This window comes from Odontesthes bonariensis, chromosome 2 (assembly GCF_027942865.1).
Source record: "Odontesthes bonariensis isolate fOdoBon6 chromosome 2, fOdoBon6.hap1, whole genome shotgun sequence".
NCBI classification, from domain to species: domain Eukaryota; kingdom Metazoa; phylum Chordata; class Actinopteri; order Atheriniformes; family Atherinopsidae; genus Odontesthes; species Odontesthes bonariensis.
The window spans coordinates 30,098,926-30,243,104 of record NC_134507.1 but is presented as its reverse complement, the minus strand read 5'-3'; the positions used below and the strand labels follow the sequence as shown (position 1 = coordinate 30,243,104).

At 42.6% G+C, this 144,179-nt stretch overlaps 2 protein-coding genes across 3 annotated transcripts; one reads left to right on the top strand and one right to left on the bottom strand.

Annotated features, from left to right (window-relative positions):
* Nucleotides 1-15,201: 15,201 nt before the first annotated feature.
* Nucleotides 15,202-23,912, bottom strand: LOC142397629 (5-hydroxytryptamine receptor 7-like). Its single transcript, XM_075481141.1, has 2 exons — nucleotides 23,176-23,912; nucleotides 15,202-21,167 (listed from the first exon to the last, which is right to left on the bottom strand). The coding sequence occupies exons 1-2, from the start codon at nucleotides 23,760-23,762 to the stop codon at nucleotides 20,270-20,272; spliced, it is 1,485 nt and encodes a 494-aa protein (XP_075337256.1). The 5' UTR covers nucleotides 23,763-23,912; the 3' UTR covers nucleotides 15,202-20,269.
* Nucleotides 23,913-34,477: 10,565 nt separating this feature from the next.
* arfgef3 (ARFGEF family member 3) lies at nucleotides 34,478-134,137 on the top strand. 2 transcript variants are annotated; one of them, XM_075481130.1, is made up of 41 exons: nucleotides 34,478-35,015; nucleotides 39,169-39,220; nucleotides 45,584-45,665; nucleotides 45,743-45,883; nucleotides 46,038-46,106; nucleotides 51,057-51,173; nucleotides 53,833-53,878; nucleotides 55,318-55,402; nucleotides 56,150-56,254; nucleotides 56,499-56,623; nucleotides 57,405-57,652; nucleotides 59,217-59,329; nucleotides 59,434-59,566; nucleotides 61,659-62,248; nucleotides 63,365-63,717; nucleotides 64,715-64,881; nucleotides 64,964-65,129; nucleotides 68,188-68,295; nucleotides 76,929-77,144; nucleotides 78,457-78,567; nucleotides 80,551-80,701; nucleotides 80,798-81,112; nucleotides 88,278-88,411; nucleotides 90,485-90,630; nucleotides 91,995-92,174; nucleotides 92,263-92,404; nucleotides 93,344-93,466; nucleotides 93,783-93,886; nucleotides 93,984-94,128; nucleotides 94,206-94,334; nucleotides 98,727-98,903; nucleotides 101,724-101,838; nucleotides 103,346-103,448; nucleotides 113,923-114,054; nucleotides 114,206-114,336; nucleotides 117,502-117,720; nucleotides 117,808-117,979; nucleotides 118,762-118,863; nucleotides 122,191-122,573; nucleotides 124,049-124,541; nucleotides 126,084-134,137. In XM_075481130.1, exons 1-41 carry the CDS (start codon nucleotides 34,931-34,933, stop codon nucleotides 126,273-126,275), a joined length of 6,900 nt encoding a protein of 2,299 aa, XP_075337245.1. In that variant the 5' UTR covers nucleotides 34,478-34,930; the 3' UTR covers nucleotides 126,276-134,137. The 2 variants fall into 2 exon arrangements, with proteins under 2 accessions (XP_075337245.1, XP_075337235.1); XM_075481120.1 differs by having other exon boundaries at nucleotides 34,479-35,015; nucleotides 122,191-122,579.
* Nucleotides 134,138-144,179: the final 10,042 nt, after the last annotated feature.

The following is a 144,179-nucleotide window of genomic DNA, read 5'->3' as shown; positions in this document are numbered from 1 at the left end:
GTCCCTCTACATTTGGTCTGTGATGAGCTGCTTGTTGCACAAACTCGATGCCCAACGGAGCATTCTCCATCGCGTTGTTTGTTTCTTTCTGACGGCGACAACAACAGTAATATCGTCTCCTTTGACTTCCGGGTCACGACCCCGGGAAAACATCTGGAGCATGCGCAGAACGCAAAGTCTAATTCACCACGGGCTTCAGCGTCTACAAGCAGGTTTAGAGTGACTTTCAACCCAGTTATCTCGGGGTCTTAATCTGATCCAATCCAATTCTTAGTCAGATTAAGATGTCTACATGAACTTAATAACTCAGTCTGATTGTAATTTAGCCAATAATCTGATCCTTTCAGTGCCATGTGACCCCACTAACAGTGACCTGGTTAGGTTTAGGCTCTAAAACCAGGACACTGTCATGGTCAGGTCTCAAACACCAGAGGTCCTCTCTATGTGGGGGTGGGCTGACAGGAAGGTGAAGGTTTGCCAGGGGGCATTCAATTCAATTGATTGATTGATTGATTGATTGATTGATATGTAACTATTTGTACATACAAAAGACAGAAAAATCACATAAAGTGCTAATACATAACAAAACACCGCACATTGTTGGAAAAAGGAATGGGAAGAAGTATAATACTTCTTTAGTTCCCAGACCTTTAACTACTCTTCAGTTTGTGAATATCCTAGCTACAATACACCTATAGAAATATATGCCATATATGCACTTCCTAATTATCTAAATTAATATATAATCTCGAAAATAAATATATTCTACACACATATCCTTGTAAATATAAATGTAAATATAAATATGTATATATATATATATATATATATATATATATATATATAAAACTATCCCCATAAATAAATATATACCATATATTAATTAAATTACAATATAACAATAACCCTTTTCTATTCATATATTAATCCCTCATCGTCCTCCGTTAACATAGTTGCTTGACAATGCTTGACATTAAACTTTTTCAGCCACTTGCTGTGACTGTTTCCCTGCCAAGTATTAAAATTCAAAGCTATTCTTTATTAGGCAGAGAGCTCCTTTTTTTAATTGCCAGAGAAGGTTGTTGGTTTTCTCCCCTCAGATGAAGAGAAAACCATTGATTTGACATTAGAGACCAGTGCCTGCAACCGGCTGACCTCAGTATTTCTGGCTGTGTTTGCATGTCGAACCAAACATTATTTAAATTTGGAGCAAGTGAAGCTTCTTATTGACTCGTTGCCTCTTCTCTCGTTATCAGCCTGAACTAACCAACAGGGAACGGCTCTTTCAGCTTCAAATCGCTCTGCAGTGGTTACATAAGTGGGTGCAAAAGAAAAACAAGGACTCTGCATTTTCATTGGAAATGTTGGGTTCGTTGGTACCTTTATGTTTTTGGGTGCACTATTTCTACATGCTATGGCAAAGGAACTTTTTAGGGACTTGACTACATTTCAAACTCCTAATATCCTTGAAGTTTCTGCTTTCCTTCCGCTGTCATGCACAGCTGCTGGCTGTGGACACGCAGTATTTTGGCATAATGGATTAATCACAGAAGCCGACAGCGGCAGCGCTGACAACACTACAAACTTACAGTACAGCACAATTTATCTGAGCCCTTCTATTTTTAAACATGGGATTGGACTGTATGAATCCGCTACATCCTTCTTATTTCATGAGTTCTCTGTACTCATCACAACACCAACTACTGTCGTGACAGCTGCACGTGATGATGATGAGGAGGAGGGGAACAGGATATGGAAATCAGTCACAGATGGAAACAAGTCACTGTGGTCTCTGAATATGTAGCACAGTTAAAAGCTGGCTAGCGGATGTATGGAAGCTCTAAACAATGAAATATAAAAGAGAATTTCAAGTAGATGTGACTGTATGCACCTACTGAAGCATCTGATGGTGAAAAGGCAGCAGGTGCTCAGATGTTGTGAATGAATGTAATGGAGGAAGGCAGAATCAGAGCCATGGGCGAAAGAAAGTAGATGAAAGCAAACTGCTCTGAACTGACATCAGTGGAGGATTTGTGTAAAATAGTGTATCACTCGTAACCGAGGTCAGAAAGCTGACCTTAGAAAGCAAAGACAGACGATGGCTGCGATTCTTCACCACTTTAAAAGCTTTCATGGCAACTGTAAAAGGACCCATCAGTGCATCAAAGGTTAGATTCATGCCTGTTAACTCTTTTTATGCTGAAGATTTAACACAGAGAAAACATGTTGTACTTCACACTTCACACATATATATGTGAAAGTGGACGAGCATTTGGCTGGATGATGCAATAGAATAGAATAGAAAAATATTTTATTCATCCCCCAATGGGGGAAATTCAAATTAGTCAAGTAGCTCAAACAATTGTAAATATTTACAATGATTGTATATCCACAAAAACAACAATAATAATAATACTAATACAAATACTACTTCTAATAATGATGATAATAATAATAATAAATGACTAAATATATAAATATATAAATAAATAAATAAATAAATACATTTGAGAAGAACATGTCAGCAGTCACTGTTAAAAAGCCTTCTGGCTGTGGGGAGAAAGGACCTCCTGAACCTCTCAGTCCTGCAGCCTCTCACTGCAGCTGCTCCTCTGTCCTGCCAGGATGTTTATTTATTTAAAAAAAAAAATTATTTCATTTTGATTATTTTTATTTAATTTAATTTATTATTATTATTTTTGTGTATTATTTTATTTTATTGATTTTTTTTTAAATATTTATACATTTATTCAATTTTTATTTATTGGAAAGGAAGCAAGCTGCATTTTTTTAATTTTCTCTTTTTAGCGGGGTTATTTGTGAGCAGAGTAAGAGTCTAACAAACACCACTGACATATCATAACCATCTCGGGTTTGCATTGCATTTGTTCCCTATTTACTGAGAATCTCTGGTTGGATCTCTGCTTCCTGTTAAACTCTCTGCTGATCTTTGCACTAACAGCTCATAAATTTAGTTCTTTTTCCTCGCTGATCCAGTCTTCAGGACCTCTCCAGTGTGATAACCATCCAAATAAAGTCAGATATGTTGCTGCCGCCTCCTCTCACACTGACTCATGTCTTTGAGTCATCATATTAACAAGGCTAGTTAGATCGCGTCATAATAATAACACTAAAGATAATGATTCAGTATTTAGTGAATTCAACAGGCTGTTGCTCTCCTGTCTTCTGTCCTCCATTCATTTAAATCCTTTCTCTCCCCTTTTCTTTTTCCCTGCTGGCATCATCTTACTTCCCTTTCTATACCATTTCTCATTTTCCTCAACCAGATCTTTCACCCACTGCTTCTTTGGCTTTCCCTCACTTTCTCCTCCCATCTTAGATGCTGTTTACACATACCCGGGTATTTTGATAAACGCATATTTTCTAACCTTCGTTTGCAAAAATAACTAGGTGCACACAGCCCCGTTTTTTAAAAAAAACATGTCTATATTGATCAGCATAAATACGCTATCAAGAGCTGTTAAATTACGCCAAGCCTGACGGTGGCAGTGTTAGAACAATGAGAATTCCACACAAGCCAATCAGAAGCCTAAATAGAGAACCGCTGACAGGAAGAACTTCCGGATCCTTTTCAAGAAGAAAGTATGGCGCCAGGCTCATGTGTGTGGACTGACAGCGAGACTGAGTTTAATTTTCCCTCCATTCCTCCGGGACAACAACGCCATTTTCAAAATTTTCCCACCACATAGCAGTCTGTCCGGGTTCTATACCAGAATCGCCATCGCTGGCGGTGGTATGACCGGGCTCTGTCTGCCAAAAGAAGCTCCGCAATTGCTGCCCTCCAAGCCCTAATGCGTCTTTGTTGGTCAATACACTATGATACAATATGACTTTATTTTCAAAAGCGCACAAGCGAGTATAGCTCTTAAAAACAGAAATGCTGCTATTACTTGTACCTCCATGCTTGCCAGATAAACAATGGACGTCGGTCTTTTACCGCAGATATTGCCCAAAACTCCATTTTTGTCTCTTTCAACCAGTTTATACACAAACGCTAAACGGAGTTTTTAAAAAATCTCCACTTTTGCCAGAGTTTTTTTTATGCCTCGTTTTCGGAGGAAAAAACTCTGTTTGTGTATAAACGAAAGGCACAAATGAAGGGAAAGGTCTTCGTTTATCAAAATACCCGTGTATGTATAAACAGCACCTTAAGCTCTTTCTCTCTCGTCATTTTTAACTCACCAGGCATCAAATACTCACTTTTTTTACTTTAAACCTCTCACATTTCCTCTCACAACGCCAAACGTTCCAGGGCAAACAAGTGTTAAAGGCCCAGTTTGTCTTCGTCTGTGTAAAAGGACATAGTGTCCACGGTGTTTCGCAGAGAAAAGTATTCCCTCTGTATATTTCCAAGCCTGAATGTGGGAAGGCTGAATCGATACAGCCTCTCAAACACAAAGCCTTGGGCAAGGAAAAAAAGGCATTCAACCACCAAACTGCGTCACGGCGGACATAAATCACAGCAAACTCTGATCAATAAAAACACAAAATCAATATAGCTCTCAATCAGAGCAATGAGTTAAAATGTACTTTTAATGCAACTCTTATTCTGCTGTGAGTGCTTATTACCATCTATTACCTCCCCTGCTGTTCTGGGAGGCAGATGCACAAGCATCCAACTAAAACTGTGCACATGCACAAAGGCTGACGTTTCTGAAGCTGTATGTATTTGTGTGCTTCTCATTTATAAATATCAGTCATCATGAAATCATTGCAGATGTACAAAACCCACACTTATGATTCACCGGGAACAGATGTAGATACTTTTTATATAAAACGTTGTTTCATGCGTTGTGCTATTCTACAAATCTGAGTGAAAATGCAGAACCAATGAGTAGAAAAAGTCCTCTCCTACAGCCAGGTGCTACTCATTAAATAACCTTGAATAACTGATCATAAACGAGTGTGAATACCGCTAAAATGTTCTGTCAGTTTGCTGCTCTGGAGCATTCAGGTGAGTGTTAACACAATGCCAAGGAGGAAAGACATCAGCAATGATCTTAGATGGTTTATGGGCCTACATAGCGCTCCGATGGTCTAATTCAGGGGTCTCAAACTGTTCCGTTAAAGGGCCGGTGTGGCTGCAGGTTTTAGTTCCAACAGAAGCACAGCCGACTGGTTTCATTCAATCAACTTAACTGATTAAGACCTTGGCTTTGTTTGAAACCGCATACTTCTCATACTACTCATACTACTCATAATAAATTTTTGAGTTAGTATGCGAGTTTGAGTAAGCGAGAAGTTCCCGGATGCATACTAGATTTGCCGAAATGTTGGGTATGCATCATGAGGTTACTACTCATACTCAAACTACCCAAGATGCAACGTAACGTGACGTCGCCAATCGTCATTTCCTGTCCAAACGGCTGTTTCAAGCTAGCTACAACGAGGGTAGGTTCATTTCCTGTTTTCAAAACAAAAGCACCAATTGTATCGTAATGGCTTTCCCTGTGATAAAAGGCAACAGGTATTTTATTTTGTGAAAATAACCTGAAGTGCGTTTCTCGCTACGGCTAGCTTTAGAAGCGCCGAATTTGTGGGAACAAAATTGTAAATAGCCGGTATTTTGTCAGATTTTTAACACGTTGGGAATTTAAACGACTACTTTCTCGCCTGAAAATGTTTCAAATATTGCTAAAGTTTACAGAGTTTAGAGCTTAAGAGAAATCAGCTTCAGGCCGGCTGATTTCGGCTCGGGCAGGAGCAAAATGCATTGTGGGTAAACGCTCTGCATACTGTCTGATCGATGAGTATGCAGTATGTAGTATGCAGTATGTAGTATGTGGTTTTGAACACAGCTAAGGTCTTAACCACTTCAGTTGATTGAATGAAACAAGTCAGCTGTGATTCTACAGGGTTGGAACAGAAACCTGCAGCCACACCGGCCCTTTAACGGTTCAGTTTGAGACCCCTGGTCAAAATTGATCACTCAAAGCCCTTTTACATGCATCAATGTTTAGTTTATACAGTGTTACAGTGTAGCTCTTTTACAGTCTTCTCTGATCAACACACCGGGGGCAATGTGGGGTTCAGTTTCTTGTCCAAGGGGAACTTTGGCATTAGAGCCAGGAGGGCCAGACTCTTTTTCCTGACTGGTCCAATAGGAGAAGCAACCATTGGTCCATAAAGGATTGATGAGGATCACAGCAACAAGGTTCCCCGTTTGAATCCAAACTGGGATGTGTTGAGTTTGCATGTTCACCTCGTACACGTGTGGGTTATCCCACCATCCAAAAAGATGCACGTTGGGGTAATTGGTGAGTGTGAGGATGCTTGGTTGTTTGTTTCTCTGTTGGCTCCGTGGTGAGCTGGCGACCTGTCCAGAGTGTAGCTTTACTTTAGCTTTACTTTAGCCCCCCTGTGACCCTGAGCTGGATGAAGCAGGCATAGAGAATGAATGGACAGATGTTCTTTCTCTTCCACGTTACTGTAGGTGGAGGCAAAAGGTGGGGCGCATGCATGAGGTTGCAGAGAGTTGCTGTTTGAACTCCTCAGCAGGTGTAGTTTTTTTGGGGTTTTTTGGCCTTTTGTGCCTTTAATGGATAGGAAAGTTCAGAGAGACAGGAACCAGGGGGCAGAGAGAGGGGGAACAACATGCAGCACAGGGCCGTCCAATGCGGGATTCGAGCCGGGGCCAGCTGCAGCGAGGACTATAGCCTCTTGTAGATGGGGCACCTGCTCAACCACCCCTGTTTTATTATTTATTTTATTATTGTAAAAGTCTGTTGCTCACAGGCTTTTATTTTGTAAAAGTCTGTTGCTGTCTGCTGCGGAACCGGAAAAGAAAGTAATCGGCGGATCCACCAAACATGGAGAAGGGTACGGAACTTTTACTCGGCCATTTTCATTTTAAAGTTCTTCCAGACGGCGGAGTCGACAGAACCAAAGTCATCTGTAAACACTGCCAAGTTGAATTGTCTTCTCAGCGTAGTAGTTCCAGTCTAAAATATCACTTAAAGGCAAAACACACAACTGATAGCAGCAAGTCATTCAAGGAAACAGACAGTGGAGCGAGGCTTCTACATAAAAACTACAGAAAGATGCTGATGTTAAAAGTGTGTTTGCACAACAAATGTTATGGCACTTTCATTCATATGGCAGCACATTTAAAATAAAACTAAATGCTAAAAGCCGCTAAATGCTGAATAGTCCGTCCCGCATAATTGATTCTTGCTGGGGTTGTCACTTTCCCCGCGCCACCCAGATAGCCAAACGAGCGTTACTTGACATTTCAGAACAGCACAGTCGCCGCAGACTGTAGAGCTACAACAGATCCACACACGCGCGCACACACACACACCCCTTGCAGTCGCATCTGACAGGCTGGCTGTTATCAAATATTTGTTGTTGCCATGACAATTGACTCAACGTTCGCAGTGATGATGAACGTCAATTCACGCGCCTCATCACTAGGCACTTCAGTCAGTCAGTTGGCGCGGCATACTTGGCTAGAACTAGTTGTGGATTGTGGTTTGTGGATAAAAAAAACACAGGGGAAAATGGCAGTGTAGATGGTAGTGTGTGTCATTGAATGTTCAAAATATTATTGTTATCATTATTATTGTTATATATTACATCACCAATAACAGAGGAATCTATATCTATATATATATATATATATATATATATATATATATATATATATATATATATATATATATATATATAAATTGATATACCATGTAAGGTAGTATGTGCTAGAAATGGGTAAACCACTAAGAGTCTGGCGGCGGGGCGGCGTCCCCCCTTGTCCCCCATAAACATACCCCTTGTCCCCCCTTGGGCTTATGAGCAAGTGGTCACCCTACACGGGGAACAGATTGCATTATGCTTCCCTTCTCCGTGTGAGCATATTTCAGAGCTCAACTGTTCACAGAGAAACCTGCGACACACATGAGGGATCCATAAAATGTACACCAATCAAGATGTGATGGAAGGAATCAGCTGAGACATGTTTCTGTTTCTGGAGGTGGGTAGAGTAGCCAAACATTGTACTCAAGTAAAAGTACTGTTACTTCAGAATAATATGACTCAAGTAAAAGTAAAAAGTAGTCATCCAAATAATTACTTGAGTAAGAGTAAAAAAGTGCTTGGTGAAAAAACTACTCAAGTACTGAGTGAATGAATTAATCAATTACAAAATATCTTAAATTAAAATAATCCAGGTAAATTCAAGAACTTCAATAAAAAATAAAAGAGACTTAGGAAATGTTTAAAACATATGTAACCCATATGTAACCTAAAAAACAAACATTCACCTATCCATGGGGAAAAAAACGAATTTAGGAAACTAAATGTTTCCTCAAGTTAGATGGTGAGTTTCTGCTGAAATGTGCGTTTGTTTTGGTTGACACAGAAGACACATAATGTAGCTGCTGTTTCTCACTCTTTGTAAGGTAAACATGCTTTCAGTATGAGGCCTCGTCTGCGTCTTCATTTCCCACCGTTGATTCTGACATTTTTCATCTGTTTCTTTGTTTGTTTGCTACGACTGTAAACTGTAAAGCTAACCCGTCCCGCCGCTGAGATTGAGTATGGTCACGTGACCAGACTGCACGGCTACGTCTGATTGGTGGAACACAGTCAGGTGGTAGAGCCTTTGGCGGAAGTCTCTCTCTCTGTCAGAATAAAACATTAAAATGAGGCGTACGCGGGGGGATAAAAATAATGAGGCGTAGAATACCAAAGAGGTAAGAAGAAAAGTAACCAGCTCATTGTAGCCTAATGTAGCGGAGTAAGAGGACAGTTTCTGCTGCACAAATCTACTCAAGTAAAAGTAAAAAGTATAGTGATTTAAAACTACTCCTAGAAGTATAATTTTTTCAAAAACTTACTCAAGTAAATGTAACTCGTTACTACCCACCTCTGATTACAGATCAGCATATTGTTGCTTATATTTATGGCTTTAATGATCTTTAGTTTTCTTAGTGATTCACAGATATAGAAAATAAAAAGGCCCACAATGCAACGGTGAGCACGGCTCTTACATACATGCACGATCGAGCTGTGATGTCAGTTTAATGCGTGAGGGTTTCGTAATTATAGCTCAGGGTTTTCCTAATTGGACCTGAGGCACTAATTACCTTAGAATGCCTTAAAAGCATTGGCTGTTATGTACAATACAGTGAATACTTGATGCTGATCAATGCATAAAATGAAGTCTGGAGTTCTGTTGGGCTGGATTTTTGTCCTAATGAGGGTTCGGTTTGCATTTCTGTGGGGCAGTTTTTGGCTGATCAGCTTCTAAAGTTTGGGTGTAAGATGATCACGTAGTTAACGGCTAACTACCAAAGAAATGACCTGAATACGGATTAGTGAATCTGCTCTGCTCTGTCTTTGTTTTTGCATTAATGAATGTTGGTGCCCCTTTGCACAAAATACACTCGCATATTTTAATGATTTTTTTTTGGTGTGTGTTTTTATAAGGAAAAAAACATATTTACAGAGATTCAAATCATATTGGAGATTTATTTATATGACTGCCCTCAATGTAAAATGTTTTATCTTCAAAAAGATGCCTTTAACAGACTCAAAATTATCAAATAGTTGGCCTTTTTTTTCTGGATTATTTACCAAATGCATAAGAAAAGGTGTCATCATCATGAAATAAATCAAACAAAATCTTTTTTGGTCAAAACATCTGTGTGTAATGTATATTTCATTTCAATAGCGCCAAATCACAACAAATAATAATATAATAAAAGCAAATAATAAGATATAAATGAAAAAATAATAATAAAAGATATTGTCTAATTCAAGCCAATTTCACACACATTCATCGTAGTCCAATCATAATCCAAACAAATGAAAGTCATCACCCTCCAATCTAGTCCTATTCATACAGAGCCACAAAAACAGTTGCGTTGCTATGGAAACCAGCAGACTCCATCAAATCTTCCAAACTTGAGTTGGTCTTGATCCCATGTGTTGCACAATGGCCAGTTGAGTGGCGGCGCAGCACCCAACCACCACCTCCTTCCTCCTGAAGGCGGCTTTGTGTGCTTTGGTGCTGAGATGCTCCCTTCTGTTACTTTTAAGGACAGATGCTGTTATGGGCCACATTGTTATGGTATGAAGAAACAACTTAAATGACGTTTCAGTTTGAGGACTTGTTGAATTAGACAGTGAGTGGACAGAAGGTTGTAATCTCCAACTTGACAGTTAGATGTCAGTAATTGTTGACACATCATTTCCTTTTAACAATCTTTTTTTGGTTTCACTCATCATGTTTGTTTTTGGTTGATAAAATTATTTTCAGGTTTTTTCTAATGAGGATTTTGATGTTTGAACAGTAAGAAATTCAAAAACTTCACTAAGTTCATAAAAATAGTTTAGGCACTTAGTGGCAGAATGAAACACCTTTTGTGTCTTTGGTTTAGCCATGTCTTCTCTGTTTTGGCCTAAATATGGATTTGGTTGGGGACGTTTGGGACTGCTTGGGGCAGAAAGCCGGGTGCTTGGGTGGCAAATAAACTGTTGGACATCTTCCGGCAAAAGCCTGTCCACACGTTGGCGGGGGTGATGGAGATCTTTCATAGTCAGGTTTTGTTTTATCGAGTTCTTTCATAGTCAGGTTTTGTTTTATCAAGTTCTTTCATAGTTAGGTTTTGTTTTGTCAAGTTCTTTCATAGTCAGGTTTTGTTTTATCAAGTTATTTCATAGTTCAGTTTTGTTTTGTCAAGTTCTTTCATAGTCAGCTTTTGTTTTATCAAGTTCTTTCATAGTTAGGTTTTGTTTTGTCAAGTTCTTTCATAGTCAGGTTTTGTTTTATCAAGTTCTTTCATAGGTTTTGTTTTATCAAGTTTTTTCATAGTCAGGTTTTGTTTTGTCAAGTTCTTTCATAGTCAGGTTTTGTTTTATCAAGTTCTTTCATAGTCAGGTTTTGTTTTATCAAGTTCTTTCATGGTTAGGTTTTGTTTTGTCAAGTTCTTTCATAGTTAGGTTTTGTTTTATCGAGTTCTTTCATAAATAGGTTTTGTTTTGTCAAGTTCTTTCATAGTCAGCTTTTGTTTTATCAAGTTCTTTCATAGTTAGGGTTTGTTTTATCAAGTTCTTTCATTGTCGGGTTCTGTTTTGTCAAGTTCCTTCATAGTCAGGTTTTGTTTTATCAAGTTCTTTCATAGTCAGGTTTTGTTTTATCAAGTTCTTTCATAGTTCGGTTTTGTTTTGTCAAGTTATTTCATAGTTAGGTTTTATCAAGTTCTTTCATAGTCAGGTTTTGTTTTGTCAAGTTCTTTCATAGTTAGGATTTGTTTTGTCATGTTCTTTCACAGTCAGGTTTTGTTTTATCAAGTTCTTTCATAGTTAGGTTTTGTTTTGTCAAGTTCTTTCATAGTCAGGTTTTGTTTTATCAAGTTCTTTCATAGTTAGGTTTTGTTTTATCAAGTTCTTTCATGGTTAGGTTTTGTTTTGTCAAGTTCTTTCATAGTTAGGTTTTGTTTTATCGAGTTCTTTCATAAATAGGTTTTGTTTTGTCAAGTTCTTTCATAGTCAGCTTTTGTTTTATCAAGTTCTTTCATAGTTAGGGTTTGTTTTATCAAGTTCTTTCATTGTCGGGTTCTGTTTTGTCAAGTTCCTTCATAGTCAGGTTTTGTTTTATCAAGTTCTTTCATAGTCAGGTTTTGTTTTATCAGGTTATTCCGTAGTCAGGTTTTGTTTTGTCAAGGTCTTTCATAGTTAGGATTTGTTTTGTCAAGTTCTCTCATAGTCAGGATTTGTTTAGTCAAGTTCTTTCATAGTCAGGTTTTTTTTGTCAAGTTATTCCATTGTCAGGTTGTGTTTTGTCAAGTTCTTTCACAGTTAGGTTTTGTTTTGTCAAGTTCTTTCACAGTTAGGTTTTGTTTTGTCAAGTTCTTTCATAGTCAGGTTTTGTTTTATCAAGTTATTCCGTAGTCAGGTTTTGTTTTATCAAGTTCTTTCATAGTTAGGTTTTGTTTTATCAAGTTATTTCATAGTCAGGTTCTGTTTTGTCAAGTTCTTTCATAGTCAGGTTTTGTTTTATCAAGTTCTTTCATAGTCAGGTTTTGTTTTATCAAGTTGTTTCATAGTCAGGTTTTGTTTTATCAAGTTATTCCGTAGTCAGGTTTTGTTTTGTCAAGTTCTTTCATAGTTAGGATTTGTTTTGTCAAGTTCTTCCGTAGTTAGGTTTTGTTTTATCTAGTTCTTTCATGGTCAGGTTCTGTTTTGTCAAGTTATTTCATAGTTAGGTTTTGTTATGTCAAGTTCTTTCATAGTCAGGTTTTGTTATGTCAAGTTCTTTCATAGTCAGGATTTGTTTTGTCAAGTTCTTTCAGTCAGGTTTTGTTTTGTCAAGTTCTTTCATAGTCAGGTTTTGTTTTGTCAAGTTCTTTCATAGTCAGGATTTGTTTTGTCAAGTTCTTTCATAGTCAGGTTTTTTTTGTCAAGTTATTCCATAGTCAGGTTTTTTTTGTCAAGTTATTCCATAGTCATGTTGTGTTTTGTCAAGTTCTTTCATAATTAGGTTTTGTTTTGTCAAGTTCTTTCATAGTCAGGTTTTGTTTTGTCAAGTTCTTTCATAGTCAGGTTTTGTTTTGTCAAGTTCTTTCATAGTCAAGTTTTGTCAAGTTCTTTCATAGTCAGGTTTTGATTTGTCAAGTTCTTTCATAATCAGGTTTTGTTTTGTCGAGTTCTTTCATAGTTGGGTTTTTTGTCAAGTTCGTTCATAGTCAGGTTTTCTTTTGTCAAGTTCTTTCATACTCAGGATTTGTTTTGTCAAGTTCTTTTATAATCAGGTTTTTTTGTCAAGTTATTCCATAGTCAGGTTTTTTTTGTCAAGTTATTCCATAGTCAGGTTGTGTTTTGTCAAGTTCTTTCATAGTCAGCTTTTGTTTTATCAAGTTCTTTCATAGTTCGGTTTTGTTTTGTCAAGTTATTTCATAGTTAGGTTTTATCAAGTTCTTTCATAGTCAGGTTTTGTTTTGTCAAGTTCTTTCATAGTTAGGATTTGTTTTGTCAAGTTCTTTCACAGTCAGCTTTTGTTTTATCAAGTTCTTTCATAGTTAGGTTTTGTTTTGTCAAGTTCTTTCATAGTCAGGTTTTGTTTTATCAAGTTCTTTCATAGTTAGGTTTTGTTTTATCAAGTTCTTTCACAGTTAGGTTTTGTTTTATCAAGTAAGTTCATAGTTAGGTTTTGTTTTATCGAGTTCTTTCATAGTTAGGTTTTGTTTTGTCTAGTTCTTTCATAGTCAGGTTTTGTTTTGTCAAGTTCTTTCATAGTCAGGTTTTGTTTTATCAAGTTCTTTCATAGTTAGGTTTTGTTTTGTCAAGTTTTTTCATAGTCAGGTTTTGTTTTGTCAAGTTCTTTCATAGTCAGGTTTTGTTTTATCAAGTTCTTTCATAGTCAGGTTTTGTTTTATCAAGTTCTTTCATGGTTAGGTTTTGTTTTGTCAAGTTCTTTCATAGTTAGGTTTTGTTTTATCGAGTTCTTTCATAAATAGGTTTTGTTTTGTCAAGTTCTTTCATTGTCAGCTTTTGTTTTATCAAGTTCTTTCATAGTTAGGTTTTTTTTTATCAAGTTATTCCGTAGTCAGGTTTTGTTTTGTCAAGGTCTTTCATAGTCAGGTTTTGTTTTGTCAAGTTCTTCCGTAGTCAGGTTTTGTTTTATCAAGTTCTTTCATAGTCAGGTTTTGTTTTGTCAAGTTTTCTCATAGTCAGGATTTGTTTAGTCAAGTTCTTTCATAGTCAGGTTTTGTTTTGTCAAGTTTTCTCATAGTCATGTTGTGTTTTGTCAAGTTCTTTCATAATTAGGTTTTGTTTTGTCAAGTTCTTTCATAGTCAGGTTTTGTTTTGTCAAGTTCTTTCATAGTCAGGTTTTGTTTTGTCAAGTTCTTTCATAGTCAAGTTTTGTCAAGTTTTTTCATAGTCAAGTTTTGATTTGTCAAGTTCTTTCATAATCAGGTTTTGTTTTGTCGAGTTCTTTCATAGTTAGGTTTTTTGTCAAGTTCTTTCATAGTCAGGTTTTCTTTTGTCAAGTTCTTTCATACTCAGGATTTGTTTTGTCAAGTTCTTTCATAATCAGGTTTTTTTTTTGTCAAGTTATTCCATAGTCAGGTTGTGTTTTGTCAAGTTCTTTCATAGTTAGGTTTTGTTTTGTCAAGTTCTTTCATAATTAGGTTTTGTTTTGTCAAGTTCTTTCATAGTCAGGTTTTGTTTTGTCAAGTTCTTTCATAGTCAAGTTTTGTTTTGTCAAGTTCTTTCATAGTCAAGTTTTGTTTTGTCAAGTTCTTTCAGTTAGGTTTTTTGTCAAGTTCTTTCATAGTTAGGTTTTTGGTTAGGATTTTAAAATATATCAAGCGTTTTCTTTGGAATATGTGCATCCGGGTCCTTCCTTCACCACCTTCATCTTCATCACAGAAGGATCTGGCCATGGGCCTGAACAGACTTGAAGACTAAATACTGAGGAGAGGGACTATTGACTGAAGCTGATGGCAGGGCAAGCTGACTGAGGAAAAACTGGCAGAAACTAAAGACTATCAGGAACATAAAACATGATAAACTAACAGACATTATGTGAATTACCTGGAGCATTCTAGATGATCAGTCACATGAACAATCAGCTGTTTCTGCTTCTAGAGAACAAACACCGGGTGATGTATTCATTTTTATTTTGTTTGTCCCTTTTCCTCAAGGTCTTGCTTCAGGTTAGCATCCATGGCTCATTATTACAGCTATGTGGAACATAGCCTAAATTCTGATGAATTTCCAACGAAAGATGAGACTTACTTTATCTGCTGCAAACCGGGTCATAGCAACAAGCTTCATACTCATTTTCTAGAAGGCAATGTTTCATTAGTTAGTTTTAGATCAGCTTGGATCTCTTTACAGTCTTAACCTTATGGACTTGTGTCACCTTTAACGTGTCTTTGTAGATATTTTACATAAGAAACAATTCTGAAAAACAACATTTAAGCAGTTGTATTTTAGGGTTCCCATGAAATGTTGAAATAGTTCTATTTGTTTTCTCATGTGCATCATCTCCTGTGAGGTCAGAGAGAAAGGTCCCCTTCCGAGCGGGCTGTGATTGGCCAGCTGCAGTGGCCTGATCAGCCATAGCCCACCATCCCACGTCTCCAGTGCATCATTGGACAAAAACAATGTGAAAACAAAGTCCCCCAAGTGCAGGATGAGTCATCCACATTCTTTATTCATTTTCAAGGAAGAGACAAATCTTAAAGGTAATGGAGAACACCTACAGAGGATATATTTTCTGTCTTTGTCGGGTATTGATGTGTCGGTAAAGTAAAACTCAAAACATGTGACTTCACTTACACACTAAATCTGATTTTGTGGAAACGTTAAGCTGCAGGCGGCTTGCTCCGACCTTAAAACAGATAATAGATGGCTGGCTGATGTTTGTGTTTGGTGCTGCGGTCTGTGAAGGTGACCAGTTTGATCAGATACTTTTTATCTGTGTTTTAAGAGCCACTCACCTGGTAAAGCTCAGCTGAAGGCACTTACACTCAATTTCATCCAAAAGGAGCGAGCATTCAGCCACACTGCGGCTGCAGAAAATGAGTGCCATTCAGGGACACTTCCTTTCATTTATCACCGTCTTCCCCAGATATGACACAAACAGTTATTCTTTTTCCTTCTTTGACATTCATGACTGGGATCATTTCCCTCTTGGCTTTCTCAAAAGTAACGACACACGAGTGAGAATATTTCCAGCTTAAAACAACTATTTTCAGTTTGTTTACCACTGTGATCCTTGGAGGTTGTAGACGCTCGTGTTGGATTATTATTACACGTCTCTTATGAATGAACATGCAGCCTGGCCAGTATGGCACTGAGCCCGGAACGAGTGCAGATCAGAGGTTGTGAAGCCCGACTGAGCAGAACCTCTGAACATTTTCCCAGACTGCAGCTGGCCAAACAAAACGCCTGTCAGTACTTATATATATCCTACAATCCAATGTCTGAAACCCTGATACCATGCACTGTAACGAATTGCTGTATATTTACGGTGGATTTACAACAGTATCCGACTGTATTTTACAATAATTGTAAAATACTGATGAATATACATCCCTCACATGTAAATTAATAGTTAAATCAGTCATTTAACAATACCAGTAGATAACTAATTTAACAGCATAAAACAGTATTTGTAATTAATTGATGTCCAAATCCAAAAGACGTTATTATACTGTTAAATAAATTACGGTAGATGCGCTGTGAAATTACTAAAACACAGTTATCCTACCGTCATGTACTGTAATCCAAAAAACAGTATTATACTGTTTGATAAATAACAGTAGTTGCACTGTAAAATAACTACACCTACCATTATTCTACCGTCAAGTACTGTAATCCAAAAAACGGTAATATACTGTTAAAATAAATAACAGTAGTTGGGACGCCAGTATTTTACTGTTATTTTACAGGGAAATTCTTTACTGTGTTCATAAGAGTCTCCAACCAGTGACAAGCACCAGCATCTAATTACTGCAAACTGCAGCATCTCTGATGCTGCCCGACTTAGTGAAGGCTAAATTACAATAAGAATGACTTGAGCAAGGGTAATTCTCCTTGGATATATGGCGGTGAATGAATGGGATCAGAGGCACAAAGCCTGTCATACCCCGGTATGATAGGTGGCGCTGTACCCATTCCAACTATTGCTAATAGAGCCACTTCCTGTTGACCTCTTCACCACCAACAACAACAACAAACTCAGGCATTGGAGAAAGATGGTGAACGCAGAGCAAGATGAAGCTACGTCCCTCTACAGTTGGTCTGTGATGAGCTGCTTGTTGCACAAACTCGATGCCCAACGGAGCATTCTCCATCGCGTTGTTTGTTTCTTTCTGACGGCGACAACAACAGTAATATCGTCTCCTGTGACTTCCGTGTCACGCCCCCGGGAAAACATCTGGAGCATGCGCAGAACGCAAAGTCTAATTCACCACGTGCTTCAGCGTCTACAAGCAGATTTAGAGTGACTTTCAACCCAGTTATCTCAGGGTCTTAATCCAATTCTCCAATTCTTAGTCAGATTAAGGTGTCTACATGCACTTAATAACTCAATTTGATTGTAATTTAGCCAATAATCCGATCCTTTCAGTGCCATGTAACCCCACTGAGTCAGTGTTCTCACTTCCTCAGCAGAGTTCACTCAAACTAACAACCATACGATGCTCCCTTCCACTCAGCTGCTGCATGAAGTTAAGCTGTGATGGTACAACTCCATAACCCTGAAATATTACACTAATAACTTTTACTGCGGTCCAAAAAAGAAAACAAATATTAACTTCTCCTTTTCTGGAAATGTTCTATGTATTCTCAGAAACTGTACGAAGCATTTTCCAGCTTCCCTCGCCTCAACAAAAGAGCTCTTTTGTGTATTTAAATGTCAGCGTTCCAGTTTTCTCACCCATAACTAAACATCTTTCTGCCTCATAGAGGATCAACACTCCAAAAGGCTGCTGTGTCTGCAGTTAGAGTTTAGATATAAACCCACCGACAGCAGAGGAACATGGCTGAATCCCTCCACGCCTGCTTTTATCAGCGTAAAGTGGCCGAGCCTCAGCAAGAACACGGTGATCAGTTAGAGTTCAGCAACATTTGAGCCAAAAGAAGATGAAAGTTGTGATTCTTCGCCCTTAAAACTGTTCCTTTCTAAGTTTTCTGATCAAACTGACACATTTTTAGATTTAAACATTCGATAATTATCAAGACTGCTATTTATCAGTAATATTTAACATTATCATGAACTACTTTTCTTTTTTTTTGTACAGGCATAAAAGAATTCATCATGCAAAAACACCAAAGATGGGCAACTAACATTTTCTTGGCTGCTTTATTATAGCGATGGATTTGGGTTCATGTTACCTTTCAAGGCAGCCGGACACTTACCAGAAGCAACAAGTCGTGATTCTAATTTTAAATTCAGTTTTTTTTAGACACTCACGGAGCAAATGAAAATAACTTAGTTACAGTCAAGTTGTGTCACCGGATAAATAAAAGATCATCAGTAAAGCAGATCATTGGCAAAGCTCAGAATACTCCGATTACTGTGCGTTTCATCCTCTGTTGACACGGCAACAGGACAGTAGCACGTCGTGCTGAATAAAACACGAGTGCATAGTTTTTAGGGCTGGGCGCGTTAACTCGTTATTATCGCTAGTACTCGTTATTATTAACTTGTTAATTATTTAACGCTGATAAATATTTTATCGCGTATTAACGCAGGTTTTATTATTGTAAAAGTCTGTTGAATACATCACATTCACACAGTTACAGCAAACACCACGAAGCATGGAGTAATAAAATAAAGATAAACTAGCAGGTAACATCACCGATACAGGCAGAGATGGGACCAAGTCACACATGTGCAAGTCTCAAGTAAGTCTCAAGTAATTCTTTCTTGGTCAAGTCTCCTTAATTTTGCAATTTTACCTGCAGAATCTGTTCTTAATAAAGTGAAAAGACAAGATATAAGTAACTGTCAGTAAACATCATTGGCCAATGTGTCCAACCTGTTTAAAAAATATGACAATAATTTGGATTTGCATTGTAATTACTGAAAATCAGTCAAATAAAAAAGTAAGGTAACACATAAGGTATGTAGAGAGGGCATGACTGATTGACAGGGTAGGGATCCAATCATGATGCCATTCTCAGCCTGCGCTCCCACCGGGTAATCCATATTATTTTATTAATTTATTTATTAATTTTATATTCAAACTGAAAACATGAACTGAATAACACTCAAGTCATTCAAGTCATCGTGTCTCAAGTCAAGTCAAGTCCCGAGTCTTTAACTTCCAAGTCCGAGTCGAGTCTCAGGTCTTTTATTTTTTGTCAAGTCAAGTCACAAGTCATCAAAACAGCGACTCGAGTCGACTCGAGTCCAAGTCACAGTGACTTGAGTCCCCATCTCTAGTTACAGGTGCTCCTCGGTCTCTGTGTGAAGCTCACGGAGCTAACCGGCGCTACTTCCTGTTTTACTTGTTTCAACATAAAAGCACGTATTTCAAAATAAATTTTAAAAAAAACTCCTGCATTTACAGCCAAGTTGAATTGTCTTCTCAGCGTAGTAGTTCCAGTCTAAAATATCACTTAAAGGCAAAACACACAACTGATAGCAGCAAGCCATTCAAGGAAACAGACAGTGGAGCGAGGCTTCTACATAAAAACTACAGAAAGATGCTGATGTTAAAAGTGAGTTTGCACAACAAATGTTATGGCACTTTCATTCATATGGCAGCACATTTAAAATAAAACTAAATGCTAAAAGCTATACACTACTTTTGAATTCATTTTTGGATTCTGCGTACAAATGGGATTAATCGTGATTAATCAGGGAAATCATGTGATTAATTAGATTAAACATTTTAATCGTTGCCCAGCCCTAATAGTTTTAAAAGAAGACTATGCTGCAACCAAAACACCCCAAAATGATACTGAAGGAAAAGGCGCGGACACGTTCAGAAAGTATTGGACATAACAGTTTTCTCTTCATCTTCGGCTCATGTTCTGCATCTTTACATCTGTTTTTACCCCGAGAGGTTCGGCTTTGTTCGTAAGTGAGCTGCCCAACACATAAAAAACACTGATCAATAAGTAGTTTTTCAGCAAAGATGCCAGCATGACAGGATGGAAGAGGACCACGTTACGCCTCTTTCGGCACAGTGATAACTGACAAATACGCAATAGATATAAACTTACTTCTACATATCAGGTACAACAGGTCAGAACAATGTGCCCAAAATCACAGCAGGTACACTGACACACGCTTATTTTTACTGTAAGTGGTCCGCTTGTAACCAAGCTGTGTGTCGAAGAAAAACATTTAAAAGGATTAAAAAAGAGAATCACCGCCATCACCAGATTGATTTCGGTGTTGTATCATATTGAGACCAACGAGCACCACCAGGAATTCTTTGATTTCGAGTTTTCCTCGGCTGTAGCTCAAAAGAAAAGACGCAGGTCACTGAGCACGAGAATGCACATTGATGCTTACAGCCGAGCACAAAGTCGGCGTGAAGCTGGACCACCTGTGCAACCAACCGTGCATCTGGGGGGCAGCCTGTTCGGCGGCGGCCATCTTTGCAGGGCCAGGCTTCATTGTTCAGACAGTTTGAGTCCATCACCGATCCTCCGTAAAACAGTTCAGCTTCTTAAAACTTCTTAAAGCATCCCGGCAATCATCGCACAGATCTGTCAGCACGGAGGCCTCGTGCCACGCTTTGAGTCCCAGTGAGTGCTTTCCAAGCAGAGCCTGGCTTCACACATCAGCGTCTGGCTTCTCCACCAGTTTCAGAGCCTCGTGCATGCCAGCTGCCGACAGCTTCCGGTTAATGTTCCGGTAGCGGCACCTCAGGAGGTTGCTGTAGGTCGTCCTCAGGTCGCGGTTGAAAAACGCGTAAATGAAGGGATTGATGAGGGAGTTGGCATAGCCCAGCCACAGCAGAGTCCTTTCGAGCCAGAGCGGCACGCAGCTGCACTCCACCCCGCAGACGAACGGTCGGGCGGTGGACACCAAGAAGAATGGCAGCCAGCAGAAGGTGAAGGCCCCGACCACGATGCCCAGCGTGGCCGCGGCCTTCTGCTCCCGTTTGAAGATGGACTGGTTTTTCCGGTGTCGCCGCTGGTGGTGCTCGCCGCTCTTGAGAAAGCGGGAGACGCGGCTGCTGCACTCCTCCTCCACCTCTCGCTGGATTTTCAGCGCCGCCGCCACACAGTCCAAGCTCCCCTCTTCCTCCTCGGCCTCCCGCTTGGCCTCCGTCCCTTCGACACTTCCCGTTTCTCCTGATTCTGACGGCAGCTGAGCGTCGAGCTCTCTCGCCCCGCCATGAGGCACCCCGACACGGGGATCCCTCTCCCTGGGGAAGCCGGTGATGGTGTGCTTGGCGGCGCTGAGCTTGGCTGCTCTGTAGATCCTGTAGTACATGATCAGCATCACTGACATGGGAATGTAGAACGCCACAGCCGTGGAGTAGACGGTGTAGCCAAAGTCCTGGCTGATGAGGCAGACTCTGCCGTCGTTGACGTTTTGCGCCCAGCCGAACAGAGGCGGGAGCGTGATGGAGGCAGAGAGGAGCCACACAGACACGATCATCTTGGCCATGCAGCAGCCGTTCTGGCGAACAGGGTATGTCAGAGGTTTAGTGATGCCCAAATATCTGCAAAGTTTGTTAAAAGAAAAGAAGAAAAAGTTTTAATTCAAAACATTTGAGGGATTTCTAGATATATGTAAGTGACGTTGATCCCGATTGTTAGCGAGGTGCCTTTGAGCAATGAGCTTAAAGGGATAGTTCGCCTCTTTTGACATGAAGCTGTATGACATCCCATATTAGCAACATCATTTATGAACATTTTCTTACCCCCTGCTGCGTCCTGTGAGCCGAGTTCCAGCCTCAATCTGAAGTCAAGTTAACTTTATTGTCAATGCTGCCATATGTGCAGGACATACACAGAATTGAAAACAGTGTTTCCCTCTTATCCCTGGTGCAAAGCAGCAATAAACATTAAATAAAATATAATATATATTTAAAGTAGGAGATTAAAAAAAGAAAAAATATTTAAAAAATATATATACAAGCTAAAAGATATATAAAAACAGCAGTGGCCTCGTTTTGGTGTTGACGAAAGTAGTCCGGCTAGTTGGCTGGGGTTTAAAAAATAAAGCGTTTTGCTTCTCAAAACAATATGTGTTCAAAAGAGTAATACATTTGCATCACAAAATGGTTCTCCAGGAAAAAGTCAGACCTCACAATCACTTGGCCCTTTTTTCTCTCCCTTCATATCACTGCCTGCTGTGTAGACCGTGCAGACCGAAGTGCAGACTGAGCAGTCCCCTGCTTCCGAGCAGCAAACACCGTAACAGGCGCAGCTGTCGGCAGGCGGCAGCAGGCAGTGATACGAAGGGAGAGAAAATAGGGCCAAGCGATTGTGAGGTCTGACTTTTTCCTGGAGAACGATTTTGTGATGCAAATGTATTACTCTTTTGAACACATATTGTTTTGAGAAGCAAAATGCTTTATTTTTTAAACCCCAGCCAACTAGCCGGACTACCTTCGTCAACACCAAAACGAGGCTGGAACTCTGCTCACAGGACGCAGCAGGGGGTAAGAAAATGTTCATAAATGATGTTGCTGATATGGGATGTCATACAGCTTCATGTCAAAAGAGGCGAACTATCCCTTTAACCTGTAGTCCCCATAAGCAGCGCCAAACTTGGTCATTTTATGAATGAAAAGCTCCAGGATGCTGTGGAAGACAGCATGTGATCCTTTGGCTGTTGACTAAAGCCTGAGGCTACAGTTAGATCACATTGCAGTGCAGTCAAAGTACCGTTAACGCGTTTCTGTTCCCACTCACTCACTGAAAGAACCGACCAGCCTGAACCCAATTCCATCCACCTGCCCACAGCAGACATGTGAGTTGTTCCACAGAAGAAAGCAGGAATCAATAATTAGTCTTCAGTTCCATTTTTACCTGGAGATCCTTGAGTCATTTGCAGTTTGTTTCTTCTGAATATTTCAGCCGCTGTCCTGACACTCTTAATTTAAACTGAATTAGAGAGGAATCTGGTGCGCAGTACAAAATAACTGAGAGATTACAGACTGATCAGCATATCGTCACTGCGTCTCTCCAATTTTCAGCTTGTTTTTGAATGAGACTTTGAGCCACAAAGAGCCTTAATCTCACGATCCAAGAGGTCTGAGAAACCGAATCTTTGTGGAATTAAAGATGTTAATGTAACACAAAATGCATCTGCAGCTAATAAAATCCTTACTCTAACACTTTGGATCTGAACTGTGACAGTTCAGAACTGTTTGTATTTTTTTTAAGACAGATATAAGAGCGCTGTTGTCATTTATAGAAAGCTTAACATGTTTTTTGGTTTGTCTTAATAACCATCATGAGACTTTATAATATAGTAGCAAATCTGAAGCTTGAATTTAAAAACTTAATCATATTTTAATGACTGATTTTATCTATTGTATTTAAATCGTGCTTTTTGTTATTTCTACTGTTTTAATGTATCTGTAAAGCACTTTGAATCGCCTTGTTGTTGAATTGTGCTGTACAAATAAACCTGCCTTGCCTAGTATCGTAAAATCGTAATATTGTTGCAATTCAGCCAGCATTTTTCATCTTTTTGAAGCCAAAAAAAGTTCATCTCACCTGTCGATGCTGATTACGCACAGACTCATGATGGACGCCGTGCAGCACATCACATCCATGGCGATGAAAACGTTACAGAAGAACTGTCCGAAGATCCACTGACCACCTATCAGGTCCGTGATGCTCACGAACGGCATCACGGCCAGAGCTACAGATAAGTCCGCCATGGCAAGAGAAACGATCAGGTAGTTGGACGGCTGGCGCAGCTTCTTCACAAAGCACACCGAGATGACCACCAGCAGGTTCCCGCAGATGGTGGACAGCGTGAGCAGAGTGAGGATGCCGCCGATCAGCACCTTCTCCACGCGGCCGTAGCTGAGGATCTGCTCGCCACAGCGCGTCCCGTTCGTCTCCATCACCTGCGGCTGACTGGAGGTGGACGGAGAAGTCGCTGCTGCCGCTGCTGCAGCAGCAGCAGCCTCTGCGGCGCCCTGCGCAATCTTCAGCAGCCTGGGCGCAAATGCGCCAGACATCATTATGTTGGTGGAGCCCCCATGATCTCCGCCACCGACTTTATCCTCTGTCATAAACGAAGTCCTCATGTTGTTACCGCCGAGAGTTGCGTTACTCGCTCCCGCAACAACCATTCTGCTGCCTGCTGGTTCTTTTAATCCATGGACCGGTGGTGACACGGGCGCGCACAAAGGTGCCGGTGTTGGTGTGAAAAATGAGTAATTACTGTCATCCACAGTCACATTCAAGGCAAACTACGCTCACATCTGTCCGCTTCTCCTCATGGAACTTATTCCTCAATCAGAGGCACATTCTATTCGTCATTACGCACGTGGCGCGCCGCGGGCATGTTCCCAAAATACCTGACCTATCAAGTACGATTGTGTTGGGGGTTTTTTGTGGCATTTCTGTGTCATACCTCGCGACTGTCTGACTTTTTGGCCTGGTGTAGAGTTAGAGAGAAACTTTGAACCCAATTGTGCGCATATATCCCAAAAGTTGGCGTGTGACGTCAAAATATGTTTCGCATAGCTCACGGTCGAAAAGCGATTCATAGAAATAATACAGAGGAAACCAAATTCCCTGTGAGTCCACTTAAAACAGATGAAGGATGTGCATGGATGATGGTGCGTTATTGCGCAAAATGAGCAAATGGTTTGAGCGTGTTTGCGGGTCTATGTGCGTGTTTGTTTGCACCCCCCCCCCCCCCCCCTTACACACATAATTTGAGGAACATGCCGTCATATGTTTGGATGACGCGCATTTCAGGAACAACTTTGAGAATTTAGCTTTCCATGGAAAAGACACCAGGTAGTTAGGAGACTTTTAATAAATAAATGTTTCATTTTATTTGTAGGTTGGGCCTTATGTAATACAAGTGAGTTTATTTGAATCACGTTGCTAAAGGTTAAAGGTTCACGCGCAAGAATCACCCACCCAACAAGAAAAGGTCTTCATATCACTCCTGTGAGATTCATGTTGCTGCAGCTGAGAATTTAAACCAAATCTGTCTCAAATGTTGTTTTATTATTATTGTTATTGGGTTTTTTTCTCATTGAGCTTACTTTATACTCAAAGAACACAAACGCAGCACGTGGAACTGATTTTGATGCCAGGGGAAACCATTGGTCTGTACCGCCCCCAAGTGGCCGTAAGCCAGTATTGCATGCTGTAATCCAAGTTTAATTTTCCTTGGCACAAACGGCACCCATACATTGTTTTATTACAACATCCTTATTTCTTTCTATGTTTATGAAAACATGGGCAAACATAAAAGGACATATAATATTTAAGGCAAGAAGAAAGTTTGAATAAATAGAATAACATTTTGAATATATGCAGTGAAACTTGAATATATTGAATGAAACTTTGAATATATGAGTGAAACTTGAATATATTGAATGAAACTTTGAATATATGAGTAAAACTTGAATATATTGAATAAAACTTTAAATATATTGAATGAAACTTTGAATATATGGAATGAATCCTTGAATATATGGAGTGAAACTTGAATATATTGAATGAAACTTTGAATATATTGAATAAAACTTGAATATATGGAATGATTCCTTGAATATATGGAGTGAAACTTGAATATATTGAATGAAATTTTGAATATATTGAATAAAACTTTAAATATATTGAATGAAACTTTGAATATATGGAATGAATCCTTGAAAATATGGAGTGAAACTTGAATATATTGAATGAAACTTTGAATATATTGAATAAAACTTGAATATATGGAATGATTCCTTGAATATATGGAGTGAAACTTGAATATATTGAATGAAACTTTGAATATATTGAATAAAACTTTAAATATATTGAATGAAACTTTGAATATATAGAATAAAACTTTGAATATATGGAATGAATCCTTGAATATATAGAATAAAACTTTGAATATTGCACCATTCTTAGAAGCTTAGCTGTAAATATTTGACACATGGGTCCTGTGTCAGGTGTTTGCTGTATTTTTTCTTCTTTCTTAAGGACATCCCTTTCAGATCCTATTCATCTGCTGTAGATAATTCTTTAGGCCTGACACTTCTTCTTTTGTCCTCAACTTGTCCAGTTTCCTCAAATGTTTTAAGGACACACTGCACACCATGCTGAGATATGCCAAGTTTTCTGCTAACTAGCTTGGGAACGGATGAAGGTACTGCCCAAGTCATCAGGGGTTTTGTCAGGGGTCCATTTTCACTTTGATCCACTAAATGTTATTTCTGTAGAGAGAAAAAAAACACGCTCTAGCTACTCGATGCTGTTTGGCTTGATAAAAAAGAAGCAACACATTTGTGACCTTAGTGGCATTTGTTAGGTTGAGGGAAATCATTTGAAAAACCTATGAGGATTTAAAGTTGTCCATTATTTCAAGAGGAAAATATCAAATTAGAGAAGATGAATAAACAACATTTTTTATATGAGAAATATTTTGTCTCTGCTGTTCCTTTACATGAGTCGCAACCTGTCACATATACACTCGGACCCATTTGGGGACGAATTTAGTCAATATGAAACAATAAAGATTGCAAAGCTTGTCATGCAAACACTCAAAGGCTATTTCTGTTTTACAGAAAGCCTCTAAAATAATAGAAAAATACATTATTCATCCCCCGATGGGGGAAATTCAAATTATTCAAGTAGCTCAAAAAAAAATTATAAATATTTACAATGATTGTATATTAACAACAACAATAATAATACCGATTCTAATAAAAAAATACTACTACTACTACTAATAATAATAATATTAAATGACTAAATAAATAAATTAAAAAAATTAATTACTTTTTTTTTTTAAATTAATCAATCAACTTGAGAAGAACTCAGCAGTCAAATAGTGAGCTTAACTGGCAACGGCTTGTCTTTCCCCAACGAAGTCACATATTAGTGGTACATATGAAAGAGGGCTGCAAAGACACAAACCAGACGATGTCCTTAAACAGGTCAGGCAGCAGCAGATCACATTTATCTTCAGCTTGTGTAGAAAATGCCAAAGGCTGCATACTGAGTCCAGCTGAGGTCAATGTTCTGGCTCATTTGATGTTAAAAATCCTGTTGTGTAAATAATTATAAGCTCTGGGATGAGATGAGATGAGAGGTGATGTGAGAACAATACTGATGTCACATTCTGCATATTATCACTGTTTTGCTGTCTGGAACGATATAAATCTTATAAATTAATTTGACCTGTTCTCTAACGGAAAGCTGACCTCACTGTCTCTTTAAAAATCTCATTAATTTCATAATTAAAGGCATGCTTGGACAGCGACGTGGCTGCTGAAAACCTGCCAGGCCGACATTCACATTCATCCATCTCATCTCTCTGCAGTCCTTATTGTTCCAGCCCTTATTGTTCCAGCACTTACTTTACAGTTTGCCTACCAGCCTCACCTGGGGGTGGATGATGCTGTTGATGCTCCATGAAATCTACAGTAAGTCCAAACCCTCTTCTTGTCTTCTTGACCCCCTCCCTACAATCCTGGTCAAATCCTGCCTTCCCTCTCTGCTCCCCCTCATATCAGCCATCATCCATTCCTCACTGTCCACTGGAATTGTTCCCGCTCTCTTCAAGTCTGCAGCTGTCAGTCCCTTCTTGAAAAAACCTGGTTCAGACCCCAACGATTTCAATAACCTCCGCCCCATTTTTCACCTTCCTTTCATCTCTAAAATCCTGGAAAAAAATGTTGCTTCCCAACTTCACTCCCATCTCACCAAGTACAGCCTTTATGAACAATTCCAGTCTGGTTTCCGTCCATGCCACAGCACAGAAACAGCCCTGACCAACGACCTCCTCATGGCAGCTGACTCCGGTTTCATCTCCATTCTCATCCTCCTCAATCTAAGTGCAGCCTTTGACACCATTTCTCACCCCATCCTCCTCAATAGACTCTCCTCCTTAGGCATCACCAGCACCCCCCTGCACTGGTTTCACTCCTACCGCACAGGCCGCACTCAGTTCATACAGCTCAAGTCCTCCTCTTCTCAGCCCTCCCCTGTCACTTCAGGTGTTCCCCAGGGCTCCGTCCTGGGGCCCCTCCTCTTCATCATCTACCTCCTCCCACTTGGCAATATTTTTCGAAAATTTGGTATACATTTCCACTGCTTCGCGGATGACACCCAGCTCTATCTGTCCAGTAAACCTGACCCCAGTCTCCCTCCCTCCTCCCTCACCCACTGCCTCTCTGAGATTAAATCCTGGTTCACCGCAAACTTCCTTAAACTCAACAGTGATAAAACGGAAAGCCTCGTCACCTCCCGCATAGATTATTGCAACTCACTCCTTTTCGGTGTCCCTCATAAATCCCTTCATAAGCTTCAACTGGTTCAAAACTCTGCAGCCCGCATCATCACCAGTACACCCTCCTTTCACCATATCACCCCCGTCCTCCAGCAGCTTCACTGGCTCCCGGTCAAATTCAGAATTACTTTCAAAACCCTACTTTACACATTCAAGGCCATCCACAACCTCGGCCCCCCATATCTGTCTGATCTCCTCTCCATTGTCATCCCATCTCGCTCCCTCAGGTCATCCTCCTCCCTCCACCTCTCTGTGCCCTCTGCCCGTCTCAGCACCATGGGGAGCAGAGCGACTGAAAGCTCTGCTCCCCAACTCTGGAACTCACTCTCACCAGACATCAGCAACATTGACTCTTTACCCCTCTTCAAATCAAAACTCAAAATCCATCTGTTTCAAACTGCATTCTCCCTCTAGCCTCTTTTTTAACTTATGTTATTTTTTTTTATTGTGTTTTTAATGTGTTGTAAAGTGTCCTTGAGCGTTGAGAAAGGCTCTTTTTTTAAAATTAAATGTATTATTATCAGTGGTGTCAAAAGTACACACATTTGTTACTTAAGTAGAAGTATAGATACTGCAGTTTAAAAACACTCTGGTAAAAGTTGAAGTATCAACTTGACCTCTTTACTCAAGTAAAAGTGAAAAAGTATGTGCTCCAAAACCTACTTAAAGTATAAAAGTATAAAGTAACCTCAAAACACACTCAAAAAGGTAGATGCCACTATATGAATTGCAAGCTTAATTTGAAAACTGATTAGTTCTACATGTGGCCCAAGACAACAATCATAAAACCATTACTGTCAAAGACAAAGTCACTCAAGGAGCATGTTCTTTCTCAAACTTTATTGGAATTCAATTACACGTGAGGTAGTATTCAAGAGGTAGGTTGTGAGGTATTCATGTTCGTCCCATCAAAAAAACAAAAAAAAAAGTCTTACTGCCTGAAAAATTCAAAGAAAAAAGATATACACACGCATGTTCTCCCTTTGTCATAGCTGACAGTCAAGACAAAAACTGAAACGAAAATGAGCTCTTTATCACTACATACAGAGCACCTAAAACGATCTGAAAATGGCACGGAGTAGGAGAGTGCAACAATTTTGCATACACACTAAGATTATGTGAGACGCTTCGCGCAACTTCGCGTTTGCAGTTTGTAGAACAGTTGCTTCTGACGAATGATGATTTCCTTGTTTGTCAGCACAAATTTGACGAATAGCCTAACCGATGAGTGTTTGCATTATATGATTCATCCAATTACACTCGTTCTCACTAGGTGTGGATGGCGCCACTGATCTGTATTGGATGGCGCACATGACGTGAAATACATAAACATTACACTGAAGCCAAGAGTTAAGAAAAAAAAACTGAAGCCAAGAGTAACGAGGCTGTTTGTTTTGAAAATGTAAGAAATAGAAAGTACAGATACTTGTGTGAAAATGTAATGAGTAGAAGTCAGAAGTAGGCAGAAAAATGAGTAATGGAGTAAAGTACAGATACCTAAAAAGTGTACTTAAGTACAGTAAAGAAGTATTTGTACTTCGTTACTTGACACCTCTGATTATTAGTATTATTATTATTTACCTGCTGCAGCGTGCTCACCCGTACCTGGATGGATCGGGTTGCACTTTGAGAATCACATTCTTTGATTTTTCGAGTGCATTCAACACGATCCGGCCGGGTCTACTGAATGACAAACTGCAGGTCATGGGGGTCGACACATACATCATCTCCTGGATTGCCAACTATCTGACAGACCGACCACAGTATGTCCGGCTGGGCGGGGTTCTGTCTGATGTGGTGGTTGCCAGTACAGGAGCTCCTCAGGGGACTGTGCTGTCTCCTTTCTTGTTTACCTTGTACACCACAGACTTTAAAAACAACTCAGAGTCATGCCACTTGCAGAAGTTTTCGGATGACACTGCAGTTGTTGGGTGTATAAGGGATGGACAGGAGGGGGAGTACAGAGCGCTGGTAGAGGATTTTGTGAATTGGTCTGGCAGAAATCACCTGCTTCTGAATGTGGCAAAGACCAGAGAGATGGTCATTGACTTCAGAAGGAGGAGGACGGCTCCAAAGCCTCTGTGCATTCTGGGAAAGGACGTTGCAGTGGTGGAGGACTACAAGTACCTGGGAGTGCACCTAGACAACGGACTGAACTGGAGGACCAACACCGATGCTGTCTACAAGAAGGGGATGAGCCGACTCTATTTTCTGAGGAAGCTGAGATCCTTCGACGTGTGCAGCAAGATGTTGGAGATGTTCTATCAGTCTGTTGTTGCCAGTGCACTGTTCTTCGCTGTGGTCTGCTGGGGGAACAGCATCAGAGCCGGTGACACCAGCAGGCTTAATAAACTTATTAAGAAGGCTGGTTCTGTCATGGGCTGCAAACTGGACTCATTTGAATCTGTGGTGGAGAGGAGGACACTGAACAAACTGTTATCCATCATGGATAACCCCACCCATCCTCTCCACCAGCTGCTGGTTGGACAGCAGAGCTCCTTTTCCAACAGGCACATCCAGCATGAATAAAGTATTTATCTATATCTGTATTGTTCCAGCCCATCTTATGTTCTGGTCCTTCAGCCACCAGCTGTGATTCCTGCTTTCAGTTGGTCTTCTTTTACTGCCCATTTCAGGGATTCTGATAGAAATGGGTAAACAAAATGCAAGCATGTATACATGAGAGATCCATCTGTATTACTGCGGGATCCACCTGATGGGGATCCACCTGTATTACTGGGATCTATCTGTATTACTGGGGATCCATCTGTATTAATGGGGATCCACCTGTATTACTGGGATCCACCTGTATTACTGGGGATCCACCTGTATTACTGGGATCCATCTGTATTACTGGGATCCATCTGTATTACTGGGATCCACCTGTATTACTGGGGATCCATCTGTATTACTGGGATCCATCTGTATTAATGTGGATCCATCTGTATTAATGGGGATCCACCTGTATTACTGGGATCCATCTGTATTACTGGGATCCACCTGTATTACTGGGGATCCACCTGTATTACTGGGATCCATCTGTATTACTGGGATCCACCTGTATTACTGGGATCCATCTGTATTACTGGGATCCACCTGTATTACTGGGGATCCATCTGTATTACTGGGATCCATTTTATTAATGTGGATCCATCTGTATTAATGGGGATCCACCTGTATTAATGGGGATCCATCTGTATTACTGGGGAGATCCACCTGTATTAATGGGGATCCATCTGTATTACTGGGGATCCACCTGTATTAAAGCTGCAGTCTGCAGGATTTGTTGTTGTCATACGTAAAGTCCTACTTTTTGGCATTTTAAGAGTTTACATGATCTATCAGAACGCTTGAAGTTGAAAACGGTGACCTCCGTAGTCGCAAAATGCAAGAAATGCTTATTTTTTAACCGAAAAATAAAAAGTTATTCAACTTCCTGTCCCGCCCCATCAAAACACATGAGAACTCGAGCACGTAGACGTGCACGCCAGATGCGCTTACACGACTCCTCATTCATCAACTCACCTGTCATTTGCGATCATGGAAGACACAGTAAGTAGACAAGCCCGTAATGAAGTTCAATAGTCTAGATAAATAAGCGTGGGGACAAGCCTACCTTGTATCGCGCGTGCACAATCGATGATTGACAGGCAACAGAGCCCAGCTCGTAAACCTGATTGGTTACCTTTTACCGGTCCGGTCTGCAATTTTGTAAACAAACCTGCTGGCTTTGGAGAGACCTAGCGGGACATATAGGGGACCTAGAGAACTCATTTTTTTTTGTATTGGGGTATTTAATGTACTACTTTCAGAATCCCCGGACAGTTCCAGGCATTATGCTTGAAAAAGAGTTACAGACTGCAGCTTTAATGGGGATCCATCTGTATTACTGGGGATCCACCTGTATTAATGGGGATCCATCTGTATTACTGGGATCCACCTGTATTACTGGGATCCACCTGTATTAATGGGGATCCATCTGTATTACTGGGGATCCACCTGTATTACTGGGGATCCATCTGTATTACTGGGGAGATCCACCTGTATTAATGGGGATCCATCTGTATTACTGGGGATCCATCTGTATTAATGGGGATCCACCTGTATTAATGGGGATCCATCTGTATTACTGGGATCCACCTGTATTACTGGGATCCACCTGTATTAATGGGGATCCATCTGTATTACTGGGGATCCACCTGTATTACTGGGGATCCATCTGTATTAATGGGGAGCCACCTGTATTACTGGGGATCCATCTGTATTCCTGGGGATCCATCTGTATTATTGGGATCCACCTGTATTACTGGGATCCATCTGTATTAATGGGGATCCACCTGTATTAATGGGGATCCATCTGTATTACTGGGGATCCATCTGTATTACTGGGATCCACCTGTATTACTGGGATCCATCTGTATTAATGGGGATCCATCTGTATTACTGGGGATCCACCTGTATTAATGGGGATCCATCTGTATTACTGGGGAGATCCACCTGTATTAATGGGGATCCATCTGTATTACTGGGATCCACCTGTATTACTGGGACCCATCTGTATTAATGGGGATCCATCTGCATTACTGGGGATCCACCTGTATTAATGGGGATCCATCTGTATTACTGGGGAGATCCACCTGTATTAATGGGGATCCATCTGTATTACTGGGGATCCACCTGTATTAATGGGGATCCACCTGTATTAACGGGGATCCACCTGTATTTATGGGGATCCATCTGTATTAATGGGGATCCACCTGTATTAATGGGGATCCACCTGTATTAACGGGGATCCACCTGTATTTATGGGGATCCATCTGTATTACTGGGGATCCACCTGTATTAATGGGGATCCACCTGTATTAACGGGGATCCACCTGTATTTATGGGGATCCATCTGTATTAATGGGGATCCACCTGTATTAATGGGGATCCATCTGTATTAATGGGGATCCATCTGTATTACTGGGGATCCATCTGTATTAACGGGGATCCACCTGTATTTATGGGGATCCATCTGTATTAATGGGGATCCACCTGTATTAATGGGGATCCATCTGTATTAATGGGGATCCACCTGTATTACTGGGGATCCATCTGTATTACTGGGGATCCATCTGTATTAATGGGGATCCACCTGTATTAATGGGGATCCATCTGTATTAATGGGGATCCATCTGTATTACTGGGGATCCATCTGTATTAATGGGGATCCACCTGTATTAATGGGGATCCACCTGTATTACTGGGGATCCATCTGTATTAATGGGGATCCATCTGCATTACTGGGGATCCATCTGTATTAATGGGGATCCATCTGTATTACTGGGGATCCATCTGTATTACTGGGGAGATCCACCTGTATTAATGGGGATCCATCTGTATTACTGGGGATCCACCTGTATTAATGGGGATCCACCTGTATTAACGGGGATCCACCTGTATTTATGGGGATCCATCTGTATTAATGGGGATCCACCTGTATTAATGGGGATCCATCTGTATTAATGGGGATCCATCTGTATTACTGGGGATCCATCTGTATTAACGGGGATCCACCTGTATTTATGGGGATCCATCTGTATTAATGGGGATCCACCTGTATTAATGGGGATCCATCTGTATTAATGGGGATCCACCTGTATTAATGGGGATCCATCTATATTAATGGGGATCCACCTGTATTAACGGGGATCCACCTGTATTTATGGGGATCCATCTGTATTACTGGGGATCCACCTGTATTAATGGGGATCCACCTGTATTAACGGGGATCCACCTGTATTTATGGGGATCCATCTGTATTACTGGGGATCCATCTGTATTAATGGGGATCCACCTGTATTAATGGGGATCCATCTGTATTACTGGGGATCCATCTGTATTACTGGGGATCCACCTGTATTAATGGGGATCCACCTGTATTACTGGGGATCCATCTGTATTAATGGGGATCCATCTGTATTAATGGGGATCCATCTGTATTACTGGGGATCCATCTGTATTACTGGGGATCCACCTGTATTACTGGGGATCCATCTGTATTAACGGGGATCCACCTGTATTAATGGGGATCCATCTGTATTACTGGGGATCCATCTGTATTAATGGGGAACCACCTGTATTAATGGGGATCCACCTGTATTACTGGGGATCCATCTGTATTAATGGGGATCCATCTGTATTACTGGGGATCCATCTGTATTAATGGGGATCCATCTGTATTAATGGGGATCCACCTGTATTACTGGGGATCCATCTGTATTAATGGGGATCCATCTGTATTACTGGGGATCCATCTGTATTACTGGGGATCCATCTGTATTTCTGGGGATCCACCTGTATTAATGGGGATCCACCTCCACTAAGTGAGTGCGCGCTCCCGCGTGCAGGGATAACTGCACCTGCCTTCCTGCTCAGGCAGCAGATCCCATTCCAGTGGATCCTGCCGCAGATTGAAGCCTCCCATCCGGGACACGTCACGAACATCAATACCGTGTTGCCAGGTATGACTGAAATCCGCCTTCTGGTGGAAGGCAGTGACCGCGCGGTGCAGAGGCGCGTTCCCGGCAGCTCGCTTTGGGGGATGGAAGGAACCGGGTCTGGTTTCCGTGAGGAGCGCGAGTATCAGCCGAAACGGATCGGAAAGCACGGCAGAGCAGGGGGATAAACGCCCGCCGAGGATGAGCGAATGTCGGTTATTTACTGAAAATATCGACAACAGGAGGATGGGTGGCAGGTTGTGACGGTATTTAGTTGGATGTAAAGCGAGCTCCGCTTTCCCGTTTGTGGTGGTGGGTTTGTGATTCAGGAGCACTTCCTTATCCCAGCCTCAGAGGATCGGCGGAGGGCCTGACATCATTGGCTGCTCGGAATGAATCATCGCCTTCATCGGGGGGGTTCAGGGATGCTGTCAGTGCTCATTTAGAAGAACACAGCCCGGCTGCGCACCTGTTCTTTGTATTTATCCACCGTTCGGTGTCTGCAGCCGGCATGGAGGGAATCCTGCGGAAGCTGCAGAAAGACGCGTCCGGCCACAAGCACAAAGGCATCCGCGATGCCTGCGTCTACGCCTGCGGTGAGTGTGCATCAGCCCCGGGGGGGTGGGGGGGCAGGGATGAGGGTAATCTATGGCCGGGTTTACCTGTCAGTCTGCAGGAAAAGGAGCTGCTGCACTAATCCCAGCCGCCTGCACCTCAGCCAACAACACAGACCCAGAAAGTACCAAATCTTGAGGATAAAACGCTGATTTTTTTTCAGGATTTTAAGATGGCAAACAGAGGAGGTGTTTCCCTTATCCATGAGCTAAGCTTCCTTAGGCAATGCCAGCTGCACCATTTCCTTTCTGACAGCCGGTTTGTTTGTTTTGTGTGACGCAACAGTTCTTAGAATGGCTTCCAGAAAGAAAACGATTTCTGCTTTATTATCCAGCTTTTTAACTTCCCCAGCTGACAGTCGGAATGTGTTTCCATTCGACAAGCCCTGCAGATTCTGCACGGAACTCCTGGGAAACACTTCAGGAAAGTCAGCAGTCCTTTTCAGTTACCTGTGGATGCTTAATGTTGTGGCCGTGCAAACACTGCAGAAAGCATCCTGTTAGGAGGAGCATGTGGAATCAGAAGTGTGTAACAGGTCATTTTTAGAGCATCACAACGGAAACTTTGTGCTGTCATAGGAGAGAAATAACAGCAGAACATCAACAAAGACTCATTTTGCTGAGTCATTAGTGCTCCCTATGGACATACTTCCCAACTGCATATATGCAAACAATTCCCCTTGATCAAATCAAATCAAATTTATTTGTGGCACATTTCATGTACAAAACAGTTCAAAGTGCTTCACATAAAATAAAAGCATTGCAGCAGGGAGTGGAAGAAGCATTAAAAATACATAAAATAATATAAAGAGAAACAATAAAATCATTTAAATTAATTGAAAAACCAGCAACAGTCCAGATAAGTTCAAAGATACCGTGCAGATTTCATGCATAGACACATGAGAAAAGAAATGTTTTTAACCCGGATTTAAAAATGTCTCTCAGATAAACGACTAATTTAATGAACAAAACACAGAAGCAGTGAGTGAGAAACTAAGTGAACCCCTGATCCAGCAGCTGGTAGCAGCAGTGAGTGAGAAACTAAGTGAACCCCTGATCCAGCAGCTGGTAGCAGCAGTGAGTGAGAAACTAAGTGAACCCCTGATCCAGCAGCTGGTAGCAGCAGTGAGTGAGAAACTAAGTGAACCCCTGATCCAGCAGCTGGTAGCAGCAGTGAGAAACTAAGTGAACCCCTGATCCAGCAGCTGGTAGCAGCAGTGAGTGAGAAACTAAATGAACCCCTGATCCAGCAGCTGGTAGCAGCAGTGAGTGAGAAACTAAGTGAACCCCTGATCCAGCAGCTGGTTTCCTGTGGGACGTTCTCAGTCTCTCTCACGGTTCTGGAGGAATCTTGTTCCCACTCTTCTCTCCAGCGCTGCTTCAGCTCATTGAGGTTTGCAGCTTTGGTTTCTGCACAGCTCTCTGAAGGTCCCACCACAGCATCTCAGTCAGGCTGAGGTCTGGACTCTGACTGGACCGTTGCAACACCTTGATTCTTCTCTTCTTCACACATTCTGCTGTAGATCTGCTGCTGTGTTTGGGATCTTTGTCCTGTTGATGAGCCAGTTTCAGCCCAGCTTCAGCTGTCGGACAGACGGCCTCACATCTGACTCTAGAACACTTTGGTATCCAGAGGAGTTCATGGTGGACTCAATGACTGCAAGGTGCCCAGGTCCTGTGGCTGCAGAACCAGCCCAGATCATCAGCCCTCCACCACCGTGCTTGACAGCTGGTGTGAGGTGTTTGTGCTGATGTGCTGTGTTTGGTTTCCTCCAAACGTGCTGCTGTGCATTATGAGCAAACATCTCCACTTTGGTCTGGTCTGTCCAAAGGACGTTGTTCCAGAAGTCTTGTGGTTTGTTCAAATGGAGCTTTGCAAACCTAAGCTGTGCTGCCATGTTCTTTTTAGAGAGAAGAGGCTTTCTCCTGCAGCCCTTCCAAACAAGCCATACCTGTTCTGTCTGTTTCTAACTGTGCTGTCATGACCTTTAACCTTTAACAGGCTAACTGAGGCCCAGAGAGTCTGAGATGTAGCTCGTTTTCTGCTTGTGAATAATTCTTCTCTCTGAAGAATTATGGACTCCAAGTGATAAAGTTGCCACAAAAAGTTGTTCAGAAACATTCAAAATGTGGAAAACATGGTTTCCCCTGACGTCAGTGGAGATGTGATTAGTATTAATAGGCATGATGTGCCGGCCTGACCTTTCGGTGGTTAATGCAACTCAGTGAGAACTAAAGCATGGGTGCCGGTTGTGCTGATGCAGGGAGAATTGTGTGTCTTTACAAACACACACACATTTGCACAGAGTGTAAAAATGCTCAAAGGCTGTACAAGGGCATGTGTGAAGCTTTTTGGACTCGTCCAGAGGGAACTCCAGACCTTGGAAGTTATTCATCCACCTGCCTGTGTGTTGAGTTCTGACAAGAAAGGACAATTCCACACATACTGGAGAGCGTTTCAGTTATGTTTGCTCATTTAAAAACAAACTACTTTGGGATACATGGAGACGAGCCCATAACAGCTTATGACTGCCCACACAGATGAAGTGCACAGATAGGAAAACCATAGAACAAACTCTGCTCTCCACAGAACCACCACACACTAACAGCCTGTACTGAGGGGCACTTCTGTCATATTTCACAGGGCTCGTATTTATAGTTTTTGCTGGGAAAGTTGAAGTGGTTTGTGACTCAATCACTGCATAATTCTTTATCTTAAATTCTATTTGAACCAGAATTTTCCTTCCTGTCCCAACTTTTTCTGACTCAGTGTTGTCACTGAGGTTATTAATCACTCGAATGTATTGTTCATTCATTGTTCACACAGCTCAGATTTGCTCTGGATATATTACTTAATGACGCACACGTTCAAAATTGAATTCTTTAAAGTGTAATATTCACGTTTCTGTCATTCATACTGAAGATTTAAACTTTTAAAGAATTACAAGTTTTCTCTTTTTATTTATTTTTTTGTTCCCCCTAAAACACCAGACGGCAGCACTTTTAATCAGATGCTAAACAAAGTGTAATAATGCATTCTAAGCATTCGATGCTGTCCTGAATTTTCTTTCTTCTGAACCAGAGACTGGCAACCCGCGGCTTAAAGAGCCGCATGCAGCTCCGGGTGGCTTGAGAAAATAAATTAAAAAATATCCAATAAAGTCTATTTTATTTGTGTTAATTCGTTTTTTTTTATTGTAGTTTTAAATTGGAAGATTATTGTGATCTTGAAATATTTTTTAATTTTCTTTCGGCTCGGGCAGGAGCGAAATGCATTGTGGGTAAACGCTCTGCATACTGTCTGATCGATGAGTATGCAGTATGGAAGTATGCAGTTTGTAGTATGTTCGAACACAGCCGATATCTTCATTTTAGATGTGTTTTCTTTTTCGTGGAAACCGGGTCCAAATGGTTCCTCGAGTGTTAAAGGTTGCCGACCCCTGAGCTAGATGTGTTGTATTGGATTGACTTGAGTCTGTGGGCCCTAATCTGCAGCTTTAGTGTTCATGGTGGGAAATAAGGAACTTTTCAGGCGGTGTGAACGCTGTTGGCGTCGGGAAAAGACCCCTCAGAGAACTTATTTCTTAGTTATCTTTGAGTGTTTTCATAAGAGTTGTTGACTTAAGAACACACACAACACCAGCAGCTTGAGGTTTATTAGTTATGCTTTGTGAAATACAAATTTTGACTCATATTCACAGTCTTTTTGTCTCGTCACGGACCTGATTTCTATTGATTCAAGTATTGTGTGGAGCCCATTTTATGCTTCAGAGTTTAATTTGGTTCTACTAGCTGAAGCTTTTGTGTTGAAATGTTAAAATAATCTAATAATAACCACGAAAATAATTTTTTTCGTAGTATGTATTGCAGCTGCACTTGAAATACTTTGTTTTAGCTCCTCCTGAAACGCTTGTTCAGCTGATATCAAGCACAAATCATTGTTTGTTCAGGATGTGCAAACCACAATGATGGTGATGTCATTAAAAGCCCGGGCTACAAACATTGGGTCAACACCTTGAGTCAACACTCTGATGTAAAGGGGTAGTCCCAAAAAACGCAGCATGAGCTCTTTAAGTGAAGTCAAAGGTTCCTAATCACTATCTTTTTTTCTTCTCTTTGCTCCTCTGAACTACAGAAACGCTCGAGTCTCAGAATGGATCAGCCAAGATTTCCCCTTCACAGCTTCGGTAAGTTAAACGATTCGGATCACTCTGACCCTCTGAACGGTCCAGTGTCTCTGCAGAAAAGGTGATGATGTGTTCCTCCTGGAAACCTTTCACAGTAAAGGCCTGAGGATCTGCAGAGCAGTGCAGCTATTTAAACGTTTGAGTCATGAAAGCAGATTTAAAACAAAGCGACCAACAGAAATACCAAACGGATAATTGGTTATATTTGGCTTGTTTGAAATGCTTGAAATAACTTGATGTTGTCTCACAGATGCAAACACTGCACATGATACAAGGAAATAACTGAAATTCAAACTCTTTGTTCCCTGTGACCTGCACAGCTCCACAAAAGCTGCATGATTTGAATATATTCAGATGATCTCATGATTTATTGGTTGATAATGCAAATGTTGCACTTCAGCAGTGTGTTAAGCTACATCCCCGTTTCATGTGACCAGAAAGATGTGAAGAGACGTCAGGAGTGTGCAAGTGCAGCTGCACGGATGCTGTCTTTGAGTTGCTGGAATAGTGGTTGTGTCAGATGATGCTGCGGTTAAAGGGATAGTTCGCCTCTTTTGACATGAAGCTGTATGACATCCCATATTAGCAACATCATTTATGAACATTTTCTTACCCCCTGCTGCGTCCTGTGAGCCGAGTTCCAGCCTCGTTTTGGTGTTTTGAAGAAAGTAGTCCCGGCTAGTTGGCTGGGGCTTATAAAATAAAGCGTTTTGCTTCTCAAAACAATATGCGTTCAAAAGAGTAATACATTTGCATCACAAAATCGTTCTCCAGGAAAAAGTCAGATCTCACAATCGCTTGGCCCTATTTTCTCTCCCTTCGTATCACTGCAAGGCATCTTTATTCATACAGCGCATTTCATACCACAGGCAACTTAATGTGCTTTACATAAAGACATTTAAAAGAACAGCATAAAGCAGCATAAAAACAAGCAATTTAAAGAGAATTAAAAAAATTGAATAAAAATTAAAACACCCAGTTAAAAGCAATCAAAGATGGGAAAAAAGAAAAATATGAAACAATTCAGAGGATTTATAGCATTATGCTTTAAAATGATTTAAAGGAACTCAACCATAAGCACACGGAAAGAGAAATGTTTTTAACCTGGATTTAAAGTGCTTACAGTTGGGGCTGATTTCAGTTCTGCTGGTAGTTTGTTCCAGTTGTGTGCAGCATAACAGCTAAAAGCTGCTTCACCGGGTCCAGTTTGAACTCTGGGCTCCACTATCTGACCTGAGTCAGTAGATCTCAGAGCTCTGCTGAGTTTATACTCTACCAGCAGGTCATTCATGTGTTCTGGACCTAAACCGTTCCGTGATTTGTAGACGAGAAGCAGAACTTTAAAATCTATTCTGTATCTGCCGATGTAAAGACTTGAGAACTGGGGCGATGTGATGTGATCTCTTTGTTCTGGTTAAAACTCGAGCTGCAGCTGTTTGAGACTCTTTTGGGGGAGTCCAGTCAGAATACTGTTACAGTAGTCAAGTCTGTTGGAGATGAAAGCATGAATCAGCTTCTCCTGATCTGTTTGGGAAATGAAACCCTTCATTCTGGAATATGTTCTTCAGTTGATAAAAGGCTGATTTGGTGACTGATTTGATATGATTGTTGAAGGTCAGGTCTGAGTCTATCAGCACGCCGAGGTTCCGGACTTGGTCTTTAGTTTCTAGAGACTCGAGGTGTTTACTGACAGCAAACCTCTTCTCTTTGTGGCCAAACACAATGACCTCAGTTTTTTCTTGATTTAACTGAAGGAAATTTTGGTTCATCCACTTTTTGACTTGCTCTAAGCAGTCGCACAATGACTCTATAGGACTGCAGTCATCTGGAGACAGTGCGAGATATATCTGTGTGTCATCTGCATAGCTGTGGTAGTTGACTTTAGAGTTCTTCAGAACTACCTGCTGTGTAGCCCGTGCAGACTGAAGTGCAGACCGAGCAGTCCCCTGCTTCCGAGCAGCAAACACCGTAACAGGCACGGCTGTCGGCAGGCGGCAGCAGGCAGCGATACGAAGGGAGGGATAATAGCACCAAGCGATTGTGAGGTCTGACTTTTTCCTGGAGAACGATTTTGTGATGCAAATGTATTACTCTTTTGAACGCATATTGTTTTGAGAAGCAAAACGCTTTATTTTTTAAACCCCAGCCAACTAGCCGGACTACCTTCATTAACGCAAAAAACAAGACTGTAACTCTGCTCACAGGACGCAGCAGGGGGTAAGAAAATGTTCATAAATGATGTTGCTGATATGGGATGTCATACAGCTTCATGTCAAAAGAGGTGAACTATCCCTTTAAAATGCAGTCTGGAAATGCTCGACTCACAGTCTTAACGGACAGATTTTCAATCACAATCTCGTGTTTTCAGCTGTCTGACACAACAAAAGGAATCCTACGTGAGGTTTATGGGGAGCTCAGTCGTATCTGTACACAGTTCCACGTCACTGGTTTTACAAGGAGATGCAAACAGCGGCAGCTTTGGAGCGTTTGAGTCTCGTTGAGCGTTGACATGCAGGAGTCATTCTTAACTCAAACCACATTATCTGGGTGTGTTTTTAAGAGCTTGGATTTAGTTTTTCAGTCAACGAGAGCTGACACTTTAAAAGAGGGATTTCCAGCAGGGCTGCTGTTAAGTTTGTTTTTTTGTTGATATATTTTATCTATATTATATATATATACATTGGTATGATTGCTTCCTAAAAGATTAGGAGTGTTTTTATTATTATTATTATTTATTTATTTCAAATTCTTTTCTGAATGTTCTTTTTTTTATGTACTTTTATTATTGATTGTTTTTCTATGTGATCTGGACAACGAGTCTTTAATAAATCTATCTATATATATAATGATAATTGTCATTGACAGAAGAGGGATATTTACCATGAAAGCGTGGTTTTAATTCAGTCTTTTTGATCATTGTAAAGTTTAGACTTCAGTGTTTGTTACTAACCATCGTGGACATTCTCAGTCAGATTTTTGTGTCTCTCCAGTCTGGATGTTCTATTTCCTTCGGCTCAGTTGTTTCTTCCTGCATGCTCATAAATAGATTGAACTGATAGATTGAAAAATTAGGCAGCTACATTGCCTATTTGGGCTCCCTGTGGCCTGTTTAAAACTGTGTAGTTGTGACGGTTCAGCAGCCTGAGAGCACTGAAGCAAAGCGATCAGCAGCAGAGACGGCGACTCAGCCGACCGCAAATAATGGGAAGGAGAGGCCGCGCAAGCGGGAGGAAAGTACAGAACAAGACAAGGAAAGAGTGAATGCATGGCGGGGGGGGGGGGGCTTGGACCTGGACTTGGACAGTTGCTGGGTTACATAACATTAAAGTTTCTTATTTTGCATTTACTGATATGAGTGACTGAAAGGCAGTTTGCTCAGCATTTAGCGCTCAGTACACTGAGCTCAGCTCCGTTTGATGGAAGCAGCTTATTATAGTTTATCACAGTGTTAAAATTGGCTTTATTAAATGCTGTACTTTTCCACGATGGACACGAGACATGACCTTAACTGAGACCTTAAAGGGACACTATGTAATAAATTAAGTCATTTATTAGCTCAAATCAACATATTCATTCATAAGTTAGTCCTCATTGGTGTAAAATGATCTCTGTCAAAAATCTCACTTATCCTCCTGAGTGAAGAATAACTTGTCTGTATCTACATAGAGCCGGCAAGCTCTATGGAGGCTGCCATGTCCTTCCGGTCTATGAAAAACGACAAAGTGCCGAGAGGGACATAAAGCACTTCGAATCGCGATTTCCCCACCATTTCTCCCCCTGTCTATCTTCTTTTTGGCGTTACATTTGGTTTACATTTGTAAACTGTTATTTTGTTGATTTACTAATAAAGTTTAAAAATAAAAAAAAAAAAGCTAAATAGATTTTATCTCGTAAATGATCCCACTAATAATGCATTGATTGTTACCAAACTTCTGCCGTAGTACACATAGGCTCTTAACTCACAAAACGAGGAATTAGAAAGTTTGTAAGTTTACCGGGAGTTTATTTACCGCTGCTAATGCTCCTATTGCTAACGCTGCTAATGCTAATGCTGCGTCGACGTCACTTCCGGTAACTCCCGGAATATGACTAACTGCATTGCTTGCACACCAAAGGAGATGTTATGTCATCTGACATGTTATCTGTCATCTGTATTCATAGTGTTGTTGTATGTGTGTTATGTAATCCTTTGTACTGTGTGTCTTGATTTCTTTTTGTTTGTATGGACCTTGAGTCTGAAGCTATAGCTTCTTGAATCTTGACACATTCCGCTTGCCGTAGTTCAAGAAGTTGCAGCGCACATTTGAAAACGTGAGGCGCTAGAGAGCAAATTCATTCAACTTTGCAAAATAAAATTGCACCACTAGATGGGGGAAGAAATTACATAATGTCCCTTTAACTGATCCGGGAATGGGGAGACAAAACAATTAGCCTGGGAAAGCAGGTGCAAGGTTCACACACACATTATTTGGCTTATTCAGAGAATATGACGAAGCATGTTGAACCTACTCATATCCAATCATATTTGGTCGACAAGGAGTCCAACCTATGTGAAACAATGAGGCATATAAATACAAAATGTTACTGGAAATCAAGGCTCTGTCTGACGGATTTCCTGCGAGAGGTCTGTCATACTGGGTCCAGCGCTGATATACTCCATTTGTTACCACAAATAAAGACTTCATTTAACTTGAGATTACTCCGGCTTGTTCTTGAGCATCCAATGAAAGAATCGATCTAACAATTTGGTGCCGTGACCCGGATTGGAGATTCTGAGGACGGTCAGAAGACAAAGAAAGAGTGAATGCACGGGGAGGGGACTTGGACCTGGACTTGGACAGTTGCTGGGTTACATAACATTAAAGTTTCTTATTTTGCATTTACTGATATGAGTGACTGAAAGGCAGTTTGCTCAGCATTTAGTGCTCAGTACACTGAGCTCCGCTCCGTTTGAAGCAGCTTATTACAGTTTATCACAGAGTATTTAGAAGGCGCCACCAGCCAGAAATGACTGCATTCTGCATTCAGCTCGCACATATATAGCTGATGCAAAGTGGACTAGAAAAAACTGGTTCAAACCCGTGATGATCAGGCTTTTCAGGCAGTGGCACCAAGGTTAGGTAATTCTCCTCCACTGAGCCGTACGGACTCTTTAAAAAGCAGCCGAAGACATTTTTATACAGACCAGCCCTCATTTAACTTCTGCTTTTATTCTTATGACATGCTGCTCTTTTTTTCTTGTGTTTTGTCGTGAAGCACTTTGTGATTTTATTTGTGAAAAGTGCTGTATGAATCAATTCAAACTCCACACGGAGAGGCCACAGCTGGGATTCAAACCAGGGACCCTTCGGCTGAACGGCCACACCACGATGTTGCCCTGAGCTAAAATAAAAAAACAAGATGATTCAAATGTGCAAATACATTCTATCTAGTTTTAGGAATTTTTTTCTGACAATTACTGAAGACATTTGATTAGTTGGTCCCAATCATTTTACCATCAGGACTATTGGGGCGGAGCTAAAGATAAAGGATTCAGTCTCACAGCAGAAGCTCCTCAGAGGGCTTCATTAAATGTGGAGATGGATGCTCCATTCAGCTGTGATTTGATATATCAGAACTTGAACTGTATGCTGTGCTTTCTCATATTCTGCTGATCAGTGTATCAGTGTTCTCCTCAGTTCTCCGGTTTCCTTTTAACTGCTGTGGTTGGAGAAAAGAAATCATCTCCTGCGGACACGTTTAAAGCACCCGTAGAGAAGTTTGTGAACCTAAAAAGAATCTGACCCGGAGCCTGGAGAACTCTGGGCCTGGAGAACTAGGGCCCTGGAGAACTCGGGCCCTGGAGAACTCTGGGCCTGGAGAACTCGGGGGCCTGGAGAACTAGGGCCCTGGAGAACTCGGACCCTGGAGAACTCGGGGGCCTGGAGAACTCAGGGGGCCTGGAGAACTCGGGGGGCCTGGAGAACTCGGGGGGGCCTGGATAACTCGGGGGGCCTGGATAACTCGGGGGGCCTGGAGAACCTGGGGCCTGGAGAAACCGGGGCCTGGAGAACTAGGGGGCCTGGAGAACCCGGGACCTGGAGAAATCAGAGGGCCTGGAGTGTTTGGTGTATGGCTGTACATGTGTTTAGCTTTTATATTTCACAGATGTTATATACAGATGTTATATTTCACAGATGTTTTAATCTTTTTAAAGTTTTCCTGCTGCTCTCTGCTTGTATTTGTATAAATACCTGAATGTGGCAGATTCTGTCACTTGATGGGCTAATGCAAATGGAAGGAAAAACTCCTCTTTCTTGAGAAATGTTGGTGAGCTCTGACGGTTTTGTAATTTGCCAAACTGTCCCACATTTTGCTCCTCAGAGAGCGCTGTCTGCTGCCTTTCCAGATGGCTCTGGAGTCCAAAAACACCAAACTGGGACAGACCGCCCTGGCTGGCATGCAGGTACAGGAAAGAAACAGGAACATTTCTGGCTCCCATCTGAATCAGAAACTGAAGCTCTGTTCCTTCTGTCCACGCAGAAGCTGCTGTGTGACGACAGGTTTGTGAGCGGTGCTGCCGTGGAGGTGGAGGTACCGGACAAGCAGCTGCTCGGACAGATGTTGGAGGCCATCAGAGTCACCCCGGCGCTCCACGAAGACTTGCAGGTGGAAGTTATGAAGGTAAAAGCAAGAGAGTTACAACAATCTGAGCTGATGTGTAGCTTCATTGGGTTACCTTTACTCCAGGCTGACCTATATAAGAGTAAAAACTGTGTGTTTGAGCCGTTAAAACGATGCATTTATCACCGTCTGTGTCCCTCTGCTGTGTGTTCAGGTGCTGCTGTGCATCACTTACTCACCCAACTTTGAGATAAACGGTGGCTCCATCCTGCAGATTGCTCAGGTGAGGCAGCTGGAGAGATTCATGTGTTTAATTTGGGGCTGGGCAATGATTTTTAATCTAATTAATCACATGATTTCCCTGATTAATCACTATTAATCGCATTTGTACGCAAAATCCAAAAATGAATCCAAAGGTAGTGCATAGCTGTTATCATTTAGTTTTATTTTAAATGTGCTGCCATATGAATGAAAGTGCCATAATATTTGTTGTGCAAACACACTTTTAACATCAGCATCTTTCTGTAGTTTTTATGTAGAAGCCTCACTCCACTGTCTGTTTCCTTGAATGACTTGCTGCTATCAGTTGTGTGTTTTGCCTTTAAGTGATATTTTAGACTGGAACTACTACGCTGAGAAGACAATTCAACTTGGCAGTGTTTACAGATGACTTTGGTTCTGTCGACTCCGTCGTCTGGAAGAAATTTAAAATGAAAATGGCCGGGTAAAAGTTCCGTACCCTTCTCCATGTTTGGTGGATCCGCCGATTACTTTCTTTTCCGGTTCCGCAGCAGACAGCAGCAGACTTTTACAAAATAAAAGCCTGTGAGCAACAGACTTTTACAAAATAAAAGCCTGTGAGCAACATATTTTTACAAAACAAAAGCCTGTGAGCAACAGACTTTTACAAAATAAAAGCCTGTGAGCAACAGACCTTTACAATAATAAAAGCCTGTGAGCAACAGACTTTTACAAAATAAAAGCCTGCGAGCAACAGACCTTTACAATAATAAAAGCCTGTGAGCAACATATTTTTACAAAACAAAAGCCTGTGAGCAACAGACTTTTACAAAATAAAAGCCTGTGAGCAACAGACCTTTACAATAATAAAAGCCTGTGAGCAACAGACTTTTACAAAATAAAAGCCTGTGAGCAACAGACTTTTAACTCAAAAGTCCTAAATATCACATTTTATTTCAAGAAATCTTGACAAGCCTATTTTCACTAGTTCCATTGGCAGATTTTTTTCTTATTTCAAGCAAAAACGTCTTGTATTTGTTGTTTTTTACTTATTTTTGGAGGGGCATTTTTTTACAGTGTAACCACATAGGAACCCAGAGTAAGTCATTGTAGGTCGCTGTAGCATCACTTTTCCTGTATGCAGGAGATGTTTGGTACCCATTAACAGGCCATAAAAACCTGGTCGACATGATGTGTTAATGGGCTGCGGACCGCCATCTGTTGTGTGTTTCTGTTGGGTCATAACTCAGAGTGTCTGGAAATGGAGTGCTGGTTGTCACCAGCACTCCATTATCACTAACATCCCCCTGAAACGGTCTGCTTCCTAACGCTCAGGATTTATTCAGTTTGAAACATCGTCAGTTTGAGCATTTTTTTATCAGATCTTTGAAAACATTTTACACTTTGCAACTGTCGACGCTTCTACTCCTTAAACAGAAACTGCTTCTTGGTCTGTTTCTTAAATGTTGTTTCTTTCCTGCAAAGCTGAAGCTTTAAACGTGAATATTGATCAGAAACCTTGGTGTGGAAAAGAGTCTAATGAGCATAAATTAAAAAAAAAAAAAGGGTTTAAATTGGTTTCAGCTGATTGGAAATGCAGTGAAATTCAGTAGCTGCTTTTTTTCTGCTTACATATAACACATGCATGCTGACCCTGAAGTATAAATAACACCAGCAGCACTGGAGAAGGTAAATATTACAGGACTCGCTTGTGATTGGACAGAATCTAAGGCCATCGCAACAGTGATGTCATTTCCTGTTTCTGGTGTGCACAGCTAGCATCAGTCCCTTCAGCTAAGAACATTAATGGAGATTTTTTTAACCACAGCGTCCAGCAACACGATCCTAAAATTGATTTCCGATCGGTAGTTATGGGAAATGCAGAAAAGGGCCATTTCACTATTTTTTTTGTTTGTTTTTTTTGTTTTATCTTTTTTGTTTTATCTCATTGAGACCTTCTGTAATTCCCTCTCAAGTCGAAATCACGAAAACCAAGTTGTTCTTTTGTTACAGGCTTTAATCACACACGGAGCATGATAGTGTGCCGTGAGAACTGTTAGACATACAGACAGAAAAGCAAATAAACCAAATTACTCCCACGTAAAGACATCAAAGGAACAACGCGACTGTTACATGACTCAACAGAACTTCGTCACATTACATCTTTAGTCTTACAAACATAACAGTAACAACATAAATGTACCTCATTGGCCGCTTTCTCTTGCGAGAAAATTAGAAATCTTCAGTCCTTCAGTGCACTATGCACTTTATCCAGTCTTCCTTAATTATTGATGATCTTAGGCAGAGAAATCAGCAAGGTGCCTGCGTGCTAGCTTGGTCCAGAATGTTCCAGGTAGCGACCCTCAAAAGTAACACCCATCAACCTGCGGCAGCAACCTTGATTCCCCCTTAAGACTTGTTCCCCATATCAAACAAACAATTTACATGAAATATATGAAATGATGCTTTTAATATTAAACTACTGTTACTACAAATGTATGTATTCATGGACTCTGTATGTTTTAACCTAATATTTATTATAATCTATTATTTATTTATTTATTCTGACTTCGATGGCAGCTACACCTTCTTAGATCACATTGAGATGAAAACTGCAAGACTGTCAAAGCTGGACGAGATTGTCCCACATATAACATTTTAACACCTTAAAGTAACATTAGATTATTATATATTATTTATATTATCTTAGGTATCTCAGTCCAGATTTGACCAGTTGTAGTTGGTCCAAATCTTTAAAAATACACAAATCTTGGTTTCCAACCCGTTACATATTTTCGGTGCGTTTTGTTCTTCAGGCTCACTGTATGCATGTAGCACACAATAACAGCAGCACTTAGCATCACTGTTTCACTGTTTATGCATCTGTTTATGCATCTTTTCTCCAAAGCGACTTGATTAAAAATGAACAACTGAGAGTAAAATGGATCATGTGTTTGTTTGTTTATAAACTTAATCTCATACAGTATTATCAGGTTTAAAGATACTAACTTTATCACACTCATGATTAGACTGAATGGTGGCTTTTAAACTATAATGTAGACCATTCACTGTTACAGTGAATAATTCTTCATTTCAGAAGGCAGCACGAGGCTTTTCTTTACTCTTTTTGCCTCCGGACATGAATGCATAGTCACTGCAGCTTTAAAGTCCCACAGTGGAGGATGTATTGATTTTCTTTTTGCCCCTATTGATTAGGCTCAGGTGGTAAAACATCCTGTAGGCTGCTGAGACATTAAATCTGAATAGAAATCGCTGATTTGGTCGTTGTTCAGCCTCCACAGGAGAGTGCAGCCGGTTGTCAACCACAGACAGTTCGTTAAATAAATCATGACGTGGACGTTTCATTGTTAAACATTCTTTATGCCCCCTTCTTCTGAGGGTTTGTGATGATAAACTGTGTTTTACAGATTTAATCGAGCCAAACATTATTCCAGGATCTTTGGGATTTGTCATTTTGCGACATTTGCAAATGTCAAACTGCTCATTTTAGGAATGAAATAATCCAATTTAGACTCTCTGTTATGATCAGCTGCAGGCCGAGCAACGTCCACAGTTATTGTGATCTCGGTAAATCAGAATAGGAGCAGTGCTGTCTCCAAACAGTTTCCTCACAAGTTGTGTTGATTCACACCAAGCGAAGCTCCTCTAATCTCCAAACTAAACTGAACTATCCCATCCCATCCCAAACTGTAATCTCCCAACAGATAACTTACCCAAAAGTGGTGTTTGTTTAGTGTGCTGCTCAGTTTTCTGCCAGGCTTTGTTCACTGACTCTTTGGACTTTTGGAACTGGCGGTGAGTGATAACAGTAGGGATGGGAATCGAGAACCGGCTCCCAGTCGTTGGATTCCGTGGAACCGTTAATCCGCCTGCCCAACGATCCCGTTTATAGGTTCTGCTAACGTCTGACGCATCTGTGCGATGACGTCATGTGCACACTCCGTATTTTGGCTCAGAATGTTTCCAACATGGCAGAAGCGCAGAAGCGCTCCAAAGTTTGGTTATATTTCACCACAAAGGACAAAACTAGGGCAGAGCTTTGATCACATCAGAGGGGAAAATACCTCCAACATGCTGAAACATTTGACCACACAGCATGCAGCTACTTTGCACGAATGTAAAGTCTTTGACACGCTGCTAAGCAATGGCGGGGGAGCTTGTAGCCCAGCGTCTTCCGTCTCAAAAGTCCCAGATAACGTAAAACTTCCAGGTCCTGTTGATTGTAATAATGTTAGCGACATGCTAGGCAGGCTCAGAGGCGGGCAGGCTCAGAGGCGGGCAGGCTCAGAGGCGGGCAGGCTCAGAGGCGGGCAGGCTCAGAAGGCAGGCAGGCTCAGAGGCAGGCAGGCTCAGAGGCAGGCAGGCTCAGAGGCAGGCAGGCTCAGAGGCAGGCAGGCTCAGAGGCAGGCAGGCTCAGAGGCAGGCAGGCTCAGAGGCAGGCGGCGCAGAGGCAGGGGGCGCAGAGGCAGGCGGCGCGGAGGCAGGCGAAAATAGATCAAATGTTGGTGCATACTTGAAATTAAAGTGTTACTGCAACAAACGCCATTTGTACTACATATAACGGGAGGAGATTCGGTAATGGAACCGGAATTGTTAAATTCTTATCATCCCTAGATAACAGTGTGGTGAAGCACACAAACTAAAAAGCTTGTGATATCCTAAAGAAACGAGAAGCATCAGCACATGTTTGATAAAAGTGTCCACTGGAAAGCATGTGTTATATGTGTGTGTGTGTTCAGTTACTGACTGTCCGACCTTCCAAAGATCCATATTGTGCTCACTGTGACCTTCTAATCTGACAGGAAGATGTTTGACAGGCTGACATTACATCCCTGTGCTCCCTGACGCTCCTCAATGTGGTTACCGTAGCAACCTGTGACGCCATGGAAACTTGTAAATCTCCTTGACAGCGTGCGTCTGTGATGCTAACTTGAGACTGTGCGTCACGGCTTTTCTGTTTTTCTGTGTGCAGGTGTGCATCGAGACCTACGTGTCCAGCTGCCACCACCGCAGCATCAACACAGCCGTGCGAGCCACCCTGAGCCAGATACTGGGAGACCTGACGCTGCAGCTGCGGCACAGACAGGAGGTCAGATGGGCATAAACCGACACGCACATGCATATGCTGCACATCGCCACACATTTAAACCAAGTGCACATGGAGGCTCTGATGCTGTACATGTGCAGAGAAATAAACTACCGTATTTTCCGCACTATAAGGCGCACTTAAAAGCCTTTCATTTTCTCAAAAAACGAAAGTGCGCCTTATAATCCGAAGCGCTTTATAAATGGATTCATTCTGGTTGTGTTTACTGACCTCGAAGCGATTTTTTTTATTTATTTTTTTTTTTTGTGGTACACGGCGCTCTGTCAAAATTTTTTAGTACAACTTTGGTAAACTACAAAGCCGCACCGCTTGCAGCATTACGGACCGTAGTCACGAGCGTATTACAGTGTGTGCGTATAAGGACCCGCAAATGGCACCTGTCAAGAGACTTCAAACTAAAGGCTATCAGTCACTCAGTAGAACATGGGAATAGAGCAGCTGCGAGAGAATTCAACATTAATGAACCAATGGTACGGAAGTGGAGGAAGACCACACAGAGTTTCCGCAGGAACAAAGCGAGATCGACACAGTTGGAAGGACAAAATTGAACGGAGAGCAGCGGGTAGAAGCGTCTCTACAGTCTCTATTTGACTGAAGGCAACAGCGTTAGCACGGGACATGAATATCAGTGACTTTCGAGGCGGTCCTTCTTGGTGCTTTCGTTTTATGAAAAGGCAAGGCAAGGCAACTTTATTTATAGAGCACAATTCGTACACAAGGTAATTCAAAGTGCTTTACAGCTACATAAAATCACAAGAAGGCAATAAAATCATTAAAAAGAAATAAAAAATAAAAAATACATTAAAAATAATCATTAATTAATTCATTTAAAAGTGAAGAGTGCAGATAAAATACTTTCAGGCAATACTAAGGTAAAAGACGTAATCTTTCTATCCACACACGAACTACCATCTCACAGCAACTGCCAAAAGCTTTCCGAGCGTACTGCAAAAACAAGATCACTGGCTGTGTTCGAAACTGCATACTACATACTTCATACTGCATACTGCATACTACATACTACATACTGCATACTGCATACTACATACTGCATACTGCATACTGCATACTACATACTACATACTGCATACTCATCGATCAGACAGTATGCAGAGCGTTTACCCACAATGCATTTCGCTCCTGCCCGAGCCGAAATCAGCCGGCCTGAAGCTGATTTCCCTTAAGCTCTAAACTCTGTAAACTTTAGCAACATTTGAAACATTTTCAGGCGAGAAAGTAGTCGTTTAGATCCCCAACGTGTTGAAAACCTGACAAAATACCGGCTATTTACAATTTTGTTCCCACGATTTTGGCGCTACTAAAGCTAGCCGCAGTGAGCAACCCACTTCCGGTTATTCTCACAAAATAAAATACCCGTTGCCTTTTATCATAGGGAAAGCCATTACGATACAATTGGTGCCTTTGTTTTGAAAACAGGAAGTGAACCTACCCTTGTTGTAGCTAGCTTGAAACTGCCGTTTTGACAGGAAATGACGATCGGCGACGTCACGTTACGTTGCATTTTGGGTAGTTTGAGTATGAGTAGTAACCTCATGATGCATACCCAACATTTTGGAGTATCTAGTATGCATCTGGGAAATATAGTCAGTATGAGTAGTAGGAGTAGTATGCAGTTTCGAACACAGCCACTGAAAAGAAGATCCGGCCAGAGCACATCACCAACATGGACGAGGTTCCCCTCACCTTTGATATCCCCGTGAACCGCACCGTGGAGAAAACAGGGACCAGAACGGTGTCTATACGCACCACAGGGAACGAGAAGTCATCCTTCACGGTAGTTCTCGGTTGCCAGGCTAATGGCCAGAAACTTCCACCCATGGTCATTTTTAAGAGGAAGACTTTGCAAAAAGAAATGTTTCCGGCCGGCGTCATCATCAAAGCTAACCCGAAGGGCTGGATGGACGAGGAAAAGTTGAGTGAGTGGCTGAGTGTGCTTTATATATGAAAAAAGATCGAAAATAGACCAATCATTGACAGTACGCTCTATAGTACGGAAAATACGGTACAGCCTCTTTCAGTTTTTAAGGGTTTACTTACCCTAACCAAACACAGGATATCAGCACAAACACCTCACACCAGCTGTCAAGCACGGTGGTGGAGGGCTGATGATCGGGGCTGGTTCTGCAGCCACAGGACCTGGGCACCTTGCAGCCATTGAGTCCACCATGAACTCCTCTGGATACCAAAGTATTCTAGAGTCAGATGTGAGGCTGAAACTGGCTCATCAACAGGACAATGATCCCAAACACAGCAGCAGATCTACAGCAGAATGTGTGAAGAAGAGAAGAATCAAGGTGTTGCAACGGTCCAGTCAAGAGTCCAGAGCTCAGCCTGACTGAGATGCTGTGGTGGGACCTTGAGAGAGCTGTGCAGAAACCAAAGCTGCAAACCTCAATGAGCTGAAGCAGCGCTGGAGAGAAGAGTGGGAACGTAAAACCTTAGAATTTAAATTGGGTGTTTTTCCTTTAGTCTGTTTCAGTCGAACATCCAACCAATTTAGCAGTTTTTCTGATATGTATATCAACAAGTAGTTGCTGATATCCTAATTTGTTGTTGATTAAAAACAACCTAAAAGTCACACACATAGTAAATAAGCTTCCTCTTGTTTGTGCGTCCTCAGGGTGCCGAAGGAGACGAGGTGACGGCGCCACCTCTGCAGAGAAGAGGTACTTCACTATCAGCGCTTTCTCTCCCCTCATAAACATACAGACTGCGTGAACTGTTATAGAAGACTGTGCTTTATATCATCTTATCTAAAGTAATATGTTTAGCATGAGAATTCTCACAGAAAGAGTTAAAGGTCAGTATATTTCTGTCCCTCGGGGATTGTGATAAATCAGTTGTTTGAACAGTCTTAGACACGTTCCCAGAAAGCAAGTGCAAGGAAGTGGACACATTTTGCTTGTGTGTACGCCTGAGGCAGACAAAGCACGGCTGGGAGTGGTGGGCACTTACAGCTGAGCCCTGCAAGCTGTTACACCACCATTCAAAGGCTTAGTTCTTTTGACTTCTTTTGAACTCTCTTTTGGCGCCACCTGCAGGATGAACTCGACACTTTTTCCCTCAAAAGAAGTGAAGATCTGTGACTTCTGCAACTTTCTTATTAGGGAAGGACCCTGAAACTGCAAGGACCCTATTGTATCTGTTCTTTCTTCTTATTATTCTTTGCAAAAGGTGCTCGAAAACTTTGCGAGGACCTCCTGCCAGTCGACGACATGAAAGAATCTAAACTTTATATTTTTGGGAGTCCCTCATTGACTCTGTAGCACCCCCTGCAATGCTTCAAAATGGTCACTTGGCCAGGTAGCTCTTAAGACATGGGGGGAAAGAATCATGGAGAAACTTTTCCAAACTCTGAACGGCGTGGCCGTGGCCAGGCGGTGAAAATCATGTTATTGCGTTTGTGATTTGAAATTCTTATCATCATCGCAAGGTCATGAAACTTGGCACACACGTCCACCCTGACGACCTTGTACGTATGTAAAGGGTATCATGTGTGGGCGGAGCAAAATGGCTCAGTGGCGCCCCCTAAAATTCTTACAAATGGTCCCCGCATTGGGGTTAGTTTCACGTGGGACGACGAAATTCGGTACTCTTATTCATCATGCACAGACGCACAAAAAAGTCTCTTGCCGCCATGGTCCCACGACCACAGGAAGGCGGCCATTTTGGATGGAAAGTGAGTTTTGGTGTCGTTTTTGCCCGATTCCACGTCTTGCATAAGATACAACTCGTCCTACAGATTTAATGCTACAGGCTTCAAACTTGGCCAGGTTACTCTTAAGACATGGGGGGGTTATTCATGGAGAAACCTTTGTGTGTGGAGGACAAACGGTTTGACATCTGTTATAAATCCCCTGCAGTCATTGATCTGTTAAGGTGCACAGTTACAGCGAGGCTGATGCTTTATGGTAGTTTCACGCTGACAAACAGTGAATTTAGATGCTTCTGCAGGCAGAGAGACTGAGCACCTCACAATGAGGTAGAGGTTCAGAATGAGAACGAGGTGAGAGACGTACACGGAGAATTAATGAGTTTTTTATCACTTCATGTACTGAATAAAGTGGCTGTCGCGGATTAACCTATTTAGGGTGTGTGTTTGCAGATATTTCTCCGACCAGCCAGGCTCTCTGTGAGGATGCGGTGACAGTTCTCACAGTTTTCTGTGAAAAACTGGAGTCGGTGGACAGGTAACACTTCACCGATGGAACATTGTGTCTCTGACTGATAAGCATTTTCTATTTTTAGCCTCCTTAAGGAATTTCAATTAACTTTTTCACTTTAACGGACACAGGAAGGTTACAGAACTGGCTTTGTGCTTTATATAAATGCAAAGAAAAGACAACCACGAGCAGAGATGTGTTAACGGACTCATTAAAGAACCCTTCTCCTACTTTTTAAGCTTTACCCTTTCTTTCATTGTATTGTATCGCTTTTTCTTCATGTAAAAGGCTTTAAACCATAACCAAATAAGTCACTCTTTCACATAAATGCTCCTCTTAAACTGCCTAGTGCTGCAGTGTTGTACGGTATGTGGAAAAGTTGACCCACAAGTCATTGAAATGAGCAGAGTTTGGGTTCATCGGTATGTTTCCTTCACACATGGCTCATGCGTTACGTGGAGCTGATGCAGGAAGATGATTCCATCACACTTTTCATCCATCCAGCTGTCAAAAAGCTGTGGTTCAGTGCATTTAAACTGCCCTTTAAATGCCTTTAAAAGCTCTACTTTTGTTAAGATTTACTCTAAACAGCCCATAACTAGTGCTATATAAAGGCAGTAAAAGCTTCTCCAGAAGAAAGCAGCTTAGAAACAGGTGAAACTGCACCTTTAAACCTCCTCACAGTTTATCAGAAGATGTTTAAGTTCTGCTTAATGTCAGACAAAGGCTGCTGTGATGCTAAAAGCGTTCCTGGTTCATGGATTTGACTTTCAGTGACAACCAGCTCCTGCAGCTGCTCTACCTGGAGTGCATCCTGTCCATGCTCAGCAGCTGCCCTCCCACAATGCACCTGTCCAGAGGATTCACAGACCTCGTGTGGTGAGACTTCTCAATCTGTCTGTAAATCCAATTATTAAGCCTTCTTTTTTAGGTTGAGAAGAGTTAAAGAACAAATTAACTCTTATGTGGGGTTTTAGTCGGTTCACACAGACAAAAATATAAAAAAATTATCGTTCGATTGTTATTTTGTTTTGAGAATAACAATGCTAATTATGTCAGTTTATGCAGTCTACTGTTTACGAATGTGTTTACAACTGGAATCCTTCTCTTTTTCTCCTTCCAGGAAGCAGCTGTGTCCATCCCTGGTTGCCATCATGGGGAATCCCGTCAATGATAAAACGATCACCTCTCACCACAGCTACACGGGGGCGCCAGACCGAGATCGACTCTCAGACAGACTCAGTCAGGGTAAGTGGGTTTACGGATGTGTCCCGGTGTTTGTGACCTTGTTTAGATCTGGTCCAGCCAGATGTCTCTCTGCTGTCCCAGGAGTCTTCTTTCTTCTTTTCTTCTTACCGAGGGGAGTTAATGACAGGCTGGTCATACATGTCGATCTTTTATTGTATTGTTTTGAGCTTGTATTCTTTATTAATAAGATTTTATTCAATATTAGTATTACTAAGGGCCTGAGCATTTATTCTGTTTTTGAGCAACTGTTTCCAATACAAATGTATTGAATTCCTCTATTTAAATCTTTAAATGTTGTTTTCTCAAAATCATTTTTTTGTATTTTTCCAGTATCATTATCTCAGCCTATGGAGCACCTACTAACACCAAACTTTCCAGTTATACACTTAGCAGTATTCTGAAGATATTTACAGAAGGATTTGTTGATAAATCATTCCTGGCCTGATCTATGTGACATTATAATAAAAAAATGCTAAAATCGATGTTTTTTAGGCTATGGACAGTATATTTTGATTTCCTAGGAAATTAAAGCAGATATCCTGAAATTTTCTTTTCATTTTGTGTGTGAAAAAAATGAAAAAAGAATTTTGCACCTGGCTTTATCATATGTTCAGATCAATCTTCCGGAAATATATGCAAATGTGCGCATATTTAATGAGATAATGCATAATTAAACATACACATTTCTAAAACCTGTAATACCTTTTTGTTTCATACTTCTACAAGTAATCAACTGAGGAAGTTTCATGGTTTCAAGTTCCACATGTCTCTGCTCTCCCAGGAGTCGGCCAGGAGGGGGACCCTTCGGGCGGGGGGGTGTCCGTTCAGGGCAGAGGGTCCGGCTGCTCCTCCAGCGCTCCGGCCCGCATCGCGCCCGTCGTGAGGACGGTTTGTTACATCGCGGCGGAGCTGGTGCGTCTGGTGAGCTGCGTGGAGTCGATGAAACCGGTGTTGCAGTCGCTCTACCACAGGATCCTGCTGTACCCGCCCCCCCAGCACCGAACAGAGGCCATTCGCATCATGAAGGAGGTGGGAGGAGGAGCCTTCTGTTTGTTTTCACCGTCTTTTAATCTGTCATAACCAGAGGTGGGTAGGAACCAGTTACATTTACTTCAGTGAAAAAATTATACTTCTAGGAGTAGTTTTAAATCACTATACCCAGGAAACTAAGTGGGATGAGAAACCGCAAGGAACAGATGACATAGATCCACAGAGTGAGAGCAACATACAAAGATCTGGTCAGGAACGAAGGAAAACTGGGAGAATCTATACCGGAGGAGTGATTAACAACAGGTTTAACAGACAAAAGGATAACCAGCACGTAGAAAACACAAAAAGCCGTTGAACGAGATCTTTTTTAACCTACTTTTTGTCTTTATTTTGAGTTCTGGACTATATCTTGTATAATACATTCTACAAGAAGTTTTCCCTTCGTGTCTATATCTCAAATGCCATGAGTCTACATTGTTCTTCTTTGCACAGATTTGCCACAGAACTCCTCAGCTGTAATTGCTGCAGACCCCCTCCCTCTGTCCTTTATTTTGGCTGGAAACAGGACTGGCTTCAAACATACAGGCACCCCAGACCAACTCAATAAATGTGCTGCCGCATTTATCAAAGGAGTTCATGTCCTACAAGCCCATTAAAAATATATGTAGCACTTTCTCACCCTATAGCTACAAGTTCTATAGGGACGCCTCATTTTAATGTTTTATTCTGACAGAGAGAGAGACTTCCGCCAAAGGCTCTACCACCTGACTGTGTTCCACCAATCAGACGTAGCCGTGCAGTCTGGTCACGTGACCATACTCAATCTCAGCGGCGGGACGGGTTAGCTTTACAGTTTACAGTCGTAGCAAACAAACAAAGAAACAGATGAAAAATGTCAGAATCAACGGTGGGAAATGAAGACGCAGACGAGGCCTCATACTGAAAGCATGTTTACCTTACAAAGAGTGAGAAACAGCAGCTACATTATGTGTCTTCTGTGTCAACCAAAACAAACGCACATTTCAGCAGAAACTCAACATCTAACTTGAGGAAACATGTAGCGCTAAGTTTCCTAAACTCGTTTTTTCCCCCATGGATAGGTGAATGTTTGTTTTTTAGGTTACATATGGGTTACATATGTTTTAAACATTTCCTAAGTCTCTTTTATTTTTTATTGAAGTTCTTGAATTTACCTGGATTATTTTAATTTAAGATATTTTGTAATGAATTAATTCATTTTAATTTCTTTTATCAATTGGATGAACTCTAATTAGCCTAAAGATGATTATTTAGTATTTTTGTCTGTCTGATTGAATGCTTGTGTTAACAAATAAATCAGACGTTACTCAACAGTTACTCAGTACTTGAGTAGTTTTTTCACCAAGCACTTTTTTACTCTTACTCAAGTAATTATTTGGATGACTACTTTTTACTTTTACTTGAGTCATATTATTCTGAAGTTACAGTACTTTAACCTGAGTACAATTTTTGGCTACTCTACCCACCTCTGGTCATAGCTGATTGGTATTCGGCAAAGTTAAGGTGATAAAAGTTATACAACATGTCAGCATTCATGTAATTTAAACATCTGTGTCGGTGTTAGATTCTGTGCAGTCCACAGCGGCTGTATGATCTGGCCGGACCTTGTGTAGCTGAACCTGAAACCAGGAAACGCTCCTTCTCAAAGAGGAAGTCCCACCTGGACCTGCTGAAGCTGTCAGTAACTCCTCTTTCTTTCTTTTGCTGTTTCAGTAGAAATGAAGTTAAGCAGCCATAAAGGGGAATAAAGCACATTTGTTTGTTTCTGCTTCTTGTGGCAGAGTGATGGACGGGATGACAGAGGCTTGTATGAAGGGAGGCATCGAGGCGTGTTACTCCTCTGTTTCCTGCGCCTGTGCTCTTCTCAGTGCGCTCGATGAACTGTCGCAAGGCCGCAGCATCCAACCCGAGCAGGTACACGGAAACCGCAAACGCACAGCAAGCTGCCCACTGTCTGAGCGGTTTTAGTATCAGCAAAGCTTGCAAAGGGAACACAACAGATGCAGTGAGGAGAGGTTACAACCCCTCACTGCTGCTGAACCTTGGTGTTTTTCCACCACATGGTATCGTAGGGTTCAGTTGGTCTGCATGCAGTCATCCTCTACCTTCATATCTCTCTGTCTTCTGGAACCTTTGATTTGACAAAGTCTGGGTTTTCCTCTCCTGCCAGGGGTGGAGCCAAGGAGGGGGCAGGGGAGTCCAGTTCACAGAGCTTTACATTAGAGACTGCTCCTGATCTCATTTGATCAAAGGTTACATAGACTCGGGCTGTGTTCGAAACCGCATATGCGTCATAGGATGGTAAATTCCTCTTCTGCACCGCTCGTTCTTCCTTTGATTGATGGCTTTTGTAGTTTCAATCGTTTAAATCGAACATGTTTCTTGGGATTTTTATGAATACTTCCCTTTTTTCTGGTGATTAAAACTCAAAATCTGTTCAAAAAGTGTTGAGTCACAGGCTGTGTTCCAAACCGCATACTACATACTTCCATACTGCATACTCATCGATCAGACAGTTTGCAGAGGGTTTACCCACAATGCATTTTGCTCCTGCCCGAGCCGAAATCAGCCGGCCTGAAGCTGATTTCGCTTAAGCTCTAAACTCTGTAAACTTTAGCAACATTTGAAACATTTTCAGGCGAGAAAGTAGTCGTTTAGATCCCCAACGTGTTGGAAATCTGACAAGATTCAAACGGGGAACCTTGTTGCTGTGATCCTCATCACTCCTTTATGGACCAATGGTTGCTTCTCCTATTGGACCAGTCAGGAAAAAGAGTCTGGCCCTCCTGGCTCTAATGCCAAAGTTCCCCTTGGACAAGAAACTGAACCCCACATTGCCCCCGGTGTGTTGATCAGAGAGGACTGTAAAAGAGCTACACTGTAACACTGTATAAACTAAACATTGATGCATGTAAAAGGGCTTTGAGTGATCAATTTTGACCAGGGGTCTCAAACTGAACCGTTAAAGGGCCGGTGTGGCTGCAGGTTTCTGTTCCAACCCTGTAGAATCACAGCTGACTTGTTTCATTCAATCAACTGAAGTGGTTAAGACCTTAGCTGTGTTCAAAACCACATACTACATACTGCATACTACATACTGCATACTTCCATACTGCATACTGATCGATCAGACAGTATGCAGAGCGTTTACCCACAATGCATTTCGCTCCTGCCCGAGCTGAAATCAGCCGGCCTCAAGCTGATTTCTCTTAAGCTCTAAACTCTGTAAACTTTAGCAATATTTTAAACATTTTCAGGCGAGAAAGTAGTCGTTTAGATCCCTAACGTGTTGAAAATCTGACAAAATACCGGCTATTTACAATTCTTTTCCCACGAATTCGGCGCTACTAAAACTAGCCGCAGTGAGCAACGCACTTCAGGTTATTTTCACAAAATAAAATACCCGTTGCCTTTTATCATATGGGCTGTGTTCGAAACCGCATACTTCTCCTACTACTCCTACTACTCAAACTGACTTTATTTTCCGGATGCATACTAGATTCGCCGAAATGTTGGGTATGTATCATGAGGTTACTACTCATAATCAAACTACCCAAGATGCAACGTAACTTGACGTCGCCGATCGTCATTTCCTGTCAAAACGGCAGTTTCAAGCTAGCTACAACGAGGGTAGGTTCACTTCCTGTTTTCAAAACAAAAGCACCAATTGTACCCTCGTTGTAGCTAGCTTGAAACTGCTGTTTTGACAGGAAATGACGATCGGCGACGTCACGTTGCATCTTGGGTAGTTTGAGTAGGAACCTCATGATGCATACCCAACATTTCGGAGAATCTAGTATGCATCCGGGAACTTCTTGCTTACTAAAACTTGCATACCAACTCAAAAAGTTAGTATGAGAAGTAGGAGAAGTATGCGGTTTCGAACACAGCCACAGCATTTAATCTATGCTGGGAAAGACTTTTAGGTGAAACGTTTCAGGGAGTTTTATTTGAAAGAACAGACTAAAAGTGAAAAGCTGCGAGAATGATGAGTTTCATGTTGCAGGCTCGGCTTCTTCTCAGACGACTGGACGACCTGAAAGATGGAACGGAGTCTACTCGTGAGTCCATGGAGATCAACGAGGCCGACTTCAGGTGGCAGAGACAAATCCTGTCCTCGGAGCAGCCGCAGTGGGACCCCAGCTCTTCTTCCTCCAACATGGCGACTGCCGGAGCCACCGAGCGCAGCCCTGACATCAGCATCAGCATCACCACGGAGACGGGCCAGACCACTTTGGACCTGGAGATGGGGGACCTCGGCCTGGGTCAGGGTCACACCACCCCTGAGGAGTGCGGTGAGGATGCTCGCCTTCCCTCGCCGACATCCGTCGGCGTCCCGGAGGGAACCAAACGCGAGGCAGGCGGAGGGCCGGATCAGGGAGGCGGGAGGGCGGAGGGCAGAGGGAGGACGGTGGAGGTCGAGGGACGAGGAGGGAAAGAAAGAGCTGTTGGAGAAAGAGGAGGCGTAGTTCCTCCTGACGTGGTGCAGAGGAGTCACGCGCTCGTCTACCCCGACATCACCAACTTTCTGTCTGTGGAGTCCAGGACGAGGTCGCACCACGGCGGAGGGTCACGGTACAGCGAGAGCAACTTCAGGTACAGCCGACAAAGTCGGATTTTGTTTGAGAGATGCAATTTCATATATAAAAAAAAGACTAATGCCTGATTCTGCACTACGGAATTCCAGAGCGGCCTTGGTACATATAAACCTTTTTTTGATGGTTTTCTCGAGATAACGAGTTAATTTAACAAGTTAGTTCACCGATGGTTTTCGATGCCACTTTTTCTCCCCAGTCCGGCTGCCGACAGCCGCGCCTGTTACGGTGTTTGCTGCTCGGAAGCAGGGGACTGCTCGGTCTGCACTTCGGTCTGCACGGTTTACACAGCAGGCAGTGATACGAAGGGAGAGAAAATAGGGCCAAGAGATTGTGAGGTCTGACTTTTTCTGGAAAACGATTTTGTGATGCAAATGTATTTCTCTTTTGAACGCATGTTGTTTTGGGAAGCAAAACGCTTTATTTTTTAAACCCCAGCCAACTAGCCGGACTACTTTTGTCAATGCCAAAACGTGGCTGGAACTCGGCTCACAGGACGCAGCAGGGGGTAAGAAAATGTTCATAAATAATATTGCTAGTATGGGATGTCATACAGCTTCATGTCAAAAGAGGCAAACTATCCCTTTAAATGACACGGGCTGATATGAAAGTTATCTCTACAAGACAAACAAATTGCAGTTTCAGCTGTTAGACCTCGACAGAAGTAAAAATCTGATGCGTTGATATGTCGGGTTCTCCAAAATCTGACATTTTCAGCTTGAGCCCGTTCTTGGAAAGGCTTTAAGAACACTGAGAAACTGATCATGAGCGTTCAAGAAAAGAGAGTTATCTCGTGATCTCAAAAACCATTGGTAAATTAACTTGTTATCTCGAGAAAACGATCAGAAAAAAGTTTATACGTACTACGTCCGCTCTGGGCTTCCATACTGCACTGAATTTGAGTATGATAAGATTTTTTTCGAATTCAAGTTGAGCTCATTTGGTTTATGGGTAGTTCCTGCCAAGACCACTGGGGCTGATTAATCAGAGCCCCTTCTGGGAGGTTCGTCCTCTCAGTAAAAACGCCTGTAATCAAGCAGCAGCCCACCAGCTGTGCCGTCACAAATTAAAGAATGATGATGAGGTTAATGGGTAATGACTCCACTCTGTCCACCAGCATGGAGGAGCAGGACCTGTCTCGGACAGAGTTCGACTCGTGTGATCAGTACTCCATGGCTGCAGAGAAGGACTCGGGCCGCTCCGACGTGTCCGACATCGGCTCCGACAACGTTTCCCTGGCCGATGAGGAGCAGCAGACACCTCGCGACTGCCCGGGCCACCGCTCCCTGCGCACCGCCGCCCTGTCCCTCAAGCTTCTGCGCAACCAGGAGGCTGACCAGCAGAGCGCCAGGCTGTTCGTTCAGTCTCTGGCCGCCCTGCTACCCCGGCTGCTGGGCCTGGCCGCCGCCGCCGAGGTGGACCTGTCGCTGCAGAACTTCTCCTCCACCTTCTGCTCCGGACTGCAGGCCGGTAAGACGGGGAGGAGGAGGGCAGGGCAGGTGTTCTGTGTGTTTGTTTGCTGAGAGTCTTTCCTGACATTTTTTGCATCCTTTCTCCCCTTTTTCCTTACTCTCTATTTCCTCTTTTTTTTTTTTAACCCTCATACCTGATTTAAAACACAACTTAATTTCTGAAAAGGGACATTTTTGCAGAAAAACTAAAAAGCTGTAAAAACTGATGTTGTAGCTCATCAATGACATATCCCAGACCTAATAATCTCCCATAGAACATTTCACTTTGCATTGCATATATTGAAAATACAGCAGTTTTTGTGTGTGTGTTTTTTTAACAGAAATTGGTGTTTACCTCACATACACTGATATTTAAAGGGTTAATTTTTTGAAAATAATTGAAAACTTGGTGGTTATGATCAGAACCGAAGTGGAAGAAAAGATTTATGAAGAAAAAAAAGTGGAAAAAAAATATTAACATATGGTATTTTGGTGATCATTTTAGAAGGGGACAAAAACGTCCCTTTTTAGAAATTAAGGAGTTTTTTTTTTTTTAAATCAGGCATAACAAAAAAAATTAAAAATCAATGTTGTTGCTAATCATTGACATATCCCAGACCATAATTATCCCTACTCAATATTTCCACTTTGCATTCCATATTTTGAAAATACTGGCACCTAAAGGCTTAAAATTTGGGCTAAAAAGTTGGCATCTAAAGGGTTAATTTTTTGAAAATAATTGAAAACTTGGTAGTTATGATCGGAACTGAAGTGGAATAAAAGATTTATGGGAAAAAATATTAATATGATGTTTTTAGGTCGTTTTAAAAGGGGACAAAAATGTCCCTTTTCAGAAATTAAGGAGTTTTTTTTCTACACAATGAAAAATTGCATTGTATATGATGTGTGTTTGAAATTGGAAAAAATAGTAGTAATATTAGAGTAGAAAGTACACCCCAAGTGGAGAAAAATGTCCCCTATCAGGGATTAGGGTTAATGAGATCTCTTCTGCTCAGGTGGGATTCGCTCTCCAGGCTTCGAATCGGGCGACTCTCTGAGCTGCCAGTCTCTGATGAACGCAGACGGCCTCTACCTGGTGTCGTACTACGCCCTGCTGCTCAACCTCAAACTCTGCTGCTGCGACTACTACAGGCGGCGAGCGCTCACCCCCGTCCTCAGTCTGGTGAGGCCCTGTGGCGAAGCCCGATCCTTCCAGAGTCCTACTGTGGTAACGTTTTCTGATGGTTTCTGTTCTCGCTGTGCAGAAGGGGTTTGTGCATCTGATCCAAAGCAGCGGCGTCCTCGTGGTTCTGTCTCAGGCCTGGATCGAGGAGCTTTATCACCAGATTTTAGAGCGCAACCTGCTGGCTGAGGCGGGGTACTGGGGGCCCCCGGAGGACCGCACACTGCCGCTCATCACCATGCTGACAGGTGCACCATTAGATCCACTGTGGCAGGGATAATGTTTCCTGTTGGGGAAAGTGTTTCCTGCAGGGGAAAGTGTTTCCTGCTGGGAAAGTGTTTCCTGCTGGGAAAGTGTTTCCTGCTGGGAAAGTGTTTCCTGCAGGGGAAAGTGTTTCCTGTTGGGGAAATGTTTCCTGCTGGAAAAGTGTTTCCTGCTGGGAAAGTGTTTCCTGCTGGGGAAATGTTTCCTGCAGGGGAAAGTGTTTCCTGTTGGGGAAGTGTTTCCTGCTGGGAAAATGTTTCCTGCTGGGAAAATGTTTCCTGCAGGGGAAAGTGTTTCCTGCTGGGGAAATGTTTCCTGCTGGGGAAATGTTTCCTGCTGGGAAAGTGTTTCCTGTTGGGGAAATGTTTCCTGCTGGGGAAATGTTTCCTGCAGGGGAAAGTGTTTCCTGCTGGGAAAATGTTTCCTGCAGGGGAAAGTGTTTCCTGCTGGGAAAATGTTTCCTGCTGGGAAAGTGTTTCCTGCTGGGAAAGTGTTTCCTGCTGGGGAAATGTTTCCTGCAGGGGAAAGTGTTTCCTGCTGGGAAAATGTTTCCTGCTGGGAAAGTGTTTCCTGCTGGGAAAATGTTTCCTGCTGGGGAAATGTTTCCTGCAGGGGAAAGTGTTTCCTGCAGGGGAAAGTGTTTCCTGTTGGGGAAATGTTTCCTGCTGGGGAAATGTTTCCTGCTGGGAAAGTGTTTCCTGCTGGGAAAATGTTTCCTGCTGGGAAAATGTTTCCTGCAGGGGAAAGTGTTTCCTGCTGGGAAAATGTTTCCTGCTGGGAAAATGTTTCCTGCTAGGGAAATGTTTCCTGCTGGGAAAATGTTTCCTGCTGGGAAAGTGTTTCCTGCTGGGAAAATGTTTCCTGCTGGGAAAGTGTTTCCTGCTGGGAAAATGTTTCCTGCTGGGAAAGTGTTTCCTGCTGGGAAAATGTTTCCTGCTGGGAAAGTGTTTCCTGCTGGGGAAATGTTTCCTGCTGGCAAAGTGTTTCCTGCTGGGGAAATGTTTCCTGCTGGGAAAATATTTCCTGCAGGGGAAAGTGTTTCCTGCTGGGAAAATGTTTCCTGCTGGGGAAATGTTTCCTGCTGGGAAAGTGTTTCCTGCTGGGAAAGTCTTTCCTGCTGGGAAAATGTTTCCTGCTGGGAAAGTGTTTCCTGCTGGGAAAGTGTTTCCTGCTGGGAAAGTGTTTCCTGCTGGGGAAATGTTTCCTGCTGGGAAAGTGTTTCCTGCTGGGAAAGTGTTTCCTGCTGGGAAAGTGTTTCCTGCTGGGAAAGTGTTTCCTGCTGGGGAAAGTGTTTCCTGCTGGGGAAATGTTTCCTGCTGGCAAAGTGTTTCCTGCTGGGGAAATGTTTCCTGTTGGGGAAATGCTTCCTGCAGGGGAAAGTGTTTCCTGCTGGGGAAATGTTTCCTGTTGGGGAAATGTTTCCTGTTGGGGAAATGTTTCCTGCTGGGAAAGTGTTTCCTGCTGGGGAAATGTTTCCTGTTGGGGAAATGCTTCCTGCAGGGGAAAGTGTTTCCTGCTGGGGAAATGTTTCCTGTTGGGGAAATGTTTCCTGTTGGGGAAATGTTTCCTGTTGGGGAAATGGTTCCTGCTGGGAAATGTTTCCTGTAGGGGAAATGTTTCCTGTTGGGGAAATGGTTCCTGCTGGGAAATGTTTCCTGCTGGGAAATGTTTCCTGTAGGGGAAATGTTTCCTGTTGGGGAAATGTTTCCTGTTGGGGAAATGGTTCCTGCTGGGAAATGTTTCCTGCTGGGAAATGTTTCCTGCTGGGGAAATGTTTCCTGCTGGGGAAATGGTTCCTGCAGGGGAAAGTGTTTCCTGCTGGGAAAATGTTTCCTGCTGGGGAAATGTTTCCTGCTGGGAAAGTGTTTCCTGCTGGGAAAGTGTTTCCTGCTGGGAAAATGTTTCCTGCTGGGAAAGTGTTTCCTGCTGGGAAAGTGTTTCCTGCTGGGAAAGTGTTTCCTGCTGGGAAAGTGTTTCCTGCTGGGGAAATGTTTCCTGCTGGGAAAGTGTTTCCTGCTGGGAAAGTGTTTCCTGCTGGGAAAGTGTTTCCTGCTGGGAAAGTGTTTCCTGCTGGGAAAATGTTTCCTGCTGGGGAAAGTGTTTCCTGCTGGGGAAATGTTTCCTGCTGGCAAAGTGTTTCCTGCTGGGGAAATGTTTCCTGTTGGGGAAATGCTTCCTGCAGGGGAAAGTGTTTCCTGCTGGGGAAATGTTTCCTGTTGGGGAAATGTTTCCTGTTGGGGAAATGTTTCCTGCTGGGAAAGTGTTTCCTGCTGGGGAAATGTTTCCTGTTGGGGAAATGCTTCCTGCAGGGGAAAGTGTTTCCTGCTGGGGAAATGTTTCCTGTTGGGGAAATGTTTCCTGTTGGGGAAATGGTTCCTGCTGGGAAATGTTTCCTGTTGGGGAAATGTTTCCTGTTGGGGAAATGGTTCCTGCTGGGAAATGTTTCCTGTAGGGGAAATGTTTCCTGTTGGGGAAATGGTTCCTGCTGGGAAATGTTTCCTGCTGGGAAATGTTTCCTGTAGGGGAAATGTTTCCTGTTGGGGAAATGTTTCCTGTAGGGGAAATGGTTCCTGCTGGGAAATGTTTCCTGCTGGGAAATGTTTCCTGTAGGGGAAATGTTTCCTGTTGGGGAAATGTTTCCTGTTGGGGAAATGGTTCCTGCTGGGAAATGTTTCCTGCTGGGAAATGTTTCCTGCTGGGGAAATGTTTCCTGCTGGGGAAATGGTTCCTGCTGGGGAAATGTTTCCTGCTGGGAAAATTTTTCCTGCTGCAATTCCTCACAATAAGTTCCACTTTGTTTCATTATGGTCTGAATGATATTTAATGACTAATAGTTTCAGAATGACATCATTCTTCCCCTCCATTGCCTTTCCTTTTCCACTCCTCTTCTTCTCCTCTTCATCTCCTCTTCACCTCCTCTTTCTCTCTTCTTCTTCTCCTCTCCCTCTCCTTTTCCACCCCTCTTCCTCTGCTCTTTCTCTCCTCTTCCACCCCTGTTCCTCTCCTCTTCCTCTCCTCTTTCCTCTCCTCTCCTCCTCTCAGATATTGACGGCCTGGGCAGCAGCGCAATTGGCGGTCAGCTGATCAGGAGGCCATCCAGCCAGTTGTCACTCAGCTGTGACAAGACTAGCAGTGATGCTATGATGGCAGGTTTGTAACTTTAAAGGGATAGTTCGCCTCTTTTGACATGAAGCTGTATGACATCCCATACTAGCAATATCATTTATGAACATCTTCTTACCCCCTGCTGCGTCCTGTGAGCAGAGTTCCAGCCTCGTTTTGGCGTTGATGAAGGTAGTCCGGCTAGTTGGCTGGGGTTTAAAAAATAAAGCGTTTTGCTTCTCAAAACAATATGTGTTCTGACTCCTGTCAGTGACTGGGAAAGTTAAGTTTCCCCCTGGTGGTGATTTTCGGTTATTGCTGCATTGATTACCGGCTGCTTCCAGTGTTCATGCATAAGCTACAAGTGCTCCACCACAGAGAGTTGGTTGTCTGAGCCTTGGAGTGGAACCAACATTTTACAAATAAAAATATAACAGAAGATTCAGTAAAGCAACCTCAGTTAAACTACTGGTCTCTCATTTTGTTCGCTATCTGTCAGCCAGGACAGAATAGTAAAATGTTGACCACTCAGCGGGGAAAGGCAACTGAACAGCTGTGAACAGCACGCAGAAGCATAGCAAGATGAGTGACCAAGAAGAACGTCGGTCTCAGCTGGAGACGAGGTCTCGAGTCTCAGCTTCCCACAAATCATCCAGAGCTTCAACCCGGACATCAGTCAGCGCCGCTGCAACAAGGGCTAGAGCTAAGGCAGAAGCAGCAAAAATTAAGGTATCCTTTGCAGAAAAGGAGGCAGCCATGATGAAAGAAAAGGCTTCAATAGAAGCAAGTCTTCATGTGTTAAAACAAGAGAAAGAAGCTACTGCAGCATCTAAAGAGGCAGCAATATTCGAAGAAGCAGCAGCAGCAGTCAACTATGTGGAAGAATCCGCTCTTCGTGAGTTACAGGATTTAGCTCTTGAAGATCCAATAAAACGCACCAAAGACTATGTAGAAACGCAGCCATTTGATAAACATGCTCCACAGGAGTTTCAAGTTGCTATGTCACTTCCACCAATCTTACATCATAAATCAGTGATGACCCGACCCTCTAGTAAGGCACAAGATTCACTGTATGAGTCATTTAAGGATGAAGACGAGCACAAACCCATTGCTGGTGAAGGCTACACACCTCCCCCTGTCCCGAGGGTATTTTTCCCAAAGCAAGAGTATTCACCTGTGACTCCTGACCCCCAAAATAAATCACCTACGGTTACATTTCAAGCTCCTCATCTGGCACAGAGTAATAAATACTCACCTTCAACTCCTCAAACAACAGATTTAGCTCAGTATCTTATGAGAAAAGAGATGGTGAGCTCTGGACTCCTTGCCTTTGATGATTGCCCAGAAAATTACTGGGCATGGAAAGTGTCTTTCCTAGCAGCTACAAGGGAACTGAACCTATCTGATCAGGAAGAGCTCAACCTTCTGGTCAAATGGCTGGGGCCCGAATCATCAGCTCAAGCCAAGCGGATAAGGTCAGTACATGTTAATAAGCCTAGAGCAGGTGTCTTCATGGTATGGGAGCGTTTGGAGGAAACATACGGAAGCCCGGAGGTGATTGAAAGTGCTCTCCTAGAAAAACTAGATACTTTCCCAGCTATCTCAAACAAAGACACACACAAACTCAGGGAATTAGGTGACTTGTTAAAAGAGCTGGAAGCCGCAAAGGCTGAAGGATTCTTGCCTGGACTCATGTTTCTAGATACGGCAAGAGGTGTGAACCCAATAGTCGAAAAGCTTCCTTTCACCATGCGGGAACGCTGGATCACACAGGGATCCAAGTATAAGAAAGATTATCAAGTCCCTTTCCCACCATTCAGCTTTTTTGTCAGCTTTGTATGTTCCCAGGCTAAAACCCGCAACGACCCCAGTTTTGCATTTAACATCTCCTCTACTCCCAGCCAACACAAGTTAGGAAAAGTACCAAAATACTTTCCAAAATCAACTGTGACAGTAAGGAAAACTGAAGTCGCTGCAGCAATCAGTGTGCCGCAGGTTAACACAGCCATCAGGAAAGAAGAACCGGACAAGCAATGTCCTATACATAATAAACCTCACCCGCTATCAAAATGCCGTGGGTTCCGAGGAAAGCATCTTGATGAGAGGAAGACCTACTTAAAGGAGAATTCAATCTGTTTTCGATGTTGTGCCAGCACCAAGCATATGGCTAAAGATTGCAGGACCACGCTTAAATGCATAGAGTGTGAAAGTGAAAAACATATCTCAGCGTTGCATCCTGGTCCAGCTCCATGGTCGTTTGGTGGGCAGGCTGAACACTCACCTGAGGACAAGCAAAGCGGGGAGAATGAAGACCTTGTACCTCCTATGGTCACCTCCAAATGCACCAAGATATGTGGCGGCGCCCCCAAGCCAAGATCCTGTTCAAAAATCTGCTTGGTTAAGGTTTCCCACGCTGACCATCCAAGTAAGTCTCACAGAGTGTACGCAGTACTAGATGACCAAAGCAACCGGTCTTTAGTAAAATCAGAGTTCTTCAGTCTATTGGACATTAACAGCAGTGCATCCCCCTACACTCTGAAGACATGCTCCGGCACAATGGAGACTGCAGGGAGGAAAGCGAGTAACATCGTAGTGGAGTCACTTGACGGGAAAACCAAGGTGACACTTCCCACCTTGTTGGAGTGTAACTATCTGCCTGATGACAGATCTGAGATCCCAACTCCTGAGTGCACCCAATATTTTCCTCACCTCAGACCAGTGGCTGATAAGATCCCTCCAATTGACACTAGTGCTCCCATCCTGCTGCTGCTAGGCAGGGATATTTTGAGCTTGCACAAGGTACGTGAACAGCGTAATGGGCCTCACAACTCGCCATATGCCCAGCGTCTTGACCTTGGCTGGGTCATAGTTGGGGAGTTATGCTTAGGTGGCGCTCACAAGACAGAGGTAGTCAACGCCTACAAGACGCATGTCCTCCAAAATGGACGCTCCTCTTTCCTTAAGCCATGCACCAATAGCATCCATATAAAGGAGAAGCTTAAAGGTCCAACCCAGTGCAGTCTTCAAACAGCATCTCACACTGAGCAAATATCTCAGGAGACATGTAAAGATGGTCTGGGGGAAAGTGTGTTTCAGAAAACACCTGAAGATGACAAACCAGCCATGTCAGTGGATGACAACAATTTTCTGAGGATAATGGAAAAGGAGGTGCATATGGACAATGAAAACCACTGGGTGGCACCGCTACCTTTTCGTACACCTCGAAAGCCCCTTCTAAATAACAGAGAACAGGCCTCCCAGAGACTCGCCTCTCTCCAGCGCTCATTCAGGAAAAAACCTGAGATGAAAGAGCACTTCTTTGACTTCATGCAGAAGGTCATTGACAACCACCAGGCAGAGCAAGCTCCTCAACTAGAGCCGGGGAAGGAATGTTGGTATTTGCCGACTTTTGGGGTTTACCATCCCCAGAAACCTGGAAAAATAAGAGTCGTTTTTGATTCCAGCGCTGAGTACAAGGGAACGTCATTGAATGATATGCTTCTCAGTGGACCCAACCTCAACAACACGCTAATTGGTGTTCTACTAAGATTCAGAAGGGAGCAAATAGCTGTCACAGCCGATGTAGAACAGATGTTCTATGGGTTCAAGGTCAGAGAGGACCACCGAAATTTCCTTCGGTTTCTGTGGTACAAAGATAATGATCCAGACAAGGAGATCGTTGATTACTGGATGACTGTGCACGTGTTCGGGAACAGCCCATCCCCAGCTGTAGCAACATATGGGCTGAGGAAAGCTGCAGAACAGGGAGAGACTGAACATGGTACAGACGCAAGGCATTTCATCTTCAGGAATTTTTATGTCGACGATGGACTCGCCTCAGTGGCCAAGGAGGTTGAAGCTATCAATCTTCTGCAGCGAACCAAGGCTCTGCTAGCTGAATCTAACTTAAGACTTCACAAGATAGCTTCCAATAGCTCAAAGGTCATGGAGGCTTTTCCTATGGAAGAACGATCAAGTGACTTTAAGGATCTAGATTTGGGAGCAGACCCCTTGCCCCTCCAGAGAAGTTTGGGTTTAAGCTGGGAACTCCAGACAGACAGTTTCACCTTCAGAGTGGCAAGAGATGTTAAACCATTTACTCGAAGAGGCATGCTGTCCACAGTAAATAGTCTTTATGATCCCCTTGGATTCGCTTCCCCCATCACAGTGCAAGGCAAAGCATTGGTGAGAGACGTTTCTTCAGAGCAGTATGAGTGGGACACGCCTCTCCCACCAGAGAAAGAGACACAGTGGAAAGCATGGACCAACTCCTTAATTGAGCTAGAACAGGTTTGCATTCAGAGAGCATACATTCCAGTCTCTATGTCATGTTCTAAATGGACAGAACTATGTGTTTTTGCAGATGCTTCGACCATGGCTATAGCTGCTGTAGCCTTCCTGCGTGTCTTGGATTCAGAGGGAAAATGGCATGTAGGGTTTGTGATGGGAAAGTCAAAGCTAGCTCCTTACCCCATGCACACTGTACCTCGCCTGGAGTTGTGCGCAGCAGTCTTGGCAGTCGAGCTGGCAGAAGTGATCCAATCTGAAATAGATATTGAGCTGCAAGCAGTCAAGTTCTTCACAGATAGTCGCATCGTGCTGGGCTACATCCACAACAGTTCACGAAGGTTTTATACCTATGTAGCCAACCGAGTAGCTCGTATTCGAAGCTCTACTGAACCAAAACAGTGGCAGTATGTGTTGACTGACCAAAACCCTGCAGACCAGGGAACCAGGCCAATTTCAGCAGCTTACCTGTCCTCATCCAGTTGGTTGCTTGGTCCCCCTTTTCTCAGGCAGTTAAACCAAGGTCAAGATGATGAAGCAGAACCATTTGAGCTTGTAAACCCAGACAAAGACAAAGACGTTCGGGCCCAAGTCACCTCTCTTTTAACCAAGGTCACAGATCATTCTCTTGGATCCACAAGATTTGAACGCTTCTCTACTTGGAAGAGTCTAGTAAGAGGTGTGGCATTTCTCATTCATGTAGTCAAGTCATTCTCAAGAGAGGCTAAGACTGAAAGTTGTAAGGGATGGCATCAATGCAATCAGCTGCTCACCACAGAGCGTTCTCAAGCGAAGATGGATATCTTCAAGGCTGTGCAGGAGGATGTGTATAAAGAGGAGCTGAAATGCTTAACTCAAGGTACCAAAGTGCGCTGCCAAAGTCCCCTTGCGAAGCTGGATCCCTTCATTGACAAGAGCGGATTGATTAGAGTTGGAGGTCGGATAAACAGGGCAGATTTGGAAGACCAAGAGAAACATCCACTCATCCTGCCAGCTGGCCATCATGTAACCACTCTCGTGGTCCGACACTATCATGATAAAGTAGCCCACCAAGGTCGCCACTTCACAGAGGGTGCATTGCGCACCGCTGGTGTCTGGATAGTAGGAGGGAGGAGGCTTGTCTCTGGTATCATATTCAAATGTGTCATCTGTAAGAAGTTAAGAGGCAAGAGAGAAGTTCAAAAGATGTCTGATCTGCCGGCTGACCGGCTGGAAATGGACCCGCCTTTTACTCATGTCGGGCTAGACGTTTTCGGTCCATGGAGTGTCAACACTCGACGGACACGAGGTGGAGCTGCTGAGAGCAAGAGGTGGGCGGTCATTTTTGCTTGTTTAAGTACAAGAGCTGTGCACCTTGAAGTTATTGAAACCATGTCAACCTCGAGTTTCATCAACGCCTTGAGGCGCTTTCTATCCATACGTGGACCTGTCAAACACCTAAGGTCAGACAGAGGAACAAATTTCATCGGTGCTTGCAGAGAACTTAAGGTTAACACAGACGATTCTGAGATCAAGAACTACCTGCAAGAGCAGGGATGTACATGGACCTTTAATGCTCCCCATTCCTCACACATGGGAGGAGCTTGGGAGAGACTTATAGGAGTGGCAAGACGCATCCTGGATGGACTGCTAGTAAAGGATGGTGCTACCAGACTGTCTCATGAAGTGCTATCAACCTTGATGGCCGAGGTTATGGCCATTATGAACGCTCGACCACTGGTTCCAGTCTCATATGATGCAGAGATACCTGAAATGCTCTCACCTGCCACCCTGCTCACCCAGAAGGCGAGTATTACTCCTGCACCTCTAGGAGACTTTGAATTGGACCATCTGTGCAAGGTGCAATGGCGCCAGGTCCAGAGCTTGGCAGACTCCTTCTGGAAAAGGTGGAGATTGGAGTACCTGGCAACACTTCAACCACGGAGGAAATGGACCTCAGAGAAGCCTGACCTCCAGGAAGGGGACATTGTTTTGATAAAGGACGTTCAAGCGAAACGCAACGAGTGGCCTCTTGGACGGATAGTTAAGGCCATTGCCAGCTCAGACTGCAAAGTCCGTAAGGTCGTAGTGAAGATTCTTAGGCTGCGGCTACACGGAAACGTTTTTCACTGTAAACGATACTTTTTCTTATCGTTTCGCTGTCGCGGCCACACGGAGCCGGCGTTCCCACTACCCCAAAACGATAGTTTTTGAAAACGGGTTCCAGAGTGGGAAAGTTTGAAAACGGCCTCGTTTCGTTTCCATTGTTACAGCTAAAACGTTTTTGCGTCAGTCACACGTTGACGCTGTGAGCCAATTTTAACACTTCTCTATTGTCTCACAGCGTGGCGTGACACAGTGGCGTGTGAACTGCATCGTTTCATCGTTTTCGTCTGGACCAGCAGCGCGTTTCCGTGTGGTCGCAAGAATTTTCGAACCCGTTTTCAAAAAAAACCTCGTTTCGTTTTCGTGTAGCCGTAGCCTTAGTCAAGGGGTAATTAAAGAGTATCTTAGACCCATCAGTGATGTTGTTTTACTTATGCCGCAGAAGAAAGAGTAAACAGTGGTATAACAATTGTATACCAAGCGGGGAGTGTTCTGACTCCTGTCAGTGACTGGGAAAGTTAAGTTTCCCCCTGGTGGTGATTTTCGGTTATTGCTGCATTGATTACCGGCTGCTTCCAGTGTTCATGCATAAGCTACAAGTGCTCCACCACAGAGAGTTGGTTGTCTGAGCCTTGGAGTGGAACCAACATTTTACAAATAAAAATATAACAGAAGATTCAGTAAAGCAACCTCAGTTAAACTACTGGTCTCTCATTTTGTTCGCTATCTGTCAGCCAGGACAGAATAATATGCGTTCAAAAGAGTAATACATTTGCATCACAAAATCGTTCTCCAGGAAAAAGTCAGACCTCACAATCGCTTGGCCCTATTTTCTCTCCCTTCGTATCACTGCCTGCTGTGCAGACCAAGCAGACCGAGGAGCAGACCGAGCAGCAAACACCATAACAGGCGCGGCTGTCGGCAGGCGGCAGCACGCAGTGATACGAAGGGAGAGAAAATAGGGCCAAACGATTGTGAGGTCCGACATTTTCTGGATGAACGATTTCTTCAAAACCATGACGGAGACATTACAATGATCAGTTGGTTGATATATTAAAAGATTCGAACAGCAACTTGCATCACGAGTTAATATCAGAAATGTTGTTTCGCTTGGAAAGGAAACATGTTCACATGTGGATGTCCACGTTAACTGATTAACTCATCAAATAATAATTAAATTAGATTTTAATTGTTTCCTTAGTTTGCTTCTAACTGGTTTAAATGGATCAACTTGTGCCATTCGTTCACACGATTCCCTTTTAAGGCGAGACACTACAGGTGAACAGGATAATATTTTAAAATAATAGATATCACCATGAAACTTCCTCAGTTGATTACTTATACAAGTATGAAAAAAAAGTAATACAGGTTTTAGAAATTTGTATGTTTAATTATGCATTATCTCATTAAATATGCGCACATTTGCATATATTTCCGGAAGATGGATCTGAACATATGATAAAGCCAGGTGCAAAATTACAGAGGGATATCAGGCTATCTGCTTTCATTTTCTAGGAAATCAAAATCTACTGTCCATAGCCTAAAAAACATCAATTTCCGCCATATTTTTTTTATTATAATGTCACATAAATCAGGCCAGGAATGATTTATCAACAAATCCTTCTGTAAATATCTTCAGAATACTGCTAAGTGTATAACTGGAAAGTTTGGTGTCAGTAGGTGCTCCACAGGCTGAGATATTGATACTGGAAAAATACAAAGAACTGATTTTGAGAAAACAGCATTTAAAGATTTAAATAGGGGAACTCAATCCCCCTAAACAAAATGTAATAAAATAAAAATTTTAATTTATGTTTTCAACGTTTTCTTTATAGCAGGTTGAAAGAACACGTATTGAAGGACTAGAGTGTCACAAAATCTCAAAATTGACCACTGCATTTTTGCCTGCCGTGTCTCGCCTTAAAGAGAAACTCATCTTCCAGATAATGCGACCGTAATGTCCCTAAAAGGATGAAAGCGCGTGAAAATGAAAACTGACGGCGGTTGAATTAGCGAGTCTGACTGGGCGTCCGTGCACAGAGAAGGAAACAAAGACGACAGGAATGACAGATAAAAGGGCAGATGTGCACACGCATGATGTCATGGGAAGAATGAGTCAGCATCCACCTGCGCAAGGATCAGGGGTTGGCTGCTGTTGCCGTGGCAACTGCTGCTGACTCAGCCTTGATGACATCGTTTTTCAATAACACAGTTTGACTTTCATACCTAAAGATGAAAGAAAACAAAGCCGTGATAGTTTGTGCTGCTTTATTTCAAAGTGTCTGTTTTTTCTCCGTTTTGTCATCCAGGCGCCGTGTTCGCTCGCTTCATCCTCACCGGCGTGTGGAAGAACCTGATCGACGTGCTGTCCATGCCGCTGACGGGTCGCATGGCGGGCAGCTCCAAGGGCCTGGCCTTCATGCTGGGAGCCGAAGGCCTCAAAGTGCAGAGTCAGCGGGAGAGAGACGCCATCTGCCTGAGTTTGGACGGCCTGCGCAAAGCCGCCGCGCTCAGCTGCGCCCTGGGTGGGTCAGACGGGTTTTACGTGTCTCTGCCGTCACCCGTTAATCAGCTGATGTTGATGTTTTTATGGGTTATTTTAATTTCTACCTTTTCTAGGTTTAAAGGTTAGAAAGCATCATTGTTCATGTGTCTGTAAACCAGTGAAATCATGAAAAAAGCTGCAATCCATCAGGAGTTAAAGGTTTTTTAGGATCTTTGATGCGTAGCTAGTGTCTGATGTCTCCTCTCCTCTGATTGGTCCTCGTCGGGTTTGTTTAATAAAAGGATCATTTAAATTATTGTCAGTAAAAGACTGTTCAGTCAAGCTGGACTTCCTTTCATTTCACATACAAACAGGAAGTTTCTTTGACTGTTGATTCCTTTTCCAATATCACCAACATATTTCTGATACTTTTCCTGTTACCATTTAACCAATCGAACCGTTATTACTAGGGCTGGGCGAGTTAACTCGTTATTATCGCGTTAACTCGTTAGTTATTTAACGCTGATAAATATTTTATCACACGTTAACGCAGGTTTTTTTTTTTTTAATATAATTTTTGGGGGTTTTTGTGCCTTTAATGGATAGGAAAGTTCAGATAGACAGGAAGCAGGGGGCAGAGAGAGGGGGAACAACACGCACCACAGGGCCGTCTGATGAGGGACTCGAACCGGGGCCAGCTGCAGCGAGGACTATAGCCTCTGTACATGGGGCGCCTGTTCAACCCACTATGCCACGGACCACCCCTATTTATTATTTATTTTATTATTGTAAAAGTCTGTTGCTGTCTGCTGTGGAACCGGAAAAGAAAGTAATCGGCGGATCCACCAAACATGGAGAAGGGTACGGAACTTTTACTCGGCCATTTTCATTTTAAAGTTCTTCCAGACGGCGGAGTCGACGGAACCAAAGTCATCTGTAAACACTGCCAAGTTGAATTGTCTTCTCACTGTAGTAGTTCCAGTCTAAAATATCACTTAAAGGCAAAACACACAACTGATAGCAGCAAGCAGGGCTGGACTGGTGTTTTTGCGTACAAATGCGATTAATCGTGATTAATCAGGGAAATCATGTGATTAATCACGATTAAACATTTTAATCGTTGCCCAGCCCTCGTTATTACAGCTCTTACTTCTATTGTTACTCCATACTGTAACAATCACTGACTGGAATATTTTATACAGCCTAAACTGTCTTTGTGGACATTTGGGACAATTTAATTGAATTTCTGCTGACAGTTTGCACTCAGAAGTTTGGATGAGAAGCGAGACTAAGAGATGGAAAATGAATGAAACTCAAAGCGTGTGCACACTGTGTGCTTCTGTGTTTGTCAGGTGTGGCCGCCAACTGTGCATCAGCTCTAGCCCAGATGGCTGCTGCTTCCTGTGTGCAGGAAGAGAAGGACGAGAAGGAGGCGGCAGAGATGGGAGACGCCATCACACAAGGTGCCGAGTCACAAACGCAGTTTTCAGCTTTGCACAAACGTTCATCGCCTGAAACAAAGAGAAGGATATATTTCATAGCTTAGGAACAATATAGATATGTCTCAGTTGTGCTCTGTGATTCTCTGCAAAGATGTTGACTAAGAAATGGATCAACGCTGACATCTAGTGGCAACTTTAGGAAACTACAAGCACATCTAAAGAAAAATCTTCTGTATTTGTTGAGAAGCAAAGTCGATTCTTACAAATATCTCACAATTTCTGTAATCTACCATTGCAGAAAAACTATAAAGCTGTAAAAACTGATGTTGTAGCTCATCAATGACATATCCCAGACCTAATAATCCCCCACAGAATATTTCACTTTGCATTGCATACATTGAAAATACAGCAGTTTTTGTGTGTGTGTTTTTTAACTGAAATTGGTGTTTACCTCCTATACACTAGTAGCCTGGCTGCCAGCCGAACTTAACCCCGCCCATAAAAGTTTTGGTCGGGAAGTTCGGTCTGGCTCTGCTCAGTTGGGAAATCATGAACCCAAAACTCTATCCAGCGGTATCAGACTCACATTCTGACTAGAATCGTGAGTATGACGTAGTCAGGCTAATACACTAGTATTTAAAGGGTTAATTTTTTGACAATAATTGAAAATTTGGTGGTTATGATCAGAATTAAAGTGGAAGAAAAGATTTATTTAAAAAAAAAAAAAAAAATTTAATATTAACGTATGGTATTTTGGGGATCATTTTAGAAGGGGACAAAAATGTCCCTTTTCAGAAATTAAGGAGTTTTTTTTCTACACAATGAAAAATTGCATTGTATATGATGTGTGTTTGAAATTTGAAAAAATAGTCAAAAATGCACAACTGGACCAAATATGATGAGTATCACTATTTCCATGGTGAAATTGGAGGAGAAAGTTTACCCCAAGTGGACAAAAATGTCCCCTATCAGGGATTAGGGTTAAACAGAAAGTTATGATGAACACACTTATTTAATTTGCATAACTGTCACTGCTCCAACAAGTTAACAAAAGCCATCTTTAATTCAGTCTGTGTGCAAATAATCCCACCGTTTCTGTAAATGATGAAGCCTGATCTGAACTGATGGTTGTTATACAAGCAGCACATATGGACCCAATCAGCCACATGGTGGCACTGTAACCATTTTGTTTTAGTGGCTACTAGTTCTGCTGTATTCACTCACAAAGAAACCTTCTGGACCTCTGAGACAAACCTTGTCAGGCCTTTAGTCTATGTATCACATTATTCTGTCTGGAAACTGATGGACCAAAACCTCTTGAGCCCAACATAAAGTGGGCTGCAGACACCTCGAATACATACGACAGATCTGTGGGACAGGATTTGACTAAATAACATACTCTGGGTACGAGAGCGAACCAAAATAAAGCGTAGAACGGTGATTGGTGCATTCAGGCAAGGCTTTTATTTAGTTTGAATTACTTGTCGACTGCTAGAACTCAACTCAACTCAACTTTATTTATAAAGCCCTTTAAAACAGCCGTGGCTGAAACAAAGTGCTGTGCATGAATAACAGCACAAAGTATAAGGCATAAAACACAAGAACAATATTAAAACAATAAAAACAATAACAGAAACAGAGTCTCATGCTGGGTTAAAAGCCAGGGAATAAAAATGGGTTTTAAGACCAGTTTTAAAAATGGACAGTGAAGGGGAACTTCATACAGACTTGACATTTGCCAGCATCACTCAAAATGTAGCGTAAACATAATAATGTGGTTTTAAATTGGCTTCATGGTGACATGAATCAGGTCAGTTATAGTTTCCAAGGCCACATCCCACCACAAAACTTTACAGGTTTTTTTGCTCGGAGCATTCAACAAGAAAGTATCCGAGATAATTAGGTAAATGAGCTAATTTGCTTTGTTATCCGGTTATTATCTAATAAGAGTCCAGTGGTTTGTGGCAGCATTGTGACCAAGACTTCCTTTGTGTTTGCATCCAGTGAAGCAGCGCGTTGAGCAGCGCCTGGAGCAGATGGGCCGTCCTCAGGGGGTCCGTCTCCACACGGCTCATGTGCTGTGTATGGACGCCATCCTGAATGTCGGGCTGGAAATGGGCAGCCACAACCATGACTGCTGGCCGCACGTCTTCAGGTACACAAACACATTTGTACGACAAAGATTTGAAGCTGAAACGCTGTGAAAAACGCACTGAAACTCGGTCCATCGTGCACACTTTTGCTCCCTCAGGGTGACCGAGTACATCAGCTCGCTGGAGCACAGCCACTTCAGCGACGGCTCGTCGCAGCCGTCCTCCCTGACCACCATCACTCAGCAGAGCCAGCAGATGGCCGGCGTGGACCTGGGGCTGGAGCTGAGCTGCGAGCCCAGCCCGGAGGCGGCCGAGCTGGGCCTGAGCCAGCCGGTCATCCAGCCGCTGTCCATCCAGGAGCTGCTGAGGGAGGGCAGCAGGGGAGGCCGAGGCCTGGACCTGAAGAGCGGCAGCCTGATGACCGGGACCAACGCCGCCAAGGCCGTGTGCACGCTGTCCACGCAGGCGGACAGGTAGGACCTCACAACCGCCCAAACAGACACAAATTAAAGACTTTAGTTCAGTGTTTATTAGGGCTGGGCAACGATTAAAATGTTTAATCGAATTAATCGCATGATTTCCCTGATTAATCACGATTAATCGCATTTGTACGCAAAATCCAAAAATGAATCCAAAAGTAGTGTATAGCTTTTAGCATTTAGTTTTATTTTAAATGTGCTGCCATATGAATGAAAGTGCCATAACATTTGTTGTGCAAACACACTTTTAACATCAGCATCTTTCTGTAGTTTTTATGTAGAAGCCTCGCTCCACTGTCTGTTTCCTTGAATGACTTGCTGCTATCAGTTGTGTGTTTTGCATTTAAGTGATATTTTAGACTGGAACTACTACGGTGAGAAGACAATTCAACTTGGCAGTGTTTACAGATGACTTTGGGTCTGTCGACTCCGCCGTCTGGAAGAACTTTAAAATGAAAATGACCGGGCATACCTGGCCTGATGATTCAGATTCAGATTCACTTTATTTCGTCACTTTGATGCACTGTGGGTACATACTATGTGAAAAACTTTGCGCTTGGAAGCTCCGATATACTAAAAACAAATAAAACATGTTAAAAACAACCTAAAACAATAAATAAATAAACATAGGCAAGCATATCAGTTTTCACTGTTGTTTAAAAGTCTGACAGCCTGTGGGGAAAAAAACTGTTCCTCAGTGTGCTGGTGCGCGTTGAGAGGATCTTGTATCCCTTCACCCTTTTGGATTTTAGCGGGAGAAAAAAGGTTTTTATGGGGGTGGGTGGGGTCTTTAATAATCCTCAGGGATTTGTTCAGGCAGCGCTGGGCGTAGAGGTCCTCCAGACTGGGCAGCTCACACCCGGTGATGTTCTTGGCAGTGCGAACAACCCTCCTCAACGCCTTGCGGTTTCTGTCCGTACAGCTGCCGTACCAGGATGTGAAGCTGCCTGTCAAGAGGCTCACTACTGTGCCTCTGTAGAAGTCCCTGATGGTGTTGGGGCTCAGGCCGAATTGCTTCAGGCGCCTGAGTCCATACAGGCGCTGTTGGGCCTTTCTGACAACTGCGGTCACATGGCAGTCCCAAGTCAGGTCCTTCTCAATGTTTACACCAAGGTATTTGAAGGTGTCCACCCTCTCCACCTCTGAGCCATTGATGGTGACTGGTTGTAGCTCCTCCTTCTTTTTCCTGTAGTCCACCACGATCTCTTTGGTCTTGCTGACATTCAGAGAGAGGTGATTGGCCATACACCACTGCTCCAAGATGGTCACCTCATCCCTGTAGGCCGACTCATCGCCGCCAGAAATCAGACCCACCACTTTCATAATGCTTCTCATAGTGTTAAAAATGTTTGTGTCTCCTGGTGCACATTGATCGTTTAAGGCAGTGATTCCCAACAAGGGGTTAGGGGGTACGTATACCACCAGAGGTACGCAAGCACACTGCAGGGGGTATGTGGAAAAATTAACAAATGTGTGCAGCACAGTCACATGGAGCATGAGTGAAGGGGTACTCATGGTATGACAAAAAGGCTTAAGGGGTACGCACGTCAAAAGCAGTTGGGAAACAGGCTTTTACAAAGTAAAAGCCTGTGAGCAACAGACTTTAACAAAATAAAAGCCTGTGAGCAGCAGACTTTTACAAAATAAAAGCCTGTGAGCAGCAGACTTTTACAAAATAAGAGCCTGTGAGCAACAGACTTTTACAATAATAAAATAAATAATGAAACAGGGGTGGTCCGTGGCGTAGTGGGTTAAGCAGGCGCCCCATGTACTGCAGCTGGCCCGGGTTCCTGTCTCACATTGGACAGCCCTGTGCTGCGTGTTGTTCCCCCTCTCTCTGCCCCCTGCTTCCTGTCTCTCTGAACTTTCCCAACCATTAACGGCACAAAAGCCCCCAAAAATTATATATATATATGTGTATATGTGTATATGTGTATATATATATATATATATATATATATATATATATATATATATATATATATATATATATATATATATATATAAAAGAAAATAATAATAAAAAAAAAACACCTGCGTTAATGCGCGATAAAATATTTATTGGCGTTAAATAACTAACAACCCTAGTGTTTATACATTTCAGCCCCATTTTAAATGTATGGCGTCAAAGTCCATGTTGCATTATTAAAAAGAACAACTTGTTTTCTGCATTAAGACTTTATTTACCATGAAATTAATCTGCCTCGTGCTTTATAATGGCTTAAATGAATGACATAATTTAAATTATTATTCAGGGATCTGGGTGTTTGCTCATTTAATCCGTACGTTGGGAGCAGAACACAAATCGGCACCAGCTGTACCCACTCGTATCTGGAGGTGGGTAGAGCAGCCAAAAATTGTACTCAAGTAAAAGTAAAAAGTAGTCATCCAAATAATTACTTGAGTAAGAGTAAAAAAGTGCTTGGTGAAAAAACTACTCAAGTACTGAGTAACTGTTGAGTAACGTCTGATTTATTTGTTAACTCAAGCATTCAATCAGACAGACAATATACTAAATAATCATCTTTAGGCAAATTAGAGTTCATCCAATTGATAAAATAAATTAAAATTCATTAATTAATTAATTACAAAAAAGCTTAAATTAAAATAATCCAGGTAAATTCAAGTAACTTCAATAAAAAATAAAAGAGACTCAGGAAATGTTTAAAACATGTGTAACCCATATGTAACCTAAAAAACAAACATTCACCTATCCATGGAGGAAAAAAACTAATTTAGGAAACTTACCGCTACATGTTTCCTCAAGTTAGATGTTGAGTTTCTGCTGAAATGTGCGTTTGTTTTGGTTGACACAGAAGACACATAATGTGGCTGCTGTTTCTCACTCTTTGTAAGGTAAACATGCTTTCAGTATGAGGCCTCGTCTGCGTCTTCATTTCCCACCGTTGATTCTGACATTTTTCATCTGTTTCTTTGTTTGTTTGCTACGACTGTAAACTGTAAAGCTAACCCGTCCCGCCGCTGAGATTGAGTATGGTCACGTGACCAGACTGCACGGCTACGTCTGATTGGTGAAACACAGTCAGGTGGTAGAGCCTTTGGCGGAAGTCTCTCTCTCTGTCAGAATAAAACATTAAAATGAGGCGTACGCGGGGGGATAAAAATAATGAGGCGTACAATACCAAAGAGGTAAGAAGAAAAGTAACCAGCTCATTGTAGCCTAATGTAGCGGAGTAAGAGGACAGTTTCTGCTGCACAAATCTACTCAAGTAAAAGTAAAAAGTATTGAGATTTAAAACTACTCCTAGAAGTATAATGTTTTCAAAAACATACTCAAGTAAATGTAACTCGTTACTACCCACCTCTGATCATATCTGGAGGTTCAGTGAACAGTTTACTCCTTTTCAAGTCTTTTTTTCTCCCTGGGAACAGGCCTGAGGAACAGGATAAAACATGCTCTGCACCACAGTAAGACTTGCAGTCTTAAGCCCAATTCGCACGGGATAAGTATTACCTATGGACCCCCGTAATTCGGAATAATTGCGGAGAATGTCTGAGTTCTTAGTCCTGTGCGAATGCGCCATGTCGTCACATCCTTTTAAAGAGAGAAACAATTAGGTGTAAAATAGAAAATGACACTTAAGTTTCGTTGTGCAATCCTTTTTTTAAACTATACTTTACATTCAGGTAAAATATCCTGAGCAAAACATTTGGTGAACAGTACTTTACATTAAGGTCAAAAATGAATAAATCTTCTGTTCTGTTATACTGTACAATACGTTTTAGTAATACTTATCATTCAGGTAAACAAACAAAAAAGTCTTCTGCGTTTGTATACAATAATTTTGGAGCAGAATGCTTTATATTCAAGAAAACTCCTCCCATGTTAGATGAATATTACAGGGATTTCTTGTCCCGTCCGAATTGGTCATTTCTTCTCCCTGGCGTCGTCTGGTTAACCAACATTACCATACGTCCCCCCATTGAACTAGTCCCGTCCGAATAGGGCTTTACAAGTGGAATCTCAGGGTTGCAGCTGCACCAGCCTGCAGCTTATGAGCACAGAGATACACCTGATCACACTTTGGCATTAACATCTTTCTCGGTGGTCAGAGATCCTCATGCATCTTTGCAGCTGGCTTACTTATGGTTGGATCTCAGTTACATGCTCTATTTGCAAATAAACACCACAAACATCCTTTCTTCAGTATATTGTCACAGATTACTGTTCCATCTTTTAAAAGCAGTCGACAGCTGAGCTACGTGGTCTCTGGAATAAATCCTGTTGTAAACATTTTGGATGTTTTGATTTCGAAATATTGCTAGTGTTGTTAGCTTTTTATTGGCATCCCGCCTGGAATTATAGGAGCTTTGGTGATGTGCTCACAGTCCTCAATCCTCCGTCGTGGTGGTAAATCGTGTTGAGGCCTGTTGAAAGGTGAGCTCCAGGACCGACGGGAAGCTCGGCCGCTCGTATGACCCGTTCTGATCAGACTGCGAAACTAATTTGATTAAAAACCATCCTGAAGCTCCTCGTGATCGGATCTGAGAGTGTCCTCAATCTGTTCTGAGTGCGTTCTCTGCTGTCGTCCGGTGGTCAGATCATTCAGGACACACACAGGTCACACGTGCACACAGGTGCACGAGCAACGCCACAAAAACACACATTCAATCAGAACCATTCTCTTAAAGGGATAGTTCGCCTCTTTTGACATGAAGCTGTGTGACATCCCATATCAGCAACATCATTTATGAACATTTTCTTACCCCCTGCTGCGTCCTGTGAGCCGAGTTCCAGCCGAGTTTTGGTGTTGATGAAGGTAGTCCGGCTAGTTGGCTGGGGTTTAAAAAATAAAGCGTTTTGCTTGTCAAAACAATATGCGTTGAAAAGAGTAATACATTTGCATCACAAAATTGTTCTCCAGGAAAAAGTCAGACCTCACAATCGCTTGGCCCTATTTTCTCTCCCTTCGTATCACTGCCTGCTGCTGACAGCCGCGCCTGTTACGGTGTTTGCTGCTCGGAAGCAGGGGACTGCTCGGTCTACACTTCGGTCTGCACGGTCTACACAGCAGGCAGTGATGCGAAGGGAGAGAAAATAGGGCCAAGCGATTGTGAGGTCTGACTTTTTCCTGGAGAACGATTTTGTGATGCAAATGTATTACTCTTTTGAACGCATATTGTTTTGACAAGCAAAACGCTTTATTTTTTAAACCCCAGCCAACTAGCCGGACTACCTTCATCAACACCAAAACGAGGCTGGAACTCGGCTCACAGGACGCAGCAGGGGGTAAGAAAATGTTCATAAATGATGTTGCTGATATGGGATGTCATACAGCTTCATGTCAAAAGAGGCGAACTATCCCTTTAACAGAGAACCCACAGACTGAAGGTTAATTAGCTGCTTTCACCGTCTTCATTTAGCTCAAATAATGAAATGTGCCGTGTCATCAGGGGGACATTTTTTTAAATTAAAGTGAAGGAATGGGTGGCGACAGGACATGAATTTAGCTTCAACATTTTACCGTCTTAAAATAAATAGATTTACAGAATGAATCTAAATTTCTTTCAATTTCTATGAGGGAACCTCCCAAAGGGATTAATAAAGTCATCTATCTATCTATCTATCTAAAAACAGACTGCAAAATGTAAGATTTTACATGGTGGGATTGTGTGAAGTGTTATTGCACAGTGTGAGAATGTAAACAGAAATATAATAAGTTAAATCCAGTTTTTAATTCATACTCCTGAACACTCCTTTAATAAATGCCCAGCATGACAGCCACTGCTAATGAATTTATCTTCAACATCTGGCGCTCCGTGGGAGCTGCTGATGGTGCAGATTTAAAGGCACAAGATGGCAGCAACAGGGCCGAGCTACCTGCTCATCATTACCTCCGACTTTAATGACTTATTTTGTGTCCAGACTCCCAAAATAAATGTAGAAAACGAGGTCAGTTAGCGTCGGACGTCACATGCACGCACGCGGATGTGTTTGCATGTGCGTGCGCAGCTGAAGTGAGTAGATGGCTTTTGTGCGTGCTTATTTTCCGAGGATCATCTCTTACGTAACCAGCTGTCTGGGCTGCTGCTGTTTGAGGGAATAGAATAAAATTCTGTCTGATCTTTTGGAGCAGATGGACGGAACACATTTACAAGCTGAAAGTGCTGCTGAAACATAGTAAACACAACACAAGGCTCTCCCCAAAGAGTCTGCTCTGATTTTACCTTTACGTCACTTTACTTTGCTGTGAAAATGTATGATTTATGAATAGGGCTGGAAGAGTTAACTCGTTATTATTGCGTTAACTCTTTAATTATTTAACGCCGATAAATATTTTATCACACATTAACGCAGGTTGTTTTTTGTTTTTTTTAAACAAACAATTTTTTGGGGGGGGGGGCTTTTGTGCCTTTTAATGGATAGGAAAATTCAGAGAGAGGGGGAACAACATGCAGCACGTCCAATGCGGTACTCGAACCGGGGCCAGCTGCAGCGAGGACTATAGCCTCTTGTACATGGGGCGCCTGCTCAACCCACTACGCCACGGACCACCCCTGTTTTATTTTTTATTTTATTATTGTAAAAGTCTGTTGTTCGCAGGCTTTTATTTTGTAAAAGTCTGCTGCTGTCTGCTGTGGAACTGGAAAAGAAAGTAATCGGCGGATCCACCAAACATGGAGCAGGGTACGGAACTTTTACTCGGCCATTTTCATTTTAAAGTTCTTCCAGACGGCGGAGTCGACAGAACCAAAGTCATCTGTAAACACTGCCAAGTTGAATTGTCTTATCAGCGTAGTAGTTCCAGTCTAAAATATCACTTAAAGGCAAAACACACAACTGATAGCAGCAAGTTATTCAAGGAAACAGACAGTGGAGCGAGGCTTCTACATAAAAACTACAGAAAGATGCTGATGTTAAAAGTGTGTTTGCACAACAAATGTTATGGCACTTTCATTCATATGGCAGCACATTTAAAATAAAACTAAATGCTAAAGGCTATACACTACTTTTGGATTCATTTTTGAATTTTGCGTACAAATGCGATTAATCGTGATTAATCAGGGAAATCATGTGATTAATTAGATTAAAAATCATTGCCCAGCCCTATTTATGATCTTACAGGGTCATAAAACAAGAACATTTCCATGTGGTTACACTGAAATATCATAATAAGTGTGATAATGTGTGTTTCAGGTTGTTTGAAGAAGCAGCTACCAAGCTGAACCTGGTTGGTATGATTGGGTTCCTGCAGCAGTTGAGAAAAGCTTCTCAGTCTCAGCTGTTTGACTCTGTAACAGAAACCGGAGACTATTCCCTGGCGATGCCTGGTAAACACACACAAACACACACAGATGTGCACACGGCAGCGTTTCCATCCCTTCAGAGAGAGTTGCATTGATGTGCATTTACCATCCAAAAGCATCTGGAACCTCGACTTAAACCATAACCTTTCATCTTTAACATAATTGGGAACGTTTTTTGTCCCCAAATGCAGATGGGTAAAAGCTTCCCTCAGCATGAGTAATACTGGCACTAACACACATCAGACTAACACACAGGCTTCAAAGCTTAGGCTTCAATAAGTAGAAAACTTGTTGATTCCAAAAGAGTTGGCACGCCTTCCCGAGCAGGAAAAACCACCAAACCTGCTGCAGTAAAGTTTTTATTCATCCAAAAATAGGTTTATTGCCCCACTTTGAACCCTACTGAGCACATTCTGTATGTCAGATGGAAGTATGGACTTAATATGTGGACAAAAGGGGTTAAAGTTGCTACTTTAAAGGTGATAGAGAATGGTTGAATGGGGCATTAATCCTTGTTCTGTGATGTGATATGTAGCCCAAAAAAAATTGGTTGGGTCTGTAATGGCTCAGAACCTCCCTAAAAGGCTCTCTGAAACAGCTAAGTTACTATGCTGGGTTTAGAATGCTTCGTTTGCCCTCATTGGCGTCGTTTCAGAGCTTATCTGGCAACCTCATTATGAAATGCAGGTAGGTGTTGGCGCTCTTCGGTTGCCGATGCTTGATTGGCTGCCCTTGCTCTCACTGAAAACAGAGCTATAGAGTAATACACTGACTGAAAAGAAAGCTCATCAGAATCAGAATTCTTTTTAATTGCCATTGTTAGTGAACAGTGTTCACTAACTAGGAATTTGCTGCGGCGTAAGGTGCAAACATGTAACATAGGATATAATAATAAAAAATAAAGAATAAAAATATATGAATATAACATGTACAAGGTGTGTACAACAATACACAGTATCCAATATACAGAGCAACAACAGTGCAATTTTAATGATGGTAAAGTGACTGGGCAGGTTATGAGGTGATTATGAAGTGTTCATAAGTCCAACTGCAAGGGGGAAAAACTGTTTTTGTGACGGGAGGTTCTGGTCCGAATGGACTGAAGCCTCCTGCCCGAGGGGAGTGGTGCAAATAGAGAAGGGTCAGCTGTGATCCGACCTGCTCGCCCCATAGTCCTGGAGACGTGCAGGTCACGGATAGATGGGAGGCTGCAGCCGATCACCTTCTCAGCGGAGCGCACAGCTCGCTGCAGTCTGTCTGTCCCTGTCGGAACTGACACTGTACTGAGCATTAAATTCCAATTGAAGCCTGCTCGGAATCGTGGAAGCTTTGTGAAACTGTACTCCGTGAAATGCGCAGCGCAAAGGAAAAGTCGGCGGTTGTATGTACTGGGGATGCTGTTAAAAATAAATAAAAGCCATTGATCGCGAACATTGCTTTCCGGGATCGTAGTCCGCTTTCAGAGCCTTGGAAGGCTCACCTGTTCCTGTTTCTTGCCGAAGGGGCGTGTCTGAAATGGGGTGGCTGTGGATTTGGGTGTGGGGGGGGGGTTGCTGAAAAAGTGACGTCACTTTTTTACAAAAACGGATTGGGGGATATTCTGGGGGATATTCAAAAAAGGGGAGTACTTGTAACAGAGGTTCTGACACTTGCTGGCACTTCGTGTGTACTCCCCACAGCGGACACCAAAACACCAAAAACGTGAAAAAGACGATTTTGATTCTCTATCCCCTTTAAGTTCTAACTACAGACTTTAGTGTGACCTCATCCCACTAAAATCAACTCTTTTGTTCTGATTGAGTGAATCAAACGGAACCATTGTAGGATTTTAACACGTCTCGCTTACAAATACTTCATCTAGTGCAGCACAATGTTAAAAATATCATGATTATTTAATCAATGGAATACTTTTCCCATCTGCCTGGTCTGATAACTGATAATTATCTCTTTGTGAAAGAAGTCTGGCTTTTAATTTAATCCCAATTTTTCCCAAAACTTCCAAATCTGAAACCTCTCTCTGGATACCTAATTAACTTAACAGAAAAACCAGTGAAACTGTGATATGTGAACCTCCTGATCTTCCGTGTGCGTCTGCAGGAGAAGCCAAGTCGACGCTGGAACGCCGCAGCGCTCTGCATCTCTTCCGCCTCGGCGAGGCCATGCTGCGAATCGTCCGGAACAGGAACCGACCGCTGCTGCACATGATGAGGGCCTGGAGCGTGGTGGCGCCGCACCTGGTCGAGGTGGGAAACTGTGAACTTAGAAGTCTGATGTGTGTGATGTGGTGACTCCTGCATTTAAAAGGATAGTTCGCCTCTTTTGACATGAAGCTGTATGACATCCCATATTAGCAACATCATTTATGAACATTTTCTTACCCCCTGCTGCGTCCTGTGAGCAGAGTTCCAGCCTCGTTTTGGTGTTGATGAAAGTAGTCCGGCTAGTTGGCTGGGGTTTAAAAAATAAAGCGTTTTGCTTCTCAAAACAATATGCGTTCAAAAGAGTAATACATTTGCATCACAAAATCGTTCTCCAGGAAAAGTCAGACCTCACAATCTCTTGGCCCTATTTTCTCTCCCTTCGTATCACTGCCTGCTGCCGCCTGCCGACAGCCGTACCTGTTATGGTGTTTGCTGCTCGGAAGCAGGGGACTGCTGGGTCTGCACTTCGGTCTGCACAGCAGGCAGTACTCATCAGTACTACATACTACATACTGCATACTCATCGATCAGACAGTATGCAGAGCATTTAGCCACAATGCATTTCGCTCCTGCCCGAGCCGAAATCAGCCGGCCTGAAGCTGATTTCGCTTAAGCTCTAAACTCTGTAAACTTTAGCAACATTTGAGACATTTTCAGGCGAGAAAGTAGTCGTTTAGATCCCCAACGTGTTGAAAACCTGCCAAAATACCGGCTATTTACAATTTTGTTCCCACGAATTCGGCGCTACTAAAGCTAGCCGCAGTGAGCAACGCACTTCTGGTTATTTTCACAAAATAAAATACCCGTTGCCTTTTATCATAGGGAAAGCCATTACGATACAATTGGTGCTTTTGTTTTGAAAACAGGAAGTGAACCTACCCTCGTTGTAGCTAGCTTGAAACTGCCGTTTTGACAGGAAATGACGATCGGCGACGTCACGTTACGTTGCATCTTGGGTAGTTTGAGTATGAGTAGTAACCTCATGATGCATACCCAATTTCGGAGAATCTAGTATGCATCCGGGAACTTCTCGCTTACTCAAACTCACAGTATGCGAGAATTGGGAGTAGTAGGAGTATGCGGTTTCGAACACAGCCTATGATTTGACATGAATCGTCGCTGATTGGACCGGTGGTCCGACCTTTGACCCGGAAGGACAACACAGCCAGACAAACAGAAACAAACGAACACTTTATGCACTTTATAACGTTTTTACTCACTAATTTATCACTGTTTTCTATAATGTGACCCCCTGGCATCATATTATATGAATGTTCTGTGTTTTCACTAATTATAATGTTAGACTTTTCAATAAAGTTTACTTAAAAAAAAAATAAAAAATCAATACTTGACACTTGAGACTTTCAGGGCTTTGTTATTTCATCACAAATGCTCGTCCTTCTCAGGCTGCGTGTCATAAAGAGCGTCACGTATCCCAGAAGGCCGTTTCCTTCATCCACGACGTTCTGACGGAGGTGCTGACGAGCTGGGCGGAGCTTCCACACTTCCATTTTAACGAGGCTCTCTTCAGGCCTTTCGAGCACATCATGCAGCTGGAACTCTGCGACGAGGACGTTCAGGACCAGGTGCAGTTAAATGTGTTCCCAAACGATGAAATATCCCGCATTTCAACATCGTTTGACTGTGTGAACCAACCACCTTTCCACCCTGCAGGTGGTGACGTCTATAGGCGAGCTGGTGGAGATGTGTTCCCCTCAGATTCTGTCAGGGTGGAGGCCTCTGTTCAGTGCTCTGAGGACCGTGCACGGCAGCAAATCTGACACTAAAGACTACCTGCTGGGAGAATACTCTATGGGTAACCATGACAAGCTCTAGATCAGTGATACTCACTATTTTTCTAAAATGCATTTTCAAATATGCATTTCCACATATAAAACAAAAAAAAGAAACAACACAGCCAATACATTTTCAATTCAGACCGCATTTACCTTAATACTGGGATGAGCAGAAGCTGGCATGCATGTCCTTGACTTTCTTCATGTTGTATTTGTAGTTTGTTGTTGTAATCATAGTGAGACATTCAGGATGAGCATGGTTTTTGTGCTGGTTTTTGTGCTGGTTTTTGCCCTTTTTTAATTAAAAACCGATCCATTCTGCCTGCATCTCGCGGGGGCTAAAGGAGCTATTGTGCACTGCGGTCAAGTGTGACGGTGGTTTAAGCGGGCTGTGTTGCCAGGTTTAACAGAGCCCCCTTTAGGAAACACCATTAAGCTTTAAGATTAGATTAGATTCAACTTTATTGTCAAAGAGCAAGTACAGGTACAAGCCAATGAAATGCAGTTAGCATCCAACCAGAAGTGCAAAGGTGTGCATTTAATATATACAGAATAGATAATATGTACATAATATACACAGAATATATACAGACTAAATATATACACTATATATACTATGTAAATAAGTAACTGAAGATAAATAAATTAGATAATTAAATATAAATAGTGCATAGACAATGCAAACAGAGTGATTAATAAGTAATTAATACTTAGTAAAAAATACTTAATACTACAAAAACGCAAACTTAATAAAAATACTTAATACTGTGCAGTATTTGCTGTGTGTTATTTGTTACCATATTGTTATAAGCAACTATGCGAGTGCGAGCAGCCGATTAAAGCTTGGGGAGGCGCACTATGAGTATCTCTGGTGTAGAATGTGCATTCTTTTTGCACTCTCCTTCATTCTTTGCATGATTAACGCCTTCCCTCCTCCTCTTCATCATTTTTCCATGCAGGGAAGTCCCAGGCTCCAGTGTTTGACGTCTTCGAGGCTTTCATCAACACGGACAACATCCAAGTTTTTGCCAACGCCGCCACTGACTACATCATGTGCCTGATGAAGTTTGTCAAAGGCTTGGGTCCGTTCTTCCACTTTGATAAATTACATTTCTGAGCCCTGGCGGATTTATTTTCCTGGAATCTGAATCTAATGCTGTGGAATTAGATGCTGATGATAGGCGTGCACAGTGTGTGTGTGTGTGTGTGTGTTTGCGTCACATCCTTAAAATTCTTCAGAAAAACATCTATCGTCCATCAGTTTGATTTGATAGATTTGTCTTCATGTAGCACTTAAAAATGTGCAGGGATTATCTTTAAAACTGGTTGGTTTTTAATATTTTTCTCCAATTCTTCTTTCCTAAACGTTTTTTTTTTTCTGTGATTGTTTGCGTGTAGGTGAGATGGACTACAAAGAGATCGGAGACTGCGTTCATGTGTGTGCGTACAGCTCCACCGACCTCTGCCTGCCTGCTCTCGACTACCTGCGCAAATGTTCGCAGGTGGGAGCTTCCCTTCCCGCCGTTCGGATCTTTTTCTTCCTCGCGGCCGGTTCTTCCCGTGACTTAAACGAAGTCGTGTTCTTGTTTGATTTGACAGCTGCTGGCAAAGATCTACAAGATGCAGTCCAAGCCGGTGTTCTTGGGGGCTCGGCTCGCCAGCCTGCCGATGAGATCGCAGGAGCGCTCGATCAGCAGCGAGGACGGGATGGACTGCGTTCTTCAGGAGTTCGATGACGACACCGGTAAAGACGAGTCGCGCTGTTCCGTTCGTCTCTCTTTTACTTCTCTTGCATTAACCCTGCTCTGCTGTGTTCTGTAGGCTTGATCCAGGTGTGGATTTTGTTACTGGAGCAGCTCACGGCGGCGGTGTCAAACTGCCCCCGACAGCACCAGCCTCCAACCCTGGAGCTGCTCTTCACTCTGCTCAGAGAGGTCACCGCTGTACCAGGTGATGCACAAACATCTGCACCCAACTGGGTCTGCACTCACTGGGAGAACACAAGTTAACCAAATAAGTCACACAATCTTAATTCTTGATCTTGTCTGTTGAAGAGACGTGCTGCCTCTGGGTCAAACTACCACAGCTATGCAGATGACACACAGATATATATTCAATTCAATTCAGTTTTATTTATATAGCGCCAAATACAGCAAATGTCATCTCAAGGCACTTAAATAATAAAGTCCAATTCAAGCCAATTGGAATTCAATTCATTGTAATCATAATTATTTTCAAAATAATCCAATTCATTCATATAGAGCCAATTCAAAAACAATTTCCTCGCTAAGGAAACCAACAGATTGCACCGAAACTTGTCTTCGGTCCAATCTCCCGTCCTGAGCGTGCCTGAGGCGACTGTGGAGAGAAACGACTCCCTTTGAACAGGAAGAAACCTCTGGCAGAACCAGAACCAGGAAGGGTGGCCATCTGCCTCCACCAGCTGGGGTTTGAGAAGACAGAAAAGAGGGAAAACAAGGGAAAAAGAGAGTAAAGTGAGGAAAGGTGTGACAGATGAGGCCCCCCAGCAGGCTGGGCCTATAGCAGCTTAACTATGGGATGTTTCAGGATCACCTGAGCCATCCCTAACTATAAGCTTCATCAAAAAGAAAAGTTTTAAGCCTCATCTTAAAAGTGGAAAGGGTGTCTGCTTCCCGGACATTTACTGGCAGCTTATTCCACAAGAGAGGGGCCTGATAACTGAAGGCTCTGCCTCCCAAACTGGCAGCTGGTTCCACAGAGAGGGGCCTGATAACTGAAGGCTCTGCCCCCCAAACTGGCAGCTGGTTCCACAGAGAGGGGCCTGATAACTGAAGGCTCTGCCTCCCAAACTGGCAGCTGGTTCCACAGAGAGGGGCCTGATAACTGAAGGCTCTGCCTCCCAAACTGGCAGCTGGTTCCACAGAGAGGGGCCTGATAACTGAAGGCTCTGCCCCCCAAACTGGCAGCTGGTTCCACAGAGAGGGGCCTGATACCTGAAGGCTCTGCCCCCCAAACTGGCAGCTGGTTCCACAGAGAGGGCCCTGATAACTGAAGGCTCTGCCTCCCAAACTGGCAGCTGGTTCCACAGAGAGGGACCTGATAACTGAAGGCTCTGCCTCCCAAACTGGCAGCTGGTTACACAGAGAGGGGCCTGATAACTGGAGGCTCTGCCTCCCAAACTGGCAGCTGGTTCCACAGAGAGGGGCCTGATAACTGAAGGCTCTGCCTCCCAAACTGGCAGCTGGTTCCACAGAGAGGGGCCTGATAACTGAAGGCTCTGCCTCCCAAACTGGCAGCTGGTTCCACAGAGAGGGACCTGATAACTGAAGGCTCTGCCTCCCAAACTGGCAGCTGGTTCCACAGAGAGGGACCTGATAACTGAAGGCTCTGCCTCCCAAACTGGCAGCTGGTTCCACAGAGAGGGGCCTGATAACTGAAGGCTCTGCCTCCCAAACTGGCAGCTGGTTCCACAGAGAGGGGCCTGATAACTGGAGGCTCTGCCTCCCAAACTGGCAGCTGGTTCCACAGAGAGGGGCCTGATGACTGAAGGATCTGCCTCCCAAACTGGCAGCTGGTTCCACAGAGAGGGACCTGATAACTGAAGGCTCTGCCTCCCAAACTGGCAGCTGGTTACACAGAGAGGGGCCTGATAACTGGAGGCTCTGCCTCCCAAACTGGCAGCTGGTTCCACAGAGAGGGGCCTGATAACTGAAGGCTCTGCCTCCCAAACTGGCAGCTGGTTCCACAGAGAGGGGCCTGATAACTGAAGGCTCTGCCTCCCAAACTGGCAGCTGGTTCCACAGAGAGGGACCTGATAACTGAAGGCTCTGCCTCCCAAACTGGCAGCTGGTTCCACAGAGAGGGACCTGATAACTGAAGGCTCTGCCTCCCAAACTGGCAGCTGGTTCCACAGAGAGGGGCCTGATAACTGAAGGCTCTGCCTCCCAAACTGGCAGCTGGTTCCACAGAGAGGGGCCTGATAACTGGAGGCTCTGCCTCCCAAACTGGCAGCTGGTTCCACACAGAGGGGCCTGATAACTGGAGGCTCTGCCTCCCAAACTGGCAGCTGGTTCCACACAGAAGGGCCTGATAACTTTATAAACTCTGGGAACATCAAGTAAACCTGCAGTTTGGGAGCGAAGTGCTCTGTTAGGAAAATATCTTATAATGAGATCTTTAAGATATGATGGAGCTCGGTCATTAATAAGAGCTTTAAATGTGAGGTTTATATATCTTGCACTGTCTCCAGATGACTGCAGTCCTATAGATATTATTATATAAATAGATATATTGTGCGACTGCTTAGAGCAAGTCAAAAAGTGGATGAACCAAAATTTCCTTCAGTTAAACAAAGAAAAAACTGAGGTCATTGTGTTTGGCAACAAAGAGAAGAGGTTTGCTGTCAGTAAACACCTTGAGTCATTGTCTACGTCTATAGACGTCAATTGCGTTTTTTAACGGAGCGGGTTGGGGGACAATCTAGCGGAGTTCGTCACTAAATCTTAGGCTTGTAAACACTAAACAGAGAATATACTGGCAAAATTACCCGCTAGGTGGCAGCAGTGCCACTTTGCACAAAAAAAAAAAAAAGAGCTCGTTTTCTCCATTTTTTTTTTTGGGTCAAACAGCTGTTTTTTGGTGAAACCAACCTATGTTCTACTGTCTATTACTAAAGGACTGAAAATGGTAGAAACAAACTTTTTTTTCCTGATCAAAGAAGAGAGTCTACTCTTTCTTTTGGTAATTTTGGTGTGTACATAGTCATAAGACACACTTTTCTGTGGGTCTTGGAAAATCAGTCAAAATACTGAAAAACACTTGGCAGTATGGGTGTCTCTGAACTGAAAATGGCTGGCAGCCAATGAGTTAAATTGAGCCAAAATCATGTAGAAATGTATTTTCTGAGTTATAATTTAATTGGATGTTGTCTCCACATGTGTTCTGTGCATCTGGAATGCATTTATTGACAGCTTACCCAACCCACTGAGGATTTGAGGAAAATTGTAATTTTCCAACATTTTCTATCAAAAAATGAAGGGTACATACACTAAAATGGCCACAATTTTTTTTCGCCATGTTTCCGGCAGAGCAGACCCTGTGATTATTGCTTCTTAGGGTCAAAGTGAACATAAAAACCACAAATAAAAAGTATGGTAGACCATGTCAGGTTCAACCTATTTTATTGAGCTTTTGAGATTTTGGCTCCCTGACTAAGCAGAGCTCTGAGATCTACTGACTCAGGTCAGATAGTGGAGCCCAGAGTTCAAACTGGACCCGGTGAAGCAGCTTTTATTCTGTTATGCTGCACACAACTGGAACAAACTACCAGCAGAACTGAAATCAGCCCCAACTGTAAGCACTTTAAATCCAGGTTAAAAACATTTCTCTTTCGGTGTGCTTATGGTTGAGTTCCTTTAAATCATTTTAAAGCATAATGCTATAAATCCTCTGAATTGTTTCATATTTTTCTTTTTCCCCTCTTTGATTGCTTTTAACTGTGTGTTTTAATTTTTATTACATTTTTTTATTCTCTTTAAATTGCTTGTTTTTTTGCTGCTTTATGCTGTTCTTATGCTGGTCTTTATGTAAAGCACATTGAGTTGCCGGTGGTATGAAATGCGCTGTATGAATAAAGATGCCTTGAAGTTGAAGTTGAAGCCTCCCTGAAACCAGCCGACTCATGCTGGTGGCTGATCCTCCTTCAATGAAGCTCTTTAAAGCTGCAGTCTGCAAGATTTGTTGTTGTCATACGTAAAGTCCTACTTTTTGGCATTTTAAGAGTTTACATGATCTATCAGAACGCTTGAAGTTGAAAACGGTGACCTCCGTAGTCGCAAAATGCAAGAAATGCTTATTTTTTAACCGAAAAATAAAAAGTTATTCAACTTCCTGTCCCGCCCCTTCAAAACACACGAGAACTCGTGCACGTAGACGTGCACGCCAGATGCGCCTACACGACTCCTCATTCATCAACTCACCTGTCATTTGCGATCATGGAAGACACAGTAAGTAGACTAGCCCGTAATGAAGTCAATAGTCCAGATAAATAAGCGTGGGGACGAGCCTACCTTGGATCGCGCGTGCACAATCGGTGATTGACAGGCAGCAGAGCCCAGCTCGTAAACCTGATTGGTTACCTTTTACCGGTCCGGTCTGCAATTTTGTAAACAAACCTGCTGGCTTTGGAGGGACCTAGCGGGACATATAGGGGACCTAGAGAACTCATTTTTTTTGTATTGGGGTATTTAATGTACTACTTTCAGAATCCCCGGACAGTTCCAGGCATTATGCTTGAAAAAGAGTTGCAGACTGCAGCTTTGAATGAACGCTCACGGTCTAACTCTGTCCTCCCCCCTTCAGGTCCAGGGTTCGCCATCTTCTGCGTCATCCAGCTGCTGCTTCCTGTGATGTCACTGTGGCTGCAGCGTAGCCACGGTGACCACTCTTACTGGGACGTGGCCGCTGCAAACTTCAAACACGCCATCGGCCTGTCCTGCGAGCTGGTGGTGGAGCACGTCAACAGCTTCATCCACTCGGGTGAGACGCAGGGTCACGTGTCTACTTTAGAGATGTTGGGGTTCGGTTTCTCACGACTTTCCAGCTGATGTCAGAGCTTTGGTTTCTCCGTCTCTGATTGCTGTGATGCAGAGGACTCAGTGTCTTTAATCCAAACAGACGTTCACCAGACAACTTGTCACTGTGATGAGAAACACCAAAAAAACGCTGTGTCCGTGTGGCTCAGCCTTCAGAAACTCCCAAATCACCTGAAATCAGTCTTTTGATCACATTGTTGATTAAAAGTAGGGCTGGGCGAGTTAACTCGTTATTATTGCGTTAACTCATTAATTATTTAACACCGATAAATATTTTATCGCGCATTTTAGCGCAGGTTTTTTTTATTTATTTTATTATTGTAAAAGTCTGTCACTCACAGGCTTTTATTTTGGAAAAGTCTGTTGCTGTCTGCTGTGGAACCGGAAAAGAAAGTAATCGGCGGATCCACCAAACATGGAGAAGGGTACGGAACTTTTACTCGGCCATTTTCATTTTAAAGTTCTTCCAGACGGCGGAGTCGACAGAACCAAAGTCATCTGTAAACACTGCCAAGTTGAATTGTCTTCTCAGCGTAGTAGTTCCAGTCTAAAATATCACTTAAAGGCAAAACACACAACTGATAGCAGCAAGTCATTCAAGGAAACAGACAGTGGAGCGAGGCTTCTACATAAAAACTACAGAAAGATGCTGATGTTAAAAGTGTGTTTGCACAACAAATGTTATGGCACTTTCATTCATATGGCAGCACATTTAAAATAAAACTAAATGCTAAAAGCTATACACTACTTTTGGATTCATTTTTGGATTTTGCGTCCAAATGCGATTAATCGTGATTAATCAGGGAAATCATGTGATTAATCAGATTGAAAATTTTAATCGTTGCCCAGCCCTAGTTAAAGGGGAACTCCGGGGCATTTGAAGCGCGTTTCCATTGCTAGAGGTTGTCAAATACTGACAGTAGGACACAGACTGGTGCAAATCTGCGCTCCCTGTGCGGCGATTGCGCTGTTCGCACAGCCTGTCATGCGAGGCTAATGCGTGGTGGCCAACGGGCAAGTGCTAAACCTTCCACGTAAAACAACAACTTGCACACTGCAGAAACGTCACACCACTTTATAAACCATCCGACAATAAAGTCACAAGCCTTACCATCAAAACCATATGCATGGTTCTCACATTACTGGCATGGGGACGTTACAAAACAACTTTATAAATAGCATGTAACTCACCGGTTAGTTGTACGCTCGCGCATGTGAAAGCCCAAAAGAGTCAATGGACGATAATCCCATATACAAAACAATTATATTCTCTAGAAAAACTGCGTTCAAGTATTTAAAACATTACAACAATACATGCCCAGTAATATTGTTATTAAATTAAATTAAATACAATAAAATAACAGTCTTTCCATTGTGCAACTGTTTGGGGTCGTGGCTGCAACCATGAGGCTGTAATAACTTTATTAGCAATCAAGAGAAGTGTTCGTAATAAATCTGTGTCATCATTTTCCTCAAGACCATCTGGTAGTACCCCTAGAATAAAATATGGTGGTTCTAGTGGTAAGTCTATTAATAAGCATTTCTTTATTTCTTTTTTGTACATTTTGCCAGTAACCTGAGAGAATCGGGCAATCCCAAAAAATATGTGTATGGTCCCCCACCATACCACATCCCCTCCAACACCGCCCTGAGGTATTGCTCCATTTTGATATCATTTGTGGCGTCCTGAAGTACCTCATTCTAATCTTCCATCCAAACTCTCTCCAGTTGGGACAGCTGGTTCATTTATGTCCACGTTTGCAAGATTTTTCCCATTGTTCATCAGAAACTATGACGTTCATTTCTAATTCCCATTTTTCTTTAATGTCCATACTATTATCTTTCAAACCTTCTTGCAGTATACTATAGATATGTGATATGAACTTGGTCTTTATTGTGCCTTGAATAGTAGCAATAAAGAAATGTTCTAATTTAGATGCTGGGTTACAAAGGCTTTCCCATTCTTGGTGTTTGTGTAAGTAATGTCGTATGTGTAGATATCTGAAGAAATCATGTTGTGGCAAATCAAATTTGTTTCTTAAATCTTCAAATATTTTTACAGTGTGTCCCTCAAACAGCTGATCCAAAATAACTAAACCTGCCTTCTCCCATCTTTTAAAGCACCCATCAAGACCCGCTGGCACAAAGTCCACATTACTGGCAATCCTTACAGCCCTGGATATGGTCATAGGAAGATGTAATTTTTTCCTCACAATAGACCATATTCTTCTTTTCTTTTTAATCCATATATTATCTATCTTCTCCTTCCCCCACTGATTCTGACTTAAGAGTGAAATTGAATCTAATGAACCATTAGGACAGTCACCTTGTTCCATGTCTACCCATATTGTGTCAGAAAACAAATTGTTTTGAATCATATTTCACATGAAACAAGCTTTTTTTTTTTTTTTCATTTGAAGAGGTTTTTAAGCTAATTTCAAGATCACTTTTAAGTCAAAAGTCCTAAATATCACATCTTATTTCAAGAAATCGTGACAAGCCGATTTTCACTAGTTCCATTGGCAGATTTTTTTTGCTTATTTCAAGCAAAAATGTCTTGTATTTGTTGTTTTTTTACTTATTTTTGGAGGGGCATTTTTTCCAGTTCACACTGTCTACAACGAAATGCAAATCAAATAATCTTTTATACCTCCGTTTCACTTTGTGTAATGAGTCCAAAGTGAAATGGAGCGTGACTGACGGCTCGTTGTTCCACTGCCCTCCTCTTTAGTCAGATTGAATTGTGGCCTGTTTGTGTTTGCAGACATTGGTTACGAGTCGCTCATCAACCTGATGTTGAAGGATCTCTTCAAGCTGCTGGTGGCCTGTGTGTCTGAGCCTGCAGAGACCATCTCCAGAGTGGGCTGTTCCTGCATCAGGTGACAGCTCGTTTCTCAGTTATCTGAGACGCGTTTTATGTTCAGAAGTCTCTCCCCCTCTGTTATTGAGTTCAATGTTTTTTTTCTCTTAAAAAGTGTTTGACTTTTATCCTTAAAAGTTTTTAAATGATAGCTTAAAATCACTTTGTTTCTAGGGTTGTAATAAGAATGGAAGCCCTCAACCCTAACCCAAACATATTTGCTGTCATTTAGCTTCTGAATTGGTTTTATTTAGCGTCAGACAAACTTTGACAGGCGGATCGGTGCGACGTCTGCAGTGATGCGGGCTATGCACCGGTGAAGAATAGGCCGTGGTGAAGAATAGGGCTGAGCAATTTTACCGATACTGCGATATATATGTCGAGATGTTGATATTTCCCAATAAAGTATCGATTTTTCAGCCGCGAATATCGTTTTTTTTTTAAATTTTTTAATTTATTTCTTTATTTTTTTTAAATAATTTTTATTTTATTTATTTTTACTTTTATTTTTAATGCAAACTTTATTGAAAAGTCAGACGTTCCATTGAGTGAAAACACAGAACATTAATATGATACAATACAATGCCAGGAGGTCACATTATACAAAACAGTGAGAAATTCGTTCATATAAATGTTGTACAAAGTGCACAGCTCTCACGTTTGGGACTTGTTCGTTTGTTTCTGTTTGTCTGGTGGTGTTTTCCTTCCGGTTCAAAGGTCGGACCATCAGTCCAATCAGCGACGATTCATGTCAATTCACACTGTTAGAAGAATTTGTGAGCTAATAAAGAGAAGTTGGCGTTAGAGAAAGTTGGATGCTGTACGCAGCAGAACTCTTGCTGCAGGATTTTGCATCAGCTGGAAGCTTTTCAGAGAGTTGCCCCATGATAAGGAATAATGTTTCTAATTTTACATATAAAGTTTTCATGAGCCATAACCTTGTTTCCTAGTTAACTCCTGAAGGCTTTTACCGAAGCAGTTGTTCCCATCCCAGATATTGGGCAAGATTTATAGCCAATCTTCTTCCGTTAGTTATATCTGATGTTGCCTGATGCCAATGATTAAGGTGAATTTAACGTATATGTGTTTCATATTGAAATGTGACACAGCTGATGTGATTTATCATGGTCCAAAGTAGGAGAAACTATTCATGCAGACGGTGGCACTGGGTGACGGTCCTGATCCACCATCACGGGCACTCAGCAGAGAGCCAAACTTGGACTAATCTCCTCCTGAAAATAGTCCCAAACAAATGCATGATTGCAGTGCGAGAACTGATGAAAATCTAGGATCAGTCATTTCTTAAATTGGCTTAAATAAATGTTCTCAGAGGGGGAAAAAAGTCAGCGTGGCCAGAAACCTTTAAGAGATGATGGATTTACTGTCTCTGTGGGATTTGTTGACAATAACACGAATAATAAGCATTAAAGCTACAACAGATCTATGTTTTAGGAATATTATAGACAACATTTAGTTTTTCCTCCCTCTGTCTTATGTAACGTCTTGCTTTTGTTTTGCTTGTGAAGGTATGTGCTGGTCACGGTGGGTCCAGTGTTCACAGAGGAGATGTGGAGGTTGGCCTGCTGTGCTCTGCAGGATGCTTTCTCTGCCACCTTAGAGCCTGTGAAGGTAAACAAACACGCAAATAATAAGAGCATTGTGTCGATCTAAAACTGGATAAATGCAGTCGCATAGAGACACACTCACTCATTGCATCAAGCCGTATAATCCGTCTGCACTCTGGAGCTGCTGGTGGGGACAGAAGTAATCTGAAAGCCTTTGCTGTTAATACTATCACCGAGCTGACATCCCACATTAAGCTTTAGGACCACAGTCAGCCTCAGCAGCCGTTTGTCAGGTTTTCTGCTCCATCTCTGTTTAACACTCTGAAGTATTAAAGCTTTTGTTCTTTTCAAGCAGTTTTATTACAAGCTGAAGGACACAATTATTCACAAGTTGACGTGATTTCCGGAGGTCTTAATGAAATGTTTGACGGACTTTGGTCAAAATAACACAGAAAGACGGTACAACAGCTCCTTTATCCCCCCAAAATAAATATAAGCCTGTATTCACTGTGGTGTGCGGGGACCTACTGACTGCACTCCATCCCTCTTTAACCCCTGAAGCACATATTTACCACATGTTATGCTGGAAAATAGGCTAATAGGCTAAATCAGGGCTATTCAAATGGCCACATGCGGCCCAGAAGCAATACCCGAGTGGCCCAACCTGTGGTTCAGCCAGAGAAAAACCATGAAAAACACAAAATGAGCTCAAAATTCCTACAGTAGATCAGAAAGTGAATGCAACACTCCAGTAGCCTAGCAACACACAACCAACCCACAAGTTACTGATAGAACCGTGTTAGCAGCTCAACTCCAACTGAAAAAGTACGTCTCTGAATGAAAACCGTCGTTTTAACCCTGCCTGGGCGAAAAGATACCGTTTTATTTTACCACCAACTCCAAACGCCAAACCTGTGTGTTTACTTTGCAATGACTTACTGTTGCGGTACTTAAAGATCCACTTCCATCGTTATTTCATTTACAAATATACATATTACTGTGGTCACCACTATGATTGAGTGCATTGTGCATCGTTTCTGTCAAAAATATCGTCCTTGTCTCCTTGTTTCAAGCTGTTTTGTGTGAGCTAGAATTGGCCTGTGTGGCAAACGACTGGCTTTTCCGGTTTTCCTCATGAATATCCGCGATGTGACAATAAGGCACATCTGATTGGTTTCTAAAAAAAAAAAACGTCACGGTGCACACCCCCTAGACCCCAGCTGAGCTGTGCCACTGCCAGCCCGCAGCGCGCTATGTTTGAACTGTGCCCGGAGTTTCTTGCTGCACTGCAACGATTGGCAATCATTGCTGTGAATTTGTGAAAGTTGGCGGATAAAATCATGTCTTCATGTCTTCATGTATTCGCACCGCCTTACTCGTGCGAGTATTGCCGCGGGTGTAAGTTGAATTTACTCGCCTTATTCGCGCGAGTAAAAAACGAGCGAATAGCTCAGGGGGCTGTCCATTTCATTCTCTCATCAACCATGGCTGATATAAGTACCATCGCGTCCTTGTACCTGCTGTGGCAGTCCGAGATTCGTCTGAAACGCACACGCCGTCGTGTCTGGGTTAGTGACATCATCCGGTGGTGCATTCAGCTCGGAGAATTTCACCGCCTTCTCCAGGAGTTGCGTCTGGATGACGGCCGCTTCCAGCGGCATTTCAGGCTCACCAGGACCCAGTTTGATGACCTGCTCGGGAGGATCGGTGCCGTGATCTCTCGGCAGGACACCAACTACAGGCGCTCCGCAGCTGAAAACGTGATTTCAGGTTTATTTTTTTATTTTATTTATTTTATTTAGTCAGGGACCATGTGCAAAGTACATTAATTACAAAGTAAAGAGATGACCTGCACCAGATTGTAGTTTAGAAGCTAATTTCCATCTGCAGTCCCATCTGCATGTCACAGACACGACTCCATTTCAGCTGCGGAGCGCCTGTCCATCAGATTAGCTGTGGCCATGCCAGACAAGGCTATGGGCGAGGCTTACGACCGAGTGACGAATCAAAGTTACGCCTTCTCTCACGCACTCATTTGTCTGTGTCTCTAAGTGGGTTGACCCTTCAATGACCAGTGCAGCCCAAGTAGATCGAATTACACTTTGGCGCGGCGCATACTCATATGACTTGTTGTGACCTACCACATTTTAAAATGAGTGACACAAAAGTGGTTTCCAGCGAAAGTTGGAAACCAACTTTCGTGGTTTTTTACTCCTTTAAGGAGGATAAAACCACCTGGAAAAACACCCAACTTTCCGTGCAAACTTTCCCGAAGGATCTCAAATGAGGACCTCAAAAGTGCAAAGTTGAAGTGTTTAATTGAATGAATGAATGAATGAATGAATGAATGAATGAATTTATTTGACTATTATTTTGTAAAACATGGTACAGCAACTGAACCATACATTAAAAGAAATAAATAGTCAGGGATAACACAAAAAAGCCCTAAGGCTTATTTCCATTGTGGTCCCTGCGTCATACAACAGTAGTCGTACAACTCAAAGAGCCACAGCTGCTTTCCTTTGAGTTTCATGGATTCATGATTGTGGTCGTGGATGAAGTGATAAGTGAGAACACAGTTAAAACGAGTGTAACATCTATTAAAAATGCCCCTGTCAGACACTTCAAACATTCTCACGGTTGAAATCCTTTCTAAAGATGTGTTTGAAACTCTGTGGACTCACCTACTGCTATAGACACGACATCAGCTCTTTTCAGATCTTCCAACAGACAGAGGTGATACTGCACAATTGTGCATATATGTCCGTTTTTTTGGACGGTAAAGTCTTCAGAGAGGAATTGCTCGGTTTACTGCCATTAGACGGGCGCACAACTGGCGAGGTAGTCTTTCAGAAGATGTGTTTATTTCATTTCAAAAGGGAAAACTTTTGTTTTAATGTCTGGGTTATTTCAGGAGTCAGAGTACTGAAACTACCTCAGTTCATTTAAAAGTTTTGAAATGTGTTTTGCAAAAATACGAAGAGGGGAAATGATGAATAAACATCACGTTATTTCATTATATTTGTGTTGGTTTGAAATTTGTCATTACCTCCTCCTTACTGACCGCTCAAAATGTCAGGCCCAGCTTTGATTTGAAGCTTCTGATGGTGATTGTGGTGTACAACAGGGTTCTGTCCTTGGACAACTCTAAACTCTACGGATGTCCAAACTTACTTTCCTGTTCAACCACAAAGGAGTTCACGATTTATTGTCAGGAAGTTTGTCCACGGAGCACTTTTCAAGGTCTTGGTTTTAAAAATCTGGCTGAATTTGTAATTGAATAGCCCTGGGCTCGATGATACAAAGCAAATAGGTAATTTTATGTAAGTTTCAAGCCATTTTTTGCCAGAGAAAGGTGCTTCGTGGACACACTTCCTGACAATAAATCGTGAACTCCTTTGTGGTTGAACAGGAAGGTAAGTTTGGACATATGTAGACTTTAAAAAAAAAAAGATTCGGGTGGTGTCCAAGGACAGAACCCTGTTGTACACCACAATCACCATCAGAACCTTCACATTAAAGATTTCTCTGCCTGTTCTCATGCTCTACGGCACATGCGTCAAACTCAAGGCCGAGAGCGAGAGCTTAAAAGGTCAGATTGTCTAAAAATAAATAATTCAAATACGTGCAGTGACCAAAAACTACATTTCCCACAATGCATGCCGATTATGTTACGCGCGAAGTAACGGTATCCCGCCACAAGACTGCAATGTTTCCAAATGGATGCGATTTTCCCAACAAGTGGAATTGAGAAATACAAATAATGATCCCAAAATGTCCAGGTAGAGAAAAATTGATGCAGATGCCCTTCCATCTGCATCAATTTTTCTGTTTCAAGAAAGATCGGAAGGCGAATTCATGTTTGTGCTTCAAGGTTTCTTGTCTTTTGTGTTCTGAGGCGGTGGTCAAAGAGTACGATCTACGTCCGCATTCTGAGACCAAACACGGAGCTCAGTGTGCCGACATCAGGCATGAAGAAAAACAACAAACTGCCCAAGAATTAAAAGGCAAACTGCGATCGCAGCAGAATGTGCCGCTAAAAGCCACAACCGAAAACAACGTGGCAGTAAAAGCTAGCTTTGTTTGATATTTTAAGTTTGGAACAAAGTAAATGTCATAACTTGTGTTTGATGTTATTTTTCTTTATTCACTTGGATAGTTTGATGGTTGATTGATGGAGTTGATGTGGGTTTCATAACCTGACAAATTAAAATGATTTATGAAATAATAACAGAGCTACAAGCAAACATATTTTTTTTGTTACATCTATGTAAATATATATGTAATATTTGTAACTTGAATAAGTAATAAATTCAGAGTTATTTAACATTAAGGAGTAGTTACATTTATAAGTTACATCTGGCCCTTTGAGGGCAACGATTATGCTGATGTGGCCCTCGGTGAAAGTGAGTTTGACACCCCTGGGCTACGTGCTGTTCTGTCTGTTTTCAATGGGAGAGGTGTGAAGGATGCACCTGGTAAACTCGCTGCCACCCAAAAAAGTGTTTGGAATGAGAACAGACTGGATTTAAATGAACTGCATTCTGCTATCTAATTAAAATTGAATTGAATAAAATTGAGTTTCTACACAGTAAACGATGCTTACGGTCGGACAGGTTGAAAATCACACATAACTGAGAGTGTTTGTGCACATGCTGCATGATTAAATCCCAGGCCGGGCAGCTTTATGAGGACTTGTTGTTAATTTGTTGATGACAGCACCTGCTGTGGTTCGGTAGATTTAAAGAGTTCAGCCTCAGCGTGACTCCAACCCCCTGCTGTTCCATTTCAGCCCCGCAGATCCCAGCTTCCACCGCTGGCTGTGCTCAGTACAGGTGACTCTGTCAGGCGTTTAAATTCGGTGTGCGGCCGCGGCTCTGAGGCAGCTGCTTGCTTTACTGCAGCTAAGCAGCTTTACAGCTCAGAGCTGCTGTGTGTGTGTGCTTCAGAAAGAGAAATGATGATGAAGATAATGATGCCGCAGCCATTCACAGATTTCCTTTGCTCGTCTCCAGGATTCCCAACAGACCGCATGAATACACTTTGTTTTTCTGGGTTACATTCGTAACGTTCTTAGCAAAGAGTTAAAGGGAAAAACAAAACTATGAAGTGAATTGATACGAAAATCGGGATCAAGGGCGATTTTAAAAAAGAAAAAGCCTTGATTGATGCAAAATCTGGTTTAACTCTGCAGTGCATTGGGAGTTTTTAGAGCTTAAGTCGAATATCTCAAATAGCTTACATACTCAAAACATGCTTAACGGGGCAGAGCACCAGAACTTTTATATAACATATTTTCTGACTGTATTGTAGAGCTCAGCGTCACCAAACAAGTCGAACATCAAATAGTTTCCACGGGACTTTGGACCGTTTGTGAAACAGCTCTTCAGTGGCTGAAAGTAACTTATCAAGTACAATTTTCATCATATTTTCAGGTACATTTTAGACGACTTTTACTATATTATTTAAGGTAATATTCAAATCAAAATCAAAGTCAAATTTATTTGTAGCACATTTCCTGTACAAAACAGTTCAAAGTGCTTCACATAAATAAAAGCATTGCAGTAGGGAGTGGAAGAAGCATTAAAAATAAAAGAATATAAAGAGAAACAAATAAAATAATTAAAATTAATTTAAAAACAAGCAACAGTCCAGATAAGTTCAAAGATATCGTGCAGATTTCATGCAGAAAATAAATGCTTTTAACCTGGATTTAAAAATGTCTACAGCCGACACGTATATTTACTTGACATGTTTAGGTACTAGTTGCTGTTACCTGTTAACAGCTTCAACTAAAGGTGATATTTCAGTCCAAGTTCTGTCCTCATGATGTCCAAAATCTCTACAAACTTTTCATATTTGTTTTCCCAATAATCAGCACATTCAGTGTATAAAACTGTCCATAAAGTAGTTTAAACCTGCTCTGGAATCAGCAGCTTTAACAGCTGTTTACAGACCTAACCAGAACTATTACTTTAATACGTTAATTATGTTTATCTGCTAATACTTATGTGCATAAGTCTGAAGCCACAATGCATTTCCTTATAAATCTCCAGGAAATGGGAAACGGGTGCAAACACTAACGGAAATTAATACAGAATATAAGACAAAAACGGATTTTGTTCAGTTCTAAGCAGCTTCAAAACAGGTAGACCGAGCACATGGTTTTATGAAGCAGAGGTAGAGGTCAGGAGGTTGTTTTATTTCTGGTAAGTGAACAGATCGGATAAGAAGTCTAATCACTGTTACCTGGTTGTTGTTGTACATGTTTAACCTAATTTCATGTCAGCAAAGCTATATGAAACACAACCTCTGAGTAAAAATTATTTAACATTCTTTAGCTTTTATTCATCTAGTTCATACAGTTTGTCCAAAGGTCTTCATCCAGCCCTCATTTCTTTATATTTCTCCATTAAAATAATGTTGAGCTCCGGGCTCTGGGGAGGATTCATCCCTCCATCAGACCTGCTGCCACTGATTTTCAGTCCACTTCTTGTGTCCTTTGGCACAGCTCAGCCTTTTCTCCCTGTTTCCCTTCCTTAAGAACGGCTTCTTGACAGCCACCCTTCCATGGAGCCCAGTTCTGATGAGGCTTGGGCCAACAGCAGATGGATCAGCTGAAGGTCCAGATGCATCTCTCAGCTCCTGTGTCAGGTCTTTGCTGGATTTTTTCCTCTTTCTTAAGGACATCACTTTCAGATCCTGTTCATCTGCTGTAGATAGTTCTTTAGGCCTGACACTTCTTCTTTTGTCCTCCACTTGTCCAGTTTCCTCAAATGTTTTAAGGACACACTGCACAGCATGCTGAGATATGCCAAGTTTTCAGCTGACAGCTCTTTGGGAATCACCTTGTTGCTGCAGAAATCCTGTTTTCTGTCTGTCAGACTGTGTTATCTTTGCTGTTTTTCACAGATGCAGCTAAAGAAATGGGAACAAATGATGTGTCTCTGTGACAGGCTGCTGGGAACAAAGTGCCCAAAGATCCAGTTTAAAATGGCTTCTTTGCTAAGTTGTCTGTTCTGTGTGGACACAACACTGGTTCATCCCTTGAGTTAGGAGCCTTTTTCCTGCCTGAATGGTTCATAGCTCAGAGTTAAGTGGTTTAATAAAGAAAAAACACATTCCACTGAAAATGATCAGGTACAAGGACCAGACTGAAACCAAGTGAAAAGTGTCCAAGAAAAACTCTGAAAGAGCTTCAGAAAGCCTGAAGAACTATTGCTCAAGAACACTTTAAAAGAGTACAAGAAAATCTGGCTGCTTGGAAGAAAATAACTGGGTAATAATAAATGTGGGTGGTTTTATTTACTTTTGCACAGAACTTTTTTGGTACTTGGCATCGTTTTGTGCTTTATGTGAGACTTGTTATTAGTATTTAGTATTAGTAACATTGAAAATTTAAGTTTTAAATAGAGCGGATGTAATTAATCTATCATTTCTGGGTTTTAAGAAGGAGGGAATCTAAATAAGTATTGATACTTATTGAGTAGGTTGTTTACCAGAACTGGTAGATCAGCCAGATGCTGGAGTTATAGATTCATGTGTTCCACATCTACACCATAAAACTTTTAAAATCTCCTCCTTTTTTTTGTGTGTTTATGTGTTAAATTTTTAACTGCATAATAGATGTCCTTCTAACAAAGTGTTGACAGGCGCTGAAATAATGAAAGTGTTTACACGTGGACAGGAAACATATTTGTAAAAAGGTGCGCAGGTCCCTGCAGGTCCTTCACATGCAGCCTAAATCCCTAACATGTAGCTTATGCTTTTAAATGCACCAACATGTGACATTTGACTGGGTTTATGGAAAAGCTGCTTTTGTTCGTCACCCCACACATTGAGGTCACATGTGATGCAAGAGAACCACCATACTTTATAATGCTTGGATTATATCATTGGAAACGTAGATATTCATCAGTCCACCACACATGCAGTAGTTACCTTAAATTCACCACTTAAAGGGATAGTTCGCCTCTTTTGACATGAAGCTGTATGACATCCCATATCAGCAACATCATTTATGAACATTTTCTTTCCCCCTGCTGCGTCCTGTGAGCCGAGTTCCAGCCGAGTTTTGGTGTTGACGAAGGTAGTCCGGCTAGTTGGCTGGGGTTTAAAAAAATAAAGCGTTTTGCTTCTTAAAACAATATGCGTTCAAAAGAGTAATACATTTGCGTCACAAAATCGTTCTTCAGGAAAAAGTCAGACCTCACAATCTCTTGGCCCTATTTTCTCTCCCTTCGTATCACTGCCTGCTGTGTAGACCGTGCAGACCGAAGTGCCGACCGAGCAGTCCCCTGCTTTCGAGCAGGAAACATCGTAACAGGCGCGGCTGCCATATTGCTAATATGGGATATCATACAGCTTCGTGCTTCAACTATCCCTTTAAGACTCCTCTAAACATCTAAACAATTCTGCTCTAGTTATTTTGCACATTTATCTCATAAACCAACACGTTTATGTTCACCTTCAAAATGTTTGCCAGTGTGTGACGGCAGAGCAGCAGAACCCTGTGTTTTACACCTTTACACATTGTCAGCTGCTGCCTTGCAAACATGAGACAACATGTCATGGCGTTTTGCTTCCTCTTGGGCAGAAGTTGCGTTAGACCTTTTGGTTGTCCGTCATTTAGACTGACAGGGTCGTAAAAATCCTGTCGTAATCTATTTTTACCCGCTTTCATTTTAAAAATGATATAAATTCTGGGAAGAAGTGAAACCGTGTATTGAGGAAATATTAGAGATACAGTTACGTTTAGAACCAAAACTTTTTTCACTGGGTATCTATCCAACTAGATTCAAGATTTCAAGAGGGTTTATTGTCATTCCAGCCATAAACACAGTATACAGTGCAATGAAATAACGTTTCTCGAGAAGTTTTTCAGTGCAACAATAAAGAACAGCTGGGACAACAGAGGTGATCAGATCAGTCTCTGAGCGTTGAGGAGTCGTATGGCCTGGGGGAAGAAGCTGTTTTGTAGTCTGGTGGTGACAGACCGTATGCTGCGGTACCTTCTGCCAGATGGGAGGGGTGAGAAAAGTCTATGTGAAGGGTTTAAGAATCCTGGTTGACTTGCGGATGCAGCGTGTGGTGTAGATGTCTGAGACGGAGGGGAAAGTGGCTCCAATGATCTTTTCAGCCGTCCTCACCACACGCTGAAGGTTTTTGCGGTCCAGTTGGGTGCAGTTACCGAACCAGGCGGTGATGCAGCTACCCAGGAGGCTCTCTATGGTCCCTCTGTAGAAGGTGGTGAGAATGGTGGGAGGGAGGTGGGCTCTCTTCAGCCTTCTCAGGAAGTTGAGACGCTGCTGAGCTCCAACTGTATCATAAGAAAGAAACATCGCTTATTTTTAGACGTCGGCCTGCTGTTGGCCAAAGGAGTCATTGCAATGGCTCGGAAAGAGGTGGATAGACCAAGGATAAGTAAATGGCTTTCAGAGTTAACAACGACTCTACAACACCGTACGCATTCAGGGGGAGGCAACCCATGTTTGATAGCATCTGGGGCCCCCTTAGAAACTTTCTTGCAAATAAAGGCTGTGTTCAAAACCGCATAATACATACTGCATACTTCCATAGTACATACTCATCGATCAGACAGTATGCAGAGCGTTTACCCACAATGCATTTCGCTCCTACCCGAGCCGAAATCAGCCGGCCTGAAGCTGATTTCACTTAAGCTCTAAACTCTGTAAACTTTAGTAACATTTGAAACATTTTCAGGCGAGAAAGTAGTCGTTTAGATCCCCAACGTGTTGAAAACCTGACAAAATACCGGCTATTTACAATTTTGTTCTGACAAATTCGGCGCTACTAAAACTAGCCGCAGTGAGCAACACACTTCCGGTTATTTTCACAAAATAAAATACCCGTTGCCTTTTTATAGGGAAAGCCATTACGATACAATTGGTGCTTTTGTTTTGAAAACAGGAAGTGAACCTACCCTCGTTGTAGCTAGCTTGAAACTGCCATTTTGACATGAAATGACGATCGGCGACGTCACGTTACGTTGCATCTTGGGTAGTTTGAGTATGAGTAGTAACCTCATGATGCATACCCAACATTTCGGAGAATCTAGTATGCATCCGGGAACTTCTCGCTTACTCAAACTCGCAGACTAACTCAAAAAGTTAGTAGGAGAAGTAGGAGAAGTATGCGGTTTCGAACACAGTCAAAGACTTGTCTGGTTTGGTGGAAACTCCCGGGGATGACCCATAAGTAGCAGTCTGCAGTCCAAATGTTAACTGTGTGCTGTTGAATGACCACTTTCTAATTTATGTGTAGTACTTATTCCCATCTTCTATTACTTACTTTTGTACTATTTGTATTATTATTTTATGGTGTATTTAACTCCTTTTTTTCCTCCTTTAGTTATTTTTATTTACTTATCTTTGTTGTTGTTTGCTGTTATGTCTTGTTCTGTATGGCTTGGGGCAGGAGTTTTGAGTCCCAGTGGGTATACTTGTGTGTTATTATGTTTGGAAATAAAAGGTTATCCCTGATCATCGGCATCTGTTTTGTTGAAACTCTTTTTGTAGAATCTTCTCGCATGCTTCCATAGTGGTTCGGACAGCTTCTCCGGAGATGCCTGTGAGGTGAAGGTGGCGGCGCCATCTCACTCGCCATCGGCCGAAGCAGAATACTGGAGGATCAAAGCTATGGCTCAGCAGGTCAGTCCGAGAGTTTCTGACACAACTTCACCTACTTTTAAGCTGCCTGGAGAGAAGAAGAAGTCGGGCCTACGTGATCAAGCTGTGGTCAACTAAGATCGAATGTTATTACACAGTAATAACACAGTAACGTGTCCTCTTTTGGTCCCAGGTCTTCATGTTGGACACCCAATGCTCTCCAAAGACGCCCAACAACAAGGATGGCTTTGAACACGCTCAGTCCTGCGTGCTCATCATCGAAATGCCGTCCGACCAGCAGTCCAACGGACACACACAGAAAAGGTGGACAGTAAACACACTCTTTGGTGTCCGAGTGATAACAATCAGTGGGGTCACATGGCACTGAAAGGATCAGATTATTGGCTAAAATACAATAAGACTGAGCTGAGTAAGGGTAATTCTCCTTGGATATATGGCGGTGAATGAATGGGATCAGAGGCACAAAGCGTGTCATACCCCGGTATGATAGGTGGCGCTGTACCCATTCCAACTATTGCTAATAGAGCCACTTCCTGTTGACCTCTTCACCACCAACAACAACAACAAACTCAGGCATTGGAGAAAGATGGAGAACGCAGAGCAAGATGAAGCTACGTCCCTCTACATTTGGTCTGTGATGAGCTGCTTGTTGCACAAACTCGATGCCCAACGGAGCATTCTCCATCGCGTTGTTTGTTTCTTTCTGACGGCGACAACAACAGTAATATCGTCTCCTTTGACTTCCGGGTCACGACCCCGGGAAAACATCTGGAGCATGCGCAGAACGCAAAGTCTAATTCACCACGTGCTTCAGCGTCTACAAGCAGGTTTAGAGTGACTTTCAACCCAGTTATCTCGGGGTCTTAATCCGATCCGATCCAATTCTTAGTCAGATTAAGGTGTCTACATGAACTTAATAACTCAGTCTGATTATAATTTAGCCAATAATCCGATCCTTTCAGTGCCATGTGACCCCACTGAGTTACTTAACTAAAACTGCTCTGCTCCTGACTAAACTCGTCTCTGATCACATGAATGTTCTCCTTTTGGTTTAAGCCAGAGATGGGACCAAGTCACACATGTGCAAGTCTCAAGTCTTAGCTTTCAAGTCCCAAGTATTTTTTTTCTTGGTCAAGTCAAGTCATCTTATTATTGCAATTTTACCCGCAGAATCTGATCTTAATAAAGTGAAAAGACAAGATATAAGTAACTGTCAGTAAACATCATTGGCCAATGTGTCCAACCTGTCCACCCCGTATCATATCAAGCTAACATTAGCTAACTACAGACTAGGCTAACAGGATAATATTAGCTCATTTGAGCGAAGAGGGTCAGCGTTGGTAAATATCTTGAGACTTGGGCTCTTACAATCACTGACCGAGTTGGTAACCTCGGAGTGTTGATAGACTCAGATCTGACTTTCAGCAGCCACATCAAAGCGGTCACCAAGGCAGCTTTTTACTAGCCTGGCTCTCACGCAGACCCTTCGTGCTTCGTGCATCTTCGTTACACTTCGTGAGCTCGCACTAGGGTCTGGGCTCGCCTTGTTGAGCCCGAAGTCTTCGGTTACCCCATAACCGGGCCAATCATAATCGTGGGGCGGGGTGTTAACAGGTATGACGTAGCATCCGGCGCGACAACGAACACAGTCAAACACAGCCATTGCCGGACGATTAGCTGCTGCTAGCTCCTGCTTTGCTCGCTGCTGTTGTGTTTTGTTTATTTTCCACCACAGACTGAAAGACTGGTCGCGCTCCAACGCGTCACGTCCGCTTTCGATATGATTGGTCGAAGTAGTACGTGACACACACATTGAATTCTCCAATCAGGTTCGAGAGGTTTTTGAATACAATCCCCGCCTACTCACAGCAGAGAACAGCTAGGCAACCGACAAAATTCCAGATGGATGAGAAACATCCATCTGCGTGAGAACCAGGTTAGCTTTTTACCACCTCAGAAACATCAACAGAATTAAAGGTTTCCTCTCCCAAACAGACCAGGAGAAACTCATCCATGCATTCATCTCCAGTAGACTCCATCACTGTAATGCTCTTTTAACTGGACTTCCCAAAAAGAGCATTAAACATTTGCAGCTCATCCAGAACGCTGCTGCTGGAGTTTTAACCCGGACTAAGAGATCTGAACACATCACAGCAGCTTTAAAATCTTTACTCTGGCTTCCAGTCAGTCATAGAATAGATTTTAAAAGCCTGCTGATGGTTTACATCTGTGATCTGTTCAGAGAATATAAAGCCAGCAGAGCTCTTAGATCCAAGGACTCAGGTCAGCTGGTCCAGTCCAGAGTCCAGACTAAACATGGAGAAGCAGCATTTAGCTGTTCTGCTGCAAACAAGTGGAACAAACTGCCAGTGGAGATTAAACTTTCACCAAATGGAGACATTTTTAAATCCAGGTTAAAAGCATTTCTTTTCTCATGCGTCTATGCATGAAATCTGCACGATATCTTTGAATTTATCTGGACTGTTGCTTGTTTTTACTCATTTAAATTATTTTATTTGTTTCTCTTTATATTCTTTTATGTATTTTAAATGCTTCTTCCACTCCTTGCTGCAATGCTTTTATTTTATGTGAAGCACTTTGAACTGTTTGTACATGAAATGTGCTATATAAATAAATTTGATTTGATTTGATTTGATTTGACAAACACTTACTGGTCAGAATGGATCTTCAAATGACGAACAAAGTTCGAAGTTATGCTAGATGCTTAACACTCAAGTCATTCAAGTCATCGTGTCTCAAGTCAAGTCAAGTGCCGAGTCTTTAACTTCCAAGTCCGAGTCGAGTCTCAAGTCTTTTGTTTTTTGTCAAGTCAAGTCACAAGTCATCAAAACAGCGACTCGAGTCGACTCGAGTCCAAGTCACAGTGACTTGAGTCCCCATCTCTGGTTTAAGCTGAGTCACGGTATCTTTTTTTAAGGTGTGAACAGTTAATATTTCTTAGTTCAATAAATGTTTCACATTTGTAAGACTGTACAAAAGACTTCAAGGCAGTGACAGTCATTCCAGGAACAGATTATACCTGCCATTAACTCTCTGCTTGTCTTTCTGCTGCTGTGTGACAGGAAAATTGGGTAAGGCTGTTTTTTTATGACAGATGTTCATATGCAGCATCCATCTGTATGATGTCGTAATCTCACTTCTTCCTCCACCAGATATTAAACACATAGCGTGATAAATTAGTTGTGTGGCCAAATGTTTGGAGTCCTGGAATCTACACAATGATTATCAGCTCCAGATGAAAGTCGTATTAGTTAAAATTTAAGGATCCAGAGCCACAGTTTTGAGTTTTTTTGCTCATTTTTGGAGCAAGAAATCGACAACAATAAGGTTTTGTTGTTACTAACTGCTTTATTTGTTTAACATGATGAATTCTAGATGTTTTTCACTGACACCGAAGGCTGTTTCTGACTCTTCATACTGAATGAATGTCGTCTGACCACTGTTCAGGATCCCGTTCCGGACCATCGTGGTGAGCCTGCTGTCCCACCAGGTTCTGCTCCAGAACCTCTACGACATTCTGCTGGAGGAGTTCGTCAAGCAGCCTGAAGGCAACGAGAAGGTCACGCCGGTGACCTCCGACCCCAGCAGAGCCGCAGCCAGCTTCCTGCGCTACATATCTATGACCAATTTGGCCATAATTCTGGATCTGCTGCTGGACTCTTACAGGTGGCTGCAACAAGGAGGCGCTGTTTGGATCTATGCTCGGGCTGCTTTTCAGTAATCACCAGTTTTCATCTGCGTTCATCTGTGTAGGACGGCGCGGGACTTCGACACTCGGCCTGGTCTGAAATACCTGCTGATGAAGGTGTCGGGCGTTTGTGGAGCGGCAAATCTTTACCGTCAGTCAGCCATGAGCTTCAACCTGTACTTCCAGGCCTTGTTGTGTGCAACGCTAAGCCAGGCTGAGAGCATGACCGCACAGCAGGTGGGAACCCATCAACAAAACGTCTGTGATGTTCGTTTAAAGTGATGTGGCTCTACTGAAAGAACGTTTCAGCATGAGCTTTCCTAATCCTGGAGCCTCGAGTAGAAATCGCTTAGAAAAGGTTACATGCAGTGTTTTCAATTTGTAAATCACAAGGTGCCGGAACGTAAAGCACATATGACAGCATAGGGATGACGAGACGGGCACTGGTCCCTGAACGCATACAGAAAACGGTGCTGAAAAAAACCTAAAAATGCCCACTGACAATGCTGTGGCACTTACAAGCATTAAAGGGATAGTTCGCTTCTTTTGACATGAAGCTGTATGACATCCCATAGTAGCAATATCATTTATGAACATTTTCTTACCCCCTTGCTGCGTCCTGTGAGCCGAGTTTCAGCCTCGTTTTGGTGTTGATGAAGGTAGTCCGGCTAGTTGGCTGGGGCTTAAAAAATAAAGCGTTTTGCTTCTCAAAACAATATGCGTTCAAAAGAGTAAGACATTTGCATCACAAAATCGTTCTCCAGGAAAAAGTCAGACCTCACAATCGCTTGGCCCTATTTTCTCTCCCTTCGTATCACTGCCTGCTGTGTAGACCGTGCAGACCGAAGTGCAGACCGAGCAGTCCCCTGCTTCCGAGCAGCAAACACCGTAACAGGCGCGGCTGTCAGCAGGCAGGCAGTCTGACTTTTTCCTGGTGATCACATTAACATCTTAATGTCGCCTAACAAGTCTTTGTGCTGAAAGCTCTGTTTCACGTTTCAACCCTTCGTGGTGCTCAGGTGAAGAGGATCCTGTTTGAGGAAGAGGAAGGGAGCTCTGACTCCTCCCACCCTGGCTCGGCCTCCTCAGAGGACGAAGACATCTTTGAAGAAACGGCCCAGGTGACACAGATAGAATATCCTGTGAAATCACATTTTTTTTTTCCATCTTAAAATCTTCAAAACAGGAAATATCAGCTAAAAGCTGCTAAAAAATAATCCAGGGCTGTGTTCGAAACCGCATACTACATACTTCCATACTGCATACTCATCGATCAGACAGTGTGCAGAGCATTTACCCATAATGCATTTCGCTCCTGCCCGAGCCGAAATCAGCCGGCCTGAAGTTGATTTCACTTAAGCTCTAAACTCTGTAAACTTTAGCAACATTTGAAACTTTTTCAGGCGAGAAAGTAGTCGTTTAGATCCCCAACGTGTTGAAAACCTGACAAAATACCGGCTATTTACAATTTTGATAGCCGCAGTGAGCAACGCACTTCCGGTTATTTTCACAAAATAAAATACCCGTTGCCTTTTATCATAGGGAAAGCCATTACGATACAATTGGTGCTTTTGTTTTGAAAACAGGAAGTGAACCTACCCTCGTTGTAGCTAGCTTGAAACTGCCATTTTGACATGAAATGACGATCGGCGACATCACGTTACGTTGCATCTTGGGTAGTTTGAGTATGAGTAGTAACCTCAACTACAACATTTCGGAGAATCTAGTATGCATCCGGGAACTTCTCGCATACTAACTCAGAAAGTTAGTCGGAGTAGTATGCAGTTTCGAACACAGCCTATTCAATTCAATTCAATTCATTTTTATTTATATAGCGCCAAATACAACAAATGTCATCTCAAGGCACTTAGATAGTAAGTCCAATTCAAGCCAATTGGAATTCAATTAATTAATAATAATCATAATTCATAAAATAATCCAATTCGTTCATATAGAGCCAATTCAAAAACAATTTCCTAGCTAAGAAAACCAACAGATTGCACTAAAAACTTTTTGTTTTTCGGTCCAATCTCCCGGCCTGAGCGTGCCTGAGGCGACTGTGGAGAGAAACGACTCCCTTTTAACAGGAAGAAACCTCTGGCAGAACCAGACTCAGGAAGGGTGGCCATCCGCCTCGACCAGCTGGGGTTTGAGAAGACAGAAAGGGGGGGGGGGGCGCAGAGGCGGCGGCGGCACTGTAACACCATTCAAAGGATATCTGTTGGAACAGGAAAACACGAGTTAATGACCACAATAATATCATATATACATAAAGAGAGTAAAGTGAGGAAAGGTGTGACAGATGAGGCCCCCCAGCAGTCTAGGCCTATAGCAGCTTAACTATGGGATGTTTCAGGATTACCTGAGCCATCCCTATTCAAGGTAAACACAAGAAACTTGTGCTAACGAAAAAATAAATAATAAAATAAAGGACCAGACTCAGTGAGTAATTCCCTATACTCCCTATATAGATCTGCTCCTCACACCACAACAACCATATTTTTACAGCCACAAGCTACCTCAGCCTCTCACCAACTGCACACCAGTCACAGCGGGGTGGGGATGCAAACCCTGGTTCGGGTAGGGGGAGAAATAAAAGAGGTAAGATAAGCGGGAATGGGATTCAAACCCTGGTTCGGGTAGGGGGTAATGAAAGTATAGAGGGTGCCAGAGGTGGAGGCAGAACAAGACACACTAGCAGATACACTATCAGATTCAACAGACCTAACTATAAGCTTTATAAAAAAGGAAAGTTTTAAGCCTGGTCTTAAAAGTGGAAAGGGTGTCTGCTTCCCGGACATTTACTGGCAGCTTATTCCACAATAGAGGGGCCTGATAACTGAAGGCTCTGCCTCCCATTCTACTTTTAGAAACTCTGGGAACCTCAAGTAAACCTGCAGTTTGGGAACGAAGTGCTCTGTTAGGAAAATATCTTACAATGAGATCTTTAAGATATGATGGAGCTCGGTCATTAAGAGCTTTATATGTAAGGAGAAGAATCTTAAATTCTATTCTGAATTTAACAGGGAGCCAATGAAGAGAAGCTAAAACTGGAGAAATATGATCTCTCCTGTTAGTTCTCATCAAAACTCTGGCTGCAGCATTTTGGATCAACTGAAGGCTTTTCAGAGAATATGTGGGACAGCCCAATAATAAAGAATTACAGTAGTCCAATCTTGAAGTAACAAATGCATGGAATAGTTTTTCTGCATCACTCTGAGACAAGATGTTCCTGATTTTAACAATATTACGAAGGTGAAAGAAGGCAGTCCTAGAAACCTGTTTTATATGCGAGTCAAATGATAAGTTCTGGTCAAAAATAACTCCAAGGTTCCTCACTGTAGAACTAGAAGCCAAGGAAATACCATCTAGAGTAACTATATAGCTAGACAATTTCTCCCTGAAACGCTCAGGTCCAAAGATAACGACTTCAGTTTTGTCTGAATTTAGAAGCAGACAGTTTTGAGTCATCCAGGTCTTTATGTCTTTAAGACATGCTTGTAGTCTGACCAACCTATTGGGTTCATCTGGTTTTATAGATAAGTACAGCTGAGTATCATCAGCATAGCAATGGAAATTTATGCCATGCTGTCTAATAATGTTACCTAATGGAAGCATGTATAAAGCGAAAAGAATCGGTCCAAGCACAGAACCCTGGGGTACTCCATGACTTACTCTGGTGTGTGAGGAAGATTCTTCATTTACAAGAACAAACTGAAATCTATCAGATAAATATGACTTAAACCAGCCTAATGCAGTTCCTTTAATCCCAATAACATGTTCAAGTCTGTGTAATAAGATACTGTGATCGACCGTATCAAATGCAGCACTGAGATCCAACAGGACAAGCACAGACACAAGTCCGCTATCAGAGGCTAAGAGGAGATCATTGGTAACTTTCAGCAGTGCAGTTTCTGTGCTATGATGCACTCTGAATCCTGACTGAAACTCTTCAAACAGATTATTTCTGTGTAAGTGATCACAAAGCTGAGCTGCAACTATTTTTTCAAGAACTTTAGACATAAAAGGGAGATTGGATATAGGTCTATAATGAGCCAACACTTCTGAATCAAGAGTAGGTTTTTTAAGTAAAGGTTTAATTACAGCAACCTTAAAAGTCTGAGGTACATATCCTGTCAACAAAGACAGATTGATCAAATCCAATATGGAAGTGTCAATGTTCCTGGAAGCCTATGTTTCTGTCTTAAATGAACAGAGGAATGCAGTTATTTATGGATGTGATGTCAGGGCTTTTGATCGATTTAAAAAACAAACAAATGGTCTCCCTAGATCTGTCACCCTGCTTCTCTTTGATTTGATGAGTAATTTCCCCTCCTGTCTGTCCCGGTTGTGTTCACGCGCATTTCTTTAGACGTTATCCTGAACTTTTCACCCCTATAATCTAACAGAGAGGTAAAATCTAGTTGATTCTGTCTCTCCTCCGGCAGGTCAGCCCTCCTCGTGGCCGGGAGAAGCGCCATCAGTGGCGAACTCCCGTACCGTCGCTCAGCGTGCAGCCGCTGGGCAGCGCCGACTGGGCCTGGCTGGTCAAACGCCTCTACAAGGTGTGCGTGGATCTGTGCAACAGCTACATCCAGATGCACCGGGACCTGGAGAGCACGCTGGAGGAGACGTCGCTGCTGAGGGGGGGGGCAGGGACAGGAGGAGATCACGTCTTCTTCCTGCCTCTCTTCCCATCTGAGACTTCCACTCCCACGTCAGCAGGTGGACTCTCAGCGAGGGGGACGCCCTCAGAGGAAGGCGGGTGCAGGAGTCAGGCGGCGGACCTGAGCGCAGCATCACCAGGAGACCCGTCCACGCCAAGTCCAAGGTTCAGGTCCGACTTCAGTCCAAGTTTCTGCGCACGTTGTCCTGATTCAATTCAATTCAGTTTTAATTATGTAGCGCCAAATACGACAAATGTCATCTCAAGGCACTTAAATAATAAAGTCCAATTCAAGCCAATTGGAATTCAATTCATTGTAATGATAATTATTTTCAAAATAATCCAATTCATTCATATAGAGCCAATTCAAAAACAATTTCCTAGCTAAAGAAACCAAAAGATTGCACCGAAACTCCCTGATGAAACTCCCTGAACTCCATCCAATCTCTCGTACTGAGCGTGCCTGAAGCGACTGTGGAGAGACTCCCTTATAATAGGAAGAAACCTCTGGCAGAACCAAAACCAGGAAGGGTGGCCATCCGCCTCCACCAGCTGGGGTTTGAGAAGACAGAAAAGAGGGGAAAAAACACTGTAACACCATTCAAAGGATACCTGTTGGAACAGGGAAACACGAGTTAATGACCACAATAATGTCACATGTACATAATATCATTTGAGAAATTAAACGGGGGAAAAAGAGAGCAAAGTGAGGAAAGGTGTGACAGATGAGGCCCCAGCAGTCTAAGCCTATAGCAGCTTAACTATGGGATGTTTCAGGATCACCTGAGCCATCCCTAACTATAAGCTTTATCAAAAAGGAAAGTTTTAAGCCTGGTCTTAAAAGTGGAAAGGGTGTCTGCTTCCCGGACATTTACTGGCAGCTGGTTCCACAAGAGAGGGGCCTGATAACTGAAGGCTCTGCCTCCCTAACTGGCAGCTGGTTCCACAGAGAGGGGCCTGATGACTGAAGACTCTGCCTCCCAAACTGGCAGCTGGTTCCACAGAGAGGGGCCTGATAACTGAAGGCTCTGCCTCCCATTCTACTTTTAGAAACTTTAGGAACCTCAAGTAAACCTGCAGTTTGGGAGCAAAGTGCTCTGTTAGGAAAATATCTTTTTCTGCATCACTCTGAGACAGGATGTTCCTGATTTTAACAATATTACGAAGATGAAAGAAAGCAGTCCTAGAATCCTGTTTTATATGCGAGTCAAATGATAAACTCTGGTCAAAAATAACTCCAAGGTTCCTCACTGTAGAACTAGAAGCCAAGGAAATACCATCTAGAGTAACTATATAGCAAGACAATTTCTCCCTATAGCGCTCAGGTCCAAAGGTAACGACTTCAGTTTTGTCTGAATTCAGAAGCAGACAGTTCTGAGTCATCCAAGACATGCTTGTAGTCTGACCAACCATCATCTGGTTTTATAGATAAGTACAACTGAGTATCATCAGCATAGCAGTGAATTTATGCCATGCTGTCTAATAATGTTACCTAATGGAAGCATGTATAAAGTGAAAAGAATTGGTCCAAGCACAGAACCCTGAGGAACTCCATGACTGATTTTAACAATATTACGAAGGTGCGGTCCTAGAAACCTGTTTTACATGCCTGGTAAAGTCGGGTGTTGTGTTTGTTGCAGCTTCACGGGCAGTCTGCCGCACCACTTCAGGACCGGAGGGGAGAGGCGGGGCTCCAACATTGCAGGAAGCTCTGTGGGAGCGGCTCCCAGCGGCACCGGGCTGGGTAAGAGGAAGGAATGGTGGGAGAGCGCCGGCAACAAGCTGTACACCATCGCCACAGACAAAACCATCAGCAAGTTCATGATGGAGTACAAACGCAGGAAACAGCAGCAGCAGCCGCAGCAGAGCCACGTCAACCTGTTCATGAAGGAGCAGGGCCGGGCGGCGGCAGCAGGAGGAGGTAACGGAGGGGGCAACGGAGCAGAGAGGAGGGCCCCGGTGGAGCTGCAGAGGCCCCTCCAGAGGCCCCAGCAGCTGGTGGACCAGCAGGTTCCTCTACGGCACTCAGTCAGTGCAGGGCCGGAGGTGCTGAGGCAGGAGAAACGGCCACGTTCAGGATCCACCATCAGCTCCCACAGCGTCTCCCTGAGAGACTCCGAGGCTCAGATACAGGTGCGGACATGAGAGAGTGATTAGAGCAACAAAATCCATGTTTTTACTCAACCTGGGTACCATCAAAGTGTAGAAAAGTGAGGGAAAAAGGTGAGAGTATGATGGATATTTATGTTTTCATGTCATTAATTCTGTTTTGCCAAGAGATTAAAAATCCAAAACCCTAAAAGTCAAATACCATCTTTAGGGACCAAGCAGTGAAACTGTCCTATTGTATCTGTAGGAGTTCTTTCTTCTTCTTATTCTTTGCAAAAGGTGCTCGAAAACTCATAAAATTTTGCGAGCGCCACCTGCCAGTCGACGACATGAAAGAATCTAAACTTTATATTTTTGGCAGTCGCTCATTGACTCTGTAGCGCCCCCTATAATACTTAAAAATGGTCCCCGCATTGGGGTTAGTTTCGTGTGGGATGACAAAATTCAGTACACTCATTCATCATGCCCAGACGCTAAAAAAGTCTCTTGCCGCCATGGTCCCACGTCCACAGGAAGGCGGCCATTTTGGATGGAAGGTGCGTTTTTGTGCCATTTTTGCCCGATTCCACGCCTTGTATATGATCGAACTCGTCCTACAGATTTAATGCTACAGACTTCAAACTTGGCCAGGTTACTCTGAAGACATGGCGGGAAAAAGTCATGGGGAAACTTTTTCAAACTCTGAACGGTGTGGGCGTGGCCAGGCGGTGAAAATCGTGTGATGGCGTTTGTGATTTGAAAGCCTTATCATCATCACAAGGTCATGAAACTTGGCACACATGTCCACCCTGACGACCTCGTACGTATGTAAAGGGTATCGTGTGTGGGTGGAGCAAAATGGCTCAGTGGCGCCCCCTAAAAATTTTCAAAAACCCCTCCGCATTGGGGTTATTATGTACTCGTACATACGCAGAGGGTATCGTGCGTTTGCCCCGACCTGCGCACATCTCGGTCCCGCTCAAGGCTGCTTGCAGCTTTAATTTTTCTCTATACTCCTGGGATATATTCCTTTCCCTGGTTGAGATCCGGACTGTTTGCTGGCCGAGTCATTGAGCTCAAGTGTCTTTGCACTCCCTGGCTGCTTCACGGCTGAGTAGTTTAGTGTCATGTCAGTGATTTATTCAGCTATCTATGATTTAAGATACATTTCTGATTGTTTTCTAGATAAAACGGCTTAATAAACATCACAGAATAGTGGTTGCATGATTTTTTTTACCAGGGGTTATACTTAAAAGATGGTAATAGCTGCTCTGATGTCACCTGTTTGTTTGCCAAAAACATAAAAACAACAAATATACATAAAGTTAGCTACCTATTGTCCATTGGACACATGTCACTATAAACGGGACCACAGTTTAATAGACGGAAGAAGGATTAAAAAACTGATTTTTCGCTCCTTTAAAGACTAAAGCCAGATATTACACTTTGCTTTGGTTACAAACATGTTATTTAGCCTGAGAAAAGACTCCACATTCAGATAAAAGTTCCACTTTGGGTCTCTGTGATGTCTGCTTGTTTGGTTCTGATTGAGTCTGCATCTTAACACTGTCTCCCTTCCCCCTGCAGGCCTGGACCAACATGGTCCTGACCCTCCTCAACCAGGTCCTCCTACTGTCGGACTCGTCCTTCCTGGCGCTGCAGCCGGCGCTCTACCCCTGCCTCAGTCAGCTGTCCTGCCACGTGACCGATGCCCGCGTCCGCCAGGCGCTGCGCGAGTGGCTGGGCCGGGTCGGCAGACTCTATGACATCATTGTGTGACGCGGCCGACGGGGAAATGCTAAAAACTGGACGGGGGATGCAGACTGTTGGTCAGTGAGGGATGCAAACATGAGTTTTTATTCATCGCCATGATGAGACCACACTGACGGACTCCAGGCCTCATCGGGGCGGAAACATTTGTTGTTGTTTAGGGATTAAAAGTAAAGAATCCTTTAAAGAACGGACGGTTGCACATGTGCCATTTCAGATTTAAAAGCGTCTACTCGTAGACCCTAAAACATGAAAGCTGGCAGCAGAATCGCTCTTAGCTTAACATAATCGTGACTAATGTGGAGCGTAGATGTTCGGTGAATCCCTGGTGTTTCAGTGCCGCTTCAAAGCATTCTTTGGTGTAGTTTCTTCGTGCCGACAGGTGTCAGGAAGGCAAATTAAATGTTTCATCTCTTTAAACGCCGCTCATGCTTTAGTTTTATGTGCGTCAGCTCACTTTGTGCATGTGCCTTCATGCGCTTGCAGAGCACGAGCTGTAGGCAGAGACCTCCGTAGTACCAAAAGGGGTTGAACAGGAGCTCCACAGGGTGCCTTTTGGGGAAAGTTTGACTTATTTAACGTCCAGAACAGAAAGAACCGAGTGTCTCTGAGTCTCTGCAAATCTCTGACAAATCAGTTCTAAGAAATCATCCAAACAGCAAAGTCTTAGAGATCACAGGTCAAACTGTCCCGTTCAAAATGAGGTCACTGGCTTTAAAGCTGAAAATAGAGAACATTTGGTGTCTTTTATTACTTCAGAATAAGAGTGAGGCATCAAATCCAGAGGAGATATATCTGCATTTTATCCAGTTTGTGTATGAATGTCTGTTTGTTTGCCGTAGATGTTCAGAATTCAGCTTTAAATACCCCTCAGCCTCATTTCCCATTCACTGTAACACCAAATACAACATGTGATGTCCAATGCCTGGTTACTCTTTCTACTGATTTATGGATGTACTTGTATCATGTAAATTATTTAATAATTTAAATGAATGTGTTTTTATTGAGAAGGTTATTTGCAACCTGTGTGAAATATAAGAGTTTAATATCTCTGCTGCTGCTGCTGATGCTGATGCTTCATCAACGGTGATAATGTTCCCAACAGAGAGCGGAAACCTCTTCAGATCTGTCCAATAAGCTTTGATTACTCACTAAATGTCTTATTTTAGAATGAAACCAAATGCAGGTACAGGTGTCAGTCTTTCTAAAGTCACAATGCAACAATGTCCCAACAACAGAACCTTTACCTGCTAAGTTATCCTATTCAGCCCTGAAATGTAATCAAGTCTTTGTTTACTCGTGTTTGACCTTTTTAACAAGGCTCGAACTCAACAGATCTTTACTTTAGGCTCCGCCTCCCTGCGGTAGGTAATGATGTAAGACCAGAAAACAAGCAGAAAATTATTGCTTTCGATGGCTTAATGGTTCCGTAACTGGTTTGTGGATTTACACAAACTGTTTGCTGTCTCAAGAACAATCAATAAAAAAATTTGGATGTCTCGTCTATAGCTGACCAAACTGTGTCCATGTGAAAAACCGAATCTGAATATGTGGTAGATGGATTACAGCGAATGTCACTGATTACACTGCTTAACTTTTAAATGTCCTGATAACCAGAAGTGATCTTGTTTGAACATCTTAGAAGCAAAGCTTGTGTAAGAAGTCAGTAAGTCGTTTAATCTCCATACGAACTGACCATAATATTGAGGAGAATCTCTTTTTATTGGCTGAAATCTGTAGTCTTTTGCCTCTGCTGTCACCTGCATGTCGACACAAAACGATGTCTGGGTTTCATCGCAGTGTAACAACACTGTGGGAGTAACTTTATGAACCATCCTGAGCCGAAGCTGCTCTGACCTCCATTCTTTACAAACGTTACAAATTATGAGCGACAGCAGAGCGTCGGAGGATGACCTCAACAGCTTGGACCATAACGGGGGCAGGAGGGCCGAGCAGGGAGAACGGAGCTTCTGATGCTTCTAAGGAGCTTTACTCACCCACTTCATCAGCTGAGGGTTAGTCCCTTTCATTTGTACTCAATGCTCCATTTCCTGCTTTCTCTGCCTCTCTGACAGCGTGACTCAGACTAGTTGACACGCAGCACCAAACCACTGTAAGCTGGTATAAAGTTGGTCAGGGTGTTTTAAAACCTTGAGTTGCTGTTTCCACATCTTCAAAAGAAAAAAAAAATATATGGATCAAACTGCCATTAAAATAAAAAATGATGCCAAAGAGTGAATTTAAAAAACATTGTATTTAATTTTTAATCATGATTTCTCCTCCTAGTGATTTAAAAGATTGTTAGTTCTGTGGACCCTTGTTACCACAGCAACAAACCACATGTTAGCTGTGTATTTCCTATTTAATCTAGGAAATCTAGTTCCTGAAACTCTGGCTCACTCGTAGCCATAGGAACAGTCCTTTAACTCTTAATGTCCTCTCTCTGGTTGTTTGGGTTCCTGCTAACAGATCTCTGCTCTCATTGGCTCACTCGTAGCCATAGGAACAGTCCTTTAACTCTTAATGTCCTCTCTCTGGTTGTTTGGGTTCCTGCTAACAGATCTCTGCTCTCATTGGCTCACTCGTAGCCATAGCAACAGTCCTTTAACTCTTAATGTCCTCTCTTTGGTTGTTTGGGTTCCTGCTAACAGATCTCTGCTCTCATTGGCTTACTCGTAGCCATAGGAGCAGTCCTTTAACTATTAATGTCCTCTCTCTGGTTGTTTGAGTTCCTGCTAACAGATCTCTGCTCTCATTGGCTCACTCGTAGCCATAGGAGCAGTCCTTTAACTCTTAATGTCCTCTCTCTGGTTGTTTGGGTTCCTGCTAACAGATCTCTGCTCTCATTGGCTCACTCGTAGCCATAGGAACAGTCCTTTAACTCTTAATGTCCTCTCTTTGGTTGTTTGGGTTCCTGCTTACAGATCTCTGCTCTCATTGGCTCACTCGTAGCCATAGTAACAGTCCTTTTACTCTTAATGTCCTCTCTCTGGTTGTTTGGGTTCCTGCTTACAGATCTCTGATCTCATTGGCTCACTCGTAGCCACAGCAACAGTCCTTTAACTATTAATGTCCTCTCTCTGGTTGTTTGGGTTCCTGATTACAGATCTCTGCTCTCATTGGCTCACTCGTAGCCACAGCAACAGTCCTTTAACTCTTAATGTCCTCTCTTTGGTTGTTTGGGTTCCTGCTTACAGATCTCTGCTCTCATTGGCTCACTCGTAGCCACAGCAACAGTCCTTTAACTCTTAATGTCCTCTCTTTGGTTGTTTGGGTTCCTGCTAACAGATCTCTGCTCTCATTGGCTCACTCGTAGCCACAGCAACAGTCCTTTAACTCTTAATGTCCTCTCTTTGGTTGTTTGGGTTCCTGCTAACAGATCTCTGCTCTCATTGGCTCATCTGCTGATTGATGCACACAGTTCAGGTTTTGGTTGAAAGAGGAAAAAGATGGGGGGAGGACAGAGTGAATATAGGGAAACGTAACAACTGCCTTGGTGACAATGGGGAGAAAAAAAACTTTGTTTTAAGAGGATGAAATCTCCAACAGAACCAGACTGAAGGAGGACGGGCACCTGGCTCGGTTGGGTTATGGTAGGGGACAGCAAGAAGGAGACAACAACACAAACTCTGAACGTTATTAGATAGTTTTAAGCTGAACCCAAACTGGGAGCTAGTTCCACAGCAGAGGAACTTAATATCCAAACATTCTTCCTCCCATTCCACTTAAGGCTCTATTAACCTGCTGCCTGAGAGCAAAAGTACCCCCATTTGAATCCGTCAGACTGTCGGTATAGTTTATCTAACTTCCCCAATGTGTCCATGACGGTTACCAACAAAAGCAAAGGGAAATCTTCTTCATTCAACATAAGGATCCTGCTTTTTCAAGAGCCAACAGATTCTTCTTCCAATTTACCACAGACTGACGCTCATCAAGAGCATCAGTTTTCAATGCAGTGGATACTCCCTCCCCATCATTTTTGGACCTCCTCTACAGTTCCTTCTGGCGCAGTAGCTGATGCAGAGGAGAGGAAATATCATTGCCTCCATGTGAGAAGGTCACGAGGGTCACCAACTGCCCAGGAATAGACAGATATTTGAGACCAGCCGTGGGTTTGCTGCTTTTTCTTCTTTTAGTTTAACAAATTTCTCCCTCGTACTACTTTGTTATGCATTGAAAGTACTGGGAAAGCTTTGGAAACGTCATGGTTAGGTACGAAACGGTTCATAAGATACAATTTATCGTGGGAAGCTTCCACATCCGAAAACAATGCTTTAGAGGAATCTTGGGAGTTGTTAATGGATGCAGCGCGCTGCTGAATACTGAGAACAGTTAGCCGGGACACGTGGCAGCCAGTGTCCTACAATCCTACAGGGTCCTACAATCCTACAGGGTCCTACTATCCTGCAGTGTCCTGCAATCCTACAGGGTTCTACAATCATGCAGTGTCCTACAATCCTACAGGGTCCTACAATCCTACAGTGTCCTGCAATCCTGCAGCGTCCTACAATCCTGCAGCGTCCTACAATCCTACAGGGCTCTACAATCCTGCAGTGTCCTGCAATCCTGCAGCGTCCTACAATCCTGCAGCGTCCTACAATCCTGCAGCGTCCTACTATCCTGCAGCGTCCTACAATCCTGCAGCGTCCTACAATCCTACAGGGTCCTACAATCCTGCAGTGTCCTACAATCCTGCAGTGTCCTGCAATCCTGCATTGTCCTACAATCCTGCAGTGTCCTACAATCCTGCAGTGTCCTACAATCCTGCAGCGTCCTACAATCCTACAGGGTCCTACAATCCTGCAGTGTCCTACAATCCTGCAGTGGCCTGCAATCCTGCAGCGTCCTACAACCTTGCAGTGTCCTACAATCCTACAGGGTCTTACAATCCTGCAGTGTCCTGCAATCCTGCAGTGTCATACAATCCTACAGGGTCCTACAATCCTGCAGTGTCCTGCAATCCTGCAGCGTCCTAAAACCTTGCAGTGTCCTGCAATCATGCAGCGTCCTACAATCCTGCAGCGTCCTACAATCCTGCAGCGTCCTACAATCCTGCAGCGTCCTACAATCCTGCAACGTCCTACAATCCTGCAGTGTCCTACAATCCTGCAGCGTCCTACATTTACAACAAAACATGTGAACACTGAACACAGCTGAACTTTATCAGCATTCATTTGCCCGGCGAGTCTCTCAGTCCCCTGAACCGATGTCATAGGGTGCACATTCTTGCCCTAATCCCCTGCAGGAAATCCGTCTCACAGGGTTACTTGTTTCCACTTTTGTTCCCGTTAAGTAGAAATTTCAGACTTTCTGATTAGTGACGGAGGGCATTAGCATGTCTCGCCACTCTGTCCTGCCGCTGTTGACTTTACTGCCCCTCCCAGTGTCCCTGACCTGTCCTCGTTCAACCCATTTGTGGACAGATGTTGTCGGCCATCACTGTGATCAGCAGTGACAAAGGATTTAGTTGGTGTTAAGTCCATGACGGCGTTTCCATCTAACACAGGAAAAAGCATCAGTCGGCTAATATGTCAGGTTAATGGCAGCCTTTTCAGCCAGTTAATAACTTCCTCTTCTGCCTTTTCATTCACTAATTCGCTCTGATCGTGTTGGTGGTTTCCCTCTTTCAGTTTGTCCACACTTTATAGTATTCGGGGATATTTCTTATGTTCAAACATAACCTTTTGCAGCTGTGACACCACGAAACTTAACTGCACTTCCCATTAAGAAAGTTTGGAAGTTGAATGTTGTAATTGCGGCGTGTTGAAGATAAAGAACTCCATCTGCCCTCTAAGCAGATCTGATGCCACTTCTGACATCGAGCTTAAAATCTGCCCATTGTCACGTGTTCCATTACTTTGTTGGATTTTAGGCAGATCAGAGTTTTTCCTGGGAATTCTAATCAAAATTCTACCCATAGATGCAAAACTCATCTACAGTTAGTTGACTAAATTACTGGGATTTTGGAAAAGGCTGTGACCTGGGACCTGGAGAGCTTTATATATACGTAGAGATCAGACAGATTGAGGATGTATACGTGTAAACCTGTGCAGACCCATGTTCGATGGGTGCTTTGGCAGTTTGGTAATTGGCTCTGTTTGCAGGGAGGCCGTCTGTCTCGCTGTGCGTCTGAGAGCGAGGGAGTTTAAAGCAAAGCAGCTTTTACTGCGTTGACCTGTTGACTGACGTGGACAGAAACTACATACATGACCCAGACATCTGACACAGTTTCTGAAGAGGAAGGTTACGGGATCATAGGTGTCGTAAGAGGAACGTGAGGAAATAATTTCAGTCCGCTGGACGGAAATGAAACAGCTGGAATGTTCTTTACAGAAACACTTCACCTGCAACACTGGAACAGTGAATGAATTCCTTTTAGTTACAGATTACAAAGCATCTCTGAGAATTCAGGGTGGAGATGGTGTCCAGAAAGCTGCAGTTCGTTTACCCCAAACATCGTGTTGCTCTCAGAGCTTTAGGTTTTAGCAGCACTGATCTCTGAAATCCACATAAACAGTCAGATCCTGCCAAAAGTTATCAGCCATCACAAGCTGTCCAGAACGGTTTGGGAGATCCCCCAAAGAAAAGTTATTTAGCTGTCATCCCTGATCCAAAACTGTGCGATGAAGTCATCCGTTGTCAGACGCAGAAGTGCCTTAAAGTGTCGCACCACAACCAGTTGGCTAGAAAAACATCACCAGCTCCTTTTCTCTTGAAATGCTACGTTTTTATGCTAGATTCACTGCTTCTGATCACTGTGCCAGGGCTCCTTCCGAAAACATTTAATGTATTTTATGGATATCTGTCTTCAAAAACACAACCATTTCCAAATCTATTAAGAATCTCCTGCTCCACCCTCAAGTAGGGACACCTCCGACTATGGGAAAAACCTCCGAGGCGATGGCCGAATGCTGATCTCAAGGCTTCGTGATGGCGGTTCACATTATTTAGAGCGTACGGTTTAAGCATATTAACTCTGCACCTTTGGATAATTTACAGTTGCACTCATCAAAAAGCAGTATAGGCAAATAACTAATGAGTAAAAGTGTTTTTAAGCTTGCTTGAGGTTGTTTTTGCATATTTGGAAGGAGACTCGATGCAAATCAGGGGGAATGGAAATAACCTTTAGATGGAAAACATTAGAATGGTGAGAATAAAATGTGAGTATTCCCAGATATGATTCAATATCCAAGATACTAAAGTCATTCCTGAAGAGGAGCTCTCTCCATCTCCCCACAGTTGACGAAATCAGTTTGTTGATGAGCACATTGTCCTCTTTGTCTTGGAAGAGCTTCAGAACAGCAACAGAGTAAAACATGTGACAAACCATGTCTGGAACACAAAGATTCTTCATCGTTCTAACAGATGAAAAGCTGTTTATTATAAATAATATGTAGCTATTTGTTATAGATGGATTGGGCTTATAATTTGGAAAACTGCACGAAATTTACTGCTACTTTAAGTGCTATATTAAATGCACTGATTTCTGCCCAAATCTTCTGTTTTGCTTCTGTTTGCTCTAAAGAAAAATGTGTCGTCGGACATTATTTATATTTCTCGACAACGGCACGAATACACTTTCCATTCGATACAAAAAGGAAACCGTTGTGTGAGATTGTTTCGATTAGAATGGCTGAAAAAATGCGGTTTGATAAGCAGAAGCTTCCTGAAGTCTTTGGACTCACGTTGGCTGTTTGCTTCCTTCGCTGACCTTTGGCTGCCGGATCCAACAGAAGCAGCTCAGCTAATGTTGTGACTGTGATCTTTTTAAAAGTGCGTTTGTTTCTGCTTTTGATACATTTCCTCCGGATGTTTCTAAGCCTGCCTTTGGTCTCCCGAGCTCAGTCGTGTAACTGCTGAATGTTTCAAAGCGCTTCGCCAGCAGGCCTGTCTGCTCTGTGTGCTTCACAATAAAAGCATTTTGGTCTCCAATGTCTGTTCTGTTTTACATTCACGACAAATCTGTTCAAACTGCGACTGAAAATGCATCGAGGCCGAGACTGCGGGAGCTTCTGCACGGATTAATCAAACCACACCCACGGTATTAATTAGAGAGTGTTGACTGGATTTTGTTGCCACTGGTCTCAATCAGGCCAGCTGTTTTTCTAGTCTTTGTGCTAAGCTACAGTACAGCTACATTCAGACGCTTCATAATCTTTTTCTGAGTTATAAATTTCACAAAATGTCTACATATTCCATTATGGTGCCATGAGGGTGAATGTACATGCTGCTGTTTTTGCTTTTCTTTATTTATCTGATGATACGACCCATCTTCTTCCACATCCTCAGGGTAACTGTCAGAGATGGGACCAAGTCACACATGTGCAAGTCTCAAGTAAGTCCCAAGTCTTAGCTTTCAAGTCTCAAGTAAGTCTCAAGTCTTAGCTTTCAAGTCTCAAGTAAGTCTCAAGTCTTAGCTTTCAAATCTCAAGTTAGTCCCAAGTCTTAGCTTTCAAGACTCAAGTAGGTCTCAAGTCTTAGCTTTCAAGTCTCAAGTAAGTCCAAAGTCTTAGTTTTCAAATCTCAAGTAAGTCTCAAGTCTTAGCTTTCGTCTCAAGTAAGTCTCAAGTCTTAGCTTTCAAGTCTCAAGTAAGTCCCAAGTCTTAGCTTTCAAGTCTCAAGTAAGTCCCAAGTCTTAACTTTCAAGTCTCAAGTAAGTCCCAAGTCTTAGCTTTCAAATCTCAAGTTAGTCCCAAGTCTTGGCTTTCAAGTCTCAAGTCAAGTCCCGAGTCTTTAACTTCCAAGTCCGAATTGAGTCTCTAGTCTTTTGTTTTTTGTCAAGTCAAGTCACAAGTTATCAAAACAGCGACTCGAGTCCCCATCTCTGGTAACTGTTTGCTCTCAGCTCACAGAATGGTCTTTACTCAGTTTACAGTAGTGATACTCACTATTTTTTTTCACAAGAGCCACATTGGCAGTAAAATCAAGGGAAGAGCCACTTTTACCACAACATACTAAAGTCCCCTTTAGCAAATATGCATTTCTACATATAAAACATCCCACAAAAAAAAAGAAACAACACAGCCAATACATTTTCAATTCAGACCACATTTACCTTAATACTGGGATGAGCAGAAGCTGGCATGCATGTCCTTGACTTTCTTCATGTTGTATTTGTAGTTTGTTGTTGTAATCATAGTGAGACATTCAGGATGAGCATGGTTTTTGTGCTGCTTTTTGTGCTGGTTTTTGCCCTTTTTTAATTAAAAACCGATCCATTGTGCCTGCATCTCACTACCCGACGTTTGCCTGCTCGTCCCCTCTGTGGTGTCTTCATGCTGATTTTAGTTTGGTTTTTGTGCTGATTTTTGCCCTTTTTTAATCAAAAACCGGCTAAAGGAGCTAGCGTGCACTGCAGTCAGGTGTGACGGTGGTTTAAGCGGGCTGTGTTGCCAGGTTTAACAGAGCCCCCTTTAGGAAACACCATTAAGCCTTAAAGCAATACAATGTAACTTCTCAAAAAGCCCATTATGGAGCTCCCCCTACAGGCTTGGAGGTAATGTACGGTTACACTGTCGTAAATACAACACCCTTTCGCTTTCACGTTTCACGTTTGTTGACGAACCGGCGAGGAGAGAGGGGTCTATTTTTTTTTTGCGGTAGGTGTGCCAGAAAGCAAGTCGAAGTACTTCCGCTCAGCTCCCGGGCCGGTCCAGCAAAGTTACATAGCTCAGTTATTCCAACTCAGACCCCCGAAGGGCATAGGAGACAGGCCAATCGTAATATTAAAGGGGCACTAGGTAGCATTTTCACTTAAAATTATAGCCTTCAGGAGTTTACCAAAGGTTAAACAAGTCAATGGTAAGCGAATGAAGCCTGTCTTGCTCCCAACAGGGGTCTGTATGCTGAAAATCCCATATGTAACTTCGGCAGGAGCGACCCGCTTCTGAAGTGTCGTGATGCGCGAGAAGAGTCGTTTGTGTTTACGGCACTTAGCTAGGTACTGTATGCTAGCTGTAGTAGTAGGCTATGTGTTCGCTTGCGTTGAAGAGCCAACACCAAGCGTTTCATATTCTGCCTTTCACAGACTGAATATGAAACGTTCGATGTTGGCACTTCCCATCTTTGTGACATTTCTCCAAGCGTGATCTTGTTCATCTACCATAGTGATCTGCGTTTTAGATCGTGAAGAGACAGGTGATGACGGTGCTCTAATTCCTCCTGAGTTCGAGACGTGGCCTCGCTTCAGAAATACACGGACTGACCTGATTATAATAAGAATAGCGTTTTGATCCGAACAAGAATTGTTATCTACAAATGAAAATTGATTCATTTGTGATTGTAATCGGAATAGTGTAGAGCTAGTCTGCGTTTATTGCGGCGTGTATGTTGGTAGTGCCTGCGCGCATCTCTGTCTAAGATGTAACTTTTGTAAGTGTCTGCTAATACAAAGGAATCACTCCACGAATACACCATGATGAGGGAAGAATCCCATTCAAGATCAGCAACAGTCCATCCATACATCCATTATCTTCCGCTTGTCCGGGGGTCGGGTCGCGGGGACAGCAGCCTGAGCAGAGAAACCTAGACGAGCTGTCCCCGGCCACTTCCTCCAGCAACAGTATTATAGCATATTATCTTGAGTTCTCTCTTCAGAAAATCTCTGATTATAGTATCTTACGTGGGCAGTCTACACTTGTGAATCAGATGACCTAACTGCACTGACTAAATAACACAACGGCAGCATTCGCCACGATGTTTAGTTAGTGGGTGTGTACAGGTGGGCATTTTTACGACAGTGTAGAATTTCAGTTTGACCAATAGAGATCGCTATACTGCCGCTAAACTACCTTGTATCCCTTTAAAACTCATTCTAGCTGCACAATTTTTTTCAAGCTATTATTTTAAGGTAGAAATGTTACATAGTATTACTTTAATTAATACTTAACAAAAATACTTAATACTACAAAAACACAAACTTAATACATATCCTTAATACTGTGCAGTATTCGCTGTATGTTATTTGAAAAAAATGTATTGTTATTGTTACCATATTGTTAGAAGCTACTATGCGAGTGCGAGCCACCAATTAAAGCTTGAGGAGCCGCGCAATGAATATCTCTGGTTCACAGTATCTGATGCCAAACATCTGAAACTGAGTGTCTTTCAGTGGACGTTGACACATATTTGCTGTTTGCAGGAGTTAATCTGTGATGCACGTGAGTTGATGCCCCCCCCACACACATTTCCAGCTGCTGATCCCTCCCAGCAGCTGTAAATCCTCCCATCAGGACCAGTGGCCCGTCTCCCCTCTGCTGCCCTCATTCCTCCCTCCCTCCCCCCCTTCGGTCATTATTTCAGGCTGATCACTTGGGCGCCGCAGTCAGTCCCTCGGAGCTATCAGCGGACGCCTGCTCCTCCTCGTCTCTTTGTCCAACCTCGACTCCTCTGAGCGTTTGTGGCCCCCCGTGGCCCCTGGCTCCAGCTGGCTTTCAGACCCTCCTCTTATCCACAATGCGGTCGCTTTTGGAGAGCAGCTGGATGAAGTTTGGACCGGCCGGCCGGGATTCTCTGGACTGGTCCACGGTTCCCACGGCTCTGCCCTCCACCGACAGACAGGCGATGGTTAGTCCTTTTTTTTCACATTTCACACGTTATCTGTTCTGTTGCTTTTTGTTTGAATTCATTTAGAAAATCAGTAAATATTCAAATAAACCTCTTGAAGTCGCTTGAAGTTTCCAGAAAAATTTTCAGGTTAAATTATGAGATGAGTTTGTACAACAAAGTAACTAAAGATGATCTGCAGAAGTGTACATGTTAAGCTTTAAGCTTTGAGTTATCGTACGAAGTGAAAGATTGTTTGTTGTTGTAGGAAACTGAGCAAATTGAAATGACATTTCCTCTTTTTCTAAAAGCCAAATAATTAGACTTTTCTTCTTTTTTATGCATCACTTTCACAGACGTAAAGCACTGAAAGCGGATTTACTTTTTTTCCTGTAGGAAAAGGACACTTTAAACTCGTAACTCTTAAAACAAAACGCCATCTTTACTGTAATGTCAGATATTTATGTGAGTTTTTCTGATGCAGTTGAATTTTCCACAGTAATAACCGCCCCGTCGCACTTCTGAACGGAAACATTATGCATGTAATTTAGTTTTTATAAGCATCTTTATCCGATCATTACTTTGCATTAAGAGCTTTATCCAGGTTTTAGGTTAATGAAGACTATAAATGAACACATCTGCAGTGTTTTCTGTGACTGAGCTCATTCTAAGCCTCAGAGGTTTAAAGGTCCAGACTGACTCTTGCAGATGTTTGAGTGACGGCACATCCTGCTGGTCAGAGGGTGTTTAGAGACCCCTTTACCACCAAACACTGTTTCTCCGCTTCATTTTACGGAGCTACAACATAGTTTATCTCTCAGTTTTTATATGATATATATATAAAAAAGATGAAAATAAATGTTGATTCATGTAAATTCTGGGTTATTGTTTTGTCTTCCTTAAATTGTATCTTTAAAAGACTAAAACCATCATTATATTTGAGCCTTGTATGGACTGATATGATATGTGACTAATCTCACCATATGTTCGATTAAACTCATCGTATGTATGTTTAAACATGAGAAAGTGTTTTTTTTTTTTCATCATCATAAGAAAACCAGTGGAATGTTTCTCAAAGCATAAACTCACTGTTTTGTATTGGACTCGCAGGGCCAGAGTTCAGGCGAGGCCATCAGCGCCGGATCCTACATCGCCATAGCAACCGCCTCCTTCCTCCTGATCTTCTTCAGCGTGCTCGGCTTCATAATCTGCCGACGCCGGCGCGGCTTCAGCGTGGACGGCAAGCTGGATTTGGCCAACGTGATCGCCCTGGAGGACCTGCAGGATCCGGAGAGGAACTGCGAGCTGCTGTCGTCCCTCCGACGCAACAGGGGCCAGAGCCAGATTTCCAGCTGCAGCTCTGAGCAGGACGCCACGGACGGCGTGTTCCTCATGGTGTACCTGCCCTCGCCGTACGAACAGACCCTCACTAGGATCGCCAGAGCCGCCAGCACAACAAGCAGCTCGAAGGACGTGGAGCTGCTGCCGCCGAGTCCCGGACCGGAGACCGGCAGCAGGGAGCAAGAAGAGGGGACTGGAAGGGGCGAGAAGGCCGAGATGGAGGAGGAGAGTCGGGGTTGAAAAACAAGAGAGAAGGCAGTGGATTTGACTACACAACAACCTGAATCTTTACGGAAACCAAAAACAGGAAAAAGCACAACTTTAAGAGGAAGATCATCTGGATCCAGAACTCAGTGTCTTTAAAAACTCTGCAAACTTCTGCCTCTGCAGGCGAGCAGCTACCCGTAAGGCTATGTTACAACGGCAGTCCACAGCAACACTTCCACTGAAAAGGCTGTAGAATCAGAAGCTCTACAGTGTGCATCGTTCTTCAAACACCACCTGCACGGACTCGCTCCTTCACTTTGTAAAAAATGTAAATCTGAATGTGTTTTTTACATCTGTGTTGTCGGTATTACGGCTGTAGCGTAGCTTCGTGGTGTTATTTCCCCGTTATGACCTCAAACACGTGTGAGCTTCCCTTTGCAGTGACTGGACAAGCTTCGTTTTATAAAACTGTATTTATTTTCAATGTGTAACATTGGCTGTAAACACAATAAAGGTGACGTGTTCTGAGTCGGCTTCCTGAAGTGGTTTTTGCTGCATCGTCATTTAGTAGTGAAGAATCGAGTCTGCAATCGAGTCTGTTTGTGTCCTGATGTGTAATAAAAACTTAGGCGAACACGCCAGTAAAACCCGCGGGTCACAGCGGCTTTGCTAATCTCACAGTTTATCCTTCTGACGTTAAATCCTGGGTGGCCCAACATTTCCTAGAAGTCATTCGAGAACATTTTTTAGTGCAGTTGGTTTTAATCTTTGCATTTAGCATCAGGTCTCCTTCTGTCGTCTCCCAAAACTCCAGCCGGACTTATTGCAGGGACAAAAAAGGCATGAACACATGAGCCCAGTGTTTTTGTGTTTTTCTCCCTGATTGATTTTGTATTAATTTTAAAGTCTTAAATCTGACCTTCAAAGCCTTATATGGTCCCAAAATATCTGGCCCCATCTCATTACTGACCTGGTGCGCTCAGCAGATACTGAACTGCTACATGGTCCCAGATGACAAATTGTTACATAGACTTTTCCATGAGTGCCCCCATCTTAAAGGGATAGTTCGCCTCTTTTGACATGAAGCTGTATGACATCCCATATTAGTAATATCATTTATGAACATTTTCTTACCCCCTGCTGCGTCCTGTGAGCCGAGTTCCAGCCTCGTTTTTATAGACCGTGCAGACCGAAGTGCAGACCAAGCAGTAAATACGTAACGGGCGCGGCTGTCGGCAGCAGGCAAGGATATGAAGGGAGAGAAAATAGGGCCAAGCGATTGTGAGGTTGTGAACGATTTTGTGATGCAAATGTTTTACTCTTTTGAACGCATATTGTTTTGAGAAGCAAAACACTTTATTTTTGGCTCACAGGACGCAGCAGGGGGTAAGAAAATGTTCATAAATGATGTTGCTAATATGGGATGTCACACAGCTTCATGTCAAAAGAGGCAAACTATCCCTTTAAGGGACTCTTTTCCCACTGAAATCCCAACTTCACATCCCTCCTCAAAACTCTTCTCTTTGAGAAAAAACTTTAGCAATGTCTCGTACATTTCTGACACGTTTTTATCTGCCTCTAACTCACCGGACTCCATCTTGTAGAGCACTTTGTAACATAAGGTACGATACAAATGACTTATTCCATCCTCATCTTGTTCTTCTGCTGATCACACAGTCGTATACACCCAAAACTTGATGGATTGTCAGTCGGTACCGGTAATACTCTCCAGATATCATCATTTTAAATGCAGATCCAGACTCATCTCCATCCCCACCAGTGCCTCCATCCTAAAACATTACATAGCCGCCATTTTTCTCTTGTAAATCATACATACACAGATTTGGTTCGACAGCAGACCTTTATGCAAACTTCATATTCAGTTTACTCCTCATAAATAGTCAGATTTACTCCTTCGGTACCTCTTACATTCATTTATTGACGCATCATAATTCCCACATCAGTATGGCAGACACCACCATTCAGGCTTTTTTTCACTATTTGCTGCACAACTTCTCTCTTTGTTCCAACTGACTTAGGTCAGATGACATACTTGGGCAGTGAGTTGTTTTCACTCTTTCCTTCTTTGGAAACAAATACAAGTTGGACGGTGTGCTGAGGATTGTCGTCATGTTTGAGCAATCCTGTTCTAAGGTTCCTTTAGCTTTGGTCCAAAATAAGTTTTTCCTTCGCTGTGTCTGGTCTGTTAAAGAAGCTCAAATGCAAGCCTCATGTGTCGTGTCTGAGGATATTCTCCAACAGTTTAATGCTTTCATATGTCCACACTAATACAGCAGCCTTCACCCTAACCTAGATTCAACCCTTATTCACCCACTCACATGTTCACTCAGTTCTTGAGATGATGATCTTAAAACAACACGGTATAGTGCTCATAAATGAACAAATACCAACATCGCAGCAGTCTAATGCCAAACTTAACGGTTCCAAATGACAGTCTATATATTTTATTTCCCTCTCATTCTTATTGCTTCTTGTTGGTTTGTGTGTGTGACAGAGATTGGGACTCGAGTCACTGTGACTTGGACTCGAGTCGACTCGAGTCGCTGTTTTGATAACTTTTGACTTGACAAAACATAAAAGACTTGAGACTCGACTCGGACTTGGAAGTTAAAGACTCGGGACTTGACTTGAGACACGATGACTTGAATGACTTGAGTGTCATTCAGTTCATGTTTTCAGTTTGAACATAAAATTAATAAATTGATTAATAAAATAATATCGATTAACAAGGTAGGAGCGCAGGCTGAGAAGGGCGTCATGATTGTGTAGCGTTACCGGGTATTTATATACGTATTAAATATAAGGATTTATGAGATGTTCTTACAGTCTCAAATAAACCTTACCTCGAATTCAGGGCACCACCTACCTAGGTTTTAACTTAATTTAAGTCACAGTCAGGTAGGAAAACTGTTCGAAATCTTACGATCCTGGTATGTTAAATTAATCTTTCAATTAATAATCAATTAATATTCAGTCTCATATCTCGCTACTTTCGTGAAGTTCTCGTTTGGTTGGACAGACATTACGTAAAGAAAGCATACGACACAATCTGTGATTATAACATATATATATAGATATATGAGCTGTTTATTACAATGATATGATCTTAGACATGAACCTTTAAACAAACAGGAGATGCATGGAATATGGGTGATTATATAAAACACTTAGTGAATATAAAATAAAATATGGGAATGGAGAGTTACTGGATTTATTCAAATAGTTTGGGTTGGCTGACTATTTTGAAGCTAAATACTGACATTTCGGATTAATTTATCATTCTGTGAAAGCCTCGAGACATCCATCAAACCCACTTTAAGGTGAAAACGGGTCGGTCTTACTGTGCTGAAGTTCTGTTTAGTCGGTTCGGAACACGGCAGCGGCCACGCGGGGTCCGAGGGGATTTCTCTTCCGCTCTCTGGGCCTTCCTGGCTGTGGTGGCTGACTTTAGCGGACTTCTCAGTTGCTTCTTTCACCGGGAAACCGAAACGATGGTGCCAAGGACTGTGGTTAGCTGATCGAATCTTCTGGGTGTCAGTGGGTCCGTTGCTTCTCTGATGAAGTGAACTTAAGTTCACAGAAGATTAATAAAAGGTTGCTTGGAGTTGGCTTTCTTGGTAGGAAAAGATGATGATGGCGTGAAACAGCGGAGGTTAGGACGTGCGACGTAGAAGGACGTGGATGGCGAGGGACGAACAAAAACACGTAAAACGTGCATCTTCAGAGTATTTCAATCTGTTTCTTTGTTCGGGTCTTCCTCGTTTTCCTTGGGTCCTTCTTTGGTCATGGAGGGCTTCATCCTCTCGTCTTTCCTTGGGTCCTGCTTCTGCACGGCTCATACTCTCATCTTTCCGTGCTCTTCAAATCTCTCTGAGCAACTCATCTGATCAATTCTCCATTGTTCTCCCTCTGAAAACAAGAGCGTGCTTCTGGAAAACAACGAGAGCGCAAGAAACAAGAGACAAGACGCCTGAAGCGAGCCAGCAAACAAGAGAACTAGAGAGAGAGTGTTTTTCGCGGGTTCCGGGTTTTGACTCTCGGAGGCGGGGCTTACACTACTTTTTCAGCCAATGACATGCTTGAACTGTGTGCATGTCTGTGTAAGGTGATCTGTGCTATATGGGGATTTCTGGATTTAGACAAAGAAAACTCTTATTTCTCCATTACTCCCATCTCATAGAACATTTGTCTCTGTGATTCTGAAAACACCACATCTTGTTAAGATATGCAGATTAAAGATATAACATAGACTTGTAATATAAAGACATCAAAATAACACACATGATAAAGACAATTATGACTTTCAAAATTCAGATGAATATCTATGAAATCGTGACATATGAATAGTGAACCACACAATGTTAATTTTCTGTGTTAACAATGGGGACACCAAACAAATACCAAATAGATACCGAAGGGACATCGTTAGAAGTTAATAGTTGCATATATTGTCCATTTTACTGAGTCCTCTGGGATTTAAATGTTCAACTAATCAACACTGCAGACCACTAGGGGGCAATGTGGTTCCATCAGGCAGGTTGGGCATTTCCAACCAAGATCAGTTCTTTGTCAATATTTAAGCCAGAATCGTACAAATTGTCTCTATATGCGTCTTGTGATCAAGCTGGAAACCTGAAAGAAATTGTATACGGTTATCAAACACATTTAATATAGTTTTAAGATTCAACTAAAAGTGAGTCTTATGAAGTCTTCTCAGTTCGTATGTAGCCATCTGGTCGGTTTGCTGGTGAAAAGGGGTGTTAAAGTGTCAACTTTCGAGTTATGGTCCAGATAAGATAG

What these genes read in the sequence shown, in the direction of transcription:
- LOC142397629 (XM_075481141.1), bottom strand. Translation starts at nt 23,762, where the DNA reads ATGGTTGTTGCGGGAGCGAGTAACGCAACTCTCGGCGGTAACAACATG. An exon ending in TGCGTAATCAGCATCGACAG is followed by an intron (nt 21,168 to 23,175) that starts GTGAGATGAACT and finishes CAAACTTTGCAG; the next exon opens with ATATTTGGGCATCACTAAAC.
- arfgef3 (XM_075481120.1), top strand. Translation starts at nt 34,931, where the DNA reads ATGGAGGGAATCCTGCGGAAGCTGCAGAAAGACGCGTCCGGCCACAAG. An exon ending in GCTCATCACCATGCTGACAG is followed by an intron (nt 65,130 to 68,187) that starts GTGCACCATTAG and finishes TCCTCCTCTCAG; the next exon opens with ATATTGACGGCCTGGGCAGC. An exon ending in AGAGCATGACCGCACAGCAG is followed by an intron (nt 117,980 to 118,761) that starts GTGGGAACCCAT and finishes CGTGGTGCTCAG; the next exon opens with GTGAAGAGGATCCTGTTTGA.